This window comes from Desmodus rotundus, chromosome 10 (assembly GCF_022682495.2).
Source record: "Desmodus rotundus isolate HL8 chromosome 10, HLdesRot8A.1, whole genome shotgun sequence".
Classification (NCBI taxonomy): Eukaryota; Metazoa; Chordata; class Mammalia; order Chiroptera; family Phyllostomidae; genus Desmodus; species Desmodus rotundus.
This window is the reverse complement of record NC_071396.1, coordinates 20,854,325-20,976,220: the sequence shown is the minus strand read 5'-3', so window position 1 is coordinate 20,976,220 and position 121,896 is coordinate 20,854,325. Positions and strand designations below refer to the sequence as shown.

The window sequence follows — 121,896 nt, the reverse complement described above, 5'->3', positions numbered from 1 at the left end:
CACTGAGTTCCAGAGAACATACTCTGAATGATCTCAAATCGTTTCTTGAGGTTTGACTTATGACAGAGAAACTTATGTCAGTTTTGTAAATGTTGGTATGTGTTTAAAAAGAATTTTTATCTGCACCTTTACAAGGTGGTGTTCTAAAAACACCCTTTGGTTAAATCTGATCGTCATTTGCTCAAATGATTTATATCCTTACTGATTTTTTTTGCCTGATTTTCTATCAGTTACTGAGAGAGATACGTCGTTTTCTCATTAGCTTCTGTCCAATGCAAACACACCTGTTTACAAGGTATTTAGAGACACATCATGTTCTTTACCATAAATCAAACCTCAGCAAATTTCAAATAACTGAAATCATTCAGGGTGTGTTCTCTGGAATTAAATGAGAAATCAAAGAGTGTTAGAAAATTATCAAACATGAAAAATGTGTATAATGTATGCCTATAGAAACATACACGTTATATTACACATTATATATACACGTTAGGTATATCCAATTAAAGCTGGTTGTGTCTTGCTAAAGAAATTAATCTTTCACGATCATGCAAAGTCCCTCCAATAATTTTTACCTTAAATTCAGTATTGTCTGATAATTTCACCACACCAGCTTTCTTTTGGTTAGTGTTTGTACGGTATGCATGTTTGCGTCATTTTATTTTCAACACTTCTGTTCCCTTAAGTTCTAGGTTTATCCCCTATGGGCAGCATATAGTTAGATTTTAATATTTCCTTAGTCTGATAATCCTTGCTGTTTATTTGAGGTACTGAGTCTGCTTACAGTTAGTGTAATTATATTTGGATTTAATCATATTACCTTACACATAATTTGCAATTAGTCCTACTTCTTCTATTCTCTTTCTTAGATATTTGGGATGGATTATGTTTTATCATTTGGATGTTCTCTATGTTAGCTTGAAAGTCACAAACGCTTAAATCTTTCTTTTAGAGGGTCAGAAATATAAATCAACGTATTCTACTGGAGGCGGAAGGATACGGTAGACAGGACGATGTCAGGCCGTGGAGAACGCTGCAGGGAAGTAGCAGAGAGGAGTGCAGGCACCGGGTAGGTGCTATTCTATCCTGCAGGAGGTGGGGGTGGAGCAAAATTTCTTTATAATGATGCAGGAATCTCACAGTTCAGCACAGAGGTGGGACCTTCTTCAGCCAGTAGGCACAAAGAAGAATGGAGAAGCTCCTAAACGTGTCACTACCCCTTTACTCCAAGGTAACCCGAGATCGTCCAAATACACTTATCTGTGCATGTAACGTAAATCACATGTTTGCATGCCTTTAACCTCATGTTATAATTCAAACAGCCAAATCGAAGGAGAAAACACTGTTTATTATTAATTATTATTAGAAGGAGGAGGAGGAAAAGAAACGGCAGAATGCTCCTTCCTCAGTTGGAACACTAGGTGGCCCCAGAACCCCGCTCCAAACACTGTAAAGGCCGGCCTCACCAGCGTTCTGAAGCAGGAACTGACTCTGAAGAACAGCTGAACTCAATCCTCCAGAACGCGCCACCCTCAACCACGGTTCCGCTGTTCTGTGATTACACTGTTCCCGTCTTACACAGGTCGGTGTGTACTGCGTGTGTGTTTTAAGGACACAAGTAACTGTTGTTAGTTATTTAAAAAAAAATTTTTTTTTCTAAACCTTCTATATAAAGTAGTGTTCCTGGAGAACAGATTAGAAATAATGAAACCCAAGCTATAGTCTAAGTTAAAATTAAAGAAATGTCCAGAAATAAAAGAGGACTACCCCTCAACATTAAAAGAGTACATCATGCCCCCACCCCCAAAATAGGAAACAAAAATTTACCCCAAGATAGATCCTAGGGCAATCAACCCTGGCAATCACAGAGCAGGGACCTTGGTCAACTCACTGTCCCACAAAAACAATGAAAATACAGGCAAAGCAGGTACAACCAATCACTTCAGAATCCTGGAAATGAACCGAAGCCAAGGATTGAGCTGCAAATCCTAACTCCGGCAGAACATGCTGTGGATACAACATTGCAGTTAAAGAGAGTGAGGCAGCTTCCGGTGTTCAGCTGTGAAATCACCCCCCGGATACACTACGGTATAAATAAGCATGTATCCGTGTGAATCGATCTCTGGAGAGATACAAATTACACGCTCAGGCCAGGAAATGGATGGCGGGGGGTGGAGGCAGTCTGAGGAAGACATTTAACTTTTCCAACTACCCTTTGTATGCATAAGTTAAAAATATACAAGGTTGATTTTATTTTAAAAATACGTATGCAGAAGATAATTAGAACTCACACGCAGAGGATTTTCTAGGTTCCTTCTGGGTGGATTCTAAACCCAGAAAACATTAAAAGATGGTGGGAACTGAGAGAATAAAAACGTTGCTGAGAGAATATTAATTTCACTTACAAAGTAGATTTAGAAGCCATCTAAGTAGGGAAAGTACGATTTCCGGGGCTGAAGTTAATATTAAGAACAGTTAATATCCAGTATAAGTGTCAGCTGGGACTCAGATTCTGCCAGTTGAATAATACCGTAATTCAGCAACCTTTTTCAAACTGTTTCGTTTTAAATATGAGAGTCTGGCTGTGTTTTTTTGGAAGGGCATCCTTACTGTTAATATAGAAAACCAGTTCACCAGGATCATTATCAGATAAGAAAACACCCCTGAAAGAGATCCTTACTGGAAGTTTCCGCTCACTGAACCTTCGACTTGATCACATGACTTGAGGGAAGATGAGGAAGACGGTGGAGTAATCCTGTGACAGTGACACAGCAGGCACCGCGGAAAGGGGACTTTACATTTACGGGCACATGTCAGCTCTCAAAGTGCTTCGCACTCCTCCGGCTCCTGGGGACAACAAGACATCCCCAGAAGGTGACAGTGTCACCCCAGAACTCGGAGAGCCACATCGCGATGCAAACACTGGCTTTGGGCCCTGGAACCTCCTACCGAGATTAAACTAACGTTGAGGCGACAGGACCGGAGGCAACAGGGTAGCGGAGTAGCTGAACTCAGTGTGTTCCACGTCTCGGTACCAAAGAAGGAAAGGTCAGCTGGCTTCATTGAACAGTTCCGCAGGATTTCAGCAGAGATTTTAAGAGACTGAGAAAAAGAGATCATGTCACGACAGAAACCTGAGCGGCAGAGATTGGTGCTGAACCAGCCTACATTTGAAGCAGCAATTAGGAAAAAAAATGCTTGTAATTATTTAGTGTTTTTCTTCTAAGAATTTCAAAAGAGCTGCTTACCCTTAGTATCTCCTCGGGGTACGTTAGCATTCTCCTAGTGTTATATGTAGATTACACAATCAGAGAGTTGAAACAAGAGCGCAAGGTTACAGAAAAGGTCCGTGGGTAAGTTAGACCTTTGTTGGGGGTCAGTCTAGTTTAGTGAGGTTACACCACCAGCTAGAGCTGATACGCAGGAAACCGTCCGTTTCATGGAGTGAAGGTAAGGCAGCAGTCTAGAGTAAACGAAATCAAATGTGACCAAGAACTGGACGTTCTGGCCAAGAACGTGAATGTACTGTATGTTTTCTAATGTAACTAGCAAGCTGCTGGAACGTAACAAAAAGTAAACATCGCTAGTTTATTCACTGTAACCTCAGGGGGATGACTTGTACTATTTTTTCAATGGTCTTTGTCCTGTGTCCTCTGCTTACTATTTCTAGCAAGTTACGAAGAATGAGTCATTATATTTGAAGAGAGTCCAATAAGTTATAAATAAAATAAAACTAATTTTGACATGGCAACTCAAAGGGGAAGAGCAACCTTCCCATCTCAGGTCCAAGGTCATAAGCCTTGTAGGTCTACTTCAGGAGGTGTGTCTTTAAGGGTTCCAATGAGACCTTGGCTTTCTGAAAGCACTCAGATTTTTACACTGCTGTACTCTTCAGTGAAGTAGCTCATTGTCCCCGAATGTGAGCAGCCCTGACCGTTATCTGCAACTTTAAGCATGGGCGGGCAAGACTGCAGTCTCGTCCACTGATTAAAGTTACAGAAATCCTAAAAATCACGATTGTTCTGTCTACCGCTGAAAGCCAGCTGAAACGTGGCGAATAAGCAGTAACCTGACACTTGGTCTGAATTCAAAGCTTCCACACGTACAATACAGGCCAGTAAGTGTTAACTTGTTGTTGCTGTATCATTATCGTTATTATTCTTCATTTAACCCACATCTTGAAACTCAGGAACAGGAACCTGGAGAACCAGATTTAGAGGAAAAAGCTAAGTTAGAATCTCAGCACATTCACAAAGTGCTTCTACTCTCACCCACACCACCTTCATGAAAGGAATAAACTGGGCTTTTCTGAGAAGGTGAAAGTCAACCTAGATTGTGATTCCTTTGTGTTTATTCACTTAATCTTTCTTCAAATGATCGCTTGTCCAATTCGTTATCTCCTCCAAAGTTTTGTTCTGATCTCACCTTCTCGGTAAGGCCGCCCTGTCCACCCAGGCGACAGTCCACCGTCACCCACGTGCCTGATCCATCGTGTCTTGCTCTCGTTGTTGTTTTTCTACGGCAGTTACCAAACTCTAACATACTGTGTCATTTATGGTACTTACCACCTACTGCTGCTAAAATGTAAGTGGCACGATGATAGAGAACTTTGTTCTGCTCACCTTGACATCTCAAGTACTAGGTGCTGCCCGACACTCCCCCATACTGGCACCAAGCAATGAACCACTTCTCTCTGTGTTCTCCGTCCTCTCTCTATGACAAAGTGTCTGTTGCTTTTATTACTTGGTTTTATTATAGCATTGTTTACAATGCATAAACAATGATACAGAATAAAAGTTACAATTCATCACACACATGTGTAATTTGGTTCACTCAAAAAGCATTATTTTTTGAGATAGGATATGCCCCAAAGCCTTAGAAGTTACCATGCCAATCTTTAGTTCTGACCACTCTGAAAAATGTTTCATTTGGGTTGACAGACGAAATGAGATTTGGCGAAGAAAAATATACCAAATGGAAGCACCCCCAAAAAGAATAAATATGCTTTCTGTTGAAATTTCCTTCCTGATGGGTCCTCTATGAACAGCAACTACTACTAAAATAATAAGAGCTAGTCTTTATTAGCACTCACGAAGTACTATGCTTGCAATACTCGCTCAATACATCCTTAAAACAACGCCGTGGGGCACGTGCTACCCTTCTACCATTCCGCACAACAGGCGACGGAAGAGCAAGACTCAGAATCTCGTACAAGCATGGCAAAGCCAGAGGGGACCCAGTCTGTCTGCAGACTTGCTGCTAATGAGCGTCGTCACGCCACGGTCCCTTTCAGTTGATGAAGGGTTGTACCAAATCATATCACATCACAAAACATCACACACACACACACACACACACACACGCAATCCAAGGTAAGCAATGACAGGGGCCTTTCCCGAGTTCCAGGACGCCGATCAAAACGCGTTTAGTCTTGAAGTCGGCACAGAACCTGACGTGAGCAGAGGAGCAGTCCCATGAATGAGCGGCTAACGGTGTTCCAAGCATTCTGTGTTTTCCATCTACAAGTATGGAGGTCTGAGAAAAACCACTAAAAATTCCAGCAAACGGCTTTGATCCACCAATTTTTCCCCCTTTTTTAAAGAATTCACACCCAGTTCCTGAGAGAATATTTTTCCTCATCCCTCTGTTCCACCTCTCTGGGGTTTCTCATCTCTTCTCACGCCCAGACATGCTGGCCCATCTCTAATCGCTCTTCCTTTCTCGGCTCTTCCCAGGAAAATACCCTTTCCTGTAGCTGAGTAATCTCAGTGTCCACGAACGCCATCATATGTGTTCTCTCTTCTCCATCCTCACACGACCCCGCCCTGACTGCCTGCTTACCCGCCCCCACCAGCCCTGAAAGCCCACATCAGCTTCCCTCTCATCTGCCAACTAGCTCCTACTGCGGGCCCCCAGCCAACCTGGGATTTTAGCACAGAATGGCCTGTGCCCAGGACCTGGGACAGCTGGGCCTGGCTCGTACAATCTCCCTTATCACTGACCTCATGACCTCTCAACTGCTCCACACATTCCACAAAGTACGTCCTGTCCCCTACGGCCACCTCCTCATATCTGTTAGTCTCGACTCTGTAAGCTCCTTGGTGTCGAGAGCAGCTCTAGATTAATTTCACCATCTCCACTTCCTACTGTGAACTGCGCCCCCTCCGCACTCCGGAAGATGGGAGCCCTTCTCTACACCAACTCCTCAGTAACTTTTTCTCTCCTTCTTCTCTGGCATCAGGGCTACTCCGCTGGGTGGATTAGCCCACCCAGGAAAGGGGTGATCTTTTCTGCTATTGGCTATGAAGTTCCTTCGACGGGAAACTGGAAGTCAAAAGCAGGTGGAAGAGAGTCCGCAAGGCGGTCTCGTTTATCTTCCTCAGCCCTAGGGGGAAGCCTGGGGGGGAAAGCCCAATTTTCTAGTTAAACGTGAGGGTTAATCCCCCTTGAAGACTAGTTGCCTTTACTAACATCTCGCTTTACTGTCTCAGCTCCGTCTGAACTGCTCAGCCGTACAACAGGCTGTCGGGCAAAGGGTCTCGTCCCCATTGAGTGGAAGCCTCAGCAGAGCAGACTTTTCTCGTTTTAACCCGACCTCTGACCTCCAACAATTCTGAACACGCGGACCACTGGCAACGTTTCCCGTTTACGTAGCTCTTTTCTGCCCTGATGTTCAGGAGACAGATGCATTCTCTTATGTGCTCTCGTACTCAGCTCGTTGCAAAGGACTGTGTTGGTTGAAATATAGAGAACGTCCAGCCTCTTACAGAGGGATGGCTGGAAAAGGCAAAAGTATTTTTGAACTTTTGATTTGGAGATAATGGTGGGTGTATACGTGGTTATAAAAAACCATCATACAATATCACAAGAAGAAACATTGATAGAATCCAGGGGACTGTTTAGCTTTCAGTGTTTTACAGGCTTCGTGTGTGTGTGTGTGTGTGTGTGTGTATCACATGTGTCCACTCGTGTGACCAGCACCCCAGTCAAGGCACAGAATAGTTCCACCACACAGGTCCCTCGTGCTGCCCTTCTGTAACTGTAGCCCCCTTCCTACCCCTCTTTCCCCCTCCCTGACTCCTGGACACCACCAGTCCTTTCTAAAGCAGAACTGTTTTTACTAGCCTTTGTAGGTAATAGTGGGTATCCTTTGATAATGTTCCCAAACTCAGCAAGTGGTGGTCTTTTTCTTCCCTTTTTTAAAAAGTATTTATTTATTTTTAGAGAGGGGAAGGGAAGGAGAAAGAGGGACAGAAACATCAAAGTGTGGTTGCCTCTCATGCACCCCCTACTGGAGACCGGGCCCACAACCCAGGCTTGTGCCCTGACTGGGAATCGAACCTGTGACCCCTCTGGTTTGCAGGCTGGTGCTCAATCCACTGAGCTACACCAACCAGAGCAGCAAGTGGTGGCCTGTTAAAGACCAGTTGCAATGAAACCATTATCAGTTAACTGGATAAGTCACCTTGAATGGTCTTTTCCATTGTGATTTTGTGACATAAAAAGATATTTCTCTTTGGATAATATTGGTTCAACTGAGCTTACAGGTCTTCCAAATGTTGGCCATTACACGATATCAAGAAATCACATTTGTTAATATCACTACCAGCCCAATCAGAAAAAGTCTTCAAGTGCTTGGGAAGTGGTCGAGCTCCTAAGAGCAGCTACAAGTTTCCCAAACCCTGCGTCCTGCTTAGAAGCTCACGTGTTATCACTAGTAACAAACCATCATCTGTGGTTTTGCCAAGAAATACTAGCCTCACTTTGTTCACTTCCGAGAAAATGGCTTCCAAATATCCAAATCTGGACAAGTATAATTGGTCTATCAGTCACTCTTTCATGTGACAATGGTGTCCCCTCAAAACAGGGGCCAGGCTGGCGTCCCGTCCAGTGCTTTTGCCCAGGGCGGCCACCACACCCGGGAGGGCAGTGCCGTTGTTCCCTGCGTATTCCCCACTCCGTCCCATACGATGTAAAGGCTGCACTGCAGTGAGGATTCAGTAAACCAGCGATGTCCGCGGCTCGGCCGAGGACGCGTCAGAGTGAGCCTGGCGTGTTTTCTTTCGCTGCGTTCCGTGACGTCGAGAGCTGACTGTTGCACACCGTGGCACCTCCCGCTGCCTCGATTTCCTGCACTGACCCAGCACTGCTTTTGCGCTCGGTGCAAATGTCCACGGAGTGGAAAAAACAAATGACGTTATAGCGTAATCACAAGAATAGTTTCTTAAAAATGTATTGGGGTGACGTCGGTTAATAAGATCATATAGGTTTCAAGCGTACATTTCTATGACCTGTGGTCCGTATATTGCACTGTGTGCCTGCCACCCAGAGTCAAACCGTCTTTTGTCACCGTATATTAGGTCACCTCATATTAGGTCACCTCCACCCCCCAACCTCCCAGCCCCTTCCCCCCGGTAACTGTCTGTGTCCAGGAGTTTCAGTTTTACATCCCGCAAAGGAGTGAAGTCGTATGATTCTGAGCTTTTCCTGACTGACTTATCTCTCTTAGCAGAATATTCTCCAGTTCCACCCACGTTGTCGCAAATGGTAATATTTTGTCTTTTCTTATGGCTGAGTAGGATTCTATTGGGTTTTTTTCAGGGGACACAAAAATACTGGAAGTATCTTCTGGAGGGTGGGCCTCTTGTAGTACAGGCTTCCCTTGCTAGGTGAGCATTCTAGAAACCCATCTGGATCAGTGTACCTACTGGCATTGTTGTGAGAGGCTGTGCTTGGCTTCGGTGAATTTTTTTTTGAAGACTCTTTCAACGTGTTTGCCCATTCCACGATGGGTGATTTATGAGTGCACCTGCCCACACTGCGCTGAGTGTCCGGGGATTTTTCACCCAAAATGGCATGATCTCCATGCCCCACCCTCCCTATTCACCTGATATCCACATGAGCAACTTCTGTTTTATTTCCCCCAGATGAAAAAAGTCCTCAAAGGGAAACATTTTGCCGATGTGGAAGAGGGGAAGCACAAAACGACAGAAGCCCTAAAAGGCAACAAAATCAATTCGTTCCAAAACTGTTTTGAGTAGTGGAAAAAAACATCTCAATCGGTGTATTGGATTGAATGGAGAGCACTGAAGGTGACTGAAGTTTAAACATGAAATAATATATACACAATTTTTTATAAATAAATTCCGGAGTTTTTTGGGGGGGGGTTCCCCCTGCTATACATGTACCACACCTTCTTTATCCAGTCCTCTATCAAAGGACATTTTTGTTGTCCCCACATCTTGGTCACCACAGATAATGCTGCACTGAACACAGGAGTGCATGAAAATAGTTTTGACCTTGTGAATACTCAGACGCAGTCTCAGCGATCTCTGGGGGCCTACAGATGGCGCTTTAAGAACTGCTGAGAGAAGCTCGTAGGGGCAGTGGGAATGAACTAGAGAAAGATTCCCAAAGAGAAGAAGGTTCTTAAGGGGTGGGCTCTCCTTCCACAGCCAATATGGACAAACCCATCTCCTGCTTGTCTGTGGGTCGGTTTGTTTTTAAGGAGAGCAATTCCCTATAGCTATTTTCTGTTTTCCCTAACACTATCCTGTTAGCTTCTGTGTCTGATTCTTTTTAATTTTTCTCTCCTGGTCCTTATTTTTATTGATATATTTCCCGCCGAGGTTCTGTCTTAGCGCTTGGATAGTCTGTGCTGTGCGAACACGCTGGGCTACACAGGGCGTGCAGTTCCGGGAGGCACCTCTGAGTGGTGAGTGACACCCCCTCCACTCCCCCAAGAGTGAGGTCTTGGGGGCTTCAGAAAAGACACAGAGTAACAAATGATGAATTTTAGGACAATCCTGCCCAGACAGGATCCCTGCCAGGACAGTTTCCTGCTCAGAGCTCCCAGATGGGGAACAGGTCCCAGGGACTCACCCTGCTTGAGACCCAAGGCTCCACGGGATGAGTCTGCATCCTGGTTCAGGGAGTTATCACCACTGGGTGCTCCTCTTACTACCAGCTCAGGGAGTGGAGCGAGGTTCAAGGTTAGGTGAGCTGGAAGGCTCTGCAGACCGATCCTTCTGCAGCTGGAGAGGCTGGGTCCCGGCAGGGCAGGAAGAGTCTGCCGGGGTGAATGAGACTGTCACCCAGCTGTCCACAGGCCTTCGAACTCAAAGACGTACACTGGGCAACCCTGCTCTCTTCATGGTCCAGGAGAGTCCTCTTCAGCCTGCGTCATCAGCTTAGAGAATTGCTTCCAAAACTCAGTTCCTTCCGTTCTTGCCCACCTTCCCGAGCTCCTGACCCTCTGACATTCCAACTGTAGAACTAGTTGCTCCAAGTCAGCCCAAATTCCAAATTCAACATGTCAAAAAAAAAAAAAAGTCTCCCTAAAACTGTTCCCTCGGTCACTGAACATCATCAGCACCCACCTAGTTGCTTAAATTAGGAGCCGTACCCACAATTCTAAAATCCAAAAAGCTGTGAAAACCATCACCGACTTTTTAAGGCGTCATCAAACTCACTTGGCAACAAAACAAAACTTAACTTGAAAGACAAGAAGCTGTTTGCAGTCTCTATTTATCCTGCTTGATGAGAGGACTTTTGTATTTGGGGGCAGCAATAGTGATGTTTGGTTGTGAGCGCTGCCCCATACTCAGTTGGGAGTGTTAATATTCACACACGCACTATATTACTAAAATTCTCCAAACTCTAAATTCTGGAACTTGTCTGGACCCCTGAGTTTGGCTTAGGGGCTGGGGTCCTGTGACTGGTGACTAAGTCCTTCTGACTCTTCCCTGCGTATGGTTCTGGGCCCTTGTCTCTATTTCCCGGTCCCAGGAAAATACGGGTTGCCGCCCTCCTCAGTCCTCCCTTCTGTATTCGCAGACCTCTCACCGGCTTTCCTGTTTCTCACCTTGCCCTGTCAAACAGGCCGTTTCCCTGTTGGTTAATAGCACTTTACGCGCTGAAGTCTCGCCACGCCACTGCTCTGCTCTAAAACGCCAAGGCTCCCACCACCTGAGCTGTGGTTTCCCAACTTCAGTCATTCCAGAACAGCCTTGTGGATTTTGCCGACTGTCCCACTTCAATTGTTTTCTTTTAAGTTGATGCATTTTTTATTTAATTTATTTGCATAAGAATCTTATGTTCACTGCTGCAAATGGAAAACCCATATTACTTGTCATGAATGGAAGGCAACCATAAATGTAAAATCAGAAAAACAAAACAGTGAGAAACTATGTTTGCCAAAGAGACTGACCGGAGAGACCTGCTTGGCCTCTTTATTGAAGGAGGTCTTAACAACACCTAGTGTTTATTGAGAACTTACTCTGTGCTAAGCACCTTCCCAAGCCTTTATGTCTGTTAATTCATTCAATCTTCCCAACTGCCCTATGAGGTCCATACCGTTTATGATTATTCCCACTTTACAGATGAGGAAACTCAGCCATAGAGAACTGAAGGAACTTGGTCAAGGTTACACAGCCAGTAGATGGTGTAATTGAAAGGACTGAAAGGAACTGAGGAGATAATACATTTCTCTTCATGTGATTCAATGTTATTAGTAGTAAAGGACCCACACTTCAGGATTTTTTAAAAAAAGGTTATTTATTTATAGAGAGGGGAAGGGAGGGAGAAGGAGGGAGAGAAACATCAACGTGTGGTTGCCTCTTGCACACCTCCTACTGGGGACCTGGCCCACGACCCAGGCATATGCCCTGACTGGGAATCAAACCAGGGACCCTTAGGTTTGCAGGCCCACACTCAATCCACTGAGCCACACCAGCCAGGGCCTTCTCCCTGTTTTCTGTGAGTCCCACTCATACTCAGCTCCAGCAACACACAGCGTTTCCCAGAGCCCACAGGCAAAATACACTGCCCCTTCGCCTCGAGTCCAGGACACTTGGCTTATTCTCCTGTCCTGCCTTTTCTCCAAGAGAAAACTTTATTCTCTCTTATCTCTAGAACTACCTAGGGCTTTGTGACCCCAGATCCACAGCACGGTGTCATACACAGAGTTAGTTCTCAATACATCTCGAAAAATCAGACGGATTCACACCTGCTGGGGTTTCTTCCAACATCCCATCACATTAAGAGGACAATCACGTGCTGTGGTTGATGGCGGCCTCTCATGATTGTGGAAGAAACTGTACAGGCGGCAGAATGGAGGGAGAATGGGGCGGAGGAGAGGAAGTCCCTGTGAGGCTGGGCCCGGGAAACACCTGCAAATGAGCAGTCAGCATGCCTGCGAGCACTGGAGTTTCTGTGCGCAGACTCCGTTGGATTCGCTTTTCCTGGGAGTAGGTTCTAGCACCTGATCGTGGCCGGTGCCTGTGACTTCTAAACTCACCTGTGGGTTCACAGAGGACAGGTAGTCCTTTCCCATTTGCGTAAACAGTAAAGACAAACGGGGGCTACCTAACACGAATTACAGTTTGGGGGCTGTATAGATCCGCCGCGCACTGCGCGATGACCTGTAATCCAGTCCACTCTTGCTGAGAGGTGGATTCAAAAGCACACGGCCGAGCACACTGGCCTGGAACCGCGCTCGGATTTGGTCGCGGACAGTACTGGGACGCGCAGTGACGCTGGGGAGCTGCAACCCACCTTCCTGTCACAACCTCTAGCCCTCGATCGTCTTCATGCTCCGTCACTGCTTTTTGGGGAAGAGTGGACTCCCGGAACCTCACCGATGGCTCAATTTAAACTTTCCCGCAAACATTTTGCTGAGCTTGGCTGGCTTCGCCTTCGGGGCTAAGTGGGCGGGGCTCACAGGAGTCCAGATCGCCAGTAGCGGGGGAGGAAGGGGATCCCCGGGAGCCTCGGTGGGGCGTGGTGGGCCTGGGGCTGTGGGCGGGCCCGGAGGGGGCGTGACCGGCTCCGTGCAGAGGGCGGGTCAGGGAGGAGCGGGGGGCGGGTCCTGCAGGGGCGGGTCCTGCAGGGGCGGTCCCAGTAGTCCACCGGGCTGAGCAAGCTGCAGGCCCGCCGCAGGCCCAGCGCGCCACCATGGTGCTAGAGCCCCCGCGGGCGCGGGGACCGCTGCAGCGGCAGAAGCGGTTGAAGAGGAACGGTGGCTGAGGCCAGGTTCTCCGGATCGTGGACCCGCGATCCCTCGCCGTACCCAAGCCCTGATCCCTCCTCCCTGCCTTCCCGGGGCGCCGAGGCGACACCGCCGGACGATGCGCGCCCACGGCCGCACAGGAGGCTAAGCTCGCCGCCCCGCGCTCCGCTAGCACCCTCACGGCCGTCCCCGATGGCTTTGCCGGGCGCCGAGGGCGCGGCCGATAGGCCCGTATCCCCGGCCCCAGGCGCCCCCGCCGGCTCCGCGTCGTCGTCCTCCGCCTCCTCGAGTGGCTCGGCCTCCACAGGCGCGGGGCTGTGGGCCGCTCTGTACGACTACGAGGCGCGCGGCGAGGACGAGCTGAGCCTCCGGCGCGGCCAGCTGGTGGAAGTGCTGTCCCAGGACGCCGCCGTGTCCGGGGATGAAGGCTGGTGGGCCGGCCAGGTGCAGCGGCGCCTGGGCATCTTCCCAGCCAACTACGTGGCGCCGTGCCGCGGGACCGCTCTTCCCGTACAGCCTCCAGCCAGCTCGCCACCGCGTCCCGGCTCGCCCGTGCACGTCGACTTCGAGCGCCTTGAGCTCAAGGAGCTCATCGGCGCCGGCGGCTTTGGGCAGGTGTACCGCGCCACCTGGCAGGGCCAGGAGGTGGCGGTGAAGGCGGCGCGCCGGGACCCGGAGCAGGACGCGGCAGCCGCGGCCGAAAGCGTGCTGCGGGAGGCGCGGCTCTTCGCCATGCTGCGGCACCCCAACATCATCGAGCTGCGCGGTGTGTGCCTGCGACAGCCCCACCTCTGCCTGGTGCTCGAATTCGCCCGCGGAGGAGCGCTCAACCGCGCGCTGGCAGCCGCCAACGCTGCCCCGGATCCGCGCGCCCCCGGCCCGCGCCGCGCGCGCCGCATCCCCCCGCACGTGCTGGTCAACTGGGCGGTGCAGATCGCGCGAGGTATGCTCTACCTGCATGAGGAGGCCGTGGTGCCCATCCTTCACCGGGACCTCAAGTCCAGCAACAGTAAGTGGGACTGGGGCGGGGTGGGGGCTGGGTAAGGGGGCAGTACGCAGCCGTGCCCCGCGCAGCCCACCCCGGTGCTAGAGTTGGGCTGGCTCCCCGGGCCCAGTGCCAGGTAGAATGAGGCGGAGTTGCCAGCAGCACCTCCTGCGCAGGCCCTCCAGTACTTAGAGATCCAGCTAGACTCTTCAGTGACTTGCTTTGGGACAGGTGACACACTAACCTTGACCTTGCTTTTGGGTGCCTGTTTTACAAATGCGGATCAGACTTGATTGCCAACAACACTTGTAACATCTGGATCTTTTGGAAACTTCGTGGTGCTGTATAGTCTTTAGTTGCCAGTGTGGTTCGTTTATTTGGGTAGAACTTTGCCAACCGAGGCCTTCCTCGGATTATGCGGAACCCCTGGCCCTCCTGCTAGTCTAGTGATTTTCATCAGACACCCCTTTCCTTCAGCTTTCCAAGTGCTTATTGAGGTCGCTCCTTTCCCACTTTAAATATGGCTTCCTGCCCTTTCACGTTTCCAAAGCCTTTCCATTCACAGGTCTCTCTGTTCACGAAGTGTAATTTTATTATTGGTTGGGTAGTGTGAGTGTTGGTGAATAGCCTCCAGATAAGAAGCTCCAGTTTGCGACATCAAGCACATTTGGGTTGATTAAGGGCAAGTTCATTGTCCGTGCACAGCTACTTGAAATCCTCAAGACTTGACCTGTATCATTTACTTTCTTTATAAATCTGGGTGGGTTTTCCAGAGATCGGTAAAGGACTGACAGCTGAACTGAACACCCATTCGATTGTATTTCGCCATGAAAGAGCCGGTAGAATTGCTCTTTAAAGCTGGTTCTTCGATATGGGAAATCACTCAGCATTCTTAGAATGAGATGAAATCTTATGACAGCTTAAAGGATGCAGTCAGAACTGGCATCGGCCTGCTGCAGCTGCATGGCTCTCAACCTTGTAAAACCTGCTAGGACAGGAGCTAACTCAACTGGAAACATTGTCCTTCTCCAAGTCTGCAGAAAGAAGAGTGACAGGAAGATATGATACGTTTGTTGTGTGTTTGTGTAGATGTTTTTTCCTATTCAAAATCCTTCAGCCCTGAAATTTACTTGACAATGACTAATGTAGCATTTTGGCTGTGAGAACTATAAATAATTTGTTGGTAACCTCATATAAACATTTAATACTTTGGGGTTTATTTTATGACTCCCGGTAACCCCTTGTCTTATCATCTAGATTGCAGCTGCTGAAGTAACCGGAGCAAATTCTAACAAAATACGTCACAGCAAAGTGGCTGCGGTAGTGTGTTGTGTACATTAGAGTTTGGACGGAGGCCGCTGGGGGGGCTCCACAATTATTTACTTCGGGGCTGTGTATGTTAGACATAGTACAAATTTTAATGTATTTATTTTGGGGAATACTTCAAACCTGACAGTCTTTGCTACCACTTGGTGCTTATTTCCTAAAATATGCTTTTAGTAAAAGAAATGTTTAACCTGCTGCCAAAGAACAAGCCTGTCCGTGGGCCCCATAAGCCTGTGTCTGCCCAGGTTTTCCGCAGAACCAGGTATTTTAGGGACAGCGGTCGCAGGAGCGCTTGCCTCGTCTCTTAGCAATCCCAGTGGTCCTGTGATACTCACGGAACCAACATTCAACAGGTGTCTTCTGCTGCAGAACATCAGATCGCCAACACAGGCAAGCGACGGGGGTTGCATTGGTCCTCAGACCAGGAAGTCTGGTGTTTTGGGGGGGGTTGTAATAATATTTGGGGTCTATGTGAGTTGTCCACAAGGTACAGTGTTTGTACAAGCGTAGAAAGGGAGATTAATCCTTGTTGCAATCATGGACTTTTAAATATAAATTAAAAGACTTTTAAGGAACTAATACCATTCAATAGTAAAAAGAAGTGGCATGGCCGTGGAATAATAACTATGGTTAAAGAGTGTTTCTTGACACTGGAAAAACTTGTACAGTGGGATCCACTACCGGGTCCATGGCAGATATTATGTAACTTGAAGGTGATGATATGTTGCAACATATTTTTTGAAAGACTTTTCCCCATGAAAACAAATTTCCTGGAGCATTTTACTTTTTTTATAATTGTCAGGCAGGGTTGCCTTTGTGTTAAAATTTTGCACTTTTTATTAAAAAGACTTAATTGGCTAGGTTGCTAGCCTAGCCAAATACTTGTTACAATGCGGCCATTCAGCATAGTTCTTAAATTACGGCGATGTGAACATTTTGAATAGGGCCTACAGTGTGCAAATCACAGCGCCTAACACCTTGCTTACCCCGGCTCTCTGGTGTAAATGATTCAAGGAATAAATGTAGATACTTTGGAATTCTCTTATGATAGGTGAAGCCATAACTTCTTGTTCTATTACAGAATGTTTCATTCGACTTTGTTATTTGCTTATGGGGGCAGTGACTTAATGATAATGTAAACAAGGTTTTGAAAATCAATATTGAATTTTTTTTTTAAATTCTGTAGTCTACTCAGGTAACAAAGAGTCAGTACAAGACCACTTGGAACCAAGTGAGTGGAAACTATTGTTTAAAAGAAATGTTTAAATTTGTCAAAGGAAGATAAAAGTTCTTGATAGATTGTCTTGCCTCTTTTCTCTTTGGTCGTTTTCAGTTTTATGATATTATTTAAGACGATGTTTATGTCGAAATAATACCTAATATGTTGTGATGGTACAAGGACTTTCGTCCCTTTCTAACAGACAGCAAAAGATTGAAAATAGAGCCGAATTTGCAGGTTTTAAGCTCCTTTATGTTGTTAAAACAAGCTAGGCCCTATGGCTCCCAGGGTGCATGGTAGGCAGATAACAGTTCGCTAAAACTCTCTCTACGCAGCACCTAGCCAACAACGCGGTGCAACCTGGGGTTACAGTGAACCCTGCCAGGTTTCTGTGCGTTCAGGGGACGGAAAAACCGCGGTGAGCTGGATGGAACTCATTCATTCAACACGTTGTGGGTGTCCCTTCCGTACCAGTGACTCCTGGGCCCCAGGGACACAGTGGCAAACCAGATGACCATATCCCGTCCGGCACAGGGCGCAGTCTGCTAAGAAAGGTAGATGGCAGCCGTGCGATGAAATGTTAGTATGTGCTTTCAAGAGAATAAAGCGTGGTGTGGGGCAGGATGGTGGGGGCTGCTGGGACCGGGGTTGTCGGGGCGAGTGGCTCTGAGGATGTGACACGAACAGAGACGTGGACAGGAGGACGCTTGAGTCAAGCAGAGATCCAGGCAGAGGGAAGGTGAAGCCTGGGGAGAAGGCGGGGTGAGGCGGGAGTGGTGGGCCTTGCAGGCGGCGACCTACCCGGTCCACCTAGCCCTGCGCTCTGAGTGCTGCCCGCCGTGAGCCCGGTGCCTGGTGCGCGGGGGAGCGGTGTGGTCTGATTTCTGTGTGTACAGGTTGCTCTGGCTGCTCTGGAGGGCGGACACGCAGGTGGCCTAAGCCAAGGCTGGCCAGGCTGTCCAGGCTGGAGCAGGCATTGTTGTCCCGCAGAGCGTCGGTGCGGTGGCAGTGGTTTCCAGGAAGTCCTAGAGGGGAATGGAGATAAAATAGTACAATATGTGAGCTGCTCAGGATGGTTCGAATTATGAGAATTCATCGAAGTGTTTGTTTATCCTGGCACAGCTCAGGACTGAAAGAAGATTGCATGGCATAACTATGATTCTTTTTTTTTTTTTAATGTTGCCTACTGCGTTCCATCCTTTTTGTAAAGTAGAAAATAAACATTCCATGAGAAACTGAACCACAAATTTAGGTAGCTGCTTACTTTTATACTTTTTATTTCAACGATTAAGCAACTTTTTATGCTGATTATTTTAGTCTGCTGGGAATAATTATTGCCTATATCGTTATCAACGACATCTACAATCTATAAATAGACATAGGTATTTATTATGAAATGTAATTTAGAGCTCTAACTAAAAAAACCCTACAAAAGGAATCTAATTCTTCTTAGCTTTTCTCATTAATACAATGTACATAAAGGAACTATTTGAGAAAATTATAGCAAATGTAATGTCTAAGGTGCTTAAAAAGCTTTTAGGACTGACTCGGAGGAGCTATTAATTATGCCCCGATCAGTTACAAGACCTGCGCGTCTCCCTCCTCTCTCTGCCCCTTTCACTGCAGACGTGTGGCTTCACGCCACCGCGGCCACTTCCTGCTCCAAGGGGCACAGGGAGATCAGCCCAGATGTCCCAGTGGTTACAGAGCTGATCGGCTTCTGAAACGCAGCCTGCTCTAGGCCGGGTTCTGCGAAGAACAGCAATCCCAGAGGGCCACCCCGCCTTCCCGTCCATTCTCCTGCTTGCTTGCGTATCAAATAGATAGGCCTCTTCTTGTGGTTTGTAGTTGTGAGGGGGCAGGTGTTTAGTTCTGGTTCAGGCAAACTGACTCTTCAGTGTACGCGCCGGGTCGTTTTCACGGTCATTGTCTAGTCTGCCAGCCCAGTAAAGGCAGAGGAGAGGGAAATCGCCCTCCCTGTCCGTCTGCAGGGCCTGTGTTCTCACACCAGCGCGTACATGCCGAACTTTTCCAGACGGGCCAGTTACTGGAAGGAGCGTTGCTTTTTCTAGAATACTACAGTTACTGGAAGTCACTCAGACCTGTGTTTGAATATCGGTGTCATCATTTACGAGCTGTGTGACCTTGACCAAGTTATATAACCTCCTTGGACCTGACTTTCTTGATTTCCGATACTGTCTACTGAACCCCTTTCTTGGAGTGGACAGAAGTCACATCTGTTAATGTTTCTTTAACTCTTCAGAGGCAGTTGGATCAATACTGGCAGGGACGCAAAGGGGTTTTTGAGGGAAAAGTGACGAGCTGGGTGTGACTAGGATGAAAGGTAGACAGGGGGTTTTGTGGGCAGGAAACTGGCATTTAGCGAGCGCCACACAGTGGGTGCCTTGAATGCGGGCTGAGATGTGTCCACTATCCACGGGTAAGAGTGAGCCATGGAAGGTTCTGAGGAGGAGACTGGGTAGATCTGCTGAGAGACAAACATCTTACAAAGAAAAAAGCATAAGCTCAGGATCATTGGCTTTATGACTTTGCCGCCGCAGACTGGCGGCGGGGCGGTGAAATGCTTAGACACTGGTGCAGTGTGACTTGTTTACCACCTTGGACCCAGCCCAGTTTTTATGATCGCTGTTTGTTTAGTGAGTTGGTTCAGGGCACTCTCGGTCTCTGGTTCACCAGAGCGGGAAAATAATGACCAGATTTACTTGGTCTGGGTGATGATTTTAATTCCAAATATTTCTGTGACTGTCCCCAAACCCTCTGCGGTACTTGAGGGGCTCCCAAATGGTGGCGACACCTTAATGACGGAATTCTGTGGAGCAGAAGGAGGGTTCTGGGGAGGCTGGGAGAATCGTGCCAGTTTTGTTTTAGAGCCTGAAACGTAAACTTGTACAGGCGACCCCAGTCATGTGAATTTAGTTATTTCTTAAAATCCATATTCTTCGAATATCATTTTATGTTCAATGCTTTAACCAAATGATAGTAGTAACAGGAACAAGAGCTAACATTTATATAGTGCTTTCTAGGCGCTGAGTACAGCCCAAACTCTATCCTCATTTATCCCTCAGGGGAACCTCTGGGGTAGGGAATTTAATTGTCACCATTTCACAGGTGAAGAAGTGAAGCCAGGGATGAACGCACTTTATCAGGCTCCCTCGGCTTGTCGGAGACTTGAATCTGGGGCTTCTAGCTCCAGCATTGAGATTTCTCTTCTCCATATATGGTCTCCATTAGTAGTCCTCGAGAGTTTGTTACCAGGGCCCGGAAGAGCTTTGGTTTGTGTAGGTTATAGCTATTGATATTTACCGTTTTGGAAATTTAAAAATATTTAATGATAGGAAAAGAAGAATAGCCCCATGACATATTAACACAGCACTTGAATGGGGAGGAAACATCTTATTTCCTAAGACAGGTTTAGGGAGGACACCTGATAGAAGACAGATGGAGATTCATATCTGCTTCTGTATTTAAGCTGTTGCCATCTTAGGGACACACAGGGGCCCTTGGGTGGCACTTTGAGAAGCCTTGGGCCAGACGCCCAGTTGCGCTGGTGGAGAGTCGAACTCGGCAGCAGCCGCCCCCACACCCGGTGCACCATCGGCAGCTCCCCGTGAGCTTTAAAAAGGTAACATTCCCTGTCTCATTTTTGGATCTTCCCATTCAGCTGACTTTGCTTGGAAGCTAGCGATGAATATTTTTAGAACATTTTATTTTGAAAATCTTGAATTATACAGAGTTGAAGCAATTTAGGCGAACACCTAGATCCTACCATGAACACTTAACTCAGTTACTTTAACACAAATCGAGCCCACCCATCATCGATGCATCGGAGCTTTTGATGCAGCTCTATGTATCTTTAAAAGCTTCCGCATAATTCAAATGTACAGCCGAGTTTGGCAACTGCTGTTTGAAGGGCCAGGTTTGTGGGTTCTTTCCCATGGTTGTCTGGGTTGATACATAAATCCTTCAGGGCCACAGACTGATCCCCAGGCCTGTTAACTGATGACATGGGACGGTTGGTCATAGTAGACACCTGTGAGAGTATGGGCGGCTTATTCTGGGCGTTTGTCCCCAGGGGAAGGAACATCGCTAAGAATTTGTCCCTGTGACTCGGGGGCAAATGGTGCTGTCGTGCTGTCTGATCTCTGACTCCACTGCCCCCCAGCTGTGGGCCCGGGGGCCCTGACTCCCTGCACAGGGTGCCGTGAGGTCAGTGAGACAGGGTACACCTGGCCAGCACACTTTTCCTGTAAAGGTCCAGATATTTAGTGTTTTTGGCTTGACAGGCCGTAAAGTCTCTGTCGCAACTGTTCAACTCTGTGTGTGTTCCAATAAAACTTTATTTGTAAAAATAGGCCTTGGGCCGGATTTGGCCCACAGGACGTAGTTTGCTGACTCCTGGCACATGTCAAAACGTTTAGTAAACTCTAAGCCTCAATGGTGACAGTTTCATTTTTATATATTGTTTAGAAACACTTTGACTTCCGATCAGAAGGGAGGCGTAGGTAGACATGCTTGGCCTCCTCGTGCAACCACGGAAAAGAATTACAATGAAATCTCAAAATAAATAACACCCAGAACTGTCAGAAAATCAGACTGTATGGAAGTCTGTCATCCAAGGATTTAAAGAAACCACATTCATCCAGAGGGGGAGGAGGAGCAGAGAGCAACATGGAGATGGGGCAGGGAGAAGTGGTGTGGTGTGGAGAGGAGAGGCAAGGACACGGTGTGGCGTGGAGAGGCAGCAATGGCAGTGGAACGAACACACGCAATCTCACAGCCCCACAGTCACGTGTGGTGGAGAAAAATCGGCAGGGACACCTTGGGAGCCAACCGTCACAGCCTCAGGCCAGACGGCACAGCCCAGGGTTCCAGAGCCAGGAAGATAAGTCCCCATAAGTTCTGGCCGTAAAAACCATTGGGGGGTGCGGTGGCAGAAGAAACAGAAAGAATTTCAGAAAACTTTGCTTAAAGGGCCCATATGGTTTTAAAACATATGCAAAACCACCCGCTCTGACACTCAACATCAGGGCGACAGCTAGAAGGGCGCCAGTCACACATGGGGAGTGGGTGAAGTGACTGGAAACGGGGTGAGTGCTGGGCAAACCCCCAGAGATCAGGCAGCAGCACTGTCCCATCTCCAAGACCTCCCCCAAGGCAGAGCCACAAATCGGTGAAGCGGGCTGCCCCGCCCCGGCGATTACCTAAGGGTCCGCCTCACACACTTTACCAGGTGTCGAAGCAGCTCTACCTAATACACAGAAACAAACACAGGGAGGCTGCCAAATTGAGAAGACAAAGAAATATAGCCCAAATGAAAGAACAGAACAAAACCCCAGAAAAAGAACTAAACAAAACAGAGATGGCCACCCTACCAGATGCAGAGTTCAAACACTGGTGATCAGGACGCTCAGAGAACTCACTGAGCACGGCAACAACGTAAAGGAGGAAGTGAAGTTACACTAAGTGAAATAAAGAAGCAGCTACAGGGAACCATCAGTGGAGGGAAGGAAGCCAGGATTCAAATCAATGATTTGGAACATAAGGAATAAGTAATCAGTCAACCGGTACAAAAAGAAGAAACAAGAATTCAGGTAAATGAAGGTAGTATAAGAAGACTCTGGGACAACTCCAAATGTGCCAACATCCGAATCATAGGGGTGCCAGAAGGAGAAGAGAAAGAGCAAGACGTTGAAAACTTATTTGAAAAAGTAATGAAAGGAAACTTCCCCAATTTGGCGAAGTATCTAGACACACAAGTCCAGGAAGCTCAAAGATTCCCAAACAAGTGGGACCCAAAGAGGAATACTCCAAGACACATCATCATTAAAATGCCAAAGGTTAAAGATAAAGAGAGAATCTTAAAAGCAGCAAGAGAAAAGGAGACAGTTACCTACAAAGGAGTTCACATAAGACTGCCAGCTGATTTCTCAAAAGAAACCTTGCAGGCAAGAAGGGACTGGAAAGAAGTATTCAACGTCGTGAAAGGCAAGGACCTACATCCAAGATTGCTCTATCCAGCAAAGCTATCATTTACAATGGAAGGGCAGATAAAGTGCTTCCCAAATGAGGTAAAGCTAAAGGAGTTCATCATCACCAAACCATTATTACATGAAACGTTAAAGGGACTTAACTAAGAAAAAAAAGAGATCAAAACTATGAACATATTAAAAAGGCAACAAATTTACAACTATCAACAACTGAATCTATTAAAAAAACAAACAAAAAACTAAGCAAACAACCAGAACAGGAACAGAATCAGAGGTATGGAGATCATTTGGAGGGTTATCAGCTGAGAGTGGGGAGGGGAGGATGGGGGGAAAGGTGCAGGGATTAAAAATCATACTTGGTAGGTACAAAATAGACAGGGGGAGGTTAAGAACAGTATGGGAAATGGGGAAGCCAAGAAACTTACATGCACGACCCATGGACATGAACTAAGGTGGGGGAGTGATGGTGGGAGGCAGGGTACTGGGCAGAAGGGGTGGATGGGGGAAAAAGTGGGACAAGTGTAATAACATCATCAATAAAATATACTATATATACACACATACATATAGCTCTAAAAAAAGAAACACTTCGAGTACTTTTAACATTTCCTACTTTTTTGTGTGTGAATTCATTGGTACCTAAAAGTTTTCTAGGACGCTTTTTAACCGAAGATCATTATTATCAGTCATTCTGCAAAATACCGTGTGGTGTAATCATATGTATACTCATCTCAGCCGGGGGCGAGGGGCTTTGCTGTCTGGCTGCCCGGCTGCCGGGCCAGCCAGCAGGACGAGGAAACAGACCTGGGCTTTGTTCTCTGTAGGAGCGCTGCCATCTGGGCGCTTTGGCAGGTCTGCCGGGAACTTGGGCTGATAAGTTGAGGGTCAAGGAGGAGGCATGAAGTACCCAATTGCTGCTGTAACTGTTTCACGACCAGGGTCAATACTAGGACATTGTTTTAAGCTCTTGGACAAAGAGCAAATCACGTGCCATTTGGGGAAGTACCTCGATTGCACATATGATGTTTCATTTATTATTGGCTTAACGTGATTTTAAGGAGTTTATTTTGTTTAAAATCCTAAGGTGATAGAAATACTGAACTAGGCTTCACACACCATGAAACGGAAGGTGTTTTCAGTGTAGTGACTGTGAGCATTGAATGTGGCTGGGGGAGCTTGGCCTGGTGCCTTTTATTTGTGGGGTAAGAGCAGTGGAAGGCTCTATTTCACCTGAGCACACCTGTATTTTCTTTACAGAGCCTGTCTCCTCGTGTGTAGTGGGCCCATCCGTCATTCATAGCACAGGTACTCACGTGATTGGATTCTGTGTCCGAGGGGCTCTCCTAGGCCCTGGGCGTCCACAGGGAGCAAAGCCGACAAATCCCTTCCCTCGCGGAATTTGCTTTCCAGTGGGCGACTGGAAACAGTCAATAGGAGGGGACAGCGGGACAGGGCGGGGGATGTGGGGGAGTCAGGTCCTGCAGGGTCCCCCAAGGCCGTTGACTTCCCTGGGACACTGGAGAGTTTTGAGCTGAGAACTGGGCTGTGACTGACATTTTCACGGGATTGCATTGGCCACAGTTCTGAGAATAGACTGGAGGGGCCCAGGGTGGAGGCAAACACGGGGAGCCACCAGCATACAGGGGGGCTGCGACTCTCTGGGGAGTGAGTGCCGTCAGAGAAGACCAGAGGCCCGAGGACTGAGTCCTGGAGGTCTGCGGGAATCAGAGGTCAAGGAGCTAAGGAGGAGCCAGAGAAAGGAGCAGCTCGAGAGGGAAGGGAAAACCCAAGTGCCCTGAAGGCCGGAGAAGAACGTATTTCGGGGAGGGGTGATCAGCCGTATCAGATGCTGCTGATGGGTCGGCGTTCAAGTAACGTCTCTCTTTTAAGGACTCTTCTTGCAAGCAGCCTTCATTTCCTAGTACTGTTCCAGTTAGCGCTGCATAACCAGCTGCGGACTTATCACGAAAAAGCTTGTAATTCGTTTTCTTGGTGCTTCTTCCCCTACAGTCTTCATTCACTCTTTCGTTGAACAGATGTTTAGTGTGCGTATAAAAATGCTAGTGGCTGCGCAGTAGAGGTAAATACACACAGACAGATTAGTGAGGTGCCTTTGGTTCCTCGTGCTTCACTTAGGGAGGTGAGACCGAGCAGTACGATAAGGCAGTGTTTGAGTGTGACGCCGCTTCGAAGCTCAGAGAACCGAGGTTCCGCTGAGGTTCCCAGAGAAGATGCCAGGGGAGGCGCTGTTTGGAGATTCATACAATATTGGAGCAGTGAGAGTGTGGACGTTGCTCACGTCCTTCAGGGAAAGAGGAGCTGAGATCTCAAAGGCTAGTGGACTTTGGGGTGGTCTTGCAGTGAGCAGCTCGGTGGGAACCCTGTGCTCCTGCTCTGATGCTTAAGGGGCACCTGAGGGTCCCAGCGTGGATGTTCTGCAGGGCAGACGGGGAGACAGCCGCACAGCACACAAAAGGGGGTCCGGGCCCAGGGGCGGGGGTGTGTTTGTTAGAGGTGGCTTTTAGTGTCCAGAATTGTCATGGTGTAGGGGTGGAACGTTTCGGAGAGAACAGGAAGAGCGGAAAAGATCACGTAGCTGCGATTAAAGGACCTGGAAGTCCAGGATGAAGGTCTGGACTTGATTCCATAAACCGGGGTGTCAGCGAGGGCGTGTGTGTAGGGGGGGTGGGGGCGGGGACAGATGGGAAGAAATGTAAAAATATTGGGGGCTGCTTGGTAAACTTAGGAAGTTAGCATTTATTCCCTGTAAGTGGTTGATTGTTCTGAGTTGAAATTCATGGAGTCGCCCTATTTATTTACGTCTTAGACTGAGAGAAAGGGGTGTTTGTTACTCTGCTTTTGCACCGTTGCTCTTCTCCACTCGTTTTCTTTCTTATGACTTTCTCTTGGTGATAATATATTTGTGGTTAAAGATTAATCAAAATGAACCTGTCTGACTCACATGGAATTTGGACATAGCAATCCCATAAATGTTGAGAAAATAGAATGAATACATTGTAATTCCTTTTTTTTTTTTAAGTATGCCTTGTATGCCTTATATGCCATAACTCTGAAAATACCAAAGTGAAACTTCAAAGGAGCGGGGAAATCAAGTGCCTCACGGTTGAGTAAATAGACTAAGTGCAAGGTTGTGAGGGCTGACTGCAAAGAACGGGGCGAACAGGGGTCAGACATCGTCACTGAAGTGCCACAGAAGGGGCTCCGACACTGTCGCTAGGTTACTAACAAGAATGTACCGTTCCTGTGGCCAAAAAAAGTTGATTTGCCTGGTTTGCACGTTGTACCTTCTGGGGGGCAGCTGTGCCTGTCGCCCTTCCTAGTGAGTGACAGGAAGCGGAAGTTGGCATCCAACCGCGTGTCCTTAGGCTGAAACTTGGCCAGCTGCCCCATTATGTTACCTGTTGGGGCACAGGCTATTTTTGGTTTCGGTCACTTTGCCCAAAAGATAAGGAATTTCAGGAATTTTGCTGAACACCTCTGAAATAGACTCCAAAACAATGGGCCTTTCATGGAACTCTGAACTTGACATTCAGAGTGTTATTTTAACTTGTTTTCTGCTAGTTCAAAGCATGGAAGAAGCACTTGGCTCCTGGGGAGGCTTTGGACTGGGGCAGGGGGAGGTGCTGGGACCGTCAGTGCCAAGGCTGCCGAGAGCACGCCGCACCGTGACCTTTATGTAGAAATGCAATTCATTTTAAATGCTTCAGTTTTGGTTCTCATTTTTAGTTCTGTTTTCACTTATTTTAGAGCTGCCTTTCTCTGGCCTTTGCTTCTCCGGGGCTGCCAGGCCTTCCCTGGGGTCGGGGGGCATGGAATTTTTCTAATGCATATTTTAATCAACACATCCTCACACCTCCCTACGTGGATGTTTATAAGAATGAGGAGCTAATGTCTATGAATGGGTCTTGGAAAGCAAAGTTCTATGGAACTGAGAGCCATTTTAATCACTGATTTGGAGTCTTTTTTGGTGGTAAGAATAATCACTGTTTAAAAGTGAAATTAGTAATATTATAATGGAAAAAATGTAATACAGCTGATGAAGTAGCTAATTATCTGTCTTGGGTTTTTTTTTTTTTTTTTGCTTCCGTGGTTTAAGAATATGGGATTAGATATTTATTTATTTTTTTGATACACATGAGGAGTAAGAAGTGAGAAATAAATATACCTCAAGCTCACACGGAAGGAAGAAGATTCAAAAACGAACCTCTGAAACAAAGCACCTAAGGGTGTTTGTAGTTGGTTCGCCCCTTTTGTAACCCACCATTACTGGTAGCCCAGGGACTGAGGACGTAGGGACGCAGATGGCATCTGAAACGGGCTGTATGTCCTCGTCCTGTGGCCTGGGACACCATTTGCAAACTGGAAATCGCAATTCCCACCTCACAGCAGGGTGTGAGGATCGTCATGGAAACAGCCACAGCCAGAAAAGGATCCGCCAATGGTGGCAACATTCTTAGCAGAACTGGTGCAAATTATCTAATTGTGGTTAATAAAAACTACTCCGTTGAACTCTGATGCGCAAGGCACTGTGTCAGGTGACACTGGGGGATGCAGGGGACAGCTGTAATACACAGCCCCTGGGATTGAGTGGCTCGTGTGCAATTCAGGATCGTGTGTTTTAGGTGAAAAGGTAACTGATGAAAGAATACGTGGATAACGAGTGACTGGGAAGATGAAATAGTCACTGTTTTGTAGGATGCTCTGGAAGGGTTACCTAAGGAAGCTGGCCCTTGAATAGTGTAGGTGGGCAGACAGAATGAGGGGCTATTGCAAAGAGGTGAGCCCCGCCCCTTGCATACTTCCCCCGTCCTTCACTACAGAGTAAGGCATCACGTGTAGGAGTAAGACAATGGTGAGAGTTTCAGCCTTGCTACTTACCACCTGTGTGACCGTGAGCATACAACCACCTTAAAGCCTGACGTGGCCTCTAAGTGATGGGTAGAAACCTAGGCCAGGGGTCCTTGCTCTCTCCTCTCACAGGGAGAAGAGCGCTTGGTAGGGGGTACACATTGAACACAGCAACACTTGCTCAGGATTGGCGACACATCCCCACTCAAATACCCCTTCTCGTTGACACGGAGAACCACATTGGCTCTCTCCAGAAGCACCAGCCAGTTTCACTTTTGTGACCATCATCCACTGTACACGTTGATGCATGATGCGAATCCCGCGTGAATCCATTGCAGAGTGAAATTCAAACCTTGCGAGAGACCTAGCATTTCCTGGCATCCAAGAAAGTGGTTTTGAAGATTTGCTAAAAACACTTTCAACCCATTGATGAGAGTGTGTGCGTGTGTGCGCACAAGTGTGTGATCCTTGTGAAACGCTCACTGCATTTCACCATGCTCAGCACTTTGCACTACCTCCCTCCTCACTCCAGCTGTAAGAGGGACACGTGATCACGGTCCCCGCGGCAGCCGTGAGCAGAAGCACAGACTCCACCCCATCCTGCCTCCACTCAGGAATGGTCCAATGGCAGGAGATAGGAAAGCAGTGTGGGCCCAAAACAAAGAGAGGTTTCCCTTGTGAAAAGTCGATACAACCTGCCAACTGAGCAGAGTAGGCGGCAGTGGGGACCTTGGCCTCTGGGGTCAGACTGCTTGAGCCTCACTGCCTCTGCGTTGCGTGACCTTGGACATAAGACTCAGCATGGCTGGTTTCAGTTTCCTTATCAAGTCCAGATAATTAATAGTACATACCTGTGCGGTTATAGTGGGTGATGTGATTAAGACGCCGGTAGGTGAGCCTGACATAGAGTGGACTTGGTCAAACTTGGAGTGGACTTGGTTAGTGATAGGTTTTCCCTATAACTAACATTAGGGAAAATGGTTCTCTGTATGATCGTGCTCCAAAAATGAAACATGACGGGTGCCTTGTGCTGTTCTCCAGTTTTGAAGCAGTGAGACCAGAGGTCATGTAGTGGCCAGGGGAATGGAGGGGGTTTGCAGAGCATTCAGGGGTGGAGTGGGACAACAGAGCTGTGTGTTGAAGTGCAGGGTTTTAAGGCAGGAGTGAGGAGATCAGTCAGAAAACACAGCAGGATTAACCCTGGCTGGTGTGGCTCAGTGGATTGAACCCTGGCCTAGGAACCAAAGGATCACTGGTTCGATTCCCAATCAGGACACATACCTGGGTTGTGGGCCAGGTCCCCCCGTAGGGAGTGTGGCAGAGACAACCACACATGGATGTTTCTCTCCCTGTCTTTCTACCTCCCTTCCCCTCTGTCTAAAAATAAATAAATAAAATCTTTTAAAAAAATCACACACACACACAAAAGAAAGAAAACTCAGTGGGTTTCAACTGCCCCCTTTGCAACAAGTGGGAGGAAGGGACATAGGTGAGCAGCTGCCCTAGAGCCTCGTGGAAACCTGGGAGCATTTCCACGTGGTTAGGGGCAGAGGAGAGTCAGCCCTGCCAGAGGGAGACCCCAGGTGCAGGGAGGGGCAAGCCAGTGGGCAGAAGGGCAGGGACTGAGAAGCAGCTTATTTCAGCGGCTGTCACCTGCCGGGCCTGGGGCCACTGGCCTGCGTGCCCCTCGGAAGTTGGGCTTGTGCACTTGGTGTTTCATTTCAAGAGGCTGGGGGCTGGGGAGCGAGCATCCGGATGAAGTTTCTGTAAAGTTTTCACTTTTTGCTCTATTTTGAGCTTCAGGAAAGCACTTGTGTCTCAAAATTTCTTCATGAGTTACAATATCTATAAGCATTTTGCAAATGTAATGCTTGATAAGAATTTTGGGGAATATGTCATCTATTTGAGAGATTCTTCCACACAGTCAGTAGAAAGCACTCTGCCTTCAGGTGAGGACCCGCCTCTTAGAGGGACACAGTATGTCAGGTGAACTTGCAGGGACTTGGGACCCTGCTTGTGCTATCTCAGGAAATGGCCCTGGCCCCTCGAAATCACTTTCACATAAAGAGAAACACCCATAAAGAGCGCTGAGCTGTACCGTGTCTGTGAACTTCTGAAACAACTCGAAACTTCCGGCACAAATGTCCCACCTGCAGTTAGGATACAGGTGGTATAAGGAAGATGAAATGATAAAACTCCAGTCATTCTCACGTTTTCTGCCCGCTGCACTGACTGTGTTGACAGTACCAAGGAAAAAATGTGACTGGAAAATGATACAATATTTATAATAAAAGTATATCACTTTTTTTTTTTAAGTTTTGCTGCTGGAGAAGATAGAGCACGATGACTTCTGCAGTAAAACGCTGAAGATTACAGACTTCGGCTTGGCGAGGGAGTGGCACAGGACCACCAAGATGAGCGCGGCTGGCACCTACGCCTGGATGGCCCCGGAGGTCATCAAGTCATCCCTGTTTTCCAAGGGGAGCGACATCTGGAGGTGAGCCCCCGGCTCTGCGCTTCGATACCGGCTGCCCTGCGTCCTGCGAGGGAGCCCCGCGGTACTCAGTGGTTCTGAGTGTAAAGTGTAGTGTACTCCCTCAGAAGAGGGTTTTAGAGTTTTGATCATAGAATCACAGTGGAGCAGGTTTTTAACCTGAGGTGTTTATCGTCGTGACTTCCATCTGATGGGAGAACCTTCTCGTTAAATCTGAGCTGTCACTAAGATTGGTAATAATTGAAGTTCACAGTAATGCCCAGATTGGGTCAGTAAGGTCCAGTTAAGTTTTCACTTGAAGCAAAATTTCGATCCCTCCTGATTCCCAGACAAAATGGTAGCACGGAAGGAGTTTGAGAAAGATGGCACCTTCTAAAGATTCAAGCTCCCCGTTTGAGAATAGAGAGCTGAACCCGAACGGGACCCCTGGTGGCCTGGCTGTTCCGTTCAGCTGCGTGTCACCAAGGGGTGACGCTTCTCTGCAGCCGAGCGACAGAGAGAAACACTCTGGTGAGTAGTTACCGTCCACCAGGGGCTCGCCTGCTTTTATCTAAATGCTCCTGAAATCCTGTGCAGAAGTGTTTGGATTCTGAAAATACTCTAAACGTTATCGTGGTGTGTTAAAGTTCCGGTCCTTTCTTTTGTTTTTTAATGGCTTTATTGAGATATGATCCACATGTCATACAATTTACCCATTTAAATGGCATGATCTGAGGGCTCTTAGTATTTAATACAACGCAAACAAATTTGGGAACACCTTTATAATCCATAAGGGAAACCCTGCACCTCTTGGCCGTCAGCCCCAGCACGCCACCCCTCCCAGGCCACCGCTGATGTTCCTTTTGTATCTTAGGGTTTGCTTATTCTGGACGTTTCATAGAAATGGAATCCTACAATATGTAGTCCTTTGGGACTGGCATTTGTCAGTTAGCATAATAATTCCCTTCCTTTTTAAGGGTGAGTAACATTCTGTTGGATGGATAGACCACATTTTGTCTATCTGTTCATCAGTTGGTGGGAATTTTGGGTGGTTTCCGCTTTTGGGCTATTCTGAACGATACTGTAATGAGCATCCCCGAACAAGTGTTAGCGAGGGCGTGTGTTTTCGGTTCTCTTGGCCGTGGATCGAGGCATTTAATTGCTGGGCCTTATGGTAAACACGTGTTTAGTCATTTGAGGAGCTGCCAGACCATGTTCCAAAGCAGCTGCTCTGTTCCCATCCCGCCGGTACCAGGGTTCCGATTTCTCCACATCCTCGCCAACACTTGTTATTGTCTGACGTTTTGACTGTAGCCAGCCCAGTAGTCGTCAAGTGGCGTCTCACTGCGGTTAAGGTTCCCAGGTTTTTGCACATCAGAGAAAACTCGGGCTGAGAGAGGAAATGTCACTTGCTAAGAGTCCACACCTGAGAAGTGGCAGAGGGACTGCTCTTTGAGTCCTCGCCTTTCCGACTTCCAAAGTCGGGACCAACAAAACTTGGTCCGCCTCCAACCACTGGGCGCAACAGAAGTTACTTCGAATTCACACGTCAAGTCAGTGGCAGGGACCCTGCAAGTCTAAGTTCCAAAGAAGTCCTTTAAATGGAACCCTCATCCTCTGCATTTAAAATATAATTTAATTGTTCTCTTGAGCAATCTGTCAACTGTCAGGGGTTCCAGAACGTCCTAGGGCCGTTGTGAAAACTCCAACACCTGGGCCTTCATGACTAGACTGTCTTTTGGGGGAGACCAAGCACATAGGTCTTCCTGAAACATTCAGTGTTTTTCTCTTGGTTTAATTACAGTGATTTTCTGATGGTGTGATGCCAAGATATGCAAAGGAAATAGGTGATTCTTCTAAGAAATTATACTTCTAAAAACTAATAAAATACATCAAAATCAATTTTCCATTTAAAATATTACTGAAGACTGCAACCATGTCATTTCATGTGCTTCCTTCATAAACTCTGTAATTACCAGCTACGCAAACGCTGTATAATCTATATAAATGCTTTATAGCAACCCTATTATTCTAAGCATAGGGGAGAATCAAGAGGTAAGAAAAAAAATTTCTAAAACCAGCCAAAATATGGGTCTTCGAGTCTATACAGTTCTTGGACAGGCTGTCTCTCACAGTGTGTTTATTTCTAATTCTCAGTTTCCTAAGCTGGAATTATCAGATTTTAAGTAAAATCAGCTAATTAGAAGAGGGGAGAGGGAGGCTAAGCCAGGAACAGTAAAAATTGGCAGCTGGAAGCAAAATAGACAGGAAGGAAAAGGCGTGAAATGCTGTGAAAGGACTGGAAACGACTGACTTTGGAGCCATGGAATTCATTATGAGCATAAAGCATGCGGGAGCCCGGGGGTGTCGGCTGGGGGGCGGGCAGGCCGCCCTTGTCTGCGTGAGCCTGTGCTTTCGGACCTCCTTTCCTAATGTCCCCGCAAAAACAGTTTCGTTCCAGAAACGCCGCTGCCCTCTGTGCAGGGCTGTGGGCTGTGGGCTGCGTGCTCGCTGGTGTGTTTACATGCGTGCCTGCTGTTTGCCCCTCTTCCTCCCACCTGACGCCGGACTCCCGGGTACCTGAGACAGGTGTTCTCGTTGGGTTTGGACAGTACCCATTTCACAGAGTTGGTACCCAAGGTACCGGGAGATTAAGACATTTCCTCAGGTTGCAAAACCAGCTAGTGGCTTGGGTTCCAGGCCTGAGATCCTCCGGCTTTGGCCACCGAAGCCCTTGACCTTCAGGCTACTAGAGCGCTGGGGCAGGGCCTCGTGTGTACCGTTCCCTCCTGGTCGAAGAGGACGAGAGAACACACTGCACTTGAGCTACTTAGTTCCCTAGAAATAGTTCCAGCTTTCACTTCGGTTTTACCTGGGTAAGCCCTCTTCTCTCTGGAAACAATGACCTGCCGTGAATTAGTCATTCTCGGAGGCTTCCCAGAAACCAAGCTAAGTTGTTGTTACCGCTTGTTTCTGGGCTCCTATTTGCTAATGAGAATAGCAAGGGCACTTCTGTGAATGTAGACCCGTTTCAGTTATCCCAAGATTGCTTTGGTCCCCTGTTCTCAGGTGATTTGGATTCATCTGTGAGTTCAATTTACTTGTTCCTGAAATCAAGAATTTGATTTTTAAGAAGCGAAGCAGATAACCTTTGAAAAATAGCGGTTGCAACTTCATTACTCATAGTCATAGCATGATATGATTTACTACTACACTGTATATCCCTTTTTCAAACAAATAAAAGAACCAGCACAACAGAAACAAACTCAGATACAAAGAAGCGACTGATAGTCCCCAGATGTGAGGGGGTGGGGGATGGGTAAGAAGGATGAGGGGATTACAAGGACAAATGGCCGCTACAAAGTAGTCACGGGGTGGGGACGCGAAGCACAGCTGAGGGAGTGAGGTCACGACAGTACGGCCCTGTAGGGCGTCACATGGTCACTGGAGCGATCAGGGTGATGGATTTGTAAGTTACGTGAGTGTCTAATCACCACGTTCCACACCCGAAGCTAAGCTAACATAATAGTGCATGCTAAGTGTAATTGAAAAATAAGTCCAGTACCTGAGTTGCAAAGAATAAAAAAGAATTAAAAATAAGTAGGAAGAAGAGTGCTTTGAGACTGTCAAGCAGATATCGCTATATTGTATAGATGAGTTAGTTCAAGGTCAGTTTGTGAGTGGGGACAGAGTTGGTGGATCGGAATACTCCCAGAGCTCAAACTCCCGTCTGCCGCTTCCAGACCGATGTCACTCAGAGCAGGAGCTGGCCTCGGGGCCTGGGGACTCACACACCTCTGCTGGGGCCAGCAGAGAGCTGGCAGGTCCCCGCGGCCTTGCGACTGGACACATTCTGTTGTTTCTACATTATTTTTTTCTGAATGCTTTCCGTATACAGTCTAGAGCAGCGATTTCCAGCCTCTTTCATCTCACGGCCCACATAAACTAAATTACCAAAGTTCTGCGGCACATCAAAAAATATACTATATACTTTTTTATCTGACCAAAAAAATAGGTGTAATTCTGATTCATTCACACCGGGCGGCTATTGTTCTGTTGGGCTGTTTTTTCAGTTGACAATTTAAGGGAAGAGAGGTCCGTGCCCCTGACTAAACAGTCAAGGCAGCACAGGTCGTGGTTCTCGGGGCACCCCGGTCCGGCAGTGCTGCTCCGGAGCCCAGCAGGCACACACGGACAGTCTTTTAGGAAAGCCATCGTATCCGGGACGGCCCGAGCCTTAGTCTGGAGAATCTGCAGCTCTGCAGAGCGGGTCTTCCCCACAGGGTGCCTTTCCCATTGTCTCTGTGACCTGGCGGCCCCACGTCTCCTAACAACAGAAGATAAAAGATTAGGAAAGTAGATAGGACTGTGGGGCTGTGCTAGTGGTGTTAATAGAAACAGAAAAAGAAAGTAGATAGGACTTATATGCGTATGGGTTTCAGTTTACAGTGAAGTGAGTGGTCCGGAGTGACTGATGTTTTTGTGTGTATTAACAAAAGGTAACTTGAGGGTACTTCCTGTTTTGAAGAAGATAAAGGGGAACTAAGGTACTGACCAGTCTGGTAGGAGAGATTAAATATATATAATGTGCAAACTTATTTCCAGGCTCCTCTGTGTTGTCTTAGAATCTGTGGCATGGATGTGGAGCAAAATTTGGTCCTCTAGCTTCATTTAAAATCTTGGTTTAGCTGTGGCCGGGGTGGCTCAGTGGACTGAGCACCGGTCGGTGAACCAAGAGTGCACTGGTTCAATTCCCAGTCAGGGCACATGCCTGGGTTGACGGCCAGGTCCCCAGTAGGGGGCGTGCGAGAGGCAACTGATCCATGAATCTCTGGCACATTGATGTTTCTCTCTGTCCCTTCCTCATTCTCTAAAAAATTAAAGAAATAAAAAAATTTTTAAATTGGTTTACAAGTCCTTCCACTGCATCCTCTCTCGTATTTGTAATTGCATTTGCTTTTGATGACCTGGAAGAGTAGTGAACCGGGGTCACACCTGCCAACGCTCCCAGAGCTTGGCCGCAGCTACAGTGGTTCTCGGCTCTTCCCTCCCATCTCCCCTCACCCTCCTCCCTACAGATTAGAGATGTGATGTGCTACCTGCAGGCCCAGGGAAGCCCACCTGACTTCTGGGGTCTGTTACTGTTAAGCTGCCTGGTGAACACACGCTTAACATAGCTCCTAAAGTAGGAAGTGAGAGGCAGAAAGATAAACAATTTCGACAAACTATTTAAAAATCCTTCGGTCTGAGTCCAGCGGTGGGTAGCATGAGATGGATGTGGGGTGAGCATCTTCTCGTCCTATCAGTCCTCACAAGGTTTTACTAGGTGAGGGAGAAATGAGACAGAAGGAGAAACATCAGAATAACCACATCACTCTGAAAGGGTGTCCTGGCTCTGGTCCCTGATTAGTTCAGTGTGACTGTACCTGAGCTTTTCTGTTTGTGACGCCATTTCCATTCCTGTAGTGCACGCACAGCCGATCTCTGGGAGTGACCATGTTTGAGCCCTTGACCTCTCCCCTCCGGAGGAGGGCCGCTTTCTTGGAACGAGAAGGTTCTCACTAGCAGCTGGGGGAAGGCACTGATGTAGTTGTCCCACCCGCTGTGTCAGAGGAAAGAGCCCGGTCACCCTTCTCACTAATTTGGTGCCAACCTTGCCTTCCAGCTATGGAGTGCTGCTGTGGGAGCTGCTGACGGGGGAGGTGCCCTATCGTGGCATCGACGGTCTCGCTGTGGCTTACGGGGTGGCAGTCAACAAGCTCACCTTGCCCATTCCCTCCACCTGCCCGGAGCCCTTCGCCAAGCTCATGAAAGGTACCTGTGCGCCCCACCTCTGCGTGTCTGTGGGGGCGGGGGGAACCTCTCATGAGAACGTCTATATTTTTTTAACCACGGAAGAAATTTCTGTGCTTCTGATTTTCATGTGCTTTTAAGTACTTGCACTGTTTTAGAGTTAGAAACCTTGTCTTTGACCTCAGATATCAGGGAAAATTTTGATGAAGAAAGGAATTTAAAAACAGTCCGGTTTTATCAGTGACTCATTTATGTGCAGAATTCACCGGAACGCTAATAACGTTTTCACCGAGTGGAATTCAAAGACGATACTGAGTGGGCTCCAGATCTGCTATTTTAAGTCTTACCGAATGATCAAAACTGTTTTACAACCTTACTTGGCATGGTCTGCCCTGACCTTCTGTGTTTGGTCCGTATCTCTTAAACATTAACTAACTCTTTTTGTAAGCAGCAAGGTACCTTACCGAGTTACCAGGCTCTGGTTTAGAACCTGTCCTGTGATTATAACGCTTTAGAGACTCTGGAGGTGCTGGGTTGAGTTGCAGACCTCGACAGCAGTAAACCACCCGGCCGGGGCAGCTTCGGCCCGGACACTCAGAGCTCGCGGTAAGACACGGAAGGCCGTGTCCCCACAGAATGTCATGTGCTGTAGATGACAAGAGCCTTATCTTTAAAAGAAAAAAAAAAGACAGATCATATTTACGTAGTAACAAAATACCGAATTCTTTAAGAAAATGTTTTTAAGAACCTGCTACAATAAAATTTTCAAAAACAAAACCCCTAAATATTAAACAAATTACTTTATGGTACAGGGCATCATCGATTTATTTATGTAACACAACAGGCAGATTTTGTGCTAGAAACAGAAGCAGAGGATCTAAACTGAACAAAAAATTCAGGAAACGGGTATTCATAAATTTCTAGTGAACTGAGGCCTAATATCGTTAAGAACCAGGGGGTCCCAAACGTCAGAAGTACACTTTTCTACTCAGCAAAGATTTTTTTTCCCTTTACAACTCAGAATCTCACTATTCATTTATCAAATATATAAACAGTGTCTGGTTGATTTCTTAAACTTAACTACCAGTGTCACTGTCAGATGCTCTGATTTTGTTACATTTTCTTACACATTTTCCCCAACGAACCTAGCACATGTGATCAGGGAGACACTGAAACGGGCTTCCATGAAGACCGGGGCATTTTATTCATGAATAACCCGCAAGTATTGTTTGAAAGCCTGCTACATATCCAGGTCCAGAAAGAGCAAGACAGGCCCAAGGCCTCGCCCAGAGAGCTCATCATCTAAAATGCAGCAAATCTAGGCCCCTGGCCAGGTAGCTCAGTGGGTTAGAGCATCGTCCCGATACACTAAGATTGTGGGTTTGATCCCGGTCGGAGCGCATATAAGAATCGACCAATGAATGCAAGAATAAGTGGAACAACAAAGTGATCCTTCTCTCTCTCAAAAAAGTCATTAAATTCAACAACATTTAACATACATCAAATCGAGCACTGGTTCTGAAGCACGACGAGCCTTCTTTTCAGTTTTAAAGATTGGAATAGACATCGATTTCCTCGGTCAGGGCCAATGAGATCATCCCTCATGCACATCAGTCTTTAGATTCTCACACAGGGAGTTTTGAAATCTGTGTGTTGACAAGGCCTATACTGTCCTTTGTCTTCTGCTCCTGTGACAATATCAAGTGTCCCCTCCGGTTCCCCCAGCACAGCCCCTGCGCTTCTGCCTCCCCAGCTGGCTCTTTCTGTGACACTCTGCAGCAGCTTTCTGTCCCCTTCACTGCCGTCATCCTTTCCTCCTGACTGAAGCCTGGGCTTCCCCATCTTCCCCTCCTTGGCTCCTATTCACTCGACTCATCTCAGCACTTCCTTAAACACTGGGCAGTGAGTATGATTGATTCATCAGCACCTCCCCGCACGGTTTTCTGGAGCATTGTTGTGATCTTTACAATGGTCTCTTCCTGAGTGCGTTTGGAAGTATTATCCGGAGAAAGACAGTGTGAGAATTCCTTTTTTAAAAAAATTTTTTATTGTTATTCAATACAGTTGTGTGCCTTTTCTCCCCATCCCTCCACCCAACCCAGCTGAACCCCCCTCCCTCCCCCCCCACCCCCCTCCCCCCCAACCCCCCTCCCCCTTGATTTTGTCCATGTGTCCTTTATCATGTTCCTGTAATCCCCTCTTCCTTAAAGTCTGCATTACAAGAGGCTGATTAAGGAACGCAGAACTCAGCACTGGGTGCTTCTACTTTATTTTTAGTTCTTACCATTCCAAGAACTGGATTCTGCAGGATCGGAGTTAAAACTCTTTGGTGTGGGACATCAATGTTACACATAAGGGCTAGGTCGAAAAATTCAATTTTGGGCTTTCTGATATTAAATTAAAATTTATATGAACCCATGAAGCTTGAAACTTAAAAAATACCCGCATGGTAAAAAGTTAAGACAGTGAAGTATTCCTTTATATGTTTGTGTCCTTCATCATAAAGGGTATATAATTAAGAAGTCAACTATTTGTGAGTTTGCAAGTCAGATCCTATCAAGCAACCTGCCCTGTATGAGCCACAATCCTTTCAAAATTTTAAGTTAGCTGTGGCCAGTGTGGCTTGGTTGGAGCATCAGGCCATACACCGAAAGGCTGCAGGTTCGATTCCCAGTCAGGGCACATGCCAGTGTTGCCAGTTCTGTTCCTGCTTGGGACGTGTATGGAAGGCAGCCGATTGATGTTTCTCTCTCACATCGATGTTTCTCTCTCTCTGGAATAAATAAATATATCCTCGGGTGAGGATTAAAATAAATAAATAAATAAATAAATAAAATGTTAACTTAAAGACAAATAGAAAGATTCAGTAAATTTAATCTTCCAAATGCCCTCAGAAGGAATGATCAGACGCACCCTCCAGTAATAAAGTACAGCTGGATAACCCGTCTACCCCAAAGGAACCAGCCGTATGCTCCGCACGGTGGCGGTGAAACGCTAAGGTCTCTGCACAGAGGGAACCCGCGCTGCTTACATGCTCTCTCTGCACTTGAGGAGTCAAAGGAACGAGGGACTGGGAGTCACCCCTGTTACTTCATCAGCTGCCGGTGTTTTCATAGCGTTCTAAATGCCTCCTTTCAGTTTCTCAACAACGATGCTAATATTTACTTTGAAAGGGAACCCGATCTTCCACGTAGAGGACCTTAACAACGTCCAACACGATCTCTAGGGATAATTGGCCGTTCTGAACCATGCTTTAGAAAAACACTTCCAGCCGCAGTCTGTATTCTTGTTCCATCATGGGTAACAGTTGCACTGGTGGCTGCAGGAGCTTTACATTCTTCTGTGGCGGACCTGAAGACTGCAGGGAAGGGTGTGCTTCCAGGAACACTGCGGACTTTGTGCGGCAGCTGCGGGTCGGAGGTCGGTGTGATCTTAAAGGAAACGGTGGACCAGGTGGAGCCGGCCTCAACAGCTGTATGCAACGGTGATTGTTGTGCCTGCCCCTGGCAGGCACCCCGTGCGAAACAAAATTCCCCGATCACTATCAATAGAATTTGTAGTCTCCAGCAGATCTGTCAGCGTGGGCTGATAATGTGAACTCTGCTGAGAAATGGTATTAATGAGATGCTTGTTTATTGTAGAATGTGAGCTGGGCTGGAAAGTGGTATTAATGAGATTCTTGCTTATTTTAGAGTGCTGGCAGCAAGACCCTCATATTCGTCCGTCGTTCGCCTTAATTCTTGAACAGCTGACTGCTATCGAAGGGGCGGTCATGACCGAAATGCCTCAGGAATCCTTCCACTCCATGCAAGACGACTGGAAGCTGGAAATCCAACAAATGTTTGATGAGCTGAGAACAAAGGAGAAGGTGAGCAATATATAATGACTCACCTGACAGACTCATATGTATGGAAGTTACGGAAAATATGAGTCAAGAACGACCATTAGCATTATTCTAATGTGTTTTCATTTTGAAAACATCGGTATTTACTGATTCTTGCTTTCCGGCTGAAACAAAACTACTGGACTTGAAATGTGGAATTGGAAAATGAAAAAAATCTTGTATTTCCCCGTCATCTTCTTTTTTAACTGGAGTATTTTTAATTAAATCCTAGACTCACATCATTTTACCCTTTAAGGCTTCGGTTGGTGTCTCTAGCTAGTAGGAATTTTCAAAATAACTTTCTTGCCATTATTATCTTCAAAAGTGACATTTATTCCTTGATACCATGTAACGCTCCACATTCAACTGTCTCAGTCTCAGGGGCCTTCTTAGGGCTGGTTGGCACAAATCAGAATTTAAACAAGGCCTCTGTGTTGTTTCTAGTTACATCTTTTAAAGGCTCTTTTAGGCTAGTCCCTCCTCTTTTTATCTCCAGGACATTGCGTTTTTGGAGAAACTGGGGGAATGTGTAATTTTTAAAACTTTCTCATAAGAGTTAAGCTTTGGTTGGTTTATATGTGTTAAGAAGAAGGGAAAAATAAAGCTATATGTTAAACGTGTTGAAGCTGCATGTATATTCCCACAGCACGAAATACGAGAAGTACAGAGAAACACACCAAATTGTAAGGCAGACTTGTTGGGAAGTGAGTTCAGTTGGCCCGGTCTCCGCTGACTGATGACAAATGACTCTTCATGGTCACTGGAGAGCCCCAAGGTCAGGGCATGGGTCTGTGCTTTGGAAGCATTACTTGTTTTTTTTAAACACATTGTAATAGTAGCACATTTTGATGAATCAAGGTTTATTCTGTTGCTCTGAAGTGTAAACTGTTCAGAGGGTTGACTGCTCCTCTGGTGGGTGCAATCAATGGGCTAAAGTACAACCTCGCAAGTTTCTGATAAGCATGATAAAGCCATATAATTGTCCGGGAAGGAATGTATTTACCTCGCACAGTTGTGATTGTAATAGCAGAGTTCTTTTTAGGCAATAATACTGTGCCAAATGAAGAGTCTGTTTGCTTATTCCAATTTATGACCTTGAAACATGGGATGATGGTATAGCTGAGCACCATTCTCCCGTGGTAAAGTGACCTTGACTTACACAGTGTGGCTCCGAATTCCATCTCTGGACTTTCACATCGACTTTGATCCTAAAGGCCAATAGCCAACCTTAGAGCAAAGGAAAGGGGAAAGGGGGGAATAAGAAGCTGTGGTTTGAAGATACATACGTAACCATTTCTTGAGCCATATATATATATACATATATATACATATATCTATGTCTGTGTATGTGTAGATACTGTATATAATACCGTACATGACATCAAGACATCCCGTGCCTAAACCCTACCCGAGTAGCTTACTTTTGTTATCTTGCTGAATGGGAAATTAATAAATGCTTGTCAGAGTCAGTCCCCAAAGTGCAGATTGTTTTCCAAAACAAAAATGAGTTTTAAAAACGTGTCTGTAGGGAAACCGTTCTGCATTTCAGTGTTGTAACGTTTTTCCAGCAAACATAGTCTACGGCGTCCCAGGAACAGTGACGGAGTCCTGGGACACGAAGACGGGTGTGGCCACCTGTGTCCTGGAATGGGGTCCTCTGCATACCAGGCTGGGCACCGGGATCTTGTTGACAAGTTTTTAAAAGGGGCTTCGTGGGCTATTTTGTCAACACTTTTAACCCAAATATTGGAAGTCAACTTCCCCACCCCCTTCCCTCATTCTACTTCCTCTTTTATGTTAATGGGATTACTGTTTTCTTAGGTACTCAGTCCCACAGGTGTCTGAGGATGTTTCTCGTGGCTTCAAAGACGGTTTGTAGTCACTCTTCCCCTGACCCTGTGTCCTCTATCACCTGATCGCCACAGCAGCATCCTACCTGGTTGCTCTGCATCCAGCCCTGCTCCCTACCTTACCCCTCACCACCGCCAGTGGACCCTCCAAACGCACATCGGAGCATCCTTGCTTCATGGCCAACTCTGTTTCCTTATTCACTTCCCTCGCCCTTCCGTGGTCAGCCTCACCTTGTCCCCGGCCATTCTGAATTCCTTCCAGGTCCTCTGACGCCACGTCCCTGACTTCCAGCCTTTCTTTCTTTCTTTTTTTTAATCTATTTATTGATTATGCTATTACAGTTGCCCCATTTCCCCCCTTCACTCCACTCCATCCTGCCCACCCCCTCCCTCCCACATTCCCCCCTATAGTTCATGTTCATGGGTCATACTTATAAGTTCGTTGGCTTCTACATTTCCTATACTATTCTTACCCTCCCCTGTCTCTTTTCTACCTACCGTTTATGCTACTTATTCTCTGTACCTTTCCCCGCTCTCTCCCCCTCCCACTCCCCTGTTGATAACCCTCCATGTTATCTCCATTTCTGTGGTTCTGTTCCTGTTCTAGTTGTTTGCTTAGTTTGCTTTAGTTTTTGTTTTAGGTGTGGTTGTTAATAACTGTGAGTTTGCTGTCATTTTTACAGTTCATATTTTTTATCTTCTTTTTCTTAGATAAATCCCTTTAACATTTCATATAATAAGGGCTTGGTGATGATGAACTCCTTTAACTTGACCTTATCTGAGAAGCACTTTACCTGCCCTTCCATTCTAAATGATAGCCTTGCTGGATACAGTAATCTTGGATGTAGGTCCTTGCCTTTCATGACTTGGAATACTTCTTTCCAGCCCCTTCTTGCCTGTAAGGTGTCTTTTGAGAAATCAGCTGACAGTCTTATGGGAACTCCTTTGTAGGTAACTGTCCTTTTCTCTTGCTGCTTCTAAGATTCTCTCCTTCTGCTTAATCTTGGGTAATGTAATGATGATGTGCCTTGGTGTGTTCCTCCTTGGGTCCAGCTTCTTTGGGACTCTCTGAGGTTCCTGGACTTCCTGGAAGTCTATTTCCTTTGCCAGAGTAGGGAAGTTCTTCTTCATTATTTGTTCAGATAAGTTTTCAATTTTTTGTTCTTCCTCTTCTCCTTCTGGTACCCCTATAATTCAGATGTTGGCACGTTTAAAGATGTCCTGGAGGTTCCTAAGCCTCTCCTCATTTTTTTGAATTCTCGTTTCTTCATTCTTTTCTGGTTGGATGTTTCTTTCTTCCTTCTGGTCCATACCGTTGATTTGAGTCCTGGTTTCCTTCCATCACTATTGGTTCCCTGTACATTTTCCTTTGTTTCTCTTAGCATAGCCTTCATTTTTTCATCTAATTTGTGACCAAATTCAGCCAATTCTGTGAGCTTCTTGATTACCAGTGTTTTGAGCTGTGCATCTGATAGGTTGGCTGTCTCTTCATTGCAAAACTATGGACGCTTCACGAATTTGCGTGTCATCCTTGCGCAGGGGCCACGCTAACCTTCTCTGTATTGTTCCAATGTTAGTACATGTGCTGCTGAAGCGAGCACCAGCCTTTCTATATGTCTGTCCTCTGTCCTCTGTCGAGAGCACTGTCCCCACCCCAGCTCTTATCCCCGCCTCGCAGTCGCTGGCTCCAGCATCCTCAGCCCCCTGTCCTTGCTACACCTGATAAAACCTTGTCATAGGGGCCTGCTCCTCCCTTGTAATGGCTGGGCTGAGTCATCATCATTGTTATTATTTGCTTGTTTAATTGTTCTCGGTCTGCCTTCTCTGCTAAAGAATAAGTTCGTGAGCTAATGCTATGTCATTCTTGGTCATTTTCATCCATAGCACTGACCAAAGTACAAAGTATAATGCTTGGTACGTGGTAGGTGTTCAATAAATACATGAAATAAACCTGAGTAAACTTTCTTAATACGCCTTCAATTTACAAGCAAAGCCCATACAAGCTTTTAAAAAATTGTACCGAGAGCTCCCAGCAATCATGTTTATTATTATTAGTACTTATAGTAATAATAATAGTAAAGGAGTAAAATTATTATTTATTTTAAGTGAAAAATGAATTTAAAGTGCGTAAATGTTATGAATCCTATTACGAATCTTAGGCTGTACCAGAGGCCTATAGCTCAGCTACTTAACCTTCAACCTCTGGGTGTGTGTTCTTGAGAAACTCCCACACATGCGCCAGGAAGTTAAGGCTAATCACTTAAGTGTTGTTTGTATCAGTGGAAAATGGGAAGCAACCCAACAGCCAGTGAGAGGGGAGCAGGTGCCTAAACTGCGTTCTGACGCAGTGGGAGCCCGCACAGCAGTTCAAACGCGTGAACTCTGGCTGCTTGCGTCTACATGGATGAATCTCAGACACAACATTGGGGGGAAAGCGAGATGCAGAATACCTACATTGGGTACCATTGATGTAAATTCATAAAACCATATAAAACAAAACTATTCAGATGTACAAAACGTCCAATAGCAGAGGCCGGGGAAGACCAGAAGGCGACTGCAGAACAGCTGATGTGAAGGGGGGCGGGGCAGGATAGGAGCCCGGCCCGGAGGATGGAACAGCCCGGCCCGGAGGATGGAACAGCCCTGCAACACATACTTAGCAGCTGTTAAATATTGATGGCGAATGCATGGGTATTGGCTGTTGTACTTACAGTATGTTTTCAATATTTCATAATCTAAAGTGATTAAAATAAAGGTTAGAGAAAAATATGTAAGCTGCAAACTCTTCTTCTTTTTTTCCTAAAGTCATTTTTTTTTCAAGAAGTAGACTTAGAGGTAATTCACTCTCTTCCTTAGATTTTTCAGGATTTTGTAGGTTTAAAAATGCAACACAGGCAAACGCAACCTTAGACCCCGACACGACCCATACATAATGCTCCTGTAGTATGAAATGATAATCCTGTTTGACCCTTCAGGGCCTGGCCATGGTCTTGTGTCTGATGGGCAGCTTCCCCAGGCTGGTGGCTGGGAGGCAGGAGAGGGGCCTGGACGTCTGGGCAAAGAATAGAAAGGGTGGGGGTTGCGGGGCTGCCCTCGAAATCTGATGAGGGAGGGGCTGTCTTTCTTGTTGTCACAGATTCAGAGGTAGGACCTCTTGGGCTCCAGGTATTCAAACGTGGTCCCCAAACCGAGAATGTTCTAGCCCACGGCCCCTTTCCCTCCAGGAATTCACGTGGGCTGTGGGGGCATCTGTATGGCATTCCCAAACCCACAGGAGCCCCTCCCCCGTTTTATGTGACATCTTTGGCGGAATGCCAGGATCTAGAGCAGTCCAGTGTTGTGGTTAAGACCCACGACTGGAGCCAGACAGCCGGCTGGCACTGGGCTCTGCTGCTGCTGACCCAGGTCTGTTCTCTGGCCTCCTCACCCTTAAATGTCCCAGGGGCACTCTCTCGGGCAAAGCTGCCTATTTGTAGCATTAAGTGTTAGCCTTAGAACAAAGAAAGTGGTGGCTTTGAGGGCGGTGGGGCAGGTCCCAGCAGCCGCACCGCCCCTCCCACTTAGGCCCAGGTTTTAGCAATGGAGTAATACAGGAAAGTGACCGACCAGATTAACTTCTTCAATCCTGCAGTTCTTTGAAGAGAGGAGTTATTATCAGTGATATTATGTTTCTTGGAAACTTGAATACAATTTGTTGACTTAAAATGATACAGAAAAGACTGATGGATTTTTTTTTACACTTCCCCAAATTGTTTTCAGGAATTCTAAAATTTGATGTTTGACAGCAAAAATAAAAAAGATTTTGGGGTATTGAGAGACGCCTTTGAGGAAAAATAAAACTTGAAATCACAGATTTTAAAATTTGGAAATAATGTTGTTAATTATTATTTCAAACTGTTTTATTTGATTATTTTTAATTAATGACAATCCACCAGGAGAGGTATAGCTAGTGAGTTCATTCTTATCTTGTGGGTTTAGTAGAAACCAAAAGGCAGGCTTCACAAGTGGATTCTGCTCTTTCTCCATTTCGAGGCTTTATAAGAGTTCCTTTGTTATTCTTTGAGTCTATTTAGCTGTCCTATACATACCCTAGTGTCTGTGCTTTTTCTGATGTGACTTACTCAGTGCTCCTTGAGATACAGCACTTATGGTGTATTTCCTGTGAGCCTACAGTTTACAATGAAAGCCTGTACAATCGTTCTTTTTTTTTTTTTTTTTTTGCTCTGAGGTTTCTAGCCGCGTCTTGTTGCTGCAGCCTGGCAGAGAGCGTGCTCTATCTCCTCTCTGGCTCACTGACTGCTCCAGGTAGGAGGAGCTCACGGTCAGACTGGGAGTTAATGGTCAGTATCTTGGCCGGCTGTACTCTGTGTTATTCAGTAAGCTGTAGCCTCCGCAGACACTGGTTCCTCCCTGAATTCCTGGCTTCTTATCTCTGAGTGTCTGCCTTTGTGCGCTGGGCGAACAGAGTGTCTTTGAACCACTATGGGAAGGCATGTCACCGTTAATGATTAACATCTTCACCAGGGGCCTGGATTTGCCATTAGAATGGACTGTGCCAGGCAATTAAACAAATATTACTATTTAGTAATCTCAGCCACCAAGAGAATTTTCTGTGTGCTTCATAATTTCAAAGTATTCAAAGGGCTTCTAATACCCCATATGTTTTTTTTTTCTTTTTCTCTTACTTGTGAATGTTTTAAAATCCATTCAGAAGGAAGAGTACTTCGGCTGTTTTCTTTCTGACCTTTTTTTTTTCTCTTATGAAGTCTCAGGCAAGGGATTTTCTTGCTTTTATTCATCAACTCGAGGGGATTCGCATTTTAGCCCAGGACCGGGAATTACAAATGGTTTCTCACTCAGTTACTGTAGCAGGAACAAACAAAACCCCTGATCCAGTGTGCTGTCCTTATCTCTTCCTCAGGCCCTTTCATTCCACAATAGCTAATTGGATTGATATCAGCACCACTGAAAAGTAATATCTTGACAAAAGGCCATACAGTAAGGAGTTAGAAATTGGAAGTGACTGGACATTATCCTCTGTCCCCAAATATACTGCAGTCAAATCTCCAGTTTGGACAAACTGGTGGGAGAATGCCACCAATTAAATGATGCATTCCATAATTTTAAAAAAATATGTCATATTTTCTTTTTTTTTCTTTTTCAAGCAGTGCACGGTAGTTTATATCTGGCACAATCTTAGGAAGAAATGCCAACCTGCTCTGCAAATAAGAGTCAGCTGCTGCTATTAGCAAAAGTGACTTGAATATCAATTGGTCTCAAGGAAGTCATTGCTCCTGCAATTTTGGTTATGAAGTCTGTTTAGAAAAATAAATTTAAAGACTGTTTCAAAGGCAAATTACAGTCCACTGTGGAAGGATTACCATAAGTTCAGAATCCGTGTGATCTGAATAAATAATTTTTTGTTTTGTTTTTAGAGCTTCTCCTTCTCTCTCTTTCTCTCTCTTTTTTGTCCTCACTCAAGGATATGTTTGTTGATCTTTAGAGAGACAGGAACAGGGGGAGAGAGAGAGAAACATTGAACAGTTGCCTCTGTTACACACCCCAACTGGGAAACCGGCAACCTAGAGTATGTGCCCTGGCTGGGGATTGAACCCACAACCTTTTTGTGTATGGTGCAACACTCTGACCAAGGGAGCCACTGAGACAGGGCATCCTCTCTCTCTTCTTGATAGTATTGTATTTCTTTGTGGAAGGATAGACTTCTGTTTATCTCCTTTATAATAACTGTACTCAGAGCCTCTGCTTACTCTTTGAGTCCATCTGTCAAAGGTCAAGGGCTTAGTGGACTCAAGTGGCATTTAGTCCTGGGTTCAGCTGTGGTTTCTTCCCTGAGCTGCATCTTACAGTTTCTTCATGCCTCTGTTTTGATGCTGTTGGTTGTGGGGCAGTTGTGATTGTATGAAGCCTGATGAGTTTGCATAGCGCTCAGAGCTCACAGCCCCAGCTCTGCCTGAAAAGGCGGAGTTTCTAACTGGGCGTTTGGTGTTAGGCGATTCCAAGGTTAAGTGTGTCGGGGTCAGTGTCTGGATGTGTTTGCGGACGGCCGGATTCCCCAGAGGCGCGGGTCAGTAGCGGGAACTGGGGGAACATGTCCTGTAGCAGGGACAGCCGCGTGTGTCTCAGGGAGAGGACGGAGCACTCGGCAGCAATGAAATAAGGGGATGTGGTTCAAAACCTTTGTCCAGTTCTCAGTTTCCCTGTTGAGTACATTTTTTTAATAGGAATACAAGTGCATACATTCCTCAGTCCCTAGATTTCCTCTTTCTCGGAAGTTCAATAATTCTAAAACAAAGCCAGGAGGAAGTTACACGTTAATCAGAAAGTACGTGACAAAGGGACTTGTGTGAGCTTGTCTATGACACCTGCGGATGAAGTGGTACTTGCCACCCGTCCGTGGCGTCCTGAACAGTCCTTTGTAACTGGGGAGCGTTCTCATTGGCCTATTTCAGGGATGGCTTGTGTTCACGTCTGACGGGCCTTCCACTGATTCCTAACACCTTAGCTTCGTTCTTTCCCACAATCTCTCCACCAAGATGTTTTCATCTCTAAGCAGATTCTTGAATGCTCGAAGAAGTCTCTAAGTAAAGGAACCTGACCTGCAGTCTTTTGTAACTAGAATAATCATCCTTTAATTAGCCAAGCTTTAACTTCGGGTTTATTTTAAACTGGATCACACACATCCATCTGCACTTTGCTGCTACGTGTTAATGTCCATTTTATGTCAGGTGATTATACAGGCAAGAGAGAGAAATGTTAACATCGAGTTTAAAATAATAACGATGCCTTTTAGGATCATAGAACTGAAAGCGCAGGGATCATAGAACTGAAAGCGCAGGGAGGGGCCTGTACGCAGGCGTTGGCTTGGTCTAAGCTGGGGATGTGCCAGCGGGTCTCTGCCCTGACTGCCCGGGCCGCAGCCAGCAGCCAGCGCAGTCCTGTGCGGCCTGCTGGTGGTGATGCTGGTGTCCCTCTCGTCCTAGGAGCTGCGGTCCCGCGAGGAGGAGCTGAGCCGAGCCGCCCTGCAGCAGAAGTCGCAGGAGGAGCTGCTGAAGCGGCGGGAGCAGCAGCTGGCGGAGCGCGAGATCGACGTGCTGGAGCGCGAGCTCAACATCCTCATATTCCAGATGAACCAGGAGAAGCCCAAGGTCAAGAAGAGGAAGGGGAAGTTCAAGAGAAGTCGCTTAAAGGTCAAAGATGGACATCGGATCAGTTTACCCTCAGGTATGACTTGGTCTGCGTGTCCCCCAAGGCTCTTGTTTGTCACCCCATCACCGGCCACTTTGTGTGGTCGGAACTAGGGAGAGACGGGGAATGAGATTCTCAAACACTGAACATCTTTAGTTGCTTCCTTCAGTTCACGGCCACTGTGTGATGAACTAATGGGTTTCCACATATGAAACAGCATCGGGTGAGCATCGCATCCCAGGCTGCGTGTTCGCCTCTCAGAGGACTTTCCAACATGGATTAGTTGATCTTCGACTTTGAAATCCCCAGAAGTCCTTTGTACTGATGGTGCTGACCCAACACCGCAAGGCCCGTAAAAGACCAGGACCTCGACTGCTTTTTCCCCTTTAGGGTTATGTTCCCACAGGATCGGTCTGTAGCATCCCCGGTATCAGCTCCCTCGGGACACGGAAGATGCTGCTAGCACCTTCAGCAAAATCTACCAAGCCCTTTAATTACTTTCCTCTGAGGGTTTAAAATCCTGTGGGTATAAAAATGAACCAGGACATCCCGGGAAGATTTTTTAAATATTTTAAAATATTTTTGGTGATAACCTAAAGGGATTATGTGTGTTAGGAGAAGCCAAACAGAATAGAAAATAGCAAACCTATATTTATGAAATTAGTTCTTTAATATTGTGTTTTATACTTGATTTAAGGAAGAACCAAATGCCCTCCATATTTTGTGATTTTTTTTTTTTCCTAATAGCAGGGAAGAGTGGGGACAGAACAAGGCTGGGGGCCCTTCAGAGAACGTGTATCAATTATCCACCTATCTGTATCAATGCACCTGTCTATTTCTCTGTGTACGTTTTGTGTATTGGAGTGTTTTATGGATTCCAGTGTTCTCCTAAGATATTTGTTAATGTCGCACAAATTGGATTTAAACAATAACGACAGTTTGGTTTTATATGAAGTATGTGTAAGCTCTCCTGTAGAAATACTCATTACAAAAGACCGGCAGCCTAGCGGCACGTGTGGGGATGTTGTAGGTTATTTCAGAAACCCCCAAGTGACCAGCTAATTGCTGGTGTGGGCCGTCACACGTGTACACCACATGTTGTCGAGTCTTTGGTTGGATGAGGTGAGGACAGGCTGGGGGCCCTCTCTGGGGAAAAGACAGAGGTCCTTTTCCAGGTTCGCTCTGATGTTGCCTTTCAACTTGGAGGACCCCCAACTGGACTATGCTACATGTCAGACATAATGTAAAACAGTCTAGTTCGTTTATGGTGAGACTCCTCCTTTCAGGGTCAGGTGGTAGAAGTTCAAAGAGGCACCCGCTGTGAGTTTCCTTCTCCAGTTCTCAGCTACGGCAGCTTTCTTCTGTCTGCGTGGTGACTCTGTCATCGTCCTTAATAGTCACTGAGAAAGTTGGTGGAAAGTTGATGGGAGGGGTTCTTGTCTCTCTTCTCCCACCGTTTGTTCCCCATGATCCCTCACTCAAGCGCCACAGCCCAGTTCTGAGTTCCAGTTCTGCGCCTGGAGAGAGCACACCTGCCTTCTGCTCTGGGCTGGAGGCTCCTGCTGTTACAAAGAAGAAAACAAAACTCAGGGAGAAGTTGCTTCCATAGTTTTATGACAGATCGTGGGGCTCGTCAAAGCCTTATAAAGCACTGCAGTCTGAGATGCAGTGTTTCAGATCTCTGGGTGAGAATATTTCTTTCACCCTCCCGCCCCACCCCCCCGCCGTCCCCTACCGTCTGTCCTCTTGTTCTGAGGACCCGTGCTCCCTTTGTCCCTCTTTCCCTGCTCTGCCTGCTCACGTCTTTCATAATTTCTCACTTGGTAGATAGAAGGAGCCCCCCATCTGGTACTTCATTTCTTTTGGCTTTGTCTTCCAGACCCCCCTCCACCCTGCCACGTAATTCTCAGCAATTACCTTTGAGCACCAGTCTGAACCTGTCGCAAACCTCACGCGATTTTCTCATCCTGCCAAACTTGGGGATCTACTGCGAACCAAGTACTAGGCACTGCAATAAGATAAACGTGATCTCTGCCCTTGTGTTACTTAAAAGTCTTAAACAGGGAAGATATCTGTTCAGCCAAGATTGACCGTTTATAGGGGAGGCTCTGGGCCAGCGTGGACTGGGACGGGGCACAGCTGTGCGGGAGAACCAGGCGGCCTCTGCCCGAGTGGAGCCGACATCGTACGGGGGGACGGGTAAACCTTAAGCTAATAATTAAACATATATTTATTTTCTTGCTATAATTATTAACCACTGTGAGGGAAGAGGCGCACGTCCATGATTAGCAGAGAGATGTGGCCCGGTCGAAGATCTGAGAAGGCCCCTTCTTTAGCAGTAAATGATGGAAGCGGGGGTGTCCAACCTTTTGGCGCCCCTGGGCCATCCTGGAAGAGTTGTCTTGGGCCGCACATTAAACACACAAACACTGATGAGAACTGATGAGCAACACAAAGGTTTTAAGTAAAGGTATGATTTTGTGTTGGGCCGCACTCATAACCATCCTGGGCTGCATGCAGGCTGTGGGTTGGACACCCGCGGGAGAACGAAAAGAATCAGACACAGTGTTATTGAGCATTTATGAGGTCCTCAGCCCTGTGCTGAGGACCATATTCTGCCATGTCTAATGCACCCTCCTTTGCCCAATCTTTGAGAGAAAAATAAGGATGCACATTATACATGAGTGTAATGATTACATACTATGGGTATAGTAATAGGTATAATAATCCCGTCTATAATGCATACAAAAACGTGGATGCACGTTACACATGGCAAAATAAGTCTTTTCTGTACTTACTTGTATTGAATTTTTCCCAGCTGTCCTATGAAGTAGGAGTAATGATTTCCCCCCGCTTTTGTAAATGAACACGCTGAGACAAAGAGGTTCGTTTGCTTTCCCAAAATCCAAATGGCTAGTAAGTGGTGAACTGGGGTTTAAATCCAAGTTTGCCAACTCCAGGATCTAGAATATGAATTTCTCAACGCTAACTATGAGAAAGAAGAACGTATGGCAGAGAATTTACAAGGTACTTTGTGTTTGACTGGATGGGGAGGGTCAGGGAGAAGACAATATCGAGAAAACTTTCCAGATTTCTAGCATGGATAACTGGATAGCTGTCTTGCCAACCGAATTCCACTTCCTTATTTCAAATACCAGGTGGTTCTTTCAAGTATGATTTTCAAAAAGGTAAACAACAGTTCTCCTGCAAATGTGAAATGAACATGGGTCAAAGATTTCATTCATCTCATTATTAAGGAGGGAACCAGGTGAAGCTGGTTCTCATAGAGTTAGAGGAGCTAGGTACTTAAGGACCGTTTAATAAAGGAAGTTTAGGATTAGATTGATGGGTTAAATATACACCTGGTTAATGCCCACTATGGCGATAAGCCATAACTTTTGGGGTTGTCTTTATTTGCCAGACGGAAGTTATTTGCATCATCACCAGACGAAATCTACAAGTTAACCTCTGCCCCTGCTGAGTTATAAAAATAATCCCAGTCAATTGAAAATCAATCAAAGCTTAAGGCACTGAATGAACACTCAGTGATTTCTTTCACCTATGTCTGAGATTTTAGGATTTTTTTTTTTTGACAGGTTACTAAGTTTCTTGGTCTCCTCTTCCCTCTGGCAACACTAATCTCCCTCTCATATATGCCCCTGGTGCTTTGCGTCTCTCTGTCTTTACCCCACTTACAGCCAGGTGATAGAAACTACCATTTCTAGAATGTGTGACCACAACATGCTTTCAACTGTAGGAGGGGGGAAAGTTTTTCTTCACCCTCTTAGGGTCCCTGGCTGAAAATTAAACTAACAAAGACATCAATGGAGAAGAGCAGAACAATCTATTTAAAAGAAAAGAAAAAGCGATTTAATGTACGGTTTCTGTGACACAAGAGCCTTCATAAGGAAATGGAAGCCCAGAGCGGCAGTGAGACCGGAGTATTTTTTGCGGGGTATGATGAAGAGTATACAATTGACAAGCGTTTAGTAAATTTCATTTCTCTGTGAGTGGGTGGGGGAGTGTGTCTCTACCGCACCCAGCGCAGATGCTAAATCATTATTGACTTGAACCCTGAATGGCAGATCCGTAAGAAACTAAGGAACAGATTTGGAGCTATGCTTCATTCTTACTGTCTGGCCATGTTTGCTTGTATTGCTGTGTGCTAAAGACGTGGCTGGGAAAATAACTTAAGACCATGAACCCTCAGTTCTTCCCCTTTCTCCCGTTGGCCAGATTTCCAGCACAAAATAACCGTGCAGGCGTCTCCCAACCTGGACAAACGGAGGAGTCTGAACAGCAGCGGATCCAGCCCGCCCAGCAGCCCCACGGTGATCCCACGGCTCCGGGCCATACAGCGTGAGTGCCCTCCCTGCCCACGGGCTTCCCTGTGCCTTTCTGTCATTAGATCTTCTACAGGAGACTACAGGAGACACGCCTTCGCAGCTGGCTGTAGCTAAGTGTTTGACATTGAATAGGTGTCCCTACTATTTGGGAAACAGAATTTAGTCTTATATTCCTTAACCTAATTTCCTTACATGTATGTGTAAATATTTAATTTTTAGTGAGCAATTGGTTATACATATCTATGGTTTCTATACACATTATGTATCATTTTTTATCTGCACCTCATTTTTTATGACCATAGAGTATAAATGTCATAATGTTTTAAACTGTGTTTTTAGAACACCTAGTTTGTTACGGGCTTGTGTTTCTAAGGGTGTAGTGATAACAGCCGTTTTCCCCAGTGAGTCCTCCATCGGTTGTAAGTGTGGAAAGAGGCTATTCTGAGAATTTCAGGTTTCAGGACACGTGTTATGGTTGTGGGCACACACACTTCCCCGGTGCCGAATAGAATCAAATGGTGCAAAAGGCGGCCACACGGCCTCCTCTTACTCCTTGAACCTGCGCCTTTGCCCGCCCTTGGTGTGTTTCCCAAAGGAATAAGTATCATAATGCAATGGATAGTAATCTTGGAGCTCTTCTTTTTCCAACCAGCTGACTGGTACGCGGTGAATTTCAGTCGTGCTCTCCCATTGCACCCAGTCCTGCTCATCAATTTGCACAACGAACGGCAGCTGGGAGGGATGGCGAGGGGTGACGATGGGCCAGGAGAGACCGTGTGCCCAGCCCCCAGCACGAGGATGACAACAGGGGGCACCCACTGCACACTCCCTGTGTGCTGGGCACCGTTCTAGGCTGTTCCCACGCGTTGGTCCGTTTACTTCTCAAAACAACTCCAGCAAGCGGACACTGTTAGGATTCCCAATAGAGCCGTTGTGAAACGTGACCTAACTCGGCAGGTGTGGAGTGGTACAGGTGTGTACAGTGGAATCAGAGAGGAAAGGGCCAGCAACTTGGATTTCCTCGAGAGCGCCAGAGCAGAGCAGGAAAAGCTCTAAGTTGGGAGGTGATGAGACGCGAGTTTATCTCAACCACAGGATGAGCCCGCCACAATCTCTCAGCTTCAGTGTTATCTTCCTCCTCCTCCTCCCTTTGAATGGCTCTTCTGGTAGTTGTACAACTGATTTGATTCCGTTGACTTTAAATTTTTTAATTGATTAATGAGTGATTCTCTCTATGAAGTGACTTCAGATGAAAGCAATAAAACTTGGGGACGGAACATGGTCTGTCGACAGGAAGAATTTGAAGATGTAAAAAGGAATTTCAGGAAGAAAGGCTGCACCTGGGGACCAAATTCAATGCAAATGAAGGAAAGAGCTGACTGCAAAGAAAGGTGCGTGCGTGACGCCCGGCAGTTCTAGGTACGCTGTGGGCCCCACGCAGGGCCTCGTTAACTATCGCATCGGACAGGCTGAACTTTGAAAAAGAAATTAGTGTAAAACAGATACCTGAATATGATTTTACTTTCTGGATGAGTTTATCCTAATAAATTATTGTTTAGTGAAGTCGTTTAAAAAAATCCCTGATACAGTTTCTGTCTCCTTTGAAGGCTTTATTTGTGCTTTATTAGCACCTCGTTTGTTATGCGCTTCTATTACATGGAAATGAACGTCTTTCTCTTGTAGAATAAGACCTCTCTCAGATGGCAACAGTCCGTGGTCAACTCTCTTAATAAAACACCAGAAGACCATGCCGCTGACGTCCTTATTTGTGGACCAGCCAGGTATGTGCTTCAGAAAACGGAATTGGTTTGAGTCGGACTTAGCTTCTGCGTGTTCTGGATTCTAGCACCTTTGCTCCAATAGCCTCGGTTACAAGGGCAGAGGCAGCAAATAGCATTTCTTATGCCTTTACTTGAGCCTGAAGCTATTTCCTGTCCTGTAAGTCTTCATAGTGGAAGGTGATTTGACATTGTTCACTGGGAATTTGTTGCCCTTATTGTTTGCCAAAAAAATGAGTATCATAATTAATTATGTAGAACCCAATTAATTTATTATAAGACATAGTGAAAATGAAAATGGAGACACCCTGAAATTCTGCTAGATTAAGCGGGGGTCTTCTGGCTCATTGCCACCTCTTGACATGCAATTATGTTCAGAGGATTAACTATGCAAAACTATTGGTTGGAGAGTAATACAGTGGAATCTCTAATTTAAATGTCATAATTATTTTTAATAGTCAGCATTCCCACTCAATATTTGTGTATCAAAAGTTTGAAGAGGAATGGAAATTATTGAAAACCTTTAAGAATTGTTATCATTAAAGAAAAAAATGGTCTTTAGCCTTGGTCATTTAAATTACGGATGTTTAGCAAAATGTGTTGTAAATTTTTTTGCTTTTTTAAATCAGTCCTGTGCTCAGTTTTACAAGCCCTTTATCACTCATTACCCGCGTTCAGCTTTCGGTATTTTCACGAGGACGTGTTTTCAGTATAAATACCTCCTTAAATACGTTTGAGTATCTACCTGCCACAGGTGCTGTGTCCTCCCCAGGTAGATGCTTTCTGACTTATCACTGTGTCCTGACTCTTCCCTATGAAGGCGAGAGGTTTATTGTCAAACATAGTTGGAGGACTAACAAAGATACTAATATATAATAGTGTTAAAACTGCTCCTTCTGCCCTGGGTGGTGTGGCTCAGTGGACTGAGTGCCTGCCTGCGAACTGAAAGGTCACCAGTTTGATTCCCAGTCAGGGCACGTGCCCGGGTTGCAGGCCAGGTCCCCAGCTGGGGGCACGTGAGAGGCAACCACACACTGATGTTTCTCTCCCTCTCTTCCCCCCCTTCTCCTCTCTCTAAAAGTAAATAAATAAAACCTTAAAAAAAAAACCCTGCTACTTCTATAATGTTGTTCATTGCTTGTGACTGTCCAGATAAAGGGATCAACCAGAGAAGTAAGCCTGCCTTTTCTTTGTTAGACTGTTCTGTCCCTGTGAGCGACCCCTCCCAAGGACAGTTAGAGGAACGCAAGGGTGGGCTGGGCCGACTCAGTTTAGTCTCCCTTGAGCTAACTCTGCGGTTCACTTGAAGGTTAATGAGCAAAAGGTTTACGTCTGTCTGTCACGCCTGAAAGCCCCCTCCCACCGGCCGTCTGAGTGGCCAGGTCCTTCTGAACATTCATGCCCGAGTGCAGGCCTTTCCTGGCTGCCTGAAAGCCTTTCCTGACCACCTTGGCTGAAGCAGGATCCCGCCCCAGCCCTCCAACGTAATACCCATTTGTATTTATTCCTGGCTCTTATCCGAAATTCTCACACCGGGAATGCATGTGATCTCTGTCACCTCCAGGGGAGAAAGTCAGCTCGATGGAGACGAGGATTTGTTCTGGTTTGTTCTTCACTGTCCTCCCAACGCGTGGAATTTGGCAAGCACGCAGCATCTACTGAATGCCTAAATCAACCCTGAAAGGACTGTTTGATCTTATATGATACTGATTCTATTTACCTGGGCTTGGGGGCCACCCGTGCTGGCTATCGGTCCTGAGAAGGACTGGGAGAGGTTCCGATGGGGCAGTGGAGGTCCATGACCGCTTCAGGGAACAAGTGTGTGTTGTTCTGATGAGTAGAGGTGTGTGGGATCGCACATCGGGAAACGCTCAGCGTTACTTTGAAACCTGTTGGTTTCATCTGACCATAGACTCTCCCTGCTCTTTTGCTTAACCAGTGGATGGATCATGTGTGGTTCGTTACAAACCCTGTGCATTCAGTTCACCAAAGTGCATTGTGTGGCTGGGCGATGAAGGCGCTGCTCCGGGAAGACCCCTCAGGAGGTACCGTCACTGCGGTCAGAAGCTTGCCGCCCGTGGGCATGCTCACGTGACCATGACCCGACGGTAAATAAAAGGAAGAAACTGTGTGCTGCTGTCGGGCCTCGGAGGACTCCGAGATCCCGCAGGGGCAGCGTCACGCTGGGTTAGTGTCAGGTGCTACTTTGACAGGGAGTGTTGAGGGGAGAGTGATCTCGGTTGTCGCTCGTAGGGAGGACAGAGGACGCACGGAGGTAGAAGGGGGTTCCCTGAAGAAGGGACACCCGTGGAAAGAAGTGGGGCGTGTTGGGAGAAAAGCTGGCGTCTGGCTTGTTTTGATGATAGAACACGGTTCAGGTGTAGTAGGAGGCAGTCGCGGGAACATAACTGGAGGACTGTCGTGGATGGATTCATAGACCGGAGTAAGCGGTGTGTGGTTCCCATCACTCATTGTTAGGCACCTAAGTGATAAGAATGATCTCTTCCTCTAGCCCATAGAATCTGTTGCCCTTTGGGGCTCAGCCCTCTTTGGAGCATCTTCCTGTCTTGCATTTTTGGGATTTTGGGAGCAGTGGCTCCCAAACTTGAGCAAAGGCTTCTGAAACGCAGGCCGCTGGGCTCCAGCCCTGGGCTTTCTCGTTCCCTGTCGTGGGCGGGCCACTGCAGTGATGTGTGACCGCTCTTTCGCACACAGGCGAGCTGCAGGTAGCGGGCCTGACGTGCGTGTATTAGAGGAGGGAAAGGCACGTTTTGTCTGACGGGCTACAGGGCCCACGGATGCTTGCGCACGTTTCTGACCCTAGACGACTTTGCTTCGACAAGTTTTATTTTCCGCACCAGTGAGGGACTGTTTCCTGACGGCCAGGAAATGGCAGGGGGTCTGCCGGCCCCCCGGGGAACCCAGGACTCCCCACCTGTAGGGTCCGCCTGGGCGAATCATTCGCTGAACTGAAAAGGACTCCAGCATGCGCGTTGATTTAGAATATTTACAGCTTGCAGCTTTATTCTACATAGAGTTTAGAGGATTTGGACTGTAAAATGCTACCACCACTGTGTATCTGTACCTTTATTTAGGTGCTTGTGAAGAACCAAAACACCCCGCTGATGGATCGGAGCCCAGAAAACCAAAGCAGACCAAACTGCCCGGTCCAGCCTGCGTGGATTCCCCTGTGGGGAGAGACGGCCAGAGAGAAAACCCTCTGGAAGCAGAGAGCTGGGAGGAGGTCTCCTCGGGGAGCCCCACCCCGGGCACTCCCCAGGTGACTCCCAGCAGCAGTCTGAGCAAGTCCCCGCGGAGGAGAACGGAGTCTGCCCTGTATGGGTGCACCGTGCTACTGGCCTCAGTGGCCCTGGGTCTGGATCTCAGAGAGCTGCCCAGAGCGCAGGCCACGGAGGAGCCTTGGCCCAGGGAAGAGCGGAGGAAGCGTGAAGGGCTCCTGCAGTGGGCGCCCAGGCCCCGCGCGGCCGACCACCCCCGGCCCCTGCCTGCGGGCGAGGGGCCCCGCGGCCCGGCCTCGCTGCCCTCGCCCGGTGCCCTGGGCCTGCTGTCCAGGCCTTCCCTGTCCACGAGGGGCTTGCTGCAGACGGAGGGCGAAGACTCGCTGGAGGGCAGCACACACTGCGCTCTGGGCCCTGGCACACCCCCTGCAGAGGTCCTCCCCGCTGCTGGAAGGGGTTGTCCCAGGCCAACCTCCATGCCCAGGCAGGAGTCCGATGGCTGTGTGTGGAGACCCCCCTCCCCTCCCTCCTCAGAGCAGACCCGGGGGGACGCGCCTCCCTGTGCTGCTTCCAAGGAAAGAGCAGCACGCCACCGGCGGACCGTGTCTGATGGAAGTGCTTCTCAGGCCCCAGGTGGGTTGCACTGTGGGCGAAGGTACAGTTGCCACTGTACACGTGGCGGGTCACCTCCTTGTCTGCGTGTCTGACAAATGATTACGTTTCCGAGTGGTTACATGTACCAGTTTGTTTTCACCATTCACGTGGTGAAATTTTACCCTACTCTTCCATGTAACTATCATTTGGATTTTGGGAAAAGTGTAATTAAACTTCACTAACTCCAACAGGTAATGGCATATTAAAGCAGAGAGCGCGCGTGACCGTAACTGCCCTACGTCCCTCGTGGTGAGGAGGCAGGTTGTCCAAACTATCGTGCGGTAATTAGTGGGAGAGCTGGAACTAACACTGGTCATCTCCCCCGCCCGGTGGCACCTGTGTCCTGTGTCACCTGGCCCCACTGCTCAGGTGGAGTTTGTGGGTGTCCTGTGAAGAGCTAATGGCACACTAGGTGCTGACAGGGGTTGACTGTTACCTCTTTCTGTGACGATTGTCCCAGCCCCTCAGAGACCTGTCCTGAGCCCGAGGGGAGGCAGAGTCCGAGGGGCTGACTCTGTGTTGGGACACTTCACATCACTCGGGTTGGTGGCAAAGTGGATTAAGGCGGAAGGTGCCTTCATTCTCTCCGCTTCTTCTTCTCATTAAGTACTACACCCAGACGTGGTGTTTTTCAGATTATGGTTCATCGCCTTTAAAGAAATTGGTCTATTAGGCGTTTGCAACACTTTGAAATTTTAGTAATTTATCATTGTACTGGGAGAAATCCTAGTTGGGGTGACATTGGTTAATAAGATTATATAGGTTTCAAATGTACATTATATAGGTTTCTATGATATGTGATCTTTAGGGAGCCATTCTTTTTCCTTAATTTTGTAAGCCAATAATTACTTGCTAGAGTGGTAATAAGTCAGTTCTTCAGAACAAAAAGAGAACAGGTAACATGTAAAAATCCAGCTGCTTTCTTATTTTCATGAGTTTTTTCAAATCATAATCCGAAAGTGAAGTTTTATCATATTAACCATCATGTTTTTAAATGCTCACCTGGAAAAAAAAAATCCTCACCCAAGGGTAAGTTTATTGATGAGATAGAGATGGTGGCGGGGCGGGGGGGGGGGGGAGGGAGTGGAGAGAGAGAGAAACATCAATCTGAGAGAGAAACATTGATCGGTTGCCTCCTATATGCGCCCCAACTGGAATTCAAACCTGCAACCTAGGTGTCTGCCGTCACTGGGGATCTAACCCACAACCTTTTGGTGTACCTGGCGACACTCCAGCCAACCGGGCCACGCGGCCCTGGAAAACCATCATTTTTAAGTCTTAACTGCATCCCGGTCCCATGTGTTTTGGAAGCTGCCCTGTGTGTAAAGCAGTCCCTTTGGTGGTCGGCCCGGGCACTGTGAGGCAGTTCGGCCCCAGTCACAGCTGTGGTGTCTGTTGTGGGAAGCCCTCTCTCCAGCCTTGCAAACTTTTTCACAAGAAACCCAGCAAGCCTACGTCCCAACCATTTCAAAAGCCTTGCGGTCAGGGTTTTTTACGGAAACTCCCTTCAAAGTGACCGCATCTCCGAACCGTCACCCTAGTTGTTTTTCTTGATAAGCATTGTTTCAGATGTCACGGTCTTTCTGAGTTTTCACTGTCTCTTCTTTCCCAACCAGCTGGTGCCCCCGGAGCCCCTGCTGCGCCCCCTGAGCAGGTGTGCGGGCTGCCCCTCGCCCCCTCCGGTCTTCACAGCAACCTGCCCGATGAGGCCCCGCCTGAAGGACAAAGAGCTGTCACCACGGTGCCTCTGCCTCAAGCCCCACCTCTGAGAGGCCCGCCAGATCCCCCCCAGGCCTTCCCAGGGAGAACAGAGCCTCGGCCGGCTCAGGCCGAGTGTGGCCTGGATGGTGCGGGACCGCCCCCTCACCGTTCCCTTGGTGCCAAGGACAGAACTATGTTGCACGTGCCTTCCTTACTGGACGCAGACACCGAGGGCCAGCGCAGGGACTGCACGGTGCCCTTGTGCCGGATGAAGAGCAGAAGCAGCCGGCCGTCCATCTACCAGCTGGAGAAGGAATTCCTGTCTTAAGTGCCTTATGTTGTTCAAGCATTTCTTCCTTTTTTTTTTAAGGTGAACAAATTAAAACACTGTGTCTACCTTTGAATTGTTTTATGCTGCTGTGTTTTCCAAAGCTGTGGCCATGTTCCTACAATGGCAGTGCATGGCTAATTTCTCAAACGATGGACCTGATCGCTGGAAGCTGTCTGCCTAGATTGTTTCTTCCACGGGAGTCCCAGCTGGTGGCTTGTACTGCAGGCCGCGCCGCTGTGAAACAGGAAGTGCGGTAGCGCAGAGCTCCGCTGGGAGCCCTGGCCGGAGGCACAACTGTAATGCTGCTGTTCACCTTACAGCCTTGTCTGTTCCTGCAGGGCAGTGGTGCGGTCCAGTGTCCCCTCCCGCTGCCCCGCCACCCCGCCTTCCTTTGTTTTATTTCTCCTTTCCTTTCCTTTCCTTCCCCCTTTTCTGTCTTCATCTCTAGTCTGTCTCTGTCTCCACCTCTACCTCTACCTCTTCCTCTATCTCTATATCTCTACATCTGCCTCTTCCTCTATCTCTACTTCTATCTCTACCCCTATCTCCACCCCTACCTCTACCCCATCTCTACCTCTACCTCTCTCTCTCTCTATTTCTCTCTTTTGTGCAACAAAAAGCCAAGAAGAATAATGTGATATTACTAAGTAAAGGTGTCTATTTTTTAAAAATTGATACTTAGAATAGATACAATGTCCTATTTAAAGTACCTAGACTCAACAGTAGGTTTATAACACGTAAATGTGTCCAATTTCCACCTAAATTATGCACTATTTCTCTCTTGGAGGAAAATCTGCTGAATGTAATTTGTCAAAATTTTACTGAATGTAACTTATAAAAATTTTATCCACCGGAACTCCCGCAGAGATTTTTACAAGATCGGTCACTGACATTTGGCTACGACTGTGTGTGTGCTCCTGGGAGACCTGTGTCCACGGGTCCTTCCGGTGGAAAGGATGCTTCCTTCTTCCGTGGCCATTTGTCTGGTCTTCGGAAGTGTAAAGCCTTTCCGTTTTGTAGCAGAATTTTTAAAATTGACACATATATCCTGTATTGTAAACATTCGTGTCATTTAATTTTATTTTTCTCTATTTAAATGCAGAATTATCTTAATAAATCCGAGTACAGTTAAAAACACTGCCAAGTCAGACAGCAGCGGCACTGTTAGAAATTAAGTAGTATGTGGTCATTTCAGACGGAATCGAATTGTGAATGAAATGTTAGACATCACTGAGATAAGCTGATGTGGCGGAAAGGACAAATGTATTACAGATTACTTTCAGATGTGGGTTTATAAAATGGATCTTTGGATAGCAGGTGAGGATTTTAAATTATTTAACATTATAAGTGAGCCACTCAGAAATCACGCAAAGACACTACCGAGTTACAAAACAACAGAAGTCATTACCCAGGAGCTTGCAGATTGGCTGGGGTTTCCTCTGCCAAATCTCTTCTGTTACTGGAATGTGGTTATTCAGATGACAAACAATAGATATTTAAATGTTTCCATACAATGAAAAACTAAGTTACAAATCTCAGTGGATATGTTATTTAGAATTTTACCCTAGTTAAGGTTTCCTGAATGGCTGAAATGTCAGCAATGTAATGTAAATTAAATCAGGTGTGATAAAGTACCTGCCTACAGAAAACGTGAAAAGTTGTATTTGGCCATTTTGGAACACTTCCGTCACCTTGCGGGTGTGGGCCCAGCAGATGACGGAATGGGCACGGAAGGAGCAGAGGGATATTTTGCCCTAAAGAACGCAATCTTGTGTTTGAGATTCTTGCAGAAAAATCTCAGGTGCTTACTGAGTTTCGTTGGATTATTGTCCATTCTATGATCTCACTTTACTTTTGGGCGGATGTTGAATTAGGTCATTGATGTGGCTTCCTCAAAATTTTACCACATTCGAAACTGTGGTCGGCTGCTCTGTTCTCTGTCATCTGCGGGCACGTGACTTCAGCAGAAAGTAAAGGAACTACATGCCTGAAATACTATGCGGGAGAAGTACGGAAACTGGGTTCTCAGTTTGCTTCTACCAAAATGCCACGTCGAGGGAGGCCTGGAGGGGGTCCGTCTGCCTTGTCCCTCTGTTCCTCTTCCTGTTTAGCTTCATTTTAGTCAACTCCGTGTTATAATGAGTTTAGAAATGAAGCCATGTACAAAATAATTGCGATACGAGGATTCACTCTCACGTGTTCCTACAGACAGCCATTTTTCTGCTGCAGTCTGTTGTACATTGCGATTTCCTATGTGTAAACTCAGTAGCATCTGGTTATTTATTTTCGCACAGACTTCCTAGCTCACTGAAAGGTAATTAAACTGATTAGTCCACAGTGAAGGTAAGGCCGGGCCTGATGCTGGATTATGAAGCCTCGTGAGTGAAAACAATGTTTACATTTGTTGTCTATTTTTTTAATAAACTTCTTTTTATAGCTAGTCTACTTGCTCAGTGGCTTTGGTCTCCTCCTGATAACTGACTGTGTTTTGTAACGGGTTATTTTGTATTCAGTGAGGAAAAGCACATTAATAAAGATTATTGATGCTTAATGAGCCAGGCATCAACCGACCAAATCCATTACACTGAAGAGAACTACATGAGTCGTGGGGTTAATACTTTTTAAAAGTGTAATGAAGCATTTTATGTAAAATGTTGTTTGGTTCACATGTGCACTGCAAAGTTGCGACTCCTTGCAACAGTGTGCAGCTTCGGCCTCTCAGAAGGCACACGATTGCCTGCCCCAGGGAGTTAGTGTAGCAACGAAATGTCCGTTGACACTACAGGACTGTGATTACTGAGTCATGTGAAGTGCTAACATGTTTATATCAGATGAATTTCAGAAACCATCCAACATCTGGTTATTCTTACTCAGCGAGGAAAGCTTGGGTGAATTAGAAAATCAGATCGCAGCATTTCCTGTAGATGCCAGCACTTCCTGCAGAGCCCAGCATTTCCTGTAGACCCCAGCACTTCCCTCCAGATCCCAGCACTTCCTGTAGATCCCAGCACATCCTGCAGATCCCAGCATTTCCTGTAGACCCCAGCACTTCCCTCCAGATCCCAGCACTTCCTGTAGATCCCAGCACATCCTGCAGATCCCAGCATTTCCTGTAGACCCCAGCATTTCCCTCCAGATCCCAGCATTTCCTGTAGACCCCAGCATTTCCCTCCAGATCCCAGCACTTCCTATAGATCCCAGTACATCCTGCAGATCCCACCATTTCCTGTAGACCCCAGCATTTCCCTCCAGATCCCAGCACTTCCTGTAGATCCCAGCACATCCTGTAGATGCCAGCACTTCCTGCAGAGCCCAGCATTTCCTGTAGACCCCAGCACTTCCCTCCAGATCCCAGCACTTCCTGTAGATCCCAGCACATCCTGCAGATCCCAGCATTTCCTGTAGACCCCAGCACTTCCCTCCAGATCCCAGCACTTCCTGTAGATCCCAGCACATCCTGCAGATCCCAGCATTTCCTGTAGACCCCAGCATTTCCCTCCAGATCCCAGCATTTCCTGTAGACCCCAGCATTTCCCTCCAGATCCCAGCACTTCCTGTAGATCCCAGCACATCCTGCAGATCCCAGCACTTCCTGTAGATCCCAGCACATCCTGCAGATCCCAGCATTTCCTGTAGAGCCCAGCATTTCCCTCCAGATCCCAGCATTTCCTGCAGATCCCAGCACTTCCTGTAGATGCCAGCACTTCCTGCAGATCCCGGCATTTCCTGTAGATGCCAGCATCACCCCACCATATGAGATGGAGGGATTTTTATCACCACTGTATGTATATCAGCTAGGTTTCCATAGAAGACACCTGCTACTCTCTCTGATGAAATGTGTTAGGCAGGAGTGTCCCTATGTCATTGATCTGAAATAGACACAGAGAAGTTCAGTAGATTTCCAAAGAGCCAGCCTGCTTCTGATCAGTGTCACCTACCTGTTCACCCCTGTGGGAACCACACACACGGCACAGAAGGTGACGGTGTGGGAAACACGAGCTTTGTCAAGGAAACCCAAAGCTAAGGTAGTTTTTCACGCATCAAAAAGTTCAAAGTCCACAGTCCTGGGCGTTCTTACTTAATAGCTAACAGCTGGGGAGTACCATGGTGTGCTTCTTTGGTGAGTGTGAAATGAAATGAAAAGTACTAGAACATTCGTCTCTAATAGAGCGACTAAGAAAAATGATGGGTTTGTAAATGGTGAAATTAAGAACCGCAGTATAAAGGTAAAATAACTGGGGTTAAGCTGTGTATATTCTTCACTTCTGAAACCTCCCCAGCTTGCCATACACACATCCAAGGTGGTTTTGCTATGGGACTTGGGCCGGCAGCTGGGGAAGGGGACAGGTGGGGAGGGAGGAGGTGACCTGGCCCTTCGCTATTAGAGGGACCAGCACCAGGTCCCTGTAACAGGGACTTGCCCACCTCTGCACCCTGCCTGCCATCTGGTGCTTTAAATTCTGCTCCCCAGCCAGGAGCACCGGTCTGCTTCTGCCCACGTGCCTTCCCCTGAGGTCTCCCCTGCCAAGAGATCTCTACCTGCTCAGAATGGAGTCTAGGGTGACAGCTTCCTTACTGGGGAGTGGCTGAGCCCCAGACAAATGCTGAGCTGACTCCTGGCCCCACCGCCTACTCGCTGTGTGACTTCAGGCAAAGAGATGGAGACTCAGTCCTGTCTGTGGGTCGGCGATAACCACTCCCTCTCGGGCAGAGGTGAGGATTCCGTGCGTGAGGTGGTGCACGCCAGCTCCTGCCCAATGTGTGATTGTGCTCACTCTCCTCCCCCTTCCCTTCTTAGTCCATTCTTCACCTTCTCAGGGCCAGGTAAATCAGGAATTTAGCAGGCGGTCTCCCCCTAGCAGAGTGAGCTCTCCTATTGTGTCCAAGTAGCCAGAGTCCTCCTGAGGAGTGACTTTCACACCTGTGCTGGCTCTGTCCTCAGGTTGGTATTAACCACAGCCTCTCTCTGGTCCTCACACCCCTGCTCCTCTGCAATCGCATGGTCCCATCTCAGCTCAGGCCCGCACCACCTTGCACCAGCCTCCTCGCTGGTCCTTCTGCTTCCTGTCCCTCTGCCATCCAGTCCCACCTCCACAGTGACCAGCTTGACCTTTCTAAGTTAGGGGCCTAATCCTGTCACCTACCACATAGTAAAACCACCAACAGCTTCTCCCCCGGCCCAGAGAATGAAGTGTCATCAGCATAATGCAGAGACTCTCTCAGGCGCCGGCTTCCCCTCTGGGCGAGTTGCCCACCACACCACCCCCCAGTTGGGTCTCTGGGAGCACAGCCTTCACTCACGGCCCCCATCGTTGCCAATGGTGTCTTATTCCCTAGTCAGGGCTTGCGATGGCCCTGCTTCGAGCAGGTGAGTCACAGCAGCCCGGGCAGGGCTCTGCTGATGAGACGTAATCTCCCTGATGCTGCGGGAAACCCTGGCACCGCGACCTGGATGTGCTCTGTGCTGGGCAGGAATGCCGGCAGTGCAGACACGGGGCTGCTTCTCACCCACGCGGCCGGCCCCTTGGGGTCGTGGGACACTGGGGCTCTTCAGGCCTCCCTCTGCGTGTTTACTTCCCTCCCTTCACCGTCTGGGAACTGAACTCGAGGATAAGGCGGGGACGGGGTGTGGAGGGGGGAAGGGAAGGTGGAGTTCAGTACTCACTGAGCATCTACTAGACAGGAACCGCCAGCAAACGCTAGTGACCGAGATAGTGAATGACCCTGCCTCGGGCCCGGTGGGAGAAACCGAGCCAGTTGAGCTGCTGCAGTCTCCCTTTGGGACGTTCTGTCTACACTCGCCCTGTCCTGTGACCACGCCTCCCTCCACCTCGCTGCTCAGTGCACGCTGCCCCTCAGTGCACACACACGCCTGCTCACACGTGCACCCACGTGTACTGACCCGAGCCACACTTACACTTTTTAAATCCCAAGTGCATTCCCTTTTAAACTGGGAAGGGGGCAATTCTGTGCAAAACAACACGGAGTGAGCTGGCCGCTCTGGGGTGAGGGGGTGGGAGGACTGCCCTGACGTGCAGCCTGGAGTTTATAAAGGGCAGAGGAAGAGGACGCTGAGCATGTTCAGATAGCTGCCCTGGCCGGGCTGTGACGGTGGGAGGAAGCAGCCACGTGCGGGAGGAGTCATCCTCGGCGGCCTCCGTCCAGGCCCCTCTGGGCCCCGGCAGAAGCAGAATCCATTAGACAACGGGCGCTGGGAAAAATAGTTTGTATTGTTGGCAGAATGCACCTAGGGAGGGCCCGGGCTGTCACCGATCAGACACACACTGCTCGTGTACAAGTGCAAACTCATCCGTGTGCTGTGCCGGGCGCTCCATGGAATAAACGTGCAGGTAGCCCTACCTATCGAATATGGAGGTGCCAGTGCACGTGGGCACACTCGCACACACCCCTGTATGCAGTGTCCCTCTTGGGGCCCTGTCTTCACACACACAGCGTTCGTCTGCAAACTTCTGCAGCCCTCGGCATTTCCACACGTGGAATCCACGTGCTCGTGGATTCCCACGTGCAGTCTGACCCCCGGTGACTCGGACGGCTCTGATGCGGGGTTGTCTTGGTGACACGTGGCCGTCATTGTGGCTGAACGCCCCATCCAGGCGAAGGTTTCCGTCTGAGTCCACGGTGCCTGTCCATGGCTGGCTCCAATTTAACAGGAAATACGCGTGTGGAAGTCAAAGCCATCGTGCTGCCCCTTGCTGACTCTGACCACAGAACCTTCCGGAATCCTCCCAACATCCTGGTCGGGAAGCTGTTGCCTCGCAGTCCCAGAGAGTTCAGTTGCTTGTGACATGAGGTTATTCACAGCACAGGTGGTTTCCTCAGAAGCCCAGGTTACTTCCCCGGTAACAGCCCATCTCTGCTGGACGCCTCGGCCCACGCGATCCTCCTGCCTTGCAGCGACTGAGAAGATAAAGGGACACGTGTGAGCACTGTGTCCGGCGGGGCTCCTGGGGTGGGTCCCTGGAGGTGAGTCCCTAGCAGTGGGGCTCTGTGGGGTGAGTACCTGGGGTGAGTGCCTAGGGGTGGGGTTCCTGGGGTGGGTCCCTGAGGGTGAGTCCCTAGGGGTGAGCCCCCGAGGGTGGACACCTGTGGGTGAGTCCATGGGGGGCCCCCTTGCAGTGAGTTTCTGGCTCCCCAAGGGCAGTGGGGCTCCCCGTCACCCACCTATGGGCCACACATTCTTCTGCACTGGCTCCTAAGATGCTAAGTAATTCCCCACATGAGGAACTCTCCTTAAATATCCATGATTTTAGTTTCCCTGGTGGGCACACCAGGGAGAGTGTGATTGAAAGGTGTTGACAACCGGCATGCCATGCTCCGACCCCTGAGGAGCAGCCCGTGGCTTGAGGAGGAGGAGGAGGGTCAGATGTTTTAGGGGGTGCTGTGTGCGGGGAACCAGAAACGTGGGGAAGCACGGGCCACCCTGACATGCCGGTGCTGAGTTTTCTGTGAAGGGAGGGGAGGAAGGAAGGAGGCACAGTGATCCCAGGAGAGGCTCTTACCTGTGCTGTGCTGGGATGGCAGGTGGGAGCCTGTGCGAGCATGCGGGGGTGTGCCGCTGCACTCTGGAGTCGCCGGTCTGTGCAGGAGACATCTCTCTCATCAAAACAGCGCTGGTTCAGGTGTGCGAGCTGGCCCCAGAGTTCCAGCCAGGAGCTCCGGACCCAGGTCAGGGCAGGACAGGCAGCTGGGCTGCTGAGCGGGACGAGCTCTGCACGGGGGTCCCCATGCTCGACAGGAGCCTTGCAGACTGCCCATCTGTAGCGCTCCTGCAGTCTCGGGCTCCCTGGCAGGTGCCTGGTCTGAGCCACCTCTGCTCTGTAAGCTGTGCCCCTCCCCCGGCTTCTCTTAACAGGTGCAGCTGGCCTGCCAGGACACTTTACCTCTGACAAGACGCGGCGTCATTTCCCACGCCAGGGACGGGCTCTCGGCTCATGCCTGGCTGTCCTCGATGGGTGAGTGCAGCCCCGCTTCAGGGCACTGAGCTGAGCTACCCTCCCCACCCCTCGAGGCCAGAGGCCAGCATGCCTGCAGCTCACAGCCACATCTGGAGCTGGGGGTGGCCTGTGCCCCCCGGCCCCAGGAGAGAGCCGGCAATGGGAGGTGAGCAGTTGACAGATCGTGCAGATGGAGTGCATGAGCTGTTAACCACGTGGCCTGGGCTTCTCTGGGGCTTTGCCTTCTCTGTTTACTCACCTGAAGTCACTTAAAGTCCGAAAGTCCCTGGAAAAACCAGGTGGCCCAGGCACCTGTCTGCACACTGGGGGTGTCACGAGACCAGACCCCACCTAATGGGGAGAAAAACTGGGCATCCCGCCTGGAGCAGGATGCAAGGGTGCACGTGGCCCCTGTGCCCCTTTCCTGGGGCCCCAGGCCATGTGGAGCCCAGGCTCCTGTTGTTCATGGCCTGGGGGCCTCTGGAGGTGAGTGTGGTGCCTTCCCTCTGAAGCTCATTGGAGCTTCTTATAAACAACACAAGAAGTTGATCGGGCTGTGAGTTGCTTCACAGGGCTGCTCTTACCTGCTGGAATTTTCTGGAATCACACCTCCAAGTCACCCAGGCCAGCCCAACACACCAGCGAAGCAGATTTGCTGAGAGCTCCTCCCCAGCGATGCCCAGCACCCCAGGAGCTGGGTCAGAGGCAGCCCCAGCCCACACAGGGGGCACAGCTGTCATTGCACGAAGCCATTTCCCACAGTGACAGGAAGTAGGCCACCACACAGTTCTACCTCTAGTCCCAACCTAATTCCTTGGGGTCACAGGGAATGAGCCTGGTTCCCTTTCCATATGCGCTATCACTAACTGACTAATACCTAGGGCATTCTTGGGACAGTTACCGTACCGGAGAGATTCCATGTTCAGGAGGAGCAGCGCTCAGGCCGTTCAGCTCTGGATGGTCCGCACTCAGAGGTTCCAAGCTCTGAGAGGTTCATTCTGCGAGGCGATCCCTTCCTGAGTGGGCACATACTCACCAAGCCCATGTTCAGGAGGCTGTATCCTCAGGACTGGCCTGCGGTTCAGGAATGCAGAGCGAAGAGTATAGGCACCCAGCGCGATTTGCTTCCTGAGCCTACATTTTCATGGTTTCTGCATTATTGGTGAGGAACATGAACTGAAAGGGGTGAGATCATGGCCGTTTATAACCACAGGGGCCTCATTAGCAGCACACACACTTACCAGGGCCACGCGAGAGCAGCTCAGTCACAGGGGTGTCCAAACCCGGAAGAGTGCATGTTCAGAAAGGTACAGGCTCAGGGGTGGCACACATGCAGAAGGGAACAAGCTAAGAGGGGAACTGGGAACAGCAAGTTTACAAAAAAACCAGCACGTGACCAGAGGGGTAACAGCTTCGGGGTTCCACACTCACCAACGTACAGGTACAGAGGGTACACATGAATGAGGGGGTACATTCTCTCTGCAGGGAAAAAGGTTAGGGGAGTTATAATGAGGGGCATCCACATCAGGATGATCCACACTTACCTGGTTCATCCTCAGAAGTGTTTGGGCTCAGGGATTTCACAATCAGAGGAATCCACAAACACGTACCGAATGCAAATGATGTCTGTTACAGGGGAATTACATGCAAAGCAGGTTTCTTCATCCAATGATTCGTTTGTTAAGATACTTCCGTACTCGTGCAGGTGCAAGACAGGGGTGCCTATTCCGCAGAGCGCTGTCCATGATTGGGGATCATGGCCACCTAGCTCCACACTCAGGCCTCCTGTGCTCAGAACATCACATGCATGGGGTTCATGCCTGATCCTTGGGGTGCAAGCTCATGTGGCCCATGATCATGTTAGGAGGGTTTCCAGATTGGGAGCCATCGTGAGGACTCAGCACAACAGGGATGATGGGAGGCCAGCGGTGATGTGGTCCATCCAAACAGGCTGCAATCGGGGAAACTGCTGACGCGGGCATGGCAAAATTCAGACTTTCCACGATGTTGACATCCATGCTTAGAAGAGATTTGGACAAGAGCTTTCACGTCCCGGAGGGGGATGTTGCTGTGGTTTTTGGTCAGGATGGCTGCCCTCAGCAGGTCCGTGCTCAGGAGAATTAATTCTGAAAATTCTCCATTCCCAGAGGGGCAGCCAAATGAAATGGTTCTGTGCTCATGCGCGTGTTTTCTCGTTTGACGGACTTTCCCTTGGAGAACGTAGACAGGTCCATCCAGAGTGAGGGCATGGCCACTAAGCAGAGTACACGCTGAGGGAATATACGTCAACAAGGGGTACATGCAAACCAAAGGCTACAATAGTGAGGGTACATAACAACAAGGGTTCACAAGCAGGAGGGTGTACCCTTCAAGGGCCCATGGATACAAGTGTGGGCCACAAGCCTGGTCCTTGCCCAGAATATGCCAGGGGCAACAGTTACATGCTCAGGGGTGACACATGAATAGCAGGGTACATGCCCAAGTGGGGCTGGGACCAGGTGGTTTTCAAACACCCGTACAAAATCAGGAGGGTCACAATTTGGGTCTTCCATGCTCAGGAAGGTACAGGTAACAGAGGGTACACATAACGAGGGGGTACATTCTCTTTACAGGGAACAAGGAAAGGGGAGTTATGATGAGGGGCATCCATATCAGGCAGATCCACGCTAATGGTGTTGATCCTCAGAAGTGTTTGGGCTCAGGGATTCCATAATCAGAGGAATCCACAAACACGTACCGAATGCAAAGGTACAGAATTACTTGAGAAGCAGGTTTCTTCATCCAATGATTCGTTTGTTAAGATACTTCCGTACTCATGCAGGTGCAAGACAGGGGTGCCAGTTCTGCAGAGCAGTGTCCATGATTGGGGATCATGGCCACCTCGCTCCACACTCAGGCCTCCTGTGCTCAGAACATCACATGCATGGGGTTCATGCCTGATCCTTGGGGTACAAGCTCATGTGGCGGGAGATCACGGTGCTTGGCCTTAACACAAATCATGAGAGGAGGGTTTCCAGGTTGGGAGCCATTGTGAGGACTCAGCACAACAGGGCTGATGGGAGGCCAGCGGTGATGTGCTCCATCCAAACAGGCTGCAATCGGGGAAACTGCTGACTCGGGCATGGCAAAATTCAGAATTTCCACAATGTTGACATCCATGCTCAGAAGAGATTTGGACAAGAGCTTTCACGTCCTGGAGAGGGATGTTGCTGTGGTTTTCGGTCAGGATGGCCGCCTTCAGCAGGTCTGTGCTCAGGAGAATTAATTCTCAAACTCTTCCATTCCCTCAGGGGGTCCCAAATGAAAAGGATCCCTGCTCAGGTGTGTGTGTGGCCTTTTGACTGTCATACCCTTGGTGAACGTAGACAGGTCTGTCCAGAGTGAGGGCATGGCTACTAAGGAGAGTACACATTGAGGGAATGTACATCAACAAGGGGTACATGCAAACCAAAGGCTACAATAGTGAGGGTGCATAACAACAATGGTTTGCAAGCTGGAGGGTATACCCTTCAAGGGCCCATGGATATAAGTGTGGGCCACAAGCCTGGTCCTTGCCCAGAAGATGCCAGGGGCAACAGTTACATGCTCAGGGGTGACCCATGATCAGCAGGGTACATGCCCAAGTGGGTCAAGGACCAGGCTGTTTTCAAACACCCATACAAGATCAGAAGGGTCACAATTTGGGTCTTCCATGCTCAGGAAGGTACAGGTGCAGAGGGTACACATAAAGGAAGGGGTACATTCTCTTTACAGGGAACAAGGAAAGGGGAGTTATGATGAGGGGCATCCATATCAGGAAGACCCACACTTACCTGGTTCATCCTCAGAAGCGTTTGGGCTCAGGGATTCCACGATCAGAGGAATCCACAAACACGTACCGAATGCAATGGGTGTGTAACAGGGGAACTCCATGCCAAGCAATGATTCGTTCATTAAGATATATCCGTAATCATGCAGGTCCACCACAGGGGTGCCAATTCCGCGGATCGGAGTCCATGATTAGGGATCATAGCCACCTAGCTCCCCACTGAGGCCTCCTGTGCATCACATGTGTGGGGTTCATGCCTGATCCTTGGGATACAAGCTCACGTGGAGTGAGATCACAGTGATGGCCGTGGCACAGATCATCAGAGGAGAGTTTCCAGTGTGTGAGCCACCATGAGCAATGAACACAACAGGGCTGATGGGACACCCAAGGGCCATGTGCTCCATCCGAATGGGCTCCCATCAGGGAAAGTGATGACTCGGGCATGGCAAAATTCAGAATTTCCACAATGTTGACATCCATGCTCAGAAGAGATTTGGACAAGAGCTTTCACATCCCGGAGGGGGATGTTGCTGTGGTTTAACCTCAGGATGGCCGCCCTCCGCTGGCCCGTGCTCAGGAGAATTAATTCTCAAACTCTTCCATTCCCTCTGGGGGTCCCAAATGAAAAGGATCCCCGCTCAGGTGTGTGTGTGGCCTTTTGACTGACTTTCCCTTGGTGAACATAGACAGGTCTGTCCAGAGTGAGGGCATGGCCGCTAAGGAGAGTACACATTGAGGGAATATACATCAACAAGGGGTACATGCAAACCAAAGGCTACAATAGTGAGGGTACATAACAACAGGGGTTCACAAGCAGGAGGGTGTACCCTTCAAGGGCCCATGGATACAAGTGTGGGCCACAAGCCTGGTCCTTGCCCAGAAGATGCCAGGGGCAACAGTTACATGCTCAGGGGTGACACATGATCAGCAGGGTACATGCCCAAGTGGGGCTAGACCTGGTAGGTTTCACAAAACCCATACAAGAGCAGGAGGGTCACAATTTGGGTCTTCCATGCTCAGGAAGATACAGGTACAGAGGGTACACATAAATGAGGGGGTACATTCTTTACAGGGAACAAGGAAAGGAGAGTTATGATGAGGGGCATCCATATCAGGAAGATCCACTTACCTGGTTCATCCTCAGAAGTGTCTGGGCTCAGGGATTCCACGATGAGAGGAATCCACGAACACGTAGCAAATGCTAAGGATGTCTGTAATGGGGAACTCCATGCAAAGCAGGTTTCTTTGTCCAAGGATTCATATGTTAAGATATTTCCATCATCACCCAGGTCCAGGAAATGGTTGCCTTTGCCACAGAGCGGTTCCATGATTGGGGATCTTGGCCACCTAGCTCCACACTCAGGCCTCCTGTGCTCAGAGCATTACATACATGGGGTTCATGCTTGATATTTGGGGTACAAGCTCACATGGCCCACGATCATGTTAGGAGGGTTTCCAGATTGGGAGCCATTGTGAGGACTCAGCACAACAGGGCTGATGGGAGGCCAGCGGGCCATGCGCTCCATCCAAATGGGCGACAATCGGGGAAACTGATGATTTGGGCATGGCAAAATTCAGAATTTCCATGATTTTGACAACCATGCTCAGAAGAGATTTGGACAAGAGCTTTCATGTCCCGGAGGGGGATGTTGCTGTGGTTTAATCTCAGGATGGCCGCCCTCCACTGGCCGGTGCTCAGAATTAATTCTGGAAACTGTTCATTCCCAGAGGGGCAGCCAAATGAAATGGTTCTGTGCTCATGCGCATGTTTTCTCGTTTGACGGACTTTCCCTTGGAGAACATAGGTCTGTCCAGAGTGAGGGCATGGCCACTAAGCAGAGTACACGCTGAGGGAATATACGTCAACAAGTGGTACATGCAAACCAAAGGCCACAATAGTGAGGGTACATAACAACAAGGGTTTACAAGCAGGAGGGTGTACCCTTCAAGGGCCCATGCATACAAGTGTGGGCCACAAGTCTGGTCTTTGCCCAGAAGATGCCAGTGGCAACAGTTACATGCTCAGGGGTGACACATGAACAGCAGTGTACATGCCCAAGTGGGTACAAGTGGGGTAGGACCAAGCGGTTTTCAAAAACTTCTATAAGATGAGGAGGGTCACAATTTGGGGCTTCCATGCTCAGAAAGGTGCAGGTACAGAGGGTACACATGAACGAGCGGGTATATTCTCTCCACAGCGAAAAAGGTTAGGGGAGTTATGATGAGGGGCACCCATAACAGGAAGATCCACGTTAATGGGGTCGATCCTCAGAAGTGTTTGTGCTCAGGGATTCCATGATGAGAGGAATCCATGCTCAGAAAGCGAATGCCAAGGATGTGTCTGGAGCAGGGAACTCCATGTGAAGCAGTTTTCTCTGTCCAATGATTTGTTTGTAAAGATATTTCCGTACCCATCCAAGTTCACATGATTTGGGGATCACGGTCACCTAGCTCCATCCTCAGGCGTCCTGTGCTCAGAACATCTCATGCATGGGGTTCATGCTGGAATCTCGGGGTCCAAGCTCAGGAGCACATGATCAGGAAAGCCTCCCGTCAGCTGGTGCATGTTTGGGCGTCCGCACCCAGGCGTCCGTGCTCAGGAGGTCCCCGTTCTCACTGTGGGTCCACTCTGCCCCGGTTGTGTGCTGGGCCATGGGCGGTCCACGGTCTGGGAAACTTCGACTCAGGAGGGCCGACGCACAGAGCATGGATACTAAGGTGAACTTAGGTTCCGGGGCCGTTTATAACCACGTGGGTCCATGTCCAGGAGAGGTGTGGTCAGGAGAGTGGGCCCTGTCCGTCCGTGATAAAACGGTCACGCTAGTGTGTTCTTGCTCAGGGGTCATACGCTCCAGGAGGCGTGTGCATCTCAGGGCAGGCACGTCGAGCACATGTGTGTTAGGGTTATGCATAATCCACATGCACGTGTATATGTCAGGGAGGCTCTGAGCAGGCAAGTGTGTGACCCTCGTAATCCGTGGTCAGGTGGGCGTTTGCTCAGGACGTTTCATGCCTGGGGGTGTGTTCGGCGGGGTTCATTCTGAGGGCAGCTGTTCTCAGGACGGTCTGGACTCTGGACGGTTAGTGCTCAGGGAATCCGGGAGTGGAGACTCGGATGGGCACATGCCCGGGAATCGACATTCACAGAAGCACCTGTTCAGGGGTCACACGGAGTCCAGGGGTTCACGCTCATGGGCGCTCTGGTCAAGGGGGTTTCTCATCAGCACAGCTTGGGTTCCGGTCGGTGCCGCTTAGGGGTCTTCGCTTAGGGGGTTACTCCCAGGGCTCTCCCAGCTCAGGTGCTCAGGTGCTTGGTGCTCAGGGGCTCACACTGGGGGGGGAGGGGTCTCTGCTGGGGGCGCGTTCTCAGACACAGATCGCATCCAGGGTGTTCGTGCTTGCAGCCCTGTGCTGCTTAGGCCGTCTTCCAACAATTCGAGGTTTCTCTGCGAATTCTTGAATTCTTCGTGGTCCCGCGCTTCCATTTCGCACTGGGTGCCACCAGTGATGTGACTTGTGAGCGTGCCACAAACCATAGTACGTGTGCATACTTTCGTAAGCACATGGATACAGCACATCCCCGTTTGATACAACACGTTTTGTCCATTGTGTTATCTGATACGCAAATTAAATGTCACGCCTGGGACGCAGGTGCTGTGAGGAGGTGTGATGTTTGCAGTTTTCTTCTGACGCTCGCCCGGGGTTCTTTTCTGAGACCGCCCACGCGTTTCCCACGCGCTGTAGCTGGGAGCTCACAGGCTGAAGCCGAGGCAGTCCAGCGAGGGGCTCGGGCGTAGGGTCCCCCACCAGGGCTGTGTGCAGACCCTGGGAATGTCTGCATTACACGTGGTCAGTTTGTGTTTCCACCAGCGGGTCTCCAGGTGCAGGACGGCTAGTGGGAGTCACGTGCACTTTGCAAGGCCTGGGACGCCTGCTGTGCTACGCGGGCTCTCTGGCTGCCCGGCGTCCCCACCGCAGCCCCTGCCCTCTCCAGGAAACTTCCAGAAAGCCTGGGGTTCCTTGAAGACCAACTCACCAGGTACATTGCAATTGGAAAATCTAGGGAAGTTTTTAAAATTTCATCATAAAGTTCATCTTTATGTTTCTTGTTCCAAGAAAATTTTGTATTTGAATTACACGTGGTATCTTCAGTGTATGTGCTGGAATGTCCACCTCGGACCCTGCCCATGAGGACATGAGGACATAGAGGTCCACTGGGGTCCTCACCAGGCCTGATGATACACTTACGTGGGGCTCACTGCCCCCACCAGGCTCTGACCCCCAAAGGCGCCCCTCTGACCTACTCGATCGCCTTTCCTTCCAGAGCTGAGGCCCCGTCTCAGGAGAGCGGCTTCACCCCTTGACCAGGGCGCCGACCTGCCACCGCAGGCATGAAAGGTGCTTCTCTCCTCCTCACAGCTGTGGGCCAGTGGTCTTGGTCACCTGTCACCGTCCCCACAATTTACATGAGCCACTGGTCCCCTCAGCGCCCTCCCCTTCTCTGTGTCTGCCAACCCCCACCCCCCAGCCCACCGTCTGTGTGTGTGTGTGTGTGTGTCTGGCTCTGTGTCTCCCTGTGTCTCTCTGCATGTCTGTCTGTCTCTGTGTCTGTCTCTTGTGTCTCTATGTGTCTATCTCTCTGTGTGCATCTGTTTCTCGTGTCTGTGTGTGTCTGTGTGCCTGTGTGTCTGTCCCTCCCTGTGTGTCTCTGTGTGTGATTCTCTCTTTGAGTCTCTGTGTCTCTCTTTGTGTCTCTGTGTCTGTGTCTCTCTGTGTCTTTGTGTGTATCTCTGTGTGTCTGTCCCTCCTTGTGTGTCTCTCTATGTGTCTGTCTCTTTGTGTGTTTCTGTCCCTCTCTGTGTGTCTTTCTGTGTCCCTCCCTGTGTATCTCTGTGTGTCTGTCTCACTCTCTCTCCTTGTGTGTGTCTGTCTCTATGTCTCTGTGTCTCTCTGTGTCCCTGTCTCTGTCTCTCTCTGTGTGTCTGTCTCTGTACATCTTTGTGTCTCTGTCTCACACTATCTCTCCCTGTGCGTCTCTCTATGTCTCTGTGTATGTAACTCTCTCTGTGTCCCTCTCTCTGTCTCTCTGTGTGTATCTGTGTCCCTATCTCTGTCTCTCTGTGTCTTACTGTGTTTCTCCCTGTGTGTCTCTCTGTCTTTTTGTGTGTGTCTCTGTGTGTCTGTCCCTCCCTGTGTGTCTCTCTATGTGTCTGCCTGTTTGTGTATCTCTGTGTCTCTGTCCCTCTCTCTGTCTCTGCCTCTGTCTCTGTGCGTCTCTCTCTCTCCTTGTGTGTCTCTCTGTATCTCTGTGTCTCCCCTGTGTGTCTCTCTGTGTCCCTGTCTCCCTCTCTGTGTCTGTCCGTCTCGGTCTCCCCTGGGCTCCTTTCACTGAAGGTCTCTGTCACCCTGGCCATGGAGCCCACTCTGGATCACCCCCACGCCTGGCCATGGGTCTGAGTGAGCCCCGAGGGCCCTGGAGGCTTCCCTAAGGCCCACACCTGGTGGGGTATTGCCCCTTTTGCCCAAATTCCACTGACCTTCTCAGGGACGTGGAGGTCGTGCTGACGGTGGCCTCGTAGTGAGTCAGGGAGAACGTCACGTGCAGTTTGGTTCACATGAGATGCTGTCTGGGACATTCTGAGCTCGTGTCCCTGCTTCCTCAGGGGGCACCCTGGTCCCTGTCACGCTTACCCTGGGGCACGTCACGGGTCTGCTCCACCATCGCGGCTCCTTGCCCAGAGAAGACGGGTCGTGCAGGTGGTGGGGACTCACTCCCTGTGGAGACACAGTGGAAGTGGAAGTTGGCCAGAAAAAGGAGAAAATCATCCTGGTGGAGTTCTGGGGCGGCGTGGCGGCCCCACGCGGTGGCCACTAGCAAAGGCTCGGCCAGGCCCCAAGCTCCAGCGCCTGCTGCGTCCAGTCCCAGAAGCAGCACGTCACAGGGATGCGGTGACGGGATAGAGAGAAGGAGACACACGGCCGGCGCTGCCTCACCCGCTCCCCCCTTCTCCCTGTGCGGCACTTCCCACCATGAAGAACTCACAAGCTCCGAGTAAAAACTCCTCCAGAACTCAGCATCATTAAGGTTTACGCCCTTCACTCCTGGCCGCGTAGGCCACAGTTGGACCGAAAATGAAGACAGCTCAAAGGTGGGAATGTCGCAGAGGACGTGCGTTTGACAGGTGTGGCTCAGAAAGTGTCTCAGGGACACCCCGTGGCTGCAGGGGCCTGGGTACCGGTCAGCCCAGCCTGGAGGGGGTGCGAGGGGAAACCAGGCCTGCAGGACAAAGCCCTCCTTACGTGCGACCGGGGCCTGGCTCCTGCGGCCACCTCTCTCTTGGCTGCAGGTGCAGCTCCTGCTCTGAGGCCACAGACACTGGGATGTGGTGGCACTGAGGACGACGCCCTGGTGACATCACAAAGCAAAGGCTGTGAAGCAAAAGCATTGTGACCCGTGACCCTCCTCAGCATGGGTCAGGTGGTCCACCCAGAGAGATGGCAGCTTATTTGTCCCTTAAATTTCTGACCTGAGGGCCCCACAACTCTCCTTAGTAGCTGGGAATGTGTCCACATCACCAGTGTGCTTGACGGGGACTCACACCCACGGGCACCACCCTGAACCCTCCCAGTGCCCCAGGGAGGGCGGTCCCCCCTCCCCAGCAGCAGTGCTGGGAGGTGGCCTTTGGACTCTGGGTCCCGGAGCCGTCCGAGGGCGGTGGGAGGAGGGGCAGGGGAGGACTAGAGCTGTTACTCTTTTCTGAACGAATTTGACCTTGTTTAATTTGGTTTTGGCAAAATAACCATATATTTGTTTTATTGCCTCCCCAAAATGAGTTTAATTTCCTTACACGTTTACACAGAGGTCTTGGGACAAAATTGGTACAAAATGTAGGTTTCTGGCTTCTGAGACCAGTTCTGAGCCCAAGAAACGGGTGCATTTCTGAGAGACTAAGTTTTCCATTCAGTGATGAGCAGTAAATCTAAGGAAAACAAGTTCGAAATTTTCATCCTGAGAGTAAATATGATGAACTTTTGAAAACACAGCTCTTCCTAAAAGCTACATTTTAATCCTATTTTTACTTTCTTTTCACACTTAGAGAAGTGAAGAGGGACATCTTTATCCTCTTTCTGGAAAAAAAAAGAGAAATCTGGGGTGAATTAAAAGATGGTATCAGCCACCAGCAACCAGGGTTCAAAACTCCGCTCCGCCCCCATAATTCACGGACGGAGCTCCAGTAACTCTGTCCTTGCCCGTCCGTCTGCCACCGGCTCCAGAATAACAGGGCAGCCTGACCTGGTGCGGAGTCCCGGCCGCCTTCGCCATTTATTGCTTGGGGCAGAAACATGCTCCCTGCCCTGGCTGCTGTGGCTCAGTGGATTGAGCCCGGGCCTGCGAAGCCAAGGGTGGAGGGTGCGATTCCCAGACGGGGCACATGCCTGGGTTGCGGGCCAGGTCCCCAGTAGGGGGCGCAGGAGAGGCAACCACACATTGATGTTTCTCTCCCTCTCTTTCTCCCTCCCTTCCCCTCTGTAAACATAAATAAAAAAAGAAAGAAACATAGCCTCAGACAGGTGCCCAGGGTCACCTAAAACTGGTGTGGATTCAAAGAGAAACCCAGATCTTTCACTTCATCATCTCCACGGCAACCGACCCCATAAACACCATGAATTCTAATGCGTGGGGAGGCCAGCGTCAGGCTAGTTCATCGGTTTCCAGTGGGGCACCACTCACGCCTGCAGCGCATCCACGTCTCCACCTGTGCTGTCCCATACAGCCCTGTCCCCATGTCACAGACGGTCTCACACCAGTAGGGGCTTGCTCTGTGGTCATGTCACTGGAGGGAACCGCTTTTTTGCCTGTCCCTTACAAAGGCCACGTGAGGGGCTCCAACACCGCCGTGGCCGTTGGGGTAACGGCGGGGAGGGGGGTGAGAGATGCAGGCTTCAGTGCAGGTGGGTGAAGTGCGGTGATAACAGGCTGCTTGGTGGGGTCACCAGGCGAACGGCGTGACTGCGGAGGTGGCGGCGGAGGTGGGGGGAGTGGGAGAGGAGGCGCAGTGCACATGGAGAGTGAGAGCAGCAGGAACAGTCACCAAATGGCCACGGTGGGGTCATTCGTCTTATTGTTGCTTCAGGGATGGTGTCCCTTTCAAAGGGCCACGTGTTCTCCTGGGAAAGCTTTCCTGGGACAGTTATAAGCTGTGATCTCAGACTTTGGTGGGGAGTGGGTATCACGGGGAGTGGATGGGGCTGTGGCCCACAAGCCTGGAACCTCTGTCCCAGCCTGAGCAGCCCTGTGCGGGTGTCCTGTGGCGTCCAGAAGGACCCAGCTGGTTCAGGACGGGGGGCCGGATCTGTGTGGGAACCAGTCTGTGTTTGCCTGGAACATTTTCAGACTCCGCCCTCGTCTGAGCCTCTGCCAAAACAGGGGCACACGGGCACACTGAGCTTTCTGCTCCCTGCGATGACGGGTAAGGACGGGCTGCTCCGGGTGGGAGGTGCCTGTGACGGACGCGGGTGCTCCTGCTCGCCGGGATCTCAGTTGGAGAAACCGGGTGAAGACTGCACTCCCTGCCTGCAGTCTGCGGTTACAGTCACAGAAGCTGAGCTCACAGGGCAGCCTCGACTGCGGACTGAACCTTTCTGCTCATCGAGTGCTGGGTCACGTGTCTGCAAAGGTAGACACTAAAGGGACAAGTGGACGATGCCACGGCCTCCCGTGGGAGCAGCTGGACACGGTCTGGGCTGTGTCGCGTGGGCACAGAAGGCCTCCCCAGAGCTCAGGGACAGCCCCGCGCACGTGTGCCTGGGACAGAGAGTCACGGCAATGGAAACGCATGCAGGCCCGCGTTTGGCTGGAGGGCGGCTCCTCTGTGAAGCAACCCTTTCGAAGTCTCAGGAAGCCATTCTCCGGCCCTGCCACCCTCTTTGCTCTGCTGCCCCTCCCCAGGACACCCCACTGGGTTTGGGGGCTCTCACCCCGTTTGCTCACATCCCAGAGTTCCTGTGAACACATGACTTGTGACCTTCACCGAAGGAGAGCACTGCCCTGCGGACACCATTCGGGGGAGCGGGCAACGGACTCCTCCAGCATCGCTGTCTGTCCACGTGCTCTGCCCCACACACCGTGAGCTCTGTCAGAACCACTAGTGCTTCCAGATGGAGGGCGCAGAGCGGAGCACGGGGCTCAGCCCAGGACTGCGGCCGTGCTGATGGCTCTGTCACTGGTGATAGCAATGGTTGTCTTTTTTGGAACATAGCAGTGCCAAAGCGTTAGAACTCATGCCATCCTAGGAAACCGTTGCTCATTTTACACAAAAATTAACTGCAGGAGCGACCGCCTTGAGCCGGTTTCAGAGTCTCAGACAGCACACGGGGCAGAGCTCTGTCTGCGGCGTGAAAACCAGCCCCAGTGCAAACCACCGGGAGGGGCTGTCCAGTGGTTTTGTGGGCAGCGGCTTAGGAGGAAGGAACAATGCCGTCAACCTAATAGCCTTGGTCGGGGTGATTCTGTCCCACCTCCCCCAACTCGGAGGTGATGTGTCAGTCTCTCTGTAGAAGAGGCGAACGCATAACCCAGATGTCAGCATCTGCAGGCCATTTAAAGGCACCTGCATGACACACGAGTATCAGACCCCGGGCGGTGGACGTGCTGCTAGAGATTTACGGGTCCAGACAGTGACGGGTCTCCCTGTGCCCCCACCCAAGTCCCAGGAGATACAGATGTTGTGGAAAGCCTGCGGATTGCTACCTGTTACTGGTACATGCCTGTCTATGCCTTGAAGGCCGGAAGGTTCTTCCAGTCCTGGTTCCCAGTTGCCACAAAATCACAATGTGATTCCGCAGAACTGAAAGGTGATATGCTCAGGAAACGAAGGCAGCTGGAGAATAAAATGGGCTCTAGCATCTCCTCAGCGCCCCCCCACCCCCACCTTTACCCTGCCATTGTCACGGAAACTGGCCTGCTTGCCGGGAGGTCCACCTGATAGAGGCATCTGCTGGTGCACATTTCCTACTTCTTTCCTTTCTTCCTTACTCATTTGATTTACGCAAGGGTTTCAAAAGGGTGCATGTGTCAATTTAAATTTACCGACTTCATCTTTTATGGATTTTACCTACCTGCCTACATACGAACCTCTGCCTTCCTCCACACACTCCGAAATGTGGCATGCTGTACGTTGCTTACTTCATGAAAAGGACATTTGCCCATCATTTTCCACAATCAGAGAAAAAATGGAAGCTTTTTAATAATGGCACGAGTGTGCCATCTCTAAGTTTCTTCTGCTACATCTTGTTCCTTGACCTCGAGATGGCGTGGAGAACCAGGTGCCTAAGGACAGAGATCTTTGTGGAGAGCTGGGTGCCGAACGACTCAGCTACACAGTCACATATCGAGGGAAATGCAAAAATCTCCACTAGTCAGGTTTAAAGAGCTGGATCTGAGTAATGTGTTTTCTCTTTCAACAGAACCAAGGACTAAAAAACCAGAATCATCCTTATAGAAACTGAGCAAGTAGTAAAAGTCAGCATTATAAACCTGAATAAAATGGGATTAGATAGTTTCTTAACATGGTGAGGTACGGCTCAGCTCCAAAGACAATGTGTGAAAACCTTCTACAAGTAACAACGGAATTTTTTAGTAAGGCATCAGGGTATACAATTAATACAGAGAAGCCGATAGTTTTAGAAGATGTCATGGAAGAAACTACCCCCATTTAATTGCCCCAAAACAATGATGAGGCGGCCTCAAGGGATACACCGAAGACCGGTAGGAGAAACATGTTTAAATGCCCTCGGAGTGCCGATCGGAAAGCGAGTACCGGTGCCAAGGCTCACAGTGTCTTCCATGAGGAAGAGTCGACCGCTAGAAGGGCAATCCCCGATGGACTTTACAAGTCAATGCAACTTCAGTAAAAATAAAAGTCCCAAGTTTTTCTGGATCTTTGTTTTAATTTTCTTATTGCGGGGCAAACGCTGGACAATCTGAGTGTGCAGTTCAAATAGAGGAGGAAGAAGGAAAGAAGGACCCTCTAGAAAGGGTGGAGGGGGGTGGGCTCCACCAGTCCCTAATCACACACTGTCCTGGTTAAAACGCTGCTGTGCCAGCTCATGAGCAGACGTAGGAACAACGGCCCAACGTAGGAAGTACGGGGAGACACAGAATATAAATCAGCGTGTGATGAAGGCGACGTCTCAAATAAGTCGTAAAAAAATGACTGTGATAAATGGCAGGACGACAACTGAGTCACTGTCTAGCAGAATAAATAACAAAGATGTTGCACCGTACCTCACTCTGTACGTCCAAATAAATTCCAAGTCAGTCAGTTATTTAGGTGTTAAAAATAAAATCATAAAAGCACAAACGGCAATCATGAGCAAATTCCTTTCCAACTTTGTAGTCAACGGAAGAGTCTTTTAATTAAAACTGAAAGTCCCAGTGCAGTAAAAGGATTCATAGATTAAACTGCATAACAATAAAACTTCTGCACGAAAAACCTGCCATTGGCATATTTATAAATCAAGATAGGTGATAAGAAAATATATATATGTTTCCAAAGACAGACAACAGTATGCTGATGACCAGAGAGAAAGGTGGGAGGGGGAGGAAGAAGAGGGTGAAGGGGAGATAACAACTGACGGAAGGAGACCTGGCTTGGGGTGATGAACACAGAATACAATATACAGATGATGAGTTACAGAACTGTACCCTTAAACCTGTATAGTTTTATTAAGAAATGTCACCCCAATACATACAATAAAAAGAAAAAATATTCATATTTCACCACCTATTACATCCTGTACCTTTCATATGTAAAGAGCTCCTAGAAATCAATAAAAACACAAAGATCATGAACCCAATAGATCAATGGGCTAACACTTTAACTAGACAGTCAAGTGAAAAGAAAATACAAAATGATGCTCAAACTTATTAATAATACAAAACCTATCAGATTGGCAAAAGTAAAAAAAATCTTATAACAGTTCATGAGACGAGAGATAGAGGCATTTTTATATTAATACATCCAATGAGTAAATCTGTAACACATTTGAGAGTAATTTGGAAACAGCTATAAAATCACAAGGTGCATATCTATTGAACAGTTTTACTTCCAGGAAGTGCTTCTAAATATAGGCGCACACTGACATATACCAAGGCTTTCAGGTCAGCGTTGTTTGTTACAACAAAAGATTTGAAACAGCGTCAAGTGCCCATCAAGAGCAAACATTCGTACAATGAAACACTAGGCAGCCGTAAAGCAGGGTGAAGTGCTCTGTGACTGCTGTGGGGGGCCCCCCAACACATCCCATAAGCAAAGAGCTAGGTGGGGTACAGTGCACATGCTGTGCTACCGTTTGTGTTCAACGCAGAGTGAAGGTGAACGTGCATATTTACACTTGCCTGTACACACCACGTCAGGAAACCGAGAGCACAGGAGCAACTAGCCACAATCCCTACCCTTACCACACAGAGCGCTCCAAGAACCCAGTAAGGAGACAGCTGCCTGCACGGGACGGGGGACACACCGCGCAGAGAAGAGGGATGGGCGGCAGCCTCTACAGCAAACACATTTTCAGCTTTCATTTCTGAGTCGTGTGAATCATCACACACTCGACAACTTAAACATAAACATTTTAGAAGGTAAAATAAGTTAAACGACATTTTCTTTTTACATTTGGGTCTCCAATAATAAATATTACTATTTTCCAGCTAAACAGACTGCCATTGACTTCGTAGACTAGAAGTACAGATAAAAACAATGTACATACGTGGTCTGTATTTGCTAACAGGCTAAGTCACAGGAACCACCTTCTCAAACGCTACAGAGTGGGTTTCCTGACCCTGTGACTCTGTTTCCCCTTGTCTCCCCACCTTACTAATCGCAGACTCAGCAAAGTTCCCCAACCGGTTCCTCGGAACCCAGTGTCTGGCCACTGCGGGACCGAAGGCAACTCGGTCACAGTGAGACCCGAGGCCCGGTGGCGGCAAAGGAAGCCGGGCATCTGGGGCCCCTGTCTTCCAGCTGCCAGCCCGGGCGTGACTCACTGAGAGTGTGCAGGGACCATGGACTCCTGAGGGCACGACATCTGCCAAACCGACCCTCCTGCCACGGAAAAGGTGGGGACAGCAAGCAGAGCTCTGCCCAGGGGGAGAGTTTGTGTCCTCTGCTGCTGTCCCCGTCTATTACTTTGGGCCCCGCAGAGCTGCTTTGGCCCAGTCCTTTCCGGGAGCCAGGGGGTGGCCAGCCAGTGCAAGGGCAGAGCTGGCCAAGAATCAGCAGCTGTTGGAAACTGGTGCTGATCTCAGGAAGTCTGGCACTCCAAACCCTGCAGGGCTGACCGAGGCTACCCACCCGCCCGGCACGCTCTGTCGGTGTCCCTGCCACTCAGGGCTCTCCATCCTCACGCTGACCTTCGGGCCTCGGCACCCAGTCCAGGGGCCTTGCCAACAATACAGCCATCTTGACCACTTGGTCTCCTAGCCTGGGGCCGAGTCGCTGCTGAAAATCCCACCTGCCGGGCTCAAGCTCAATGACCCTTGCTAAGTCCTGACCACCAGGAAGGTCAGCTGCCACGTGGGGCTGGAGTGAGGATCAGTCGTGATGAGGTCAAAGGGCTGACACAGGTGTCGGGGCGGACAAGAGCCACCTGCTCTGGTCACAACGACACCATTGCTGCTTGCGCCCCTCGGCCTCTTGCCACGTCTTGCCTTCCACCCGGGTGGGTCCCCTGGAACCCGCAGTGTCTGCTGTCCTTGTCCCTGACTTTAAAACACACCCTTGGCTTTGGAAGCCAGCCTGGCCCTGGGCTACCTGCCAACCTCTCTGGGTACCTGCCACCTTTCCTGTTCTGAACCCCAGCTCTACGTCCAGGCACCTGGACCCCTCTGTGAAACCCTGTGGTCCCACTGCCCCCCCCCCCCACACACACAGGGGACAGCACGGACTTGACTGTCCCTCTCACCTGCTTCAGCAGCACCTGGACAACCAGCGCTCACCTGCACCTGGAGAGGCTGTGGGTCCCGTGGTGAGACTGTGGGTGAAGGGTGGACAGCGCCTGGGGGTGCAAGAGCTCCCCCTTCCTGCAAGGGCAGGACTCATGTCCGAGCAGAGGCGCTCAGCGTTTGGCGGGGACACGGGTGACTTCTGCTGCATCGCTAAGGAAACCAAGCCTACTGTCCGGTAAGTTCTAGAACAGGTGAGGGTGGGGTGGGGAGAGGGTTCTGATGGCCACAGGGAAGATCCCTGGGGTGGGGGAGGGGAGGAGACCGCTGCTGCCTCCTGGACCCTGGACATCACAGAGCGTCCGCCTGAAACTCTGAAACTCGGTGGTGGGCGGAGGTGGGGGAGCCATCTCAGGGGCGAAGGCCAGGAGAGCGGATGGAAACGCACAGGGACTGTGAGAAGGGGGAGCATCTCAGGGGCGAAGAGCTGATGCTGACAGACGAGACCTGTCAGGGGTGCTGGAGAGCACAGCAGGTAGCTCCCGGGAAGGGAACGGCCAACAGCTTCAGCACAGAGATGCGTTCAGTGTCTCCGGGGCTCAGAGAAGTTCCAGGGACAGTGAGGTGTCATCTTTCCCACGGACCTGGGAGAGATTTTTAAATGCCGGTTTGGGGGAGGACCTACAGGCATCCTCTCATACACAGCTAGTGAGAGTGCGGCTGGGGGTAAGCAGTTGGAAGCCGCCCAGGAATTCAAAGCTGTACAGACTTCACTCAGCTCAGAGTCCTAGGACTTTGTTCGGAACAGTCTCTCCCTAAGGAGGCAGTGCGTTCTAAAACACAGGACACATGGGGAGAACCCGCCAGTGCTGGCGCACCGGAGTGTAGCTCCCGTGGCGTTGGAGCCCCGGACATTCATTCGGGGCACTAGAACCCCATATTCCCACATGCCGAAATTACAAACACTGTGTTAAAATAGCACAGACCATAACCTGCCCTGAAAATAAGTATTTCTCCCAAAGTAACAATCAGAACTGCATCCAGGTGCTCCCTCCAAAACAGGGTGGGAGCCACCCGCCCGCCCGACACACCCAGGGAGCTCTGCAGGGAGCGCTGTCTTCTCCACCCACGTCTGGCGTCTCCGCCCCGAGGAGGCAGCCACCTGCAGGGACACCAGTGCTTGGTGTGAGCTGATGTTTCTGAGCACAGCCGGCACCCCCAGCGTGGCACTGGGGTGGCACCGAGTTCAGGAGCGGCTGAGGCCGCCTGAGGGTCAGAGCGAGACTCCCTTGGGCAAGCCCCATGGCCATCCTCCTGGGGCTGCCACGCTCGGACCTGCTGGACCGTGGATCCCGGGGAGCGCGGCCACCTCTCAGTCTGTTGCTAGTCACTGGCACAACTGTCCCACACGGCGGGTGTTCAGTCCACGCAGACCCAACTGTGGTGAACTGTCTCAGACAGGCTGGCGCGGGCTCGAACGTGACTGGGGCTCCTGTGACAATGCCTCCTACGGAGCAGTAGTGGATTCTAAAGCTATCGGGGCGCACACACACTTTAAAACACAGGAAATAGATAAGTCTGCGACCCCCATTTGCTTGGTTCACGTTGTAACAGTTTGCAGGACGAAACTTACTTTTCGGTAACAGGAAGGTTATCCAAGTCACTAAAACTCACTGATTCTCAGGTATGTGATGATGTCGTGAGTGTGTGATTGTTATGAATACAGAGTTGCAGGCATCTGTTTCAGAACTGCCCTCTAATCTGAAAAACAAAAATATTTAAGTACACATGACGATAATTCCGATGCCCACCTAGCACCTGTGCAAAATGCTCGTGTGGCTCATTCCTGAGCCAAGCACTTACTCTGCGACTTAGTTTCTCACACAGCGGGAGTCGGTGCACAATCCGCTGAAAGCAACGCGCTTTGTGGACAAAGACAACCTGTGAATCTGCCTGCCGACTCTATCTATGCTCCCACACTTCCCTCTGCTTCCACTTCTCTCCTGAGAGCCAGGCCCCCCTCTAGTTGTCCAGCGACCATTTCCAGGGGTCGTTCTCCGGCCCCTCGAAGGCCCCCCTGTGACTGTGCCCTGAGCTGGGCCATCGCCACTCTTCTTCCCCGTGCCCTGGCCTTGCGGGTCACCAGGCCCAGGAGTTCCCCCCTTTCAGCATGTCCTCACCCAACGGCCTCGTGACGCTCACTGACAGCTGTAAGGTCTACGTGTTCCCTCACCGGAGCTCACCTGGCTGCTTCCTGTCCGGCTTCTTCAGGCAAAGGCAGCCCAGGCCAGAACAGGACACTCTTCTAACTGCCTCCAGTTAGAGTATCTCAGAGCTCAGCGCCCGAGAGGAAGAGGCCTCCGTGTGTTTGCAGGGTTCACAGTGAAGTTCTAGAAAATATGTTTGCAAATTGTTAGGTAGGTTCCCATCACTTTCTAGAAAACGAGTCTTGAAAACTGTAGCAGATTTTACATTGGAAAACTAGCTGGTGTAGCTGGTCTTCACTATAATCAGAAACAGAAAGGCTGGAGAAACTACTAGGGGTCAGTGGGCAGGGTACGTCCAGGGCGGCTGTGCAACAAGTTCTTCAGATACCCCTCCAGGTCAGGACCCAGGGCCGAGCCCCTCCCCTGAATCAGGACTGACTTTTGCGGGCAGCCAGTAACCAAATGCCACAGAGGAAGTGAGGCTGCTGGGTGACTCTGCAGGTCATAATGGGCACTGGCATGTCACAGAGGACCCCAGCTGGAGCCAGAGCTCAGCCAATGTCTGTGGCAGAGATGGCGAGGTGCAGACTGGGAGAGCCTGGCTCAGCAGCGCTCTCTGAGACGGACGCCACTGTGAAGAAGTGCTAATCACACTCATAAATGTGAGACTATCAGACTGGAAAAGACCTAACACTTTTCCATGGCAGACTCTCCAAATAAAAGAGGAAGGTGACTGACTCCCTCATCATTCAAGTATTTTGCCAATATCTAAAACACCAACAATAAACACAGCGATTCACACGTATACACAAACACACACACACAGAACTTTCGGAGTGGAAGGATATAGTACCTTTGGTATGAATTGTTAAAGGGAGCCCTAGATACGGCGACTTGAGTTTAAGAAGTCATTTTTTACTGTAGAAGCCCTATCAACATAGTTGGCTTGTCCCGCAGCCTCACCCCAACTGTAAGCTCGGAGAGCACAGAGACTGGGTCTTACACGACATCACACCCCAGCAGCAGTGTGGCCCCTGACACCCTAAAGGGATAATAAGTGTAATTGAATAACTGACCCCCTAACCCTGAGCTGACGGTCTACTCTTTCCCCTTTCGACTGATACACAATTCTAGAAGTTGGCTTTTGGTCTAACTCATAAGCCCATACACACTCTAATGGACCAGTAAAGACCCCACTGCTAATTAAGAAACAAAACACAGCCTCAAATCAACAAATTCTAGGAGCTGCGATACTTAAAAGATCAGTCATGACAGATCCTTGTCCTTTGCATCAGTTTCAAACGTGCCTGTCCCCACTCGGAGTAGAGCCCTGCACGTCTGCATGCGCGCGCCAACCTGCACCGTCATTCTTTGATACTTCGGTGAGTTGCCCAGGGCAACACGGGGTGGCGCAAACATTCTGTTTTGGACCAGAGACTTATATTTAAATAAGTCCTGAGGACCGATCTCTTGCCTTTAAAAAAATACTTGACATGTCTGAGCCTCAAATTTAACTGTAAAATGGTGAAAAATATTATCAGCCTCTAGCACTGCAGTCATTAGAGATAATGCTTGAAAAGCATCTAGCACGTAGTGCTCAGTAGTAGTTACAGCTAACGCTGATGATAGATGGTTGATACCTAATTGCCTGAAGAATAAAAACAAATAAAATCCGTATTGCGAGGCAACCACATAGAATCCCATCTACAACCAATGAGGTCCTTGTGATTTAGTTTGTTGTTGCCAAAATGGCCTTTAAAAGGTCGACAACGTGCAAGTATGAGCTACGGAGGTCGCTGCGTTACACAGGGCTGCCCATGTTGCTTCGTGTACTACACGGATGGCACTCCCTTTGGGGCATGAAGGCCACCGTCGGAGTGCACACTAATCTCGAGTCGCCCCACAGGACTGCCTCCTGGGGAACAGCTCAGGGTTCCCGTAAAGATCTGTCCGTGCCCGAGTCCGAGTGCCGTCGCCCGGCCCCCGTGTGGCTGCTACAGGAATCCTTACACCCGGGACCCAACAGGGAAAGGATCGGTCCGGGACAGACCCGGGCTGGGGTCGGGGCCGGCGCCCAACCCCTGGTGGCTGACGACGGGCGGCCGCTGCCCACCCGCCTCCGCCGCGGCTCCGCGGAGCGTCGCTAGCAACCCGCGCGCCTGTAGATGCGCCACGGCGAACGCGGGTGCGCGGGCCCCCAACCGCTCCGCCTGCACCACTTCCGGCGCCGCGAGATGACGCAGCCCGGCCCCCGCCCCTTCCGCCGCCGCACTTGGAGGAGACTCAGATAGGATTTCACTAGTGCTCACCGAGCGTTCACGGGAGCCGTGAGTGAGCGAGTAAGTCATCTATAACTTGCAGGTAGCTGGTAATCCCCATGTGCTCGAGCAAAGGAAAAGTGAGGACACACAACAGAATCAATATAAACGTCTTGTGATTTTGTGTTTCCCACATTCATTTTTTTTTTTTCAAGCTCTCCTGGTACCGCAATTCTCATCCGTAGGACTAACTAAATCCCCGGTTGGATAGCGTTTCGGTGCGACTATCAGTCACTTTCCTTAATGTTGTTATCACGATGATCCAAAACTAGGTTAGTTTGAGGAGCTATTCCTGTAATAGTTCAAGAAAATGGTTGAGATGGAATCAAAATGAGGACGGCATACTTCAGTGCCTCTTGCGTCTCTCTGGTCCTTCAGCCTTCTCTTCCATTCTGTGGGAGTCCCCCCCCCCCCATTACTCACAATGTTGCTTAACAAGAAGCCGATCCCTCTTACTTGCAACCAAAGATCGCAAATCAAACAGATTATCCAAAACTGAAATCTTGATGAATCTCACTTGTGTACGTAGTTTTGAAAACCTTAAAATACTAGAAAAAGCATTTAGAAATACATTAATGGCATCTCATGATTAAGCTAAGTTTGTTCTGGGTTTATAATTAGGCCTGGTGTACGGAAATGCCATATTAATAGGTTAAATAATGAAACTCAGGTTGTTGATTTAAAATGTTGATTATATTTTAAACCTGTTTCTTACATTTAGAAGTGAGTACAAAGATTCTTCCTTTGGCCAATAATGGATATAAGAAGGAAAGAGTAGAAATGTGAGGGTTTTTTTTTGTGTATTGGAATCTCTTAAGTGCCCTTTTTAAACCTTACTTGCATGCCCTATCCCTAAGGGACTCACTGCAATTGGAAACCACTGTTAATGCTGCTGTGTAGCTGTATCCCTAAAGTATACTGTGGGGAAAAGATGGCTGTTATCCTAGAGGGAAGCATTCTCTTAAAAAAACCAATAATAAGGGTTTTGCTTTTAAGAGGCTTGGGGAGGTAATAAAGCCCCCACCTCAGCTAAAATATAAAGCAGTCAGACAGATGATCGGAACAGCAGACTCATTTCTGATGAAGAAATTCTACCAGCAGCCAACATGGAACAACCAGCTCCTTCCAGAAACTACCGAAAACCAAACAAAATGTGTGAAGCCATTGTTTCCACTAGAAGGATGAAGGTGAGGCGGGATAGTTACATCTGAGGGAGGAGACTCGGGAGGCGAGCCCCGAGATTCCCTCTGGCTGACTGAGGGGTTGCAGCCCCCATCTTACGGGGAGGTTTCCCTTGGTGGAGACGCACTGGAGGTCCAGGCTGGGCCGAAGGGGCGTGAGTATGCAGGGCACATATCGGAGAGGGGAGAGCTACCCAAGCGGCTGCAGTTGTCCACAGAGGATTTTCCTCAGGTCTCCAGCACAGTGCATCAGTGTGTCCGGAAAGGACACCACCTGTGGCCTGAGAAAGAATCTCCCAAAAGCAGCGGAGAAAGAAAACCTTTGATTCACAGGAACTAATTTGTGTCCTCACCATAAGAGTGGAAACCCATGAAGTCACAGGGCAGAGGGCCAAGACGCGCTTCGTCTCAGGGGTGGGTCTAAAAACCAGCCCTAGACGCAGAGATTTCTCTAGTCTGGCCCACCGAAGCTTCAACGCCAGCCTCAGGAAGATGAGACTGTTTCCGGTTCCTGCATTCTTGAAGAACACTCAAGAACACCTTCCGAATACAATACAAATACAGCAGATAAGAAGGTAAAATTCAGTGTCTTGTGTCTAAATATTAGCAGACCTACAAAAAGCAGGAAAATACAACCCCAGATGAGGATAAGAATCAATCAGTATATGCACACAGAAACGACACAAAGCTAGAATTACTATAAAAGGACACTAAAGTAGTTATTATAAAGCAATTATTGCATTTCCTTCATTTTTATTAAATTGAAGCACCTATATAGTTATAAAATATTGTTACAACCTATATGTTCAAGCATGTGAGAAAAGATTGAGAATGTTAAATTCATATCAAACTGCTGCATATGAAAACTGTGCTATCAGAGATGTAAAATAAACGAATGGCATTAACAGTAGGTTGGACACTGTAGAACAAAGGATTCGTTAATTTTGAAGCAGCAACTGTAAGAAAACCAGAAAAATATTAGGAGACATCAATGCACTATGGGGACATTTCAGGCTAAAATGTTATTCTTACATTTTGAGTCCCCAAGTGAAGAGAGGAGAAGGGGACTTCTAATTTGAAGAATTCGTGGGTGAGAAATGTCCAATTTAATGAAAAGTATAAACCTGGATAAATCCAAGACGCTCGATGAACTTCAAGCAAGAGAAACAATTTATGCTGAGACATATAATAATCAAATTGTTTACAATTAGTGATTTAAACCTTTAAAAGCAGCAAGTAAAAAACTTTAAGTACAGAAGAACAAAGATGAAATGACAACAGACTTCTCATCAGAAAAAAAAAATGCAAGCCAGGAAAGAAGACAGGAAAGCATCATCTTTAAATTTTTGAAAGATACTTTAAAGTACCTTTACAGGTAGAAAATCCAGCAACCTAGAATCCTATACCAAGTGTAAACACTTTTCAAAAGCAAAGGCAAAATAGTGAGTTTTGCAGACAAATGAAAGATGAAAGATGAAAGAATTCATCATCAACAGACCTGTGTTATCAGAAGTACTAAGGAAGTCCTTCACATGAAAGGGGTGTGACACAAAATGTAAATACAGACAAAGGGATAAAAAGCACTGGGATGGAAAGTACATTGAAAAATGCATAGATTTTCCTTATTTTCAATTTACTTAAATATAAATGGCTAACTACGTCCACCAAAGTAACACTATATTGTTGGTGTTACAGCACAGACGGTGGAGGGGTGGGAGGAGGGGAAAAGCACGTTGCTGTGGAGCGCTTATGTTACACGTGACGTGTTATAATCTGACCCGAAGGCAGACTGTGGTGAGTTAAAGGGATGTGCTGTGTGTTCAGAAACCACCACAGGCAAAGAGTAGAGCCAAAAGGTTACCACGTGACATAAATGGAATCATTAAAAATGGTGAATTCAAAAGAAAGCGTAAAAAGCACAGGGGCCAGAGAAGAGATGGGACAGTAGGAAACAAAAAATAGGGATTTAAGCAAGTCATGTTTAACATCCACATTTAATCCACATGAAATCATGTAACGGGGATTTAACCACATTAAATGTTACAAACATCCCAATTACAATTTAGATACTGCTGGACTGGTTATAAAAGCAAGATGAAACTATATACTCTCTACAAGAAACAGGTTAAAATGAGAGGTCGAGAAAGCGTACCGCATGAACGCGCACCGAAAGGAACGTGGAGTGACTACGTTAACAGTAGAGAAAGCACGTTTCTAAATAGAGAATATTGTGAGAGATGACGAGGGAGATTTCGTAGTGTTAAGGGATCAGTTCATCAGAAAGACAGAACAATCCCAAATGTTTATGCACCTAAAATCAGAGCTTTGGAATACAGAAAGCATAAGTTTGTATATTTCTTGTTGACAAAAAGAATCAGAAGAAAATACTAGAAACAACTATAATCACACATTCATCAATTTGGACAAAATGCGCACATTTTTTTGAAAGACACTCATGGGCTGAAGTGTGTGCCCCTCGAATCTGTACGTTGAAACCCTGACCCCCAGGACCTCAGAATGCAGTGTTTGTGGAGACAGGGTCTCCAGTGAGGTGACTAGGGTAAAATGAGTCTGTTCAGGTGTGTGCTCATCCAGCCTGTTCTGAGTCCTAACAACAAGGGAGGGTTGGGACACAGACACGGGAGGGCAAGCATGCACACCAGGGTTATTTCCCGCAATTTGCGTGTGCCCGGGCAGCAGGGGGTGGCCATCTGCAAGGGAGGGACCTCCAGAGAAACCAACCCTGTCAGCACCTTCCCCTGAGACTTCCAGCCTCCAGAATCTGAGCTAATGTTCTGTTGTTGAAGGCCCCTGGTCTGGGCTTTTTGTTATGGGAGCTCTAGCAAACTAATACATACACAGAAACTTTCACGGAAATAATAGATACTTTGAATAGCCCCTATATTTATTAAAGAAAATGAATCTATAAATTAAAACAATCTCATAAAGGCATCTCCAGCCTAGATGGCTTTTCTGGTGAGTTTCTACCAAAGGTGTTCTGGGAAATTGAAAAGGAGGGAATTTTTCCACATTCATCCTATGAGCCAGCATTACCCTGATATCAAACCTGGAGTAGTAGTCCAATAGTCCTTATGAACGTAGATGCAAAAATGTTAACAAAATTATAGCAAATTAAATATTACAATACATATAAAGAATAAAATATAGGTGCTTCTTAGAACAGAGCATCTACATATATAAGCCAAATATTAACAGACCTAGTGGGAAGAATAGTCAGCAGTACAGTAACAATAAGGGACTTCAGTACCTGTACTCACATCAATGGACAGATCACCCAGACAGAAAATCACTAAGGAAACACCAGCCTCAGATGACACCTTAGAGTAGCTGCATTTAAGAGATACATGTATCTCACCCCCAAACAGCAGCATACACACCTGCTCTCAAATGCACCTGGAACATTCTCCAGGATAGAGCATATGTTAAGCCACCAAATAAGTTTTTAAAAAATTAATAAAATGGAAATCATATATAAAGCATCTTTCCTACTACTAAGTCATGAAACCAGAAATAAATTAGAAAAAGACAAATATTCATAAATAGGCTGAGATCAAACACCACGCTACCGTACAGCCAACGGGTGAACAAAGAAATCCAAAGAGACACCAAAAATCCCTTGGCACAAACGAACATGGGAAACACCACACCGAGACGTCTGGGATGCAGCCCCGCAGTGTTAGAGGGAACTTGGTAGCGGTGCACACCCACCTCCAGAAACAGGAGAGGTGTCAGCCCAGCTTTACACGGCAAGGCCCTGGAAAAGGGAAACAAGTGAAGCTCCACGGCAGTCGGAGGAAGAAAATAACGCAGATCTGAGTAGAAACAATGAAACCAATACTAAATAGACAACAGAAAAGATCAATGAAACCCAGCATGGTTCTTGGAAAAGATAAACAAAATGTATTAATCTTTACCCAGGCTGACCAATAAAAGAGAGAGGTTCCAAATAAAATTAGAAACGAAGGAGGAGGCATTACAACTGATACTGCAGAAACACAGAGGGTCACATGAACAATTACCCACCAACACTTTGGACAACCTGCAAGAAACGAGTAAATTCTTAGAAGCGTGCAGCTTTCTGAAGACTGACTCATGAAGATACAGAAAATCTGAAAGGACCAACTACTAGTAAGGAAATTGAACAGTTGTCAAAAACCTCCCAACAAACAAAAATTCAGGACAAGATGGCTTCAACGACAATTCTACCAAACATTTAAAGAATGAATGCCTACCCTTCCCAAACTCTTGCAAAAAATAAGAGAAAGGAACACTTCCAAACTCATTTTACAAGGCTAGCATTACCGTGAATCAAAAATCAGACAAGGGTACCACAAGAAAAGAAAATTACAGGCCAGTATCCCCAATGAATGCCAAAGTCCTAAAAGAATATTAATCAATTGGATTCAACAATACATTAAAAGATCATACATTATGATCAATGTATCATAGAGTGGGGTTTACTCTATAAGAGATGCACACGCCTCCAAATATCGAGTAGGGCCTACGTGTGAAGTGCAGGGAAGAACTGTGGGCATGGAGGAGGTGTTGCTGGGTCTCACAGCAAGAACACTGAGGAAAGGGAGCACACGAGGAGAAGTCTACAATCTCCAAATGGGACAACTGGCCCTGGAGTGCAAAGAAGAGTAAGGGGTCTGTTAGGGTGGTACAGTTAGCCCCAAGGGCGGCCGTGGGCCGTCAATAAGAAATGAAGCACCAAGAGGAGAATTGGTGCTTGGGTTAAATGGGAATCATTTTTGGAGAGGCAAAGTTTACAAAGTTCTAAATGATGGAAAACTCTAGAACATCCTACTGGGAGGTAGACTGGAATTTGAAACAGCATTTGAAGCTGGGGAGAGATTCTGGAGTCCTCTGCATTTTAGTGACGGTTGAGGGTGCTGAATGATTCAGACAAGGGAGGTAAAGGAGAGAAATCTCTCCAGAAAATGTTGAGAAGAGGCAGAGAGGGCGCTGCCCAAAGGGAGGAGGACACGGCCCAGACAGGAGAAAGCCGCCGGAGCTCACACCCCACCTTCTCAGCACCTTCCCTAGTCCATGCGGTATCTCCGGAGGGCCACCCCAGTCCCAGAGCCACCGGATGCTCCTGAGTTTTATCACAGAAGCAGCCCGGCTGAGTTCTGCCTCCCTTCACAGACCCAAGAGGCCCTGACGTCGAAAGTTCAGGGTCAGTTCCACAGCACATGGCTGTTGCTACCTTTCCTCTCTGTTCTTCATCCTGAAGGGTAGAGAAAGAGCCAACGGTGCAAACTGTGTAAAAGCCCCCAGTTCTAACCCTACAGGATAGGGCCCTAGTAGTAAATGCCGCCGTCCTCCGATCTCTGACATGCTGATTAATTTGGGGGTCCCCACTGGCCTTCTTGTCCTTGGCCACTCCTTACGATGGCCGCTGGCTCTGCGTCAGCGATGGCTCCTGCAGTCCAGTCCAGCTCTGTCTGCCTGGTGGCGGGAGACCCCCGGCTCGCATCTGCACAGACAGCCGACACGGACAGCTACCGAGCGTCTAGGGGGTCTGGGTTTTCGTCAATCTGGGTGTCAACGGTCAGGACACGTTCTGAAGCAGTCTGTCCAAAGTGTTTTAACTTAGTCTATTTAGCAATGTTTCCATGGAAAACAAATATCTACTGTTACTCCGTAAGTCTGCAGAAAGACATTTACTTTAAAAAGAGTCTTCTACAGGTTTGACCACGTGAGTTACAGGGACTTCTGATGGGAAGCTCTAAGTAAAAACTAGAAAAACCTCTGTTTCATGGTTTAACAAGTACTGAATTTTTCACTAAGCCAAGTCTTTTCTCCTGGAACAGGTAGTTATTTTTCCTCTTCCTCATGGTGCAAACATGATTCCAATCAGCGAATTTAATAGTAATTGTCCTCGAATCTCTTTACAGCCCAAACTCAACATTGCCTATTTCAAAAACGGAAGAACCCTGTTTGAATCGCTTGCGTTAGTTTTTTTGCTTTCTGACCACTAGATGGCACTATATACCCATTAGTTCACAGAGAAGGAAAACCAACACTGCTGAGTTGTTTGAAGAAATGCAGCCAAATTTATACCCTTAGAAGAAAAAGGGAAAATAATGGATGTGATTGGGAAGGTTTGGAAAATATTCAGGCAGCCAAAGAAAGCACTGTCAGTGACGGTTACACAGAAAAAAGAAGCTGATCTTTATAAAGCGACCGTAAACGTTTCTTCCAAACAGGGCTCCCAAAGAGGACTGTAGCTGCGGCTGCAGGTCCCACCCCAACGCCGTCCGGGCCTGGGCGGAGTTGGACCGAAACGTCTGAGCAGCGAGTGCCCCGCCCTCAGTGGCCATGGTCCAGGAACAGCCCTCTCCCGCTTCGTGCAGCAGCCCATTTACACAGGTGCGCTTCAGAAACGTCCCCTACAGGCTCTTATTGAGTGTGCACACTTCACACACTGGGTTCCGGGCTCGCACTGTGGGAGCGCGCACGCACACACACACACACTTAACTGTACACAATACACCTGCACACACAACAGAAAACACACGCCCACTCACTACACACCCGAAACAAGGGGTGGGGACACAGGGGACCCCCAGACGACAGCTGCCACGAGATGTCTGCTCGTCATCTTCTCCTACAGGCTGTGGAAAGGGCCATTAAAAGACTTTGACGTTAACTTTTCCTTATCACCAGACACGTAGCATAGGTAAAGACTGCCTGCGTGTTTTTATAGTTCTAAGACCGATTTCTCTTGTGCGTTGTGAAAACATACAGGAAATCCTTGCAGAAATCTCTCAGCCTGCTTTCATCACATCCCTGAGTTCACAACACTCTGGTGGATTTAACTACTGAACAGTACCCTGAATCGTCCCGGGCGTGTGTGGTCTCTTTCTCTCTACAGGTTGTAACGAGGCCGATTAAACTGGGTGCCCAAGGGTGTTTGAACTGGCGGCACCACTGTTTTAACGCGAACATGCCCTGTCGTTGTAAGTTCAACAGTGAATCAGCTTTTCTGACGACATCGTGTGTTCTGCAGAATTCACCACTATTAAAAATAAAGTACGGCAATACACTACTTTTCTAAAGGTGAAGATGAGTATCGGCTTGACAGTTGTGAATTGCATCTTGGGGTATCCCTCTCCTGGGATGGATGTAACAAAGTAAAGATCGATGTAAAGATCGGTGACCAAAGAGCCATGCTGTCCACACTCCTCCACACCATCCTCAACCCCTAGAAAGGAGATACTCACAAAGAAGGGATCCTGGCGGCTAAGCGTCCTCACTTTACAAACGGAGCCTAGAAGCTGTTTCTAAACAGCGGCCTGTCACACAGAGCAGGCTTCAGGGAGAAGCCGGCACTAATTTGTCTGCCTCCGGCGCTGACCTGAGTTGTCCCCGAACTGAACTAACTGCCTGCCCACACCGTGTTTCTGCCTGTTGAGCCCGCCCTTACAGAGGAGCTCCGGGAATTGTATTTCCACCAATAGGGCTGAGACTTTCCTTGTAGAGTCACAGTGGTGCGGGCTATACCGCCCCTTACTATTAGCATCTTCACTGACCAATCAGAGTGGCTCCATTCCAACCAATCAGAACACTGCCTTTTGGACCAATCAAACTGTGAGGATGTGGACTCTCGAGGATGGACCTATCAGAGATTAAAGGAAGGGACTTCTTGTGTAAGTCTGCTCCCCTGGAGTTTGGGAATGGGTTTGGGAATGCACTTTGGCTTTTGGCCCAAGATGTGGGACAGAAGATTGCACCCCCAGCTGGAGCTGACACTGCAGATTTCTTGCTGGCACGGAGCAGGCAGAGCGGACCGGCGCCTGTTTTGTCTGTGCTCGGAAGTGATTGTAGACAAGTCTTGTTTGTGTTTCCATCCATCATGGTCCTAGAAGGGCCTCGTCTGATGGAGTGGAGAGCGTGGGCCAGCTCCCGCAGTCAGATGCTGCTTTTCTCATTCTTACCACGTAAAGGGAGGTTAAAACTTTTCTCTAAACCATGCAGCGCCCCCGAGATCTGCCTCAGAACACACCCTAAAACCGTGCTGCCCCCTTTGGATTGTGAGACAGCTGTGTGGGCCATAACCCCTGACTGTCTGTGTGTCCCGCACACAGGGCCCTCCTCTCCCACAGCGCCAAGTGCAACGGGGCGCCCGTAGGTATCCTTCACCCCAGCCCCCCACAACTACTGTTGGCACCTGGGACAGTCACGCCATGACCTCTGCAGGTCCAGGCCATATCTTCTGGGGGTGGCTTGGTTTATCTCCTCTGCAGGCTTTCAATATGGTTACTCTGTAAGCCAACAGTGCCCTGCAGCTGATGTCCTCTGTCTCTGGTTGAGATAGTGACAGCGTCTTGTCCCCGGTCTGTCTTAAGCCATTCCCGGTGAGCAATGAGCATTCCTTGGGCAGATGGGACTGCTCTTCTATCCTCCCTGCTGGTGTTGGCGGGCAGAAGGCAGAGTTGGGTCAACACTGAACGAGGTGGCACTGTAGAGATGCACCCTGCCTGGTGCCCACAGGGTGCGACAAAAGCCACAGTTGGAAGATGCGGTGTTCCTGCAAACAACACGGAGACAGGGCAGTAAGAAGCCAGGGACACTTCTTGGCAAGTGGAATAGGGAAACTGAGACAGAGAGCTGACCGCAATGGCCAGGCAACGTAGAGCCAGGTGCAGGTGGTCACCAGGGCGGAAGGCCTGGCAGGGACAAAACTAGGAAAATAAGGACCTCGCCCTCAGGCTAACCTCCCCAGGAGGTGACATCTAGGCCTCAGTTGTATTTCAGCTCCAGGCCCAGAAAAGCAGCAAAGCTAGGTGGGCAAGTCCAGGATCAACTGCAGTGACTGAAGACCCCCTGACCAGTCAGTGGAGACCAGGACCCCCACAGGGAACACTTGGGGAACGGATGAGTATTCTGCTGAGACCCTCCCCTGAGACCTCCCCTAGGGTTCCCGCCTGCAAGAGGGAGAGAAAAACCTCCAGAAAAAGGGCCCAGCACTCACGTGTTCTCCCTCCGGGGAGCAGCCCCACCATTCCCCTTCCCTTCTCCCCCCACCCCCACTTCTTCCCCGACAGACACGTGGCCCCTAAACTCTAAGGCAATGGGCAGCAGCAGCTTGTCCCAGGCTAATGCCCCCCAAACTCACCCCCAAGGCCTCCTTTCCTCACACTTCCTGGGGAGCTAAGGCAGCCTAGCCTCATCTCTCCTGTTGCTTCTTCTACACTAAGCCCTTCCTTGTTTCACCGTCCCAGCTTTAATAAATAAATGCTCACAGTCACCTGGACTTGTTGTAAAGTCTGTCCTGCATGAAGTCAAGGACCTGGACTCTACAGCTGGGCCAGGCCCCCCTGTCCAGGAACAAACCCCACCCAAAATGCTTCTTCCCAGAGGCTCACTAGCTGCTGTTACTCAGGGAAGCCTGCGTAACAGTGAAGCCCACACCGTGGTTTGGGGCAGAGGCATCGAGTTTACATGTGTAATTAATTGCCTTTCCAAACCAGAAAATATTCCTTCACTGGTTCTTATTCACATTCAAAAAAATAAAAAATTCATAAGATGCATAAAAATCAAGTGAGTGGGCCTGTGCCTTACAAAAACATTAAGCTTCAGACTTATTTTACATAGAGAAATCCACTTTTTCTGTCCCGGCTAACCTTAAAGATGGTGGCCACTTGAGAGGGAAACACTGCAGCGTCCAGGGAGTCGGGGGTCAGAGAAGTTACTGCCAGGAGAAGTTCATTGGCGTGAAGACAGAATAGGTCTGAGGTGCTAAGACAATGAAGTGCTATAATCACACACAATGAAGCGTAAACAACGGCAAAGTAACATGAGGAACCTCCGTAAAACAACCTTACCTTGTGTCCCTGTGGTTTAAAACACGTAGGGGCTCCCTTCAGGTACAGAGTTTGGCAGTTCCCTAGCCTCCGCAGGGGCTCCTTCAGGACCAGGGACAGCGCGTGTTTTGACCTTGCCTCCCACTGCTGTCTGGCTCCCCAACACTGAGGCTTGGTGCTCCCTCAATCTGCAACGTGTTTTCGTGGCTTGGCTATCCTGCAGGCTCTGACCTCTACCTGGACCACCTGTCCTGCCTTTCCTCCCTCTGCTGCCTCTCTCTCCCTCTCTCCCCCCACCAACATTCATCTTGTCCTCCTGGTAAGCTCGTACCCACCCCTCGAGATCCACTTAATGATTCATTTTTCTGCAAAGCTCTCACTCTCTTCCTAAATCTGATCCACCACTGTAACTAGGATTTGCATGTCTGTGTTTTGGTAGACACCCAATCTGTGTTTGTTGAATGACTATAAAAAGGCACACAACTCCTTTAACTAGGAAGATTATCTAACTTTCATATTCCTGAATTTGAAATGATTATAACTGGTTATTTTATGAAGTACATTTATATGACGTGAGTACATTTTACATTGTATTTATATGAAGTACATTTTAAAGCCTTCCATCTGAAGTAACAAAATAAATCTCATTTAATGCTATGTTTTCAGCACTTACTTGAATTTTCCCCACAAAGTCTCTTAAAAGGTTTTCTTTGGTTGATTGAGGAGTTAGGGTCCCGAGACTTCTGTGACTTATTGAAATTCTCCACAAACATGGCTTTCTCAAAACCAACTAGGAAATTCTTTATTTTTTCCCCCCATTAATTGCCTAAATGGAGACTTGTGTGAGCTTGGAAAGTTTCCAGGCACATCAGCCGTCTGGCTCTACTGTGTCCATTTCCAGAATCTTATCCAGATTTAAGAGAATGCAAAATGGGATTACTCTCCAATAGTTTTCAATTGAGCTGAATAAAGAAAAATTACAGTCTCTCCTCGACCTTGCTGCCTCTGGGCCATTCATAACAGGCTGAGTTAGTGACAGCCCAAGGCTATTTGCAATCCGGTATCTCAGGGAAGAGGGCTGGGACAATGAGCGTAGCAATGCTTTCTCGCACAGGGAGACGGTTGGTATTGAGAAGCAAATGTCACTTCTAATGGAGGAGGGAAAAGGATGAGGATACACAGGTACAGATGCCCTATATATTGTTACTATATATTGTTACTACTATATATTGTACTATATATTGTTACTTACCTTTACGTGTGTGCTAGAAGCAGCCAGATCAGTAGCAGAATCCTGCACCCAAGTAACCAAGCAAAGGGATCGCTTCAGATGTGTGGCATTCACAAGCAGCCCGAGTACCTCACGCTTTGTCCGGATGAAGGTCAAGGTATGATTCCCTCTGTGGTATGTCCCTTTGGTATTTCCAGAGTGCTCTCATGTTTAAATGCCGTCCAGTCGTTGTTTCAGTCGGCCAAGCTGTGAACAGGACAAGGGCGGAGATTTGTCCTCTGGTCCCTCCGACAGCTAGCAGAGTGTTGGGCATGTGGTAAGTATTCAGTGATATCTGTAGAGTAAATTGGTATTTATGCAATGTCACGGTTTCTTCTCTCTCAATTACTGTTGTATCTCTAGCACCTAAAACAAAAGCAGAATGTTGGACACTATCAGGACTTATGTCCTTTTTTTAATTTTTAAAAATATGTTTCTTGATTTTAGAGAGAGAGGAAGGGAGAGAAAGAGAGAAACATCAATGTGAGAGAGAAATGCGCCCCAACTGGACATCAAATTGGCAACCTAGTCCTGTGCCCTGACCGGGAATCGAACCAGCGACCTTTCGGTGCAGGGGACCATGCTCCGACTGAGCCACGCTGGCAAGGGCAGGGTACGTTTCCTACACAAACAAGTACATACAGAGAAGGTCCTTTCCACCCCTGCCCTTTGCAACGAGGATATACTGCATGTCCCGCGCCCAGAACAGTGCCTGGAATTACATACGAGCTCATCACCTCGTGTGCTTGCCCTTCTCGTCAGCTGTGAAAAGCAGAACGAGGCAGGCAGGTGGGGCAACAGCGCTGCAGACCCTGGGAGACGACGTGGCCACCGTCGAGCGAATGGGTCATTTGTCACCTAACAGAACGTGCTCATTACACTCGGCGATGTTTGGTGGCTCTGACGACAGAACGGTGCAGCTCGAAAGACTCTGAGAGGTGGCCTGGGCACCCCTCCGGTTGCACGGAGGAGAACGGTGCCCGCTGAGAAGGACACGGCTGGCTGCGGGGCGAAGGGCTGCCCTTCAGCCCCTCTGTCCTGTGACCTGGGCCTTCCCCGTCACACCAGCTCGCTCCCACAGTAGTCCGTGTCCATGAGAAGGAAAACATGCGAGTTTTCACCTTAAATCTTACAGACAAGCCTCCTTTTAAGATCTTCCCTCTCCTAAAAATCAGAAGAAAAGGCCCTTCCTTCTAAATATTTTGCACGTGGTGTTTGGTGGGGGAAGGCCGGTGAAGAAGATCGCCATGTGACTGGCGTTAGGGAATGTTACAGTGCCCCAAGGGGTTAAACTTGCAGGGGTGCCCACCCAGCAGCCCGCGGCCCCCGTGTGGCCCAGGAGGGCTGTGAATGCGGCCCAACACAAAATCGTAAGTTCTCTTAAAACATCATGAGGCGTTTTGTGATTACGTGTCGCACTGTATTTAATGTGTGGCCCAAGACAGCTCTTCTTCCAGGGGGGCCCAGAGATGCCCAAAGGTTGGACACCCCTGGGGTAAAGAGTCGGCATGAACATGAAGGTGGAGTGTTTGCCGGTTACAGATCCCAAAAGCCTAATCCGACGGGGATTCTGACGGGGTTCTAGAACCGGCACTTATCTTTGGGGGTCTGAGGTGGGAGAATTGTTCATGAGAAGGAAGGGAGAAGGAAGGGAGGCAGTTCTCAAAGGACGGGCTCCCGGTGTGGAGGGCTGGCCCTGCAGGGGGAGACAGCCCGGCAGGAGCCCAGCGGTTCTAGAAGGCGGCTCCTGCAGAGAGATCTGGAGTCTGAGCTCCATCCAGCTCCGCCTCTTTAGCCGTTCCCCTTGGGCAACGTTTGCTACTTTCAAAGCTTTGGTTTCCTGTCCGGTAAAATGGGTGAGGTAATAATAAAAACAGTGCACGGGAAGTGTCCGTCACAGAGGCGGGCACTCAGTAAGGAGAATTGTGGGAAACTCTTAGTCGGAGAATAAGCCGATGCACAGAAATGTCTAGGGGAGGATCTGTTCAGTGTGCACAGCCACGCGCCGCTTCGCAGGAACGCCGTTGCCAGGGTGGTGACTGGTCCCCTGGAGATAAGAGGCCTTGGAAACTCTCACTTCTATATTTAGACCGCTGAGCCTGGGGAGGGACGCACAGCAGGTGACAGTTACTGATGCCACACTTCCCTCCTCTCTTTCCCTCCACAAAACTGCCATCTGTCTCTGTTAACTGTAGGATGAAGCTCAGTTCCTTGGTGTGACCGGCCGGGCTGCACTCTTTAACACCTGGGAGAGGGTCATGCATCGACCCCTGGTCTTCTGGGGTCCTTCACCTGGCAGCGACAAGAAGGTACCACTGTCTCCTGGAATCCCCTCCTGGCTGGAAAGCAGGGCTGTGTTTTAAGTGCAGTCCATTGTACTATAGTTGACATTTCTTTCTTAAAAGACCAGCCTTCCACCCACTGCCTGCTCCGAGTAAGCAGAGTATGTGTACCTCTAGAGGGGGTCAGAGGCCCCTCCCCAACTCGGGTGCCCCCGGAACATAGCAGAACTCTGCCCCTCCCTCCCGAGCTCGGGTCCCAGGCAGGAGCTTGAAAAGGGAAGTACCTGTGTGTCTGCGTTTCTGGCCCCAGCAAGGGGGCTGTGTGGCCCCTCAGCAGGAACCCCTCGTCCTGCAGGCTGCGTGTCCCATCTCAAGGCTGCAGACTAACCCTGCCCTCCTCTCTCCTGTGCTCTCTCTCTGTAAAGTCGCTAAACCTCATGGCCACTCCGATCAGACACCAGGTAGGAACTGACGTTTTCAACCGCCAAACCTGGGGATGGCCCATGGGTGTCGCTGTTGGGCCGGTTTTTGCTTGTTTCTCTAACCCCAGGTGTCCCGTGCTTCTGAAACGCCACCTGTCCTGGGGCCTTTGGGCCTCAGAGGCTGAAGAACAAACTTCCTTTCTCTCTGAGCTCTGCAGACTGTTTGCTCCCCGCAGGCTCTTCCCAGGAGGCTGCAGTGAGCTGTCCTTGCTTCCTCAGTTTAACACCAGCTTGGCCCCCACCTGTGTCCCCTGAACTCCTCCCGTGCACTCTGCTGTGGCCCGCCCCAGCCTCTGGGCTTTGCCAAGGCTGGTCTCTCTGCTCTGGTCCACAGCCAGCACTGGCCTAGGACACCCTGGCCCTGGCGTGTGACAAGACCAGGAGCTGGTGTCAGAGCCTGAGCTGACCGAATCCCTCTGCTCGCCATTCCCTTCAGCTCTTGCTCGTTCTTGGCAAGAGCTCCTGGTGAGGGCGCAGGGGTGTCGATTGACCTTCCAGCGCAGCTTCTCTGCTTATCCCAGGCTGCCTCTTTGGGGAGACCTGCCTGTACCCCCTCCTATGGGAGACCCCCAGCTCCTCCTCAGCCACCGCATCTCTCCCCCACCCTCCCCCACCCACCCGGGTGAAAACACGGAGCCAACTGTGGTGTAAGGCCTGTCTTCCCCATGTCGTTCACAAGCAGCTTTTGGTGTCCGGGGCTCGGTACATAATGGTGTTTAGGAAATTGGGCTGAGTGAGGAGATGAACCATGTTTCCATTATCCTTCTTCCTTTTGGGTAGTTAACACTTGGGGCGAGAATTGTTAGTTAGCATTTTCTGCAGCTGTGGAACTTGGACTCTCTGTCTTCTCAGTATTGTGAGTCTCAGCTAGGATGTCAGAAGCAGAATGGATTCGGTTCTTCAGATAAATGAGTCTTTTCACACACGTCACCCAGACCGGAAGTAGGTGAAACCGTGTTCACGTAAGAGGAAACACACACATATTCCCATCAACCGGAGTTGTAAATAAGGCCGTACGTGGTGCGTGACATGTTCAGATCTCAGTCCCCGTCGCTGATCCCGTCTGTCTGCCCGTCTCCACTCTGGAAGCTTCTTGGGCTGTGGGTTGTGCCTTCCCCCACGAAGTGACCCCTGGCTTGGAGCTGCAAGAGGAGGGAGGGGACACGGGGCTCATCCTCCCCTCCTGCTCCCAGGACACGCCTGCTCCTTAAGGAAGCAGAAGCCTGCGTTTCCTTCCATGATCCTGGCGCTCAGATCCTTGACGCCCAGCGTAGCCACAACTGGCCAGCAGCTGCCGTGCTGAGTGGCGCGTTTGTCTCCTCCTGTTTTGCTTCCTTTGTCATCACAGGCTTTCCTTCTGTCCAACAACTGACCCCTGGGGGCTCCAAGTTTGAGAACGGTCACATGACCATCACCTACAGAATCGATGACTCGCCACCAAAAACAAAGTGGGTGAGGGAAATAGAAAGCTCCCCAAGACAACAAATGTGTATGAGGGAGATGTAGTTAAATTTCCGAGCCTCTGCCTTTGCCGCAGGTCTGTTTGCGCATTTCTTCCCCCAGGTGTGCATATTCATCCCAGTGTTTGTGTGTGTGTGTGTGCTAATATTCTAAGTGCAGCTATAAACATACTTAAAGTGAACTTTCCCTGTCCCTAACGCGACTAACACCTGCCCATTTGAGGCTAAAATTAGGAGAAGAAACCTTGAATGCATAGCCCAGGGAGAGAGGCACCGCCTGGGTGGTGTTGGACACTGGGTCCCGGACTAAATCAAAACACAATTTTCTCTCTGCCATGGACACTGGCTTTCCTTTGGGACCCACCCTCCAGCCAGCAGGTCCCTGGACTGAAGGTGACGATGTGACCTGGCTGGCGCGGCCTCTGGATGGCTGGCAGAGAGGCTTTCATGAGCAATAATTACACGGAACTGACATTTACAAAGTGCTTTTAAAATGTATGAAGTTCTTCCATTCCCGTGATCTCTCTGGGTCCTTCGGAACAACACGTGCTTTAATTGTGTGACGATGAAGAAATGGAGACTCACGGATTGCAGGTGCTTTGCCCCAGGTCGCACACAGCGGGCAGGTGGCACATCAGGACCCCCTGCTGTTGTACATATTTTGAGCCCAGTTCTGGCATCTTCTCCCATGCCTCTGGCCTTCAGAAGCCTCAGTGAGCAGAGGAGGAGGACACGCTGTGTTTACGACAGATGATCAGCATGCAGCTGAGAGAAACGGGCTTCCCCAGTCTGCAAGGGCACCAGCGGGGACCTGTGACATCGCCCTTGTCCTAGCACCCAACCAGCTCTCTGGGGAAGGTCGGCACCCGTATTGGGCACGGCCACGTCCACAGAAGCACTCTCTGGGGGGCCTTCCTTTTCCTCCAACGTTTAAGGTAATGAAATGTGACAAACAGCTTCTTCCAACCGTCACGTGCCTCCAGGTCCAAGATGAGTTTAATGGTTTGGGTATGGATGGAGGTAGCGGCACTGGAGACTTAATTACATTGAGAGAAATTAGACTCTCCTCTATAGAAGATATTCCACTGTTATAATTTCCTGCAGAGCTCAGTATTTGCAGCTGAAATCCTCTTAGAATTAAAAGGACAGATCCTGAGATGTCCATTAACCGCGTCGGTAGGAGGTCATCACTTCACCGGAGCTATAATGCGAGCTGAAAAACGCTAGGATTTTCAACATGGAAAAAATTGGCACAAAAATCTACTGAAAATGTCAGCGACCCACAGAACTTGCTCGTGAAGGTTTCCGTGAAAAGGAAACGTAATTATAATTGACACCTGGAAATCGCTCACCCCTGTGCTTGCCAAGCTGCACTGATGTGTGCCTGAGTGTGTAAAAGCTGCACATTTAGTGACACGCTCACAGACAACGGATTAAGGCAAAACCTGTCTCCCTCTGTGTTCAGATGGCTTGGACCTAAGTCCTGGGAAGATTTCAAAACTAGTGTTAGGCGGAGGCTTGACCATTAACCCCCTCCCCCAAAAGGGCACTAGAGGCAAAAACCAAACCCCATCAGCCGCTGGGGTTCAGGACTTGGGGTCGAGCTCACAGGGCCTGGGGGGAGCAGGGGTTGAACTAAGAAACAAAACCAGACATGGAGGGAAATGGAAAGAATGTGAAATGGGAGAAACGAGCCCCCAAACCATGACCTCGGCAGTCACTGAGGGCAGGGGCTGCCCACTTCCGTCAGAAGCAGCCCGGGCTCCTGAGAAGATAGGCGGGCCACTGACCAGGGCCACCTGGGGAACCGGGGTCGCCAGCCAAAGCCGTGGAGGCTTGCCTTCACACATGGGCCTGTAACCCCGTCACTTTCCTAGTGGGGGCAGTGTGATCTGTGATAAAGGGGGGAAGCCAGAGCTGGGACCCCAGGTTCCCCTGTACCTTTCCGCCAAGGGTCCCCGTGGAGTGCCGGGCTGCTGTTACAAGAGGGAGCAGGCATCTCTGTCCTGACCCGGAAGGATATTCCTGAAAGACGGTCCCATATCTGACATGTTTGGAGGTTGCCTATGTTTAATGGTTTCACAACAGTCTCGTGTTATTCAGCTTCTTAAACCAAACACCTAGGCGGAGCTCCCCAAACCGAGAAGAAAACACCAGGAGTAAATGGCTTTGAGCGTTCCACTTGACCACACAATGCTCCTGCTGGATTCTACAGAAGTGGGGGCGGGTACCACCTGACGCGCTGAAAGCCCACAACATAACCTATCACCAAGATCCCATCCCTTTGCTCCCTCTGTTTTCGGCCACTTCATGGTGCCTAATTCCGAGCTGTGTACACATAAAGTGCTCCATAAATGCTGGTATTTACGGAGGGCTAAAGACACCAGAACAACAGACTGGAGCTCCGTTTGCTCTCACACCTTCACCCGAGACTGTCCCTGGATTCAGAGAACGTGGTTATCTTCTGGGACAGATAGTCTGGGTGGATATGTAATTTCCACCCCCTCTCTTGCTTTCTAAGAGAAAAGAGAACTCCATTTTATTTGGGGTATCAAAATGCAGAAATAAAAATACCTATTTCCCCAGTTCTCCTTCCACTAGGTGTGGCCATGGGGTACATTTAGGTCACTGAGATCCAGGCAGATTTACCTGGAGAGTGCTTTCTTTCCTGAATATTGTCCGATTTGGAGAAAGCGCTTTGACCCTTGACTTTCACGTCACGTTCTGCGTGGAGTTTGAACGTGATGCTCGGAGGTGAAGCATGTATCTCACAGTTAGGAGGACAAGTGCCAGGTGTAAAAGGAGCAGAGTGGATGCTGGAAGGAAGCTGGGTCCTTGAGGGCAACCTGGAGGTGCAGGAGCCTGCACTTCTGCTTCCAGACTTCTGACGGGGAACACTTGAACTTGAGTCAGGTTTTCTGTTAATCACAGCCAAATGCATTCCTAATTCATGCATTCTGCCTGGATCAGTTGCCTGTTTGGCTTCAAATACAAGCACATTCCTGGCAAATGAAGTTAACCAGAAGTGAAAAGCCTTCTATAGGTCTAGTGAATTATTCAGGAGGTGAAATCAGGTACGGGGAGGCTGGTTTGCATGGCCAGTATTTTTTAGTTCTTTCTAAGGCTTTGAGAATTGGTCATGAAAGCTCAAAAGGAGTGGTAACCCCAACAAAAGGGAACACACCCAGAACACACGCCCGTCTCGCTGGGCAGGGGAAGCCACACAGAAGAGAAGGAGGCTCCAAAGTGACAGGCTTAGGGTGACAGTCACATCTCCAGAGGGTCACAGAAAGTGTCTGGGTATTTAGAATGGACTGCTGTGTAGTTTCCCAGGGTTCAGGAATTTTTAGCAAACGCCTAGGTTTGTCAGGTTCAATCTGCTCACCACACGTGAACATCTGCAGGATTCGGACGGAATGAAGGCCGTTGGTAAAGAAGGTGGGTGTGTTTTTTAGACTTGCTCTCAGCTGCCAGTTGCAGACAACGGGAAAGGTGCTGAACACAGGAAGCCTGAGTTCCCTCCAATGAACAAGAAGGCAGCGGGAGCTGGCTCAGGGAGGAGCCGGGGCTCTGAGCTTCAGGGACCAAGGACCCTTCCATCCCGCTCCGGCTCCTTAGCTGTCCTCAGGAGGCTGCTGCAGGTGCAGCCATCACATCAGCATCCCCATAGCAGGCAAGAGGGTAGGGATCACGGAAAAGGGGCCCAGAGTGATGTCTGCAGCTCTTTTAAGAGCTTTAATTTCGAAAAAGTTCCCCCAACAATTTCTATTTCCATCTTCTTGGCCAGTGGGTCCCATGCGCAGCAACCTTGGAGAATGGAAACGATAGTCCTCCTGCAGGGGGCGCTGTTGCCCGAGTAAACCAGGGTTCCCTGAGAAAGCAGGCAGGTGGGGCAGGCTGGGCGCCTCAGTCTGTTCTCAGCCCGCTTTAGGGCCCCCAGCACCTCTGGGCCTGGTTCTCCGTGAGGTCCTCCCTACCCCTCACCCTCCCTCTGCCTTTCCTGCCCGTCTGTGTCTGGGTGGGCGTGGGCAAGAACTCCTGCCTGGGGCTTCCCAGCCTGGCCGCCCACTGCCCGCAGGCGCAGCGTCAGCCCCGGTACTGACGGGCGTGAGCATTGGCGGGCTGTGCCCAGACCGGTTTGGGTTTGTTTCAAAATGCAGTTCTCCCCAAAACTCAGTCAGCTTCCAGTCGTTTTGCATAAGTAATCATTAATTAGTTTTGCATAAGTAATCACAGCAAAGGGCCTTGTCTAGCCATATTTTTAAAATTTGGTTAGTTTAGTAGATTTAATTTAATATACTTTTCATAGCTTTAATTCGATGGAAAGGTTCCTATTCATACATTTTTATAAAATAACCAAATCTATAATTTGGTTATTTTAATAGATATCGACCGAATCAGATTTCCTATTTATTTTTCTTTCAGCCTTGTAAGGCCTGTCTTTCAAGCGTTGGTGCTGCCCAAGGAAATAGAATGACCAGCACTTCTGAACCCACGTGAATCTGACTCTGCCTGCCGCGTGGTTTAAATGACCGTCCAGAGGTAAGTAGGGAGGCTGGCAGGGGGATGGCAGAGGAAAAAAAAGCCCTGAGCAGGCCCGTAAAATGACTGCAGTTCAGTGAGAGTATCGCAGACTGCGAACCTGTCAGCCAGTTTTCTTCAGGGCACCGGGAGGAATGCAGCACTCTCGAGAGAAACTCTTTATGGCAGGCAGAATGATGTCTCACCCCACCCCACCCCGAAAAGCTGGCCACTTTCTAATACCCAGAACCTGTGAAATTACGTGGCCGGGGGAAGCAAGGCTGCAGATGGAACTAAGTTCGCTCATCAGCCGCCGTTGGCAGGAAGAGTGCATCTCGTGTTACCCTGGTGGGCCCAGCGCAGTCACGGGGTGCTTCGATGGGGAAGAGGAAGGCAGGGGGGACAGAAACAGAGATAAGACATCATGAGAAGGACTTGACTGGCCACGACTGGCTGTAAAGATGGGAGGTGCCCGTGAGCCAAGGCATGCAGGCAGCTTCTGGAAGCTGGAGAAGGCAAAAGATTCCCCCAGGGCCTTCCTGAAGGCGCTGCCTACACCTAGGTTTTAGCTCAGGAAAACTCATTTTGACTCGTAAGAGAATAAATTTGTGTTGCTTTAAGCCACTGAGTCTGCGGTAATTTGTTACAGCAGCAGGCACTAATGGGTCTAACCTTAGCTATATGGGTCTTTTTAATGATAATACTGATAACTTTCATTATAGAGTAGAGTTCACTCACTAATAACAAATTGTCACATACAGGTATTAAACTGTGGGTCTTGTGTAGGTTTTATGGCCAATATTACACTGTTGAGAATGGGCACGACCAGGAAGCAATAAATCATCCACTTTTGGAAATAATGCACCAATGAAGTTCATTTCCTTCTGAGTTCGCTACACATTATACTTGTATCCCACAAAGGCATAAGATAAAATAAGACATAGAAATCCAATGTAAGCATTTTTGGACAAGGCATGATAAGGTAAAGATCATATTTAAGGTGTTTAGGAAACAAAAACTATGGTGGATGGCATGGAAACAGAATTACTTGGGTAATTTTTTTCAAGAAAGGAAGAAAAATTGCAGACATGCCTCGGTTCAAGCGGGAAAGGACTTTAACTAGGAGAAAGAGTGCGGCCCCGGCCAGGGTGGCTCAGTCGGTTGGGCATTGCTCTGCAAACCAGAAGGCTGTGGGTTTGATTCCCAGTCAGGGCACACGCCTAGGTAGCCAGTTCGGTCCTCAGTCAGGGTGCGTGCGAGAGGCAACCGATCGCTCTCCCACTCTTTCTCCCTCTCTCTAAAATCAATAAGCAGCATGTCCTCGGGGGAGGATTAAAAAATAAAAATAAAAATAGAGAGGCAGTGAAGCAAGTCCCTTCGACTGAAAAGTACTCTTGTCCATTGCTGGCTCCGTGTTGAAAACCAGGTCCTCGTTGCCTAGAAGGCAGCCAGGGGCTCTGCGTATTTCCCGCCCACGGGGCCGAATGAATGAGAACAAGGCGACTGAGTGAGCGAGTGGAAGCAAGTTTCCAATGAGGCCGAGAGATGACTCTGAGCACAAAAGGAACGTTTCCTGTGCTACGTTTCCTCACCTTCCGTGCAAAAAGATGAGACCCCTGTTACCATCCAGTCAGTTTCTTACTCATCTGAAATGTGAAAATGCTTAGATTTTAACGAGAGGCAATAAAATATGGCAGGGACAGAAGATAATTATTCTTTTTGCAGTTAATTATTTTCAATCTAACTGAATTTTAAAGAAACTTACTGGGATTTGACAAATTCATTTTCCACCCAAAATCTTACTTCATTTTACCCCAACACTATAAAAAACATCAGTGTGATTTTTAATATTCACTGCAGTAGCTTGAGAGTTGTCTCTCAATGGCAAAAATTAAAATCAAGTTTCAATACAATGCCTTTCTGACGTATTTAGAAGCAAAGCGCAATGCATAATTTTGTTTATTCAAACCAAGTTTGTGGCAAGTCATGTACAAAGGAATGAAAACAGAACTGGAATGAAGATGATGAAGATGAAGAGGGAAGTAAATACATGACCAAGGCAGAGAATCTGACACACAGGTGTACTCCGGCTTCCTCAATGGGGAGAATGGCCAGATTTTTAAGGTAGAAACTAACCTCTAGGACATTTTTAGATAAATTATTAAATTAAAAGATTGTGCCGCTTTAGGAAAAGAAATGGACTCCCTGGACTTCGATGGAGATCCACTAAACAAGTTCTCACCTAACTGGGCTGCAGGTGTGTCACGGCCGTCAGGTGGCCCAATCTCAATACGCCATTTGACAGGAAGTCTTGCGTGCTCCCTGTGGGTAGGACGTGGATAGAAGGTGGAAGGATAGCCAGGTCACCTCGATACCCCTTGAGTTGAAGACCCACTTTGTTTAATAGCTTCTTGTCAACCTGTAAGAAATCCAGCAAAGCTTCTCTAACCTCGTTCCTTGGTCCTGCGCCCTTCACACTTGTATTTTTGATTGAAGATGAAGCAAAGTCAGTGCATTTTCGTAGGTATCAGTGTTTGAATGGCTCTCTCCTGTGGTAAGTACTGTATTCAAAAGTTAACATCATTGTAACAAAGAGATTGAAGCCTAGAAAAAAACATTCAATAGAAGTAGAGATACAGTTGTGTATTTAATATAGAGAATCACAGGTACAAATACAAAAAGGAGATCTGACTTTGCAGCAATGTATTTAAAAAGAGATCTGGTACTTGTTGACCACGATGTTACAATGAGTCAGTTTATAAAGTGCTCAACCCCCCTCCCCGCAAATGCAATGCTATTTTGGTCTGAGTCCAGGGACAGACAGCAGATCAGCATCCCGCGTCCATAGTCCTAACTGTGATGGTATCTTTCCCATTTTAATCCCTGTACTTTCACAGGACCATTTGCTCATTGTCATGTGCTCAGAGAAGGAGTATGCAGAGATCCAGTGAAGAACAGTCCAAGGTTGCTGAGCCCCCAGAGAGAAAACCAAAGGCAGGTGCGTCCATTGCTCTGAAAGGCTTGGAGAGCTGTTGCGCAGCAGAAGGAAGAGACTTGTTCCGTTTAGACAGCTAAGCAGAGTGAGCCTCAGTCTCATTGCACAGCGGAATCTGCCAACAGTCAGGGCTGAGGACAGTGGAGCCGGTGCGGGCGGTGGCCGGATCGGATGGGCACCGCTGTGCCGGGGGGCAGGTGGGAGCAGACGAGTGATCTCTCAGACCCCCACGAAGGCACTCAGCTGCTCTCCCTGCCTGCCCCACCCCCACCACACGAAGGACTCTGCGTCTGAGGGGTCTCCAGATGAGAGGACAGGTGAGCTTTCGCCAGGCCAGCATTCCACAACAGCTACCCCAGGGCACGTGTGCCCCGTCCTGTGCCGGCTGCCTCCTGTGGCCTCCGGGGGTGAGGACGGGGAGAATCCCCCATCCTAAATACAGTTGTGCTCCTTACTGAATTATTTTTAAATTCAACTCAGCCTGATCATGTGGCGAGTTGAATTTATCAGTGGTTCTGTTAAGACTTCAATTGCAAGGCCTTCTTCTTCTCCTCCTCCTCCTCCGCCGCCTCCTCCTCCTTCCTCTTCTTCTTTATTGTTGCTGTCCTAGTAATTGGCACAACTTCACAACAAAACCTCTAACGTAGTTTGCTGAGCATTTTTATAATACCTACTCTAGTCCCAGCCAGTAAAATTCTGGTAAATTCACAATAAAATGCACTTAAAAAGCTTGATTTTTAGTACGGTAAATATAAAAAAGCTCAAGAATGATCTCAGACAGGGAGTTCAAAAAGATCATTTGTGTTAGGAACCAATATTAAGCATATTCTGCTTTGTTCATTTTCTCCGGGTTCCCCAACAACCATGGCAAAAATTCATAAGTTATGTAAATGCCATTAATAATTTTAATGAGCACGTTCATTTTTCAGGATAGACAAACGTTTGTGTTTTGGGCACTGAATTCAATTTCGTGTAAAAGTTTTTATTTTTATTTATTTTTTTAAAGATCTTATTTATTTATTTTTTAGAGAGAGGGGGAGGGGAGGAGAAAGAGAGGGAGAGAAACATCAATGTGTGGTTGCCTCTCATGCGCCCCCTACTGGGGACCTCGCCCGCAACCCAGGCATGTGCCCTGACTGGGAATCGAACCAGCAACCCTTTGGTTTGCAGGCCCGTGCTCAGTCCACTGAGCCGCACCAGCCAGGTCAGTTTTGTGTAAAAGGTTTTAAATAACATAATGGGCCCGTGACTTTTAGCTGAGACACAACATTACAGGTGTGCACCACAAGGGCGTGATGGACGTGCACAGTGTGACATGCCCACCACGTAGGACTAGTTAATACCCCAAACCACACATCGCTGCGATTGTTCTTCGCGTGATGAGAACTTTGAAGTTCTGCTCTCTTAGCGCCTTGCAGGTACGCAATGCAGTGCCATCACTGGGTGGCCACGCTGTGCATCCCACCCCGGGTCTTATTTATTGTAAAACTTGGCCCATTCCTCCCATTCCCGCCCTGCCTCTGACCACCGCCGTCTATTCTGTGTCTCTACGAGCTTTTTCTTGTTTCAGAGTCTACAGCGGAGGGAGATCACACAGTCCTTGTCCTTGACTTCTTCCGCTCATCGCAGGGGGCTCGTCTGGGTCCGCCTGGTCTCGGATGCAGGAGTGTCCAGCAGCGCCGGCCATGTGGCTGGTGCAGACGCACCAGGCGGCGTCTGAACGAGCAGCACTAGGCTCTCCACACCCATTCCTGTCCCGCCTCTTGTTCTCCTAAGAGCACTTACCCTCTCCGCCATTATTTTCATTCTTAGCAATCCATCGCGATGTTAGGGGCCTTCTTGGGAATCATATTTTAAAAGGCTGAAGAGGCACTCCATGTAAATGCTTTATTGTTTTTGCAGGGTGCGTACAGAATGAGAAACTTGGACCTGGGAAAATGAGCCTCTCTTCCGCTCCCTGGCTCCGTGCTCGGCGCTGCCCCGCGCAAGGCTGCCTGGACCTCTGGGCCAGGCCCAGCACGGTCATGTTAGTGCTGGGCTTCGTGGTTCCTCTCTGTCCGGAAGACATGTTGCCCAGGGATGAGCTCAGTCTTTTGGGTTTTATTAAAACCTCCTTGCTTTAATCCAAATTTATTTTCATCACTGGCTGGGAAAAGCTGCAGGCTCTGTCCTTGAGAAGCACTGGGCCATCTGCTGCTCATCTGCTCCGAGGAAGGGGAAGCGAGCCGCCCTCGGAGGCGGGGACCCTGGCAGTACCAGGGGGCCAGGAGGAGGCCATGGCGGGGCGGGGTGGGGGGTGTAGCAGGGAAAACTCTGTCTCCATAAGAATTCCCAGAAGGAGCCGGGGTCTGTCTAGTGGGGAGCTGCCCTTAGAATGCAGGGCTTCCGAAAGTCTCTGTTTGCATCTGACCCTGATCCTTTTATTCCTTCTCAATAATGACATCTTCCACCGTCCAATGAGGTCTCCTGTTCACGCATGAGCCAATTTCTGAAATGAAATCGCCACTGGTCTGCAAGCGATGCTTTTGCAACCGTGAAAGAAGAGCTAAGAGCAAATGATGGCTTACGCATTTCCTACGTTCTTCTCACCCTATTGTTGAAATCACGGTTACTGAATGCCTAGCCTAGCCTAATTTTCTACTACGAATTGCTTCCAGGGACACTTTGTCCCCACAGCTGACGCAGTGCACCCTGAAAGGCCCACAGATGTCCTCATGTCCTTCTCTGGAGTACCAGACGCGGGGGTGGGAACAACAGAAAGAGGAGGAGCAATTTCAAGTGCAAAATGCCTCCCAGGGAAGCGTCACTCAAACTTCCCCACAATGAAGCTTGTTTGGACTGCTGGCAATGTTATACTATGTCGCTGTTGAAAGAATCAATAAACCTTTTTGTTTGTTCTTCTGGAAAATTGAGACTATTTTCCAGATAATTGAGAATTATCCAGGAAATTGAGAATCTAAAGAATATTGAGATTTTTCAAAAGTCAGAGCGCACCGTGGGCACATAAAACTAAGCACGCCCCTTGCGCAGGCGGAGTTCATCAGCCCGCCCAGTCCTAGCTGGACGGTAGCCTTCAGCTGAGTGGGGGTGAAATGTGGCACCTTAGGCAAAACGGACGCAGTCGATACACTCATTTGTGTTCTGGGCACTGAAAACAGCATGTGCTTGCTGGAGTCTTCGGTCCCCTGAAAATGATACCTATTTACCGTTGGTTTTCTTATTCCTCCTTCAATGTAATCTTTCAGCAAAACTTAGAATGGCTGGGTTTTCTGCCATTCTTAATATGTGATCCCTAAGGAGAAGCCGCACCAGGGGCCCACAGCCGAGCCGCAGCCTTGCAGCGCAACCCCGAGAGCAAAGGAGTCTCAGTCCCTGATCTCCGTCTGGGTGTCCGTGTGCTTGCTTTGGCTCCAACACCACCTTCCTTACCCTTTTAGAGCAGTTTTAGTTCAGCAATGGAAGGGTTAGCAAGGGTACCTACTGGACTGCCCAACACTCTACAGTGATTGATCAAAAGTGAGAACGAGAGAAAGTTTTATCTCTTTAACCTGAATTCCAAGCGTCTAGCGACTTGGAAAGAGACATTTGTGCTCTTACGTGCATGCGTGTAGGGGCGCACACGCACAGAGATGGGCCCTCACACATGCTCCAGGGCATCATGGCTGGCTGACCGGAGGCTGAGCTCTCTGAGTATAAACAACCCCCTCCCTGCTGTCATCACGACCTCCGGGCATCGGCTGGTGTGCAGAAAACTTCGTTTGCAACTGGGGAGAGGGAAGAGAGTAGTGAAGGGGAAGTCGCAGAAGACACAGATCGAGGCCAGTGGACTGAGTTCCAGCAACTATAATTAGAAAAACTGAGCCACCCAGGGGAGCCAAGTGTTTTCACAGGAGGTTTTTTGGAAATTCTGGGCAAGTGATGGGAGAGACTGATGGAGCTGTCTTCTCCTACAGTTTATTTAAGACTCCGGGCTTATGCGGAGAGGCTATGGGGCCTATAAAACATAAAGTACGACATGGAGATGGAAAGAGGGCCTTCCTCCCCAGGGAGCACCCAGCAGTCCTCTGGCTCCCCGAGGGCTGGCCGTCTGGCAAGCATCGTGAGATCGCTCCCTTGGCCTCTCCGCACTGGAACCCAACACAGGGGCTGCAGTGAGTCAAGTGCATTCAAGGGCAGCATGCAGGGAGGAGGAACCACCCGCATGCTTTGCAGTGGCTGACGGAGACAGCCTAGTTTCCAGACACATGTCAGGTAACTCTGGGATCCTGGGAACTGTTAACTAGGGGTCACTTGGAAAATGCACTTGAAGTTACCTGAACAGACGGAAGTCCGCAGTCATTGTGAGTTGCCCATAAATTCACGTGGCCTGGGGAGAGCAGGCACCTGCACACATGCTCATCTGCACATGCACACGCCCAACCAAACACACCATGAAACCACGTGCATACCAATCGAAACACCCTCGTTGCTTCATATCTGCAGCCATTGACACGTTTAGTCTGGGTGGTTATTTTTACGTACCTCAATGTACTAGGAGTTCAAGAGAATGTACAGAACACTGAAAATTGACTTCTGGTTCAACAGACAGAGGGACTGCAGATGTGTGTCTCCTGTCTCCCAAAACCCTGCTCACATGAGGCAAACAAAAAATTCCAGTTAGTAACCCAAAGAGCAAAAAGAATAGGAGAGCTGACAAAAGCCGACGAAAGAGTCTAACTGAGTTTTGGAATTTGGAAGGAGGGTGGATGGTGGAGACGCCGGAGGTCCCACATCGGTCCTTTCAGAGAGGGACATCCGGTGGCAATGAGGCAGGATGCCCTGCTGGACAGAGGGCCCCCGTCTCAGTCCGCAGGCTCTCAGGTTCTCTTCGAAGTACAAATTCCCTACATTTTTGTTAAAATGTTAGTTTTTCCAGCGAGTGGGTTTTACCAGCTGAAGCCCGACTCATTTACACCACAAGCTCTGTGATAACCACTGGGAGTTTTGGAAGAGCCCTTCCACAACCAGCTGGCCACTGGCACTGCTGGCTTCCCCACGACCACGTGGGGATAGTTGCTCCTGCCACCGGCGTCTCTCTCGTCCGTGGCAATGACTGCGGTGGTGGTTGTAACCGGAAAATGTTTCCCAGTGTCCGCGCTGATTAAACTGGTTGTAAAGGGCTGTTGAACTTCCTGATTCAATGTGTTTGACTCATTAAGCGTTTTCTCACATCAGTTCATGATTAATTAGCTCAACTTCTTAAATTAATGCTTTGTTAGCATTATATATTGGCAGACACAAAATTCTCATCCGTACATATCACAAACGTCCATAGAAACGTAAAGAGAGTGATTTCTTATAATTGTTCAATGATGTATTTCTGAAGACACTTCAACACCCACTTCATGATAAGGGCAGCCAGGAGATACTGCCCGCTGACCACTGTATTCTCTTCCCGTTTCCTGTCCGTGATCTAAATGCCTGTCAACAGCTGCTACATTGGGGAACAGTGCTGTGTTGCGACCCTCTGGGGCCGGGCAGGTTCGTGGCGTTCATGCAGACAGGAAGTATCCACAGAGCCATTGGGTTGTCAGGCATGCCTTTGTTCACGGGTGGGCGAGCCACGCACGCTGCAAGCTGCGAGTCTCCTTGCATGGCACGTGTCGTGGCCCCTGCTCCCCGGCATGTCACCCACCGTGGCACCTGTCCCCTTGTGTGTCTCCCATCATTGTCCCCAGCATGGAGTTCCTGCCTGTTTAAGAACTAGAGGGGAACAAAGCTGGAAAACTGCTAGAACATTACATAACAGAACATAATTGTGCACATGCGAGCCCACTTCCTGTTATGGGAAGAGTTTATCGGACCTGGTCTCTAGGCTGTGAGAACTAGTTATCAGGCCCCTCCAAGGCTATGGGAACACTGCTTCCCTCCGCTACCCAGACACCTGGCTGAGGAAGCCGGACTGCCTCCACTTACCCTACAAGTACCAATGATAGCATTTCTATTTCTATCTGCAGTCCCCTTATTTATTTAGATACTTGCTCTGTTTAGGATGTTCTGGGATGAAATGAGTAGTAAATGACTCCTCGACTCCAAAGCAAAGATAAAGTGTGTGTGTGTGTGTATTTACCTATTTATCTATAAGTATAAAAAGAAGTCACAACGCGTACAAATGGATGATATTAAAAATCCTTGACCATTAGCACTGAGAGGACATTGTCAATCAGAGCGGACATCAGCCATAAAGGAAGAGCCACCCTTAGTCCGGTGCCGCTGGGCGGGACGAGGAGTGTCGGCCACGATGTGTTGTCTGTGTGTGCATGTGCCAAGTACACACGTGTCCCCCTGCGATGGGAGAGAGAAGCAGAAGTGCCTAGGCCAAGAGCAGAGAGGAAGGAGACCGGCGGAAGGCGGGGGAGAGAGTGTTCACCCAGGTCCGGGGCTGCGGGGACCGCTGCATGATGCTGGTTACAGTGAGTCACACCCTTTTAAAAGATCGTTTGATTTTTTAAAAGCTTTCCGGTTTTCAGGGTGCTTTCCCCCCTCTCATGTTATCCTCATAATCTAACGTAGAAAGGCTCCTACCTGATAGCTGCAGAAGAGAACTAGGAAGATGAGACTAGATGCGAGTCCTCTCTTACACTGGGGCCCAGCTCCCTCCGTACATGGCTTGGAAGTCAGCACGTAGCCCAATTCCAGGCTGGGACCCTTGCCTCGCACCATGTGAAGGCAGCCTCCCAGACAGGGAATCTACAGTGACCCAGTCACAGCCCACTTGTCATGGCCAAGGGGACGCTCTGCTTCTCCTGCCAGCCCCTGAGCTCTCGCCTTGTGCGCCATGCTTCATCACCTGTTTCTCCTGCTTCCTCTAGATGTTGCTCTGTTCCTGACCTTGCCCCAGCTTGGCTTTTGCTGACACTTCCAAGGATATTTATTTATTTTTTATTGAGAGAGAGAGAGGATGAGGGAGAGAGAAACGTCAAGTTGTTC

The 121,896-nt window shown here is 48.8% G+C and overlaps 1 protein-coding gene, 2 long non-coding RNA genes, 1 other non-coding gene and 1 pseudogene across 5 annotated transcripts; 3 read left to right on the top strand and 2 right to left on the bottom strand.

Moving 5' to 3' along the window:
* The first annotated feature begins 12,879 nt into the window (after positions 1–12,879).
* On the top strand, positions 12,880–60,894 carry MAP3K21 (mitogen-activated protein kinase kinase kinase 21). Of its 2 annotated transcripts, XM_024561947.4 has the most exons (10): positions 12,880–14,018; positions 29,733–29,913; positions 35,555–35,703; positions 39,375–39,550; positions 48,417–48,657; positions 52,858–52,980; positions 54,208–54,358; positions 54,651–54,748; positions 57,841–58,617; positions 60,255–60,894. In XM_024561947.4, the coding sequence occupies exons 1-10, from the start codon at positions 13,202–13,204 to the stop codon at positions 60,665–60,667; spliced, it is 3,126 nt and encodes a 1,041-aa protein (XP_024417715.2). In that variant the 5' UTR covers positions 12,880–13,201; the 3' UTR covers positions 60,668–60,894. The 2 variants fall into 2 exon arrangements, with proteins under 2 accessions (XP_024417715.2, XP_053768700.1); XM_053912725.2 differs by lacking the exon at positions 57,841–58,617.
* LOC112306084 (ubiquitin-fold modifier 1 pseudogene) lies at positions 37,863–39,227 on the bottom strand (annotated as a pseudogene).
* Positions 42,910–43,016, bottom strand: LOC112306163 (U6 spliceosomal RNA). Its single transcript, XR_002974906.2, has one exon. It is a non-coding gene; the product is annotated as a U6 spliceosomal RNA (small nuclear RNA).
* A 37,429-nt stretch (positions 60,895–98,323) lies between the features above and the next one.
* Positions 98,324–104,552, top strand: LOC128779440 (uncharacterized). Its single transcript, XR_008425372.1, has 3 exons — positions 98,324–98,480; positions 103,190–103,305; positions 103,635–104,552. It is a non-coding gene; the product is annotated as an uncharacterized lncRNA (long non-coding RNA).
* Positions 104,553–110,880: 6,328 nt separating this feature from the next.
* Positions 110,881–114,909, top strand: LOC128779341 (uncharacterized). Its single transcript, XR_008425246.1, has 3 exons — positions 110,881–111,052; positions 111,837–111,953; positions 114,830–114,909. It is a non-coding gene; the product is annotated as an uncharacterized lncRNA (long non-coding RNA).
* The last annotated feature ends 6,987 nt before the right edge of the window (positions 114,910–121,896 follow it).

Bases quoted from the DNA above. Each gene is read 5' to 3' on its own strand.
- MAP3K21 (XM_024561947.4), top strand. From the start codon at position 13,202: ATGGCTTTGCCGGGCGCCGAGGGCGCGGCCGATAGGCCCGTATCCCCG. The intron at 39,551-48,416 runs GTGAGCAATATA...CTCTCGTCCTAG, and splicing joins AGCTGAGAACAAAGGAGAAG to GAGCTGCGGTCCCGCGAGGA. The intron at 54,749-57,840 runs GTATGTGCTTCA...ACCTTTATTTAG, and splicing joins CTTATTTGTGGACCAGCCAG to GTGCTTGTGAAGAACCAAAA.